Below are 106270 nucleotides of genomic sequence, written 5' to 3' on the forward strand. Positions count from 1 at the left end.
GAGTCCCCAGAGTCCTCAATGCTCCTCTGCCCAACAGCCTCTGTTGCTCAGGTCTCTGACCCAGACCGACTGGGAGCATCCTTGGCTCGCTGCGCTTCTTCAGCGACCCTGCCTTTTTGCTTTCCATCTTATTTACTCTCACCTCCATGAGAATATAAGTCAGTACAGGGCTTTCCTTCACTGTTGTAGACAGACATGTCAAAATAATCACTGAGAACATGAACTTGAAGTTCTTCCTTGCTGTTTCTAGCCAAGCCCCTATACTGAAACAAAGTCACACAAGTTCTGGGGTTGAAAACAAAAGGCAAAGACCACTGCACGTTAGTTTGTCAACATGTAATGCCCTGGGTTTATTTTGTGAGAATTCTATCACAATGTTTCCAGGTGGGATTAAAAACCTTAAGGATAACGTATGCCATTGGACTGGGCATTCAGACTTCGGTACTAACAAAGCAGTAGTAGTCTGGTAAGTACCATTCTCTTCACAGAAGAGAGGTCAAATGTTTCCAAAGGAAGGCACCCGATATTTGTGGTTCTGGCCTCGCAGCCTTCTGGAGAATCTTAAAAGGAAAAAAGCTGGCTGGCTGTTTTACAAACTGGAATGACGATACACGGACAGCAATTACCGCATTCTTCTCCCCTATATCCTTTCTGTAAGAACAAGTAAAGAATGAAGTCTTTAAACAATTCCACAATATAAAAGTACATCTTTTTGTGCTAAAAAAAAAAAAGGGCAAGACAACATAAACTCCAGTTGTAAGGACTCCGTTTGTGTACTTGATTTAACACTTTTTGGTGTGGAAGGAAATGGGACGACTGGGCTGTTTGTAGGGCAGCAACATAACATTAGTGCTTTAAGTACCAGGGCCGCCCAAGCTTGCAGACAGGCGGGGACGGGAGAATTCAAGAGACTTCATTTTTAGCTTGTTGCGCGTCCTAATGCTAGTAGACCAGGAAGATCCCCATTGAACAGTACATTCCCCGTTTTAAAAAACTGATGCCTTTTTTTTTTTGTAAAATTCTGTATGTATGTCACCATTTTTTTTTCACATGATACACAGAAAACTCAAGGACCCAGAGGGAACCAAGTTATGTTATACCATTTACAAAATACCAAGGAGTCCACAGCTACCTAACACATTTACTACAGCACAGGAACCAATGAGGGTACAGTGTACAAAACCTGTAAACACGGCACAATAAATAGAGACAGCAGGTTCCGCACCATGCACATGATGTGATGACACCAGCTACACAATCTCACAGCTCACACTCTTGTTGCAGTTACCCCCCACCCCCCGCCCCCAAGTGCAAAGCATCACAAATGAACAGTTCTGTATTCAAGTAACATATATACAAGGGTATTACAAATATGCAGTACTGTACAGATAATTGCTGTATTCTTAATTTACAGATGTTGATTTTTTCCTATTAACAATAAGAAAAGAAAGGTTGAAGCACGAGAGATTCGAGAGCTGCGCAGTGCTGCCGAGTCCCCACAGCTGCCACGGAACCGCACAAGTGCTCTCCATACTCCCTGCGTTCCAACGCTCTGATGCATAGCACCTGACCATGTCCCCAGGATGCAGTCCTGCTCCCAGGAAGCTACGTCACCTCCATTGCTACTGTGTTGTCTGCTATGTTGTTCAGTGCTGGCTTTTCCGATTCATGATTTTCCCTGTTGGGATAAAAGTTCTTTTAGTCAACAGTCATGTACAAACTAAGCAAATGAAGACCATCGTTCCTTTAAAAGCCTTAGTCATCTTTAACAATAGGAAGAAACATCACTATGGGGCGATGGGACAAAGGATTGTGAATTTTTGTAATTATGAAAATCATGCAAGCAGAAATCAGGTAAGTCAGGGGTCAACAGTCAACTCCATGCCAACTGCACTGACAAAACCCTGTCCAGGAACCCAACTGACCAAAGATCCACACCCCCAACACCAAAACCCTGTCCAGGAACCCAACTGACCAAAGATCCACACCCCTACACCAATACGTCTCACGCTCTGAAAGTTACAATTGCAGCTGCTTTCTCTTCTTACACTTATCTACTTAGTATGTATGTCCATGCACACATGTACTCATGTAAGTGTCTCAGCTCAATTCTTGGGGAGTGAGTTCTTTTCTTCCACCACGCAGGTTCTGGGATCAAACTTGGCTTGTTGGGCTTGGTGGCAAGTGCCTTTACTCACGGAGCCATCGTGGTAGGCCCCAACCTTTATCATCGTTTTGGGATGTGAGTGTGTGTGTGTGTGCACATGGAGGCCAGAGGTGGACGGCAAGTGCCTTTCTTCTATCCATCTTCACCTTTGTTTTTGAGAAAACCTGAAGTTCATGGAGTTGAGGATCTGCCTGTGCCACTGTTTCCTGTAACCCAACAGTGTAAGCACTGCAGGCACCCAACACTACATGGAGCGTCTTTAAAACCGTGGGCTATGAATTCAGGTGCTCACGCTGTACTGGCAAGCACTGAGTCATTTTCTCAGGCTTGAACTCTTTTTCAGCCTTTACACAATTACGTTGTATAGTCAGAGGGCTACTTGCAGGGTCTGGTTCTCTTCTTCCTCCACATGGATACAGTGGTCAATCTCAGGCTGCCAGGCTTGATGGCAAGCACCTTTACCCGGAGCCACCTTCTCCTTCCAACCCCAAAGCTTGACTACCTCAGTAATCTAACATGTCAGGACTTTAAATCTAGGTCCTAATGGACGTCACTAAGTGAGACACAGACACAGGACTAGTAGCCAGAACACTAGGTTCTAGAGGTATCCTTTGAAAAGTCCACTGGCTTTGTTTCCTACTTTTAAATAGAGTCAGGGATATGAGAAGTCCCATCTACTGTAAATGTCCTCATATTTGTCCAGTTCTACAGCAATTAAAGTCATCATTGGTGATGGGGAAGCGGAACTAATCCCCTGACCAGCCATGAACAGACCAACAATACGTTCCTGGTATTGACCTGATAAATGTAGACAGGGACCTGTAGATGTGCAAAGTAAAGGCTACCAATAAGCAACAACATAGCTGTTCTTCCCTGACACTCTCTGCTGAAAAGTTTAAATGTTGGTCTAGCACAGGCCTGGCCCTCCCCCCTCCCCCAACCCAGCTACTTGTTAACCACTAAACACTAGCTCTCCCAACTTTATTTCTGCTTTGCCTATTTCTGATCTACACTCACAGTTACCTTGCTGTGAAAATGTTTCTCTTTGTTTTAAAACAACAGTGATTGTCTGTACAGTGAACTGAGCAGCACACGTTGCTCTAAGACCCGCCTAGAAAGGCTTCTGTCTATTACCTGCACTGCTTTAATATGTATGTCTATGTTTTAAGCTTAGTTCTTGCTAATCTGAATAATGCAGGTCTTTGTTTCTTTTTCTCCTAGTACTATGTAGCAGCAGGACTTTAATTAGTTAATACAGAGTTAAAGTAATAGTTAGTTATAGTTAAAAAGGCGCCTTGACAAAAACCCTAAACTACTGAACTTCAATAAGGTGAGTGAGCAGAGAAAGCAATGATTAGATGTGGCCAGGTCTGCCAGCATTGCCACTACTGGGAGTAGCTAGCAGACTGTGGAAGAAAGGTTTACCAATTTCAGTCCCACAGTAGGCTACAGATGAAATCAACAGCACAACAACACATGCGAAAAAGAATTCCTCGCACCCAAAGCTGGAGAAGATTTCTAGAGATTTCTAGGTTACTGCTGCAGTAGGAGGTCCACGTCACAGAAGCAACATGACTTTCCCAGGGAGTGGACCGGCTTAGTCTCAAGACTGAATTCAACTAACACTGAATTATAACATCCACTTGCTTAGTTCTTGAATAAACAAAGATTTGTGTGTGTGTATTCATTCATTCAATACACAGAAGGAAACGAGAAAATTTAGGTGGATAGCCACTTCAGGAGGCAGAGTTAGGTGTTTACATTTCAGACATTTCAGCTTAGAAGAACTACTCACCTTGGAACTGAATCTACAGAGGATGAGGAGGGGACCTTGGAAACTTGACAATTTGCTGCAGCAGCCAGCTTTAAGGCAGATGGCGGAACAGCACTTAAAGTCCTAGGTATATGCCGTGCGTTTATTGGGGTGACAGAGTTGACAGTGGGGACAGATGAGGGGACAGTTAATCGGATGTTGTTCCCAAACAGAACCTGAGTTGTTGCAGAGCTGGCAGCAGTTACTTGGTGACTCAGTGAGCTGTGGGAACCCGAAGTCTGTGTAATATTTGAAGGCTGTAACAAAGTTGAACCTGCTGTCGAAGGACTCGTATGTACAAGTGCCGTTGGTGTAGTGCTACTGAGGTGTAAGCCCTTGTATACTCCTAGGGAGAAAAAGAAAGCGTGTAAGCGCTGTGCATTTTGTGGCTGAGTCACGATGTGTACAAATACGTATGCACGCAGATGCCACCCCTCACCTGAGGCAGGAAGGACGCCATTCACCCCGAGCCCGAGCACCACATCATCCTTCACCTTGAACCCCAGCAGCTGTTCCGACGTCATCAAAGCAGAAGCAGCAAACTGTGCACTAGCAGAGTCCAACGTCTTAGAAACAAAACCCTGATAGGAAAACACAAAGGTCAGCATGAGTCAGAGCAACACAGGCCACCACAGTCAGTCGGCCTCACTACACAGGTCACCACAGTCAGCTTCACAGATCTAAAAGCAGCAAACCAATGAGATCTATTCTATTTTCATAGCCGTAAGTCTGAAGGTTGAAAAGTTAGCTAACTTAAGGGTTTATACATTTTGATCTTCCTATGGGAATACAAAATATATACAAAGCAATTACCAAAATAAGCCTATTAGTACAGAATGCAACAACAGCAAAAAGTTCCACTTGAAAGGTTAAAACACATTTCTCAGGTAGTGCAGTGCTGGACGAACCCATTAAGGCAAATATGTAAACTTCTTCCATTTAATCTCTAAATGGCTCCTCTCTGTAAACACCCTCAGTGCTAATATCCACCCACTGTACACTCAAAGGCATCTTTCAATAGTAAGACAACCATCTCTTAATTAAAAAAAGATCTGACATCGTAATTAAAAAATGAGAAGACCTCTTTAATCTCCAAAAATGAAATTTCCTTTAAGATGCTTAGAAGACTCAATTCTCAGCCTTTCAAGCCCCAACTCTATCTATACAGCAAATACTTTTCCAAGAGCAGAACAGGTTGTTTGGGCTTAGTTCTGGAACCGGAACATCTGCTGCTGGGGCTTTACGTTGGGGACAGTACGTTACACACAGACCACGAGTCAGAAAGAAGCAACTTTACAACTAAGAGAACCATGGTCTCAGGCTACTCTGTGTAACAGGCAGCAGAGCAAACAGCTCCCAGACTCACCTGGAATGTTCTTTCTAAACCCTGTACATTCAGGCCAGAGCCACTTTTCTGCTGGTTAGATGCAAGGTTCTAGGACAACACTTGGTAATTAGAGATGAACTCTGGTGGGAAACAACGAGGATAATCCTAAGACACAAGGCCCTCACCTGTTGCGCGGCGGCAGAGGAACTACTATTTGCTTGCTGCTGCTGCTGAGTCTGCGCAAGCTGCTGCTGCTGCATGAGTGCCAGCTGCTGCTGGTGCTGCTGGTACTGTTCGGCTGTGAATGCTGAACATAAATAAGGAGACAGTTCACAAGATGCACAGACACCAGACGCCTTACAACATTAAAAATTCAGCAGAAGAAAAAGATGTTTTTGTGCAAAATGGAAGCATTTGGATAGAAATGATGCTGCCAGAGATGGCTCCCAGAGGCAAACGAGCATCTTCTGCCACATTTAACCAAAGTGGCTTCAAGTTAAAGAAAAAGCCACTACTTTTTTCAGCTGTGACACTGTGCTGGACAGTGCAGAAAGTGCTCTTGGGCTCCCAGTCCACACTCTTGGAGATGCACTTTGCAGTGAGTATGAGGTGAAACCTGGTAAACAGCATTCCGCTTCTATTTTGTCCAGATCGTCATACCGAGGCCCGGGCCTTCCCAACAGCTGTGTACAAACACTAAAGTCTACATAGCTTCTTATTCCAATCATTGCAAAACTTTCTTCTACATAAAAAGTAAATCTGATAGTTTAATACTTAGACAGGAGAACTTATCTTTCAAGTTTAACAGGAAGAAAAGAAGTACCAGGATTAAGGTTAATGAACTTGCCCCACCCAGTTAACCCACCTGGACAAAATCCAGTCAATAAGAACGGAGTTATGCTGATTACTGTACAGAGTGAAGCCTGAGGACAGACACTGTGTTATGCTACTATGTGTGTCTATGGAGAGCTCAGTTCTAAAAAAGACAAACAAAAAAAATGTTCATTTATTACCCCCCAAAGTGTGTGCAACTTTAAAAAGGAAACCTGTTTCTTTATTCTTTTCCTTTGCCAGGTTAAAAAGAAAGGGGGGGAGGGGAGAAGAAAAAAGAAAGCAAATAGTATCACAACCACCTGACAGTAAAGGCTTCTTAAAGAAACCATTCCGAGTAGAAGTTACTTAAACAAACCAAAACCAAAAAATTCCCCCCAAAACCCCAAACAATCAATCAAAAAAAAAAAAAAAAAAAAACCAAACACACAAACAAACCAAAACCAAAACCCAAAACAATAGAGTTACGCTACATCCTATGGTACCAGGGCATCTATTATCCACCGTTCCTGGGGCTCAAGCCTGCCATTTCAAACATGCCCACCTGACTTGCTATGAAGTGCTCCGCTAGTTGGAATATCATCATCCCATCAAGTTTTCTGAATTTCACCTGTAACTTGGGAGGGATCTTTACTAACCTCCAGGGTCCTGGGTCCAGGGTCTGCCTGGTGGCACTGGACAATAGGAACACATCTACCACACTTTCAATGTACCCAGAAGACCGTTAGGCTACCAGAACCTTCACACGTTCCTCAACTGAATTAAGCTCATGGCCCACACTTCTCCCTAGAAAAATACTCCTATTGATTCTCTTATTTTTTGAGTGTTACAGCTCCACTTAGTTGGTATCTGATTTGTAAGTCTTTTCTAACATTTGCAATCTACAGATTCTATGGGGAGACTTACTGATATTATGATATTCACTAAATACTGACAGAAGTATTTCCTGCTACCAAGACACTGACATGTGACAGAATTGAGCTGGGCCAAAATGATGAAAAAAAGCTACAAAAATGAATGCTACCCAGAATGATGGTTGAGAGTTAACATAATACTTTAACTTCCTAAAATCAAATGTGCTGCCTCAGCCTTTACTTTTTCAGTAGGCAATATTCAGTAATTTTTTTAAAAAAAAGGTTTTTTTTGTTTTTTCTGGAAGGGTCAGGCATTTCATACCTAGGAAAATGATCCAGTCATTGCTCACCACCTCTTGTGAGTGAAGGCAAACAGTAAACAGATGCAATGTTTTCTCCCTGCAAAAATGTTTTCTGTGTGTCTTTGATGGTATTTGTGCTTCAGTTAAACATTTAGTGGTAAATGAACTGGGAATCAACGTTGAATAAACTTTCAAATACTTTTTTGCCCTGGTTAAACGTCACCCCAGTTTCTGTGTGCAGGTGTGCCAACCTCACTTTTTTTTTTTAAAGATTTATTTATTATTTTATGTATATGAAAACACTGTCGCTGTTCAGACAGTCTAGAAGAGGGCATAGGATTCCATTACAGATGGTTGTGAGCCACCATGTGGTTGCTGGGAATCCAACTCAGAACCTCTGGAAGAGCAGTCAGTGCTCTTAACTGCTGAGCCATCTCTCCAGCCCAGCCAACCTACTTTTTAATATCTGTCTCCTGCCAGTGCAGACGCAGAGATAAAGACACAAGACACCCCCCCCCCCCCCCCCCACACACACACAAGATAGTCAGCTCAGTATCTGAGATCACTGTTTCTTAGATGATACTATTCTACCTAGAGTCTAGTTGTAAAATCTGGCCTGGATGTTTCTGTAATTAAAACAGCAACAAAGAGGCTGGCAGTGAGAAAGAAATACAAATGCAGCACAATAGAGCCCTGACCCAGAAGAGTGTGCCTGCCACCTGTAGTGGCTCAACATCTTCGTGCAAACGTGACAAGGATTAAACTTAGGTGGATACCAAAATTCTCTTAGCTCCCTCTCAGAAATAAAATTGCATTCTAAAAGAACGTGCATTTGTATGAAGGTAAGGTAGTAAATGTGGATAATTAAATGTGAACTGGATTTTATATTCTTATTTTATAACAGAGGCTGTAGAAGCATTCAAAGCCCCTAATCCATTCTTACTCTAAGGTCTAACCAACTGTTCCATGAAATAAATGAAAGCAACCTTATTTTCTCAAACTTCTACTAATGAACTGGGGCATCAAGGCAGAAAGTTTCCAGCTATACCTCTACTTCAGATAAAATGAAACAGTCAAATTTAATCCACAAATGGTGGGCAGAGCCAACTAAAGCAAATCTAGAATCACAACTGCTTTATAGAACCAAAAGAGCTGTAGTCAACGAGGTCCTCAGACCCGATGGCCGTCCTGTAACCTCTCACTGCGCATGAGGCCCTCAGACCCGATGCCGTCCTGTAACCTCTCACTGCACATGAGGCCCTCAGACCCGATGCCGTCCTGTAACCTCTCACTGCGCATGAGGCCCTCAGACCCGATGCTGTCCTGTAACCTCTCACTGCGCATGAGGCCCTCAGACCCGATGCCGTCCTGTAACCTCTCACTGCACATGAGGCTGAGGTCCTGGGGGAAAACACACAAGGAGAGCAAGCACCACCAATAGTGAGATTTCAAAGTTAAAACAGGAAAACAGTTCTAGATCAATATTTTTAAGATAGGAAAGCTAAGCGCATTGAACTGGGGAAGGAAATGGACTATTTTTGGTGAACAGTGTGACAGCAGACAGTGAACACACTTAACATGATCACATGAGAAAACACAACTCTGAACTGAAGAAAGCTGCTTTTGGTAGTGTATGGATAAGTTTTCTGAGCAAGCTCTTTTAATGTAGAATAATTTCATCTGTTCTATTTCCTCACATCAGAAACAGACACCATGAAACCACCAGGTTTTTAGGAGTCTCTAATTCTCTGGGGTAGTACTCTGAAACAAGCCAACTCCAAGAATAGGGAAATGTGTTCTAGTACCAGGTATTGTCTAAGGCCCTTCAGGCACACCCCTGACCCTGCAGCAAATTACCTAAGTGGGAAGGGAGACACGTATCATCAGCAAGAAATGAACTGTTTCAAATGGAAGACATTTACATTTCATTAAAAACCTTTGAATCTGAAGATCTTTCCTAATTCTAACAGGCTGACCCAAAAAGGCACTGAAAACAAAAGCTGGGGATGTAGCTCAGTGGCGCAGCATTTACCAGTGTGCAGGAGACTCTAGACCCGATCCTCAGCCCCACAAAACCAAACAAAAACCCAAGCAAAATAACTACGATATGAAATGGTCTAGTTACTAAAGTAGGATCTTTGTATTAGGGAACTGAAATCAAAAAGCTTCCCAAGCCCTTATCAGCCCACCTAAAAACCCGACTTGAAAACCAAGGTGTGTTGCAATTCAACTGTCAGCATGCTGGGTCAGAGCTGAGTGTGCCTGGCTATGACTTCAATGTGACATTTCTCTAGCCCAGTGCTACTCCGTCCGTGATGCCTCGGTAACATTTACATATTTACATACACCTGCTGAATTCACAGCACATCACATACAATGTCATGGAGAAAGGTCACCTTCCAGAAAAGATTCTGTATTAGAAAGCCCTTGAAATAAGCTTAGGGTTTCGTAGACTTACACAAAGTAACAATAACCACTGCACAGGACTGCAGTCCTTTCCATATCAAATGCAGTAATTCTTTCTATCTATAGAACTTCTGTTGCTTACAAAAATAAAGCAGACTGTTACAGATAGTTTGAGTTAGAAAAATAACTTACAATGATGTTGATTTCAATTTTACTGGAAGCTAAGATTTCAAGTACTAGCGACATCTCTGTTGTAGGAGTTTTAAGTGTTTCTGAATCATCTAGACACTCATACCCTCTCCCCTGTCTGTCTGTGTCTCTTTTGCTCTCTGAGAGAGACAGTGTGCATCAGGAGGACAAAGAACAACTTGTGGGAGTTGATTCTCTCCTTTTACCACGTGGGCTCTAGGGATAGAATTGGGATGGCATGCTTGGTGGTATGTAGCCTTTACCTATTAAGCCATGTTGCTTGCTAGCCCTTGTATGAGGGTCTCATCTAATTATTGTAGTTTGATAACCCTCCAATTTCAAATGCACAGAACAGATGGATTCTCAACCACTGAGCAAACACTGAAAAGATGCTATTATAGCTTAATAAAAGCCCAGAAAACTATTTGAAACCAGTCCAAATCATGTATTAACTAACGATCATTAAAAACAATTTATCCTACCCCTATGTAGATCTAGCCCTAGACATTCAAAGTCCCCATCACTAAGTCTCCCCAAGCTCCCCTTCTGACACACAGGACAAAGGGGACACAGCATTTACATTACCTTCTTGGAGGCTACCTCACACCCTACTCAGAACACCCTCCATGGGTGCAGAGTTGTGAAATGGCCAAGACTGAGTAGCAAGCTGAAGGGACCCCGAGCAGTGAGAAGCCTTACAACTGGGCACTCTTTGAGGAAGTGAGTACACTCCTGGTACCTTCAGTTGGAATTTCCTATTAAAAAATGTGTATACAATTCACTAATAACTACTTAGAAAAGGAGCCTGGTGGGGGTGTGCATCACTTGTAAGTTTCGATTCAATCAGAGTCAGTAACTGAATAATCAGAAGTGGTTACATTTGAAGCTGACTCCTGTCCATCTGACAGGATGGCAGAGTCAGCACAGCTAAGATCTAGCCTGCTGATGCTTTTGGAGAGGACCTGGCTGACACTCATGAGACCCTCGGCAGATCTAGGCTGTCTCTGGAGAACACTTCGACTCCCATGTAACAAGCAAATAGCTGGATTGTCTTTTCTGTCTTCAGGGGCAGCTAGCAGACCTCACTTATGTTAAATGCACATATGACATAATTTGTAGAGCCACAGAGAGGGCCTCAGATCTCATGAATATCTATCCCAATAAGAAAACAGAGTGTAACTCTATGGTAGCCTGTAGGCATTTATTCTCTAAGTATATTTGAAAATAAACATATTATTTAAAAAGGCCCTACTATCAAATGATGATTATGGAGAAAAGCTGCATAACTATGAAAGGCTTTTTTGGGTAACTTTTGCTAATGTCTACCTTTTAATGATGTTTGGGAGACAAATCAGCAAAGTTTGCAACTGGCACTGACATGCCTCTGTAAGTCATGCCAGCACACCTCGTTCCATAGACTGAAATGCAATCTGGAGGTCTGTCATGCTCTTCAGTGTCTCCACCACAGGAGCGACATGATGTGGGTTGATAGAACATAGCTACTTTCTCCATAAAAATCTCAAAAAAATTTCATACATCTTCAAAAATATTTTTGGGGAACCAATTAAGAGTTTCCACTTTTGAACTCCCCACACCTGTGTCAGTTAAGCCTTCACTACACCAGCTCTTCAGCCTGACTTTAAGGACTATCCAGGACAGAAAAAGAGTAGTAAAATTAGTGGAATTACAATCATTAAAGTCCCCCAAACTACAGAAGCCTGATATAGCTGTCTCCTGAGAGGCTCTACCAGTGCCTGACAAATACAGAGGTGGATGCTCACAGCCAACCATTGGATTGAGCACAGGGTACACAATGGAGGAGCTAGAGAAAGTACCCAGGTGGCTGAAGGGGTTTGTAGCCCCATAGGAGGAACAACAATATGAACTAACCAGTACCCCGAGAGCTCCTAGGGACTAAGCCACCAACCAAAGAGTTCACATGGTGGGATTCAGGGCTCCAGCTGCATATGTAGCAGAGGATGGCCTAGTCGGTCATCAATGGGAGGAGAGGCCCTTGGCCCTGTGTGGAGGTTCTATGCCTGAGTGTAGGGGAATGCCAGAGCCAGGAAGCAGGAATGGTTGGGTTGGTGAGCAGGGGGGAGGGGAGGGGAGGGGATAGGGGGTCTTCAGAGGGGAAAACCAGGAAAGGGGATAACATTTTAAGTGTAAATAAATATCTATCTATCTATCAATCAAAAACACTTTAATTGTAACCTAATTATGTAATTAGGGAAACAATCCTCTTTTAGAAAATCTGTATTAGCCGGGTGGTGGTGGCGCAAGCCTTTAATCCCAGCACTTGGGAGGCAGAGGCAGGCGGATTTCTGAGTTCGAGGCCAGCCTGGTCTACAAAGTGACTTCCAGGACAGCCATGGCTATACAGAGAAACCCTGTCTCAAAAAACAAAAAAGAGAAAAAAAAAAAAAAAAAAAAGAAAATCTGTATTAAAATCATCCTAAAAGAACTTTAATGAAATGATTTTAAAATATTGTAAACATAAGCCAGGCATGGTGGTGCTTGCTTTAATCTCAGGAGCAGAACCAGGCAGATCTCTGAGTGTAAGGCCAGCCTGGCCTACAAAGTGGTTTCAGGACAGCCAGAACTACAGTGAAACCCTTTTTCAGAATACCTACCAAAACAACTACCACCAGTAAAAATACCCCAAAAGATTTCATTTATTGTATGTATGTATGAGTGTGTGCATGCACATGCCACAGCACATGTCCAGAGGCCAGAAGACAAACTGAAGGAGTGGGACCCTTTCCTTCTACCGTGTGGGTCCTGGGCACTGAACTCAGGCTGTCAGGCTTGGCACTCGGGATCTTAATCTGCTGCGCCACGCTGACAGTAAGCTTTTATAATTTTAACAACTCAGATAATGTGGACTCAGTAGTTTAAAATAGAAAGTCACAGGGCATGGCACTGTTTCCAGTGTTTTGGTCACCCTGTAGGGATTATCTAAAAATGTCTCCAAAATATTAAGTCAGCTTCTCTGGTCTTTATTCTGAACGAGTGTCAGTGTAAGTTCACGTGTAACTACTGACTACTGGCCACAAAATTTAAGCAGACCGGATTAGATGTTCAAGTACATACCACTAACAACTTGGGGTCCCTTTTATTTTATTATTTGAAAATCAATCTTGTGGTTCATGGGCTGCCTTAAGGTAACAAATTAAACATTAAATATGTATTAACATACCACATACCACCTCTTTTTGGCTGTGGTTAAGGAAAGATACACACACACAAACTCACAGAGCAACAGCACTACTGAGGAGAATTCAAAGAAATCCTTAAGCATCTCAGTATGAGAATAAAACACCACATCCTCAACAAGATGGAAGGCCCCGCCCTGGTACAGCAATGGGTACCACAGATGAACGTACCACAGTGTGCTGAGCCACTGCTACTTCTGTTCTGGGTGGAGGTGCTGCACGTGTGGGCCCCAGGCTGTGCTGCTCCTGCTCGACTGATACTCCTGTGTAACTTTCTACTGGAGAGTTCACCACTGTCACTGTCAGGCAGGGATGGTGTCCGAGGCCTAAAGTGCCGCCATCTACATGATTTGATATCGACTAGTATCTGACTGAGGTCTTTAGAGGAAGATCTGTCCGAGGTATTGGGTTCTGAGGTATTGGCAAACTGATTGACTGGAGAAGGTTGTGGTGAGGAAAGCATGTCCAAATCCAGGTGGTGAAACATACTGTCATAGTCTGAATGCGCTCTGTCCAGCACGACCCTGTACAAGGAGCAGACACCAGAGATTACATCAAAGTTTCTTCCTTTCTGTTCCGAACGCTTTCCCCTAAAGCTGAACACCAGTACACTGAATAGTTAAAAGTTGCCAAGTTCACCACGGCAGCATTTGACTCTTTCACACTGTGCGTGCACGGCATAGGGCACATAGCACAGCACACATGCATGCAGCAGCCAGAGGACAATTCCCAAGAGTTGATTCTCTCCTTCCACCACGTGAGTCCTGGGGACAGAACTCAGGCTGTCACCTTGGTGGCAAATGCTCCTTCCCACTGAGTCATCTTGTTGGCTTTGGTTCTTTTAGCCTCAAATCTCAATGCTGGATAAAGTTCTTTTTCTGTGCTTTGCAGTTCCTTCTCTCCTCCTCTCCATGCATGAAGTATTCTATTTCAGAGACCCAGAACCACATTCTGACACACTGAGGCCATGAGCAGCAAAGCTAAGTGGTCACTGCAGTAGTTAATATAAGGTTTGCCCCAGAACTCAGCGACTTTGGTTGTAGTTTCCTGAACCAATCCTGAGTGTGTAAATACAAGTTACACTTGTCCTTTCTTGGGAGTCTACCCTGGGATAACTCAGGTGCTAAGAAGCTTGGGGAGTTAAGAACCCACATGGGTCACGTGAGAACTACAAAGTGGGTGAAGACGTTGGTAATGCAGTGGGAGACGTGTAAACAGCTCTGCTAAGCACAGCAAACTGGAGCTTCTAGAGTCTGTTCACAAGGAGGACCTCAGTGTAAACTCTGACTCCAATGTCTAAGGCATGCTGGTGTGAGGAAAGCAGAAGCGTGTTACCTTCCACCACGTCCGACCCGTCTTCGTGCAAATCCAAGACACCTCTGGGGTACGGTGAGAGTAGTTAAGCAATATCTATATCGCACATCCCCCAGGCCTCCATCTTTAGGGCTAGTCCAGGGCCAGTTGCCAGTTTGGTCTAAATGAGGCTAAAAAAAAAAATCCAAATTATTGTATCTTGTCAGTCTGTCTGCTGTTTGTTGTTTACAGAGAAAGTCTGACACTTACAGCATAGTACTGACAGCCTGCTTTCCTACGGAAAGCAAAAGGGCCATCAGGGTCATTCTCTTCCTCAGCTTCCGAAGAGCCAGACAAAACCTTGAAATAAAGCAACGAGAGGTCAAAATGCAGTTCCTACGTTCCTCTTCCGTGTGCAGATAGCTGGTCTTCTGTTTACCTGTGACAGAGGCTCTTCATCTGAGCTGGGGAAGTCGTACTGGTTTAAGTCTTTAGCACTGAAGCCTGGCAGTGCAGCAGGACTCTGCTGCTGAGGGGCGGCAGCAGATGGGGGTAAGACTTTGGGCTTCTTTTCATATTTGCGCTTCGGCCGGATAAGATCAGCCTTATCTTGCTGCAACATAGGCATGAATGAGACAGTCACCCAGTAGCACATTCCACAACTGCAACTTCTGTAACAACTTGAGTTAATTATTACTTGGGGAGCCAAGTGCTTAAACTATTAAAACAGGCTTGAGTGTTCCTCCTGGTAGCCCCTCCTACCCTCAGAGGTTCAGTCTCAGTTTCCCCTAATAATCTACATTTGCTCTGTTCAAAACAAACATTTGCTTACAAGACTTATGTGTATGCACAGGTGCCTTCAAAAGGCAGAGAATATCAGATCCCCTGGAACTAGACTTGTAGGCAGTTGTATGCCATCTGACGTAGGTGCTGGCAACTCAACCCAGCAAGAACATTGTTCTCTGCAAGAACAATATGTGTTGCTAACTGTTCACCTATCTCTCCAGCCAGACAACACAAAAATTTGAATGAAAATTTAAATAAGAAAATGTTCAAAATAACAGGACTATTCCATTAATGATTCTGTCTTAATTTAGAAGGATTTAAGGTAAACTAGATCCAAGTGCATGGCTCATGTTTCTAGAACACACAGATGAATACAATGTTGTATAATTAGAATTGGAGTTAAGTTCTGAAATATGAAAATCAAAGTAAGACTAAGTGATATATAAAGTCATACATTTCAGACAGGTAGACAAAGACTTCAATATAAAAACAAGGAAAAATTATACATATGTAGGACTAGAAATTATGAGCAAAGAAATATTTTGGAGAGTGATCTTTAACTTGTTTTTGACAGGGGTAGTGGGGTGGAGGCGTTTCACTAAGTAGCCTTGCCTGGCTGAAGAAACTCACTATGTAGACCAGGCTGTGTCTCAAACTCAGAGATCTGCCAGGCGTGGCCTCTGCTGTGATTAACAGCCACCATTTGTGATTATCAAAGAGATTACTTCCATTCATCTGTCCAACATCCCAATACCTCAAAATCAACGTATCTGAAATAGTCTCTGTCAGTGCTCTGACAGGAAAAAAGTCTAGGCTGCAGAAACCATCATTCCAAATGATATGGTACATTATACACCAAATTAAAAAAAAAAATCACAGAAACAAAATAAACAGAACAGGTTAGATAACAAAATGATCAGCAGATTTCCTCAATTGAAATGGAATGGTAAGTCCGAGTTAAATGTTAGGTCATCAAACACTTCTCTCCTGAGGCACATTTATCAAAAGGGCATACTGCCTGCCCTCTCTTATTCTCCCTCACCAATTTTATTCTTCACAAATTATGATGTATCAACTTGTCAAAGTATTTATACTTCTGCCCATGTCACCAGCTGTTAACAAGACCTGCCTGTCACTCACACATAGATGTGTCCCGGAATGTTACATCGGGTGGGAGGGCTTCATATTCTTTCCAGGCCTCTAATCACGCCATTCATCACACCAACATTTCCTATCCCCTTTCAGCAAATCCCTCTTTTTATCAGACACAGAACAAAGCCTTCCCTTGTAAGGAAGCAAGAGAAGTAGAAATTAAATTGTCATGAAAAGCTCCCCAACCCCCTTAACTCCAGAACACCTTGCAGTGCAATTTATTCTTTTCACTGTTTACTGGATGCTACTGTTACAGAGCTCTAATCACCTTGTTAACTTTGAACTCCTTCGAGTCCGTGGCATCCTGGTGTTTGAACTGGCTGCTGTTAGTAATCGGGATGATGGGGATGGCATAAGTAGGCTTCACTGGCTGTCTCTGTGCCATGACCTCAGACATGATCTCTCCACTATAGTCACCTAAATTATACCTGAAATTACACAAAGGAAACTTTAAGATAGACACAGAATACAATGAGATGCTTCCATAAACACTGTGAAATGAGGTACAGTCCAACTAATTCAACAGCCACATCCTCAGATACATGTGTGCCTGCTGTAGGTGGGATAAAATCACTTAGGAAGGCTTTCAATATACTAGGTATTCAACAGTAACCCTGAATGCATATGGGTATTTTGCCTACTTGTATGTCTGTATACCATGTGTGTGCCTTCTTGCCCATGAGGCCAGAGAGGATACTGGACTCCCCTGGACCTAAACTTAACAGAAAGTTGTCAGATGCCACATAGGTGCTGAGAATCCAACCCAGGTTCTTTGAAAGAATAACCTCTAAGCCATCCTTAAGGCTCTCCCCTTGAATTCTTGGTCCTTTTGTTTCTACTACCTACTACAGGCATAAGCCACGATACCTGGGCCATCTGGCTCAAACTCAGAGCTTTCACGCCCAACAGCCATGCTCTCTATTGATGGAGTATTTAGCCTTATCTCGGCACACAGTGACTGCGGGGAAAATCCCAAGGCTGAAATGCCTCAAGTAGAGCCAAAAGCTACCCTGCCAATTAGTGTTGTCTTTTTTCTCCTGAAAGAATCACAAGAAATTTAAGTGGATTTTTTTGGGAGTGGGGGGTGGGGGGGGGATAGGACCTGAGAAGCAGGGCCTTGAGAACTAGCTTTTATGTGCATGTCATGTTCACTGTCACTACGTGGTCATCTGAATGTCATGGTGCTGGGATAGCTCAGGGAAATGTCTGCCTGGGCTGTACGAGGCCCTGGGTTTTGTCTCTAGTACTAAAAATCCCCCATAAAACCACAAAACACCCCAAATAAACTACTACTATTCAACACACCCTCTCACCCTGCCTCATAACCACACACAACTCAAAAAGAATAAAATATCTCTCAATAGAAACAAACACCTGTTAGTGAACCCAATCATCTCCTGAGAAAATGAAGACAGAATTGTGTATAAAATTTCACAAAGTATAACCCATGGTCTCTACTAAAGAAACTATTTCTAAAATTTCAGCTAATTGGGAAACCCATGATGGCCCTGTCTCGGTCCTAGCGCTCTGCACGCGAGGGTCACCTCTTCTCCATGATTTCCAGGGTCAGGTGCAGCAGCTCCCGTTTACTCTTCTCCCGTCTCTTGATCATTTCCAGGATGGTGACAGCCCGGCTGAGATCGCGGCGCAGCTTGAGCATTTTCTCATATGAGGCTTCATCATTCTTACGGTTCTGGAAATATAAAGTTGCTTGTTTAACATCAAGAAGCACTATTAACTAGCTGTAGGAAGTGCAGCTATTGCCATGTTAACAATGTATGTTTTTATAGAGTTACAGTTTAAAGACACAGGAAAGGAACACAGACCACAAAGATAAGAATTCTGTACCTGATTTTTAAGTGAATCAAACTATATATTAAGACCCTCATAAGAACTCTAAAGGCCAACTTATTTTACTATTTTCTAGTGTAATTAAAAAAAATTAGTGCATGAGTGTTTGTGTTTGTGTGTGTACAAGTTCCCACAGGTCCAAAGTGGGGCCTTGGATTCTTAGGAGCAGGAGTCACAGGTGTTTATGGGCTACCTGATATGGGTACAGGAACTGCAACACTGTCCTCTGATAGAGAAATAAGAGCTCTGAACCACTGAGCAACCCCTCTAGTATAATTTTTAAGGAATATTATGTAAAGCACAGAATTAAGTCACAAAATTAAGTTATTAATAACTATAATTTTTCTTAAAAATTAAAAAAAATCACTTACTTTCCGAGTTTGCATTTTCTCAGTTCGTCTTCTAAAAGCCACGTAAGGATCATTTGTGCTAGAACCATCTCGCTTTTCCTGTTTTACCAACGGGATAAGTGATGACCCCCGGCAGGTTTTCCTCTTTTTAATCCAGTATTCATAAACTTCTCTAATTAACTCATCATCTTCTTTTAGAAGTAGTTTGGCTTCCTGCAGACTGACTGGCTAAATGTAAAATCATTTCGTCACTTTCATAAAACACATATGCAAGGACTCAAAAACATTCATCACGGCTTCCTTTAATGAACACAATCAAGATTGACAGTATACTTCCTTAAACAGGGCCTCATGCATCCCAGGTTAGTCCTGAACCTGCTGCATAGCTGAAGATGACCCTGTACTTCTAAGTACCAGGGCTTGGACTGGTGCAAACACTACACTTGATTTCACTGGGTGTTGGGGAGCACACCCAACACATGCTAGGCAGGCACTGTGCTTAACTGAGCTACATCTCTAGCCCGAGTGTGCAGTCTTTACAATAATCCCAAACCAATTTCACACAACTTGCTGTGTTTCATGACTTTAGGACTTGGTATCAGTCACTTTCTACTTTTTCACCAAATACACAAATGCCAGGTGAAGAGATTTCTTGATTCTTTTTGTTTAGAGATAGGGTCTTACTATGTAGCCCTTGGCTGGCTTGGAACTTACAATGTAGAGCAGGCTGGTCTTTAACTCAGAGATCCATCCATCTGCCTCTACCTTCCAAATGCTGGGATTAAAGGTGTGTGACACCATATCCCTCCAGTTTATTATTTTTATTTCTATATATAGCTGGGGTAAGTGAGGCACAAAAAATTTAAACATAATGCTCAAGATTATACAGGTTAATAATAGGCAGATGTGAATCTATGCTTCTAATTGCAGAGTGTGCTGGCTCAGCTCTCCTCCATACAGCACTGTTCCACATAATACAGGAGTTTATAGGTAACACATAGACATAAAGACATGAAGTTGTACCTGCTGACCGCTGCCTTTTTCTAGCCGGTCAATCATCTCCTCAAACTGCAATGGGCAGATGTCCATTTTCTTCTTCAGTTTATTCACAAATACTTCATCTTCAGAATCCAGATCGTAATCAGGCTGTTCAGCGTCCAAGCTAAAAGCTGGTGGAGGAAGCATAAGCAATCAATCACCGTGTGGGTCCACACAGATGGCTACATAAAGCAAGCCTGGGCTTCCTAAAGAATGAAGGGATCAGCAGGCCTCACACAGACTCAAAGCTTAGTGCTGTGTCTTCTACACCGAATTGAATGTAGAGAAAAACTATAAAAACAACAAACAGGACTCCCCACTCACTCTTTATGTAGGTTTTTTGTCTAGATTATTGAAGTTCTATTTTATAAATCATTTAGCTATTTTTCTAAAAGATTAAGGAAGCTGTTACCAATAACAGTGACAGTTCCAATGGTTCAAGTCAAGAGACACTTGTGTCACTGTGTCAGTCAGACATGTGTGGCTTGGTACTTACACACACAGGCAAGAACACCATTCTACAGCATCAAAACTCATTCAGTGGCTTACAAAAACAGAGGGAGCAGGATATTAAAGAAAATGAAATATTCTGATAGTAAAAATCTTCAATTTCTTCTTTCCTTTGGGTTATTAGTTTCTAACTCTGGAAATCTAACGCCTAGAATGGAGAGGTTTATTTATCTTTTAAATTTATCTTTCTGGTCCAGTCTCTCTAAGGCCAGTAGTCTATCTAGTCTCAGCCCACATGGCTGCATGGCTACAGTTATGACTTCAGGTCTTTCTTTGCAGTAAGCACTTTTTGTCTAAGCAGGTGAATTCCAACTTTTCAAACTCCAAATGATGTTGGTCCTTCAAAGTCCTCTGCCTATTACTCACTCAAGTGAGTGGTTTCTAAGCTCTTCAGTCTCAAAAATTAAATCCTCAACAGAAAAATGGGCTGAGAAGATATATAACATTCTGGATAAATTAGAGGCATTTCAAGCAATAATAAAACTGTAAGGCACATGGCTTAAAGACAAAAACTCCACCCCAATCATTCCCTCCTCTCTTCCTAACCACCATTTTTGTACTGTTTTACACTTTAGCTGTTAAGCATGGTTTGCCCTCTATTAAGATGAGACTGATCCTGAAGGAAGGCCTAGGTCTTGTCTTTGTATCTCTAAGTGCTCTGAGAAAGAGGAACCTGTCCCTTCTGTGCCACCCCAGTCTGAAGCAATCAACTGAGAAGTATTTTAGCATTATGTAAATCTATTTAAGCCCGAGGGAAATAACCACACAACCTGTCATTTGTGACATAAGGGGACACTCAGTGGAAGTCAAGTAGCTATTACTCTTGCTATAGAGGATGCTGATGCTGTAAGTACCCGCAGAATTAAAAGCATTATTCTGCTGTCTATCTTACTCATTGGCTTATCTAATTAAAAGTGTGCTGGAAATGCTCACTGGATGTCTAGACTTCAGTTTCTAGGTGCCAGCGTCTCTCAACACAGAGCTTGCAGCAATCAGCCTCTCCCTTGTGCCTCCATTTCCTGTCACTTTGAAAAAGTCTTGTATGGTGGAACAGAGGCAGAGAGCACTGGATTCTGTTTCCAACCAAGGTAATCCAGATTTATGTGGTCCCCTAGCTATTTTGATTAAATTTATACTAATCAAGCAAAATTAAAGTTCAGCCTCTGCTACCTTAGCTGCATTCCAAGTGCTAACAACTGACATGTGCCTGATGGTAAGGGCTGTTCCAGAAAAGTACAAATTAGAAAACACATCCATTGCTCTAGAAAGTTCTATTAAACATGGCTGACCCAGATCATCCAGAGAGCCTTACAGACAGGGACCAGTACTGATGTTCTGCCTTCTGAGGCTTTTAATGAATTTTTAGGATCTCATCTGTACAACACTCATCAGAAAGCTCTACTGTGAAATGTGGTTTTTCTTTAGAGCAAATCCCATGAGAAATTATCACAATGTTTTAATCATTCATAAGAATCAAGCCAGCTTGCCTGTTATCACCTTTCTATCAATGCTCTCCACATGCTACTGGTACATACTGGAATTGTCTTTAAGTCTCCAGGGAACTACGGAGGAACTAGACAGGAAGACTGCCTTCATGTCACCAGAGTGCATAGCCATTCCTGAGTGGCCCCCCCTCCCCCGTCTTTTGATAGTGCCAAAATAGTCCCACTGAACAGTTCAGATGGCCTAGAACCTGTGGCTCCTTCTTTTTACCTCCAGAGTTTTAGTTAGAATTACAGGTGTGTCATGCTTTCCTCTAATGAATTCCATCAGCTATACAAGCTTGGTGGCCCAAACCTGTGATCCCAGGATCTCAGTACTCAGGAGGCAGAGCCAGTTTGCTCTAAGTTTTTGAATCAGCTTGATCTATACAGTAAGCAGCAGCAGCAGCAACAACAACAACGTTTTGTCAATTAAAATGAAATCCAGCTAGTCAACTGCTCCTAAATAACTATGACACTTTGGATTTTAATTCCCTTAAAAAGATCAACTCAGACATATGCACAATTGAAAAACAAGGCAGCTCAGGCAAGTAAGATCCCAGGCAGCTCCTGCAGAGACCAGAAGTTGCTGTTCACCTACAAGGCAGTTTAAAGCCATTAACAACTAATTCTGGGAGATTGAGAATCTCCTTTTGGCCTCTGTGGACACCAGCAATGCATGCTATACACTAAACACACACACACACACACACACACACACACACACACACACACACACACGCAGATGAAATACTCATACACATAAAAACAAGCAAATAAATCTTTCAAAAAACAAAACACACTATCACCATGTTGTGGGTGTAGGTCAGTGGTCCAACCCTTGCCTCACATGTATAAAGACATGGGTTTGATCTTTAAATCCACAAAAACTAGCCGAGCGTGGTGACGCACGCCTTTGATCCCAGCACTCGGGAGGCAGAGGCAGGAGGATTTGAGTTCAAGGCCAGCCTGGTCTACAAAGTGAGTTCCAGGACAGCCAAGACTATACAGAGAAACCCTGTCTTGAAAAACCAAAACAAAAAACAAAAAGAAACCCCCCAAAATCACAAAAACTAAACACAGAAAAATCAAAGCATTGTATGTTACATACAGGAACACTGTTACAACATGAATCTAAGTGCATGGAGCACAATCTCACATAAAAGTTGATTTGGTTATGAGATGGTTGGTATATTCTTGGACCAGGGAGTGGCATCATTTGGAGGTGTGGCCTTGTTGGAATAGGTGTGTCACTGTGGGTGTGGGCTTAATACTCGCACCCTAAGTCAGTCTTCCACTAGCAGCCTTTGGACGGAGAACTCTCAGCTCTGCCTGCGCCATGCCTGCCTGGATACAGCCATGCTTTCACTTTGATCATAATGGACTGAACCTCTGAACCTGTAAGACAGCCCCAATTAAATGTTGCTTTTTTATAAGACTTGCCTTGGTCATGGTGTCTGTTCACAGAAGTAAAACCCTAACTAATACAGGTTACTTTAAAAGAGAAAAAGATTGGGCAGGAGAGATGGCTCAGTGGTTAAGAGCACTAACTGCTCTTCCAGAGGTCCTGAGTTCAATTCCCAGCAACCACATGGTGGCTCACAACCATCTGTAATAGAATCTGATGCCCTCTTCTGGTGTGTCTTATAAATAAAATCAATAAATAAGGGGAAAAAAAAAAGAAAGTAATTCAGCAATTTAAAGCTCGAAGACTTTAGAGCTCAGCTGATCTCAGGCAAGTGAGAACAGGATCAGGACAATTTCTGTACTTACTATCTAGTGCAGAGATGAAATACAAATAAATGCGGATGTTAACAAAGTGCTGTTTATGGCTCAAACTAACTGGACACAAGCAGGCTTGCCCACAACTCCCAACAGTGCTATGTGATGCACGGAACAGAACACAATTCCTGGAGAAAAGCACACACACTTTCCAGGGTCGAGGAGAAGTTTCTCACTCTGGTTCTGACATAAGAACTAACTTTCAATAAATTACCTCCTAAAACAACTCTGAGTATCAAGGAAAATGTGCACACAATAGTTATCTGTCGTGCATAACAGATAATTACACTTTTTAATCACACACGCACACACACACACACACACACACACACACACACACACGGCGCAGTACACACATGGGTGTCAGAGGACAACTTTCACAACTTGGTGCCTTTACTGGCTGAACTGCCTCTTGGGCTCCATCTGGTTCTTTACCCTCGTGGTGTAATCAGCAGTGCAGGGAAGAGCTTAAACTTCTCACTTATCCTGCTCCTCATCACTCTCTCACATCCAGTAGACACTCGTCGGCTCTATGCTGTCATCTTGATTGTGGTAACTGTCCACATGGTGTCACAAGCTCTGACACTCAGCTGGAGCATGAGGTGCTCGCCACGCTTCCTCATCAGCATGCTGAGTTTATAATCCACCCTTCTCAGCAATTTACTATTCATTACTACACTCAAGATGTCCCTCTCCTGCCCAGGCCTGGGGTAAGGCACTTTCCTAATGACACAGGACTTGGTGAACTCATTGCTATGGACTATCACTGCTTTTGGATCCCTTGGATTAGGAGGAACAACAGTGCTGAGTGAAACAGTTTAGAAACACTAGAGAATGGAGCTGAAGACAGTAATGGTTTTAATGTTTCTTTTTGCAGAACTCTGACAAGACTAAAGAGAAAATACCGATTTTGTTCCTAAGCCAAGTGAAGACAAAAAAATAGAGGCAGAATTTCCCATTTGATGAATTGAAATAACATTCAGTGATAGCTTTACAAAGAGACATTATCACCTGCAGTGCATAGTAGTAGGATGCACTACCATTTAGGGGCAGGGAAAGGCACTACATTCTCAAACACATTTCATCGCTGTCTTAAGGCATATTAACTTCACCCTAAAAAAAACACCAAAGAAATAGTCAAAGTACCAGCACCCCTGATGCCCTGGCACACAAACAGACCTTTAGATCAATGCCACAGAATGGAGCATAAACAACTAGATCCATGCTAGTGCAGACACAGGGCTTTAAAAGACTCCTAAGTTATGCACTGCTTGGAAGATGGCCTCTTCTGCAGGTCATGAGCAGTCACTTTGTAAAAACATATTCTAAATACATTAAAGGACCTTAATTAGGTCTGATACTCTGAAACTGTTAGAGGAAAACACTCCAAGGCATAGCACAAGGATTTTTTTTCCAACAGGACTCTAGCTGTAGTGGACATTCTTAGTTGTGAACTTGACTACATATGGAATTAGCTAAAACCCTGTGCACATCTATGAGGGATTTTTTTTTCTTAATTAAATCACATGAAATGGGAAGACCTACTACTACTTTTTTTTTTAAAAAAATCTAGTTTTATTTATTATATGTAAGTACACTGTAGCTGTCTTCAGACATACCAGAAGAGGGCATCATATCTCATTATAGATGGTTGTGAGCCACCATGTGGATGCTGGGATTTGAACTCAGGACCTCAGAAAGAGCAGTCAGTGCTCTTAACCACTGAGCCATCTTGCCATCCCAGACCTACTACTTCTAATCTGGATCTTTGAGGTGGGAAATCTTTAGTCACCTTTAATCTGGACCAGATCTTCTGCTGGCAGCCTACATAAAGGACACTGAAGGAAGCTCTCTCTTTGCCTCCCTCACGGGCATTAGAGCCTGCACTACACACCAGTGTTTACTCACAACAGCTAACCTAGGCATCTGGCAGCAGGGGGATAAACAAACAGTAGGTCCTTTTGGCTATACAGTACAACAAAGTTAAGGCCTCTGCGGTAAGTGGGTTCCACTGGAGATGACTGTATTAAGCAGACTCAGCCAGTTGAGACCAGCGAATGCTTGTTTTCTCGTTCGTGGGCACCAGCCTCTAGACATGTATTTATACTCATGTATTTACAGATGGCATGACAGCAAAAGCAAGATGGCTAGGGAGCACAGGGGAGCAAGAAGAAGCGTAAGAAAGGGGAGTTAGCAGGATGGGGGTATAAATGCTTAAAACACATTCTATTCACATGAAAATGGCCTCATATAACCCTGTATAATAAAACTAAAACAAAACCAGAAATTCCCAAGAAAAATTAGTGTAATTTAGGAGCATCCCCTTCTAAAATTCTTATTATTGTATGCGTGCATGATGAGTATGGGCATACACACGCCATGGACAGCGCATGTATCGGGTAGGGAGAGAGAACTATTTTTTGGAAGTTGGTTCTCTCTTCCACTGAGGGGTTCCAATGATCCAACTAGGCTATCAGGTTTACACGGCACACACTGCAAGTACTTTTACCCAGTGAGCACCTAGTCCCATTCCTAAGTATTGTATACACATTAAGTATAAACATAACTGAAATGTGTGAGTGTGTGTGTGTGTATGTATGTATGTATAAACCACTGAGAGGGTCCCTAAGAATTCAAGACAATGTACTCTTCACAAGCAAGTTATTAAGTCATCTACCAGAATTAAAAGTTCATCTTTCATCTGAAAAGAATGATACTGTATGTCATGGCTATTCTTAGTTGCCAACTTGACTACATGTGGAATTAACTAAAACCAAAGCAGCTGGGTACTCCTGTGAGGGATTTTTCTTGATAAGATCATTTGAAGGAGAAAGACCCACCTTTAATCTGGGCTGCACTTCTGCTGGAAGGCTATGTAAAAGGCTGGGAGGAAGAAAGCACATCCCCCCCCCCCCCCCCACTTGTCCCCAACTCTCACTGGCAAGCTCATTCCTTCACTAGCATCAGAGCCTATTCTTCAGGATTTCAGTGTATACTGTAGCCTCACCTAACAATGTGCTGAAAGGCACACTACACCACAGCTGAGTGAGGTATAAGGGTGGAAGGCTAGTGTCTAAAAGGCAATCAGAATTACCTACCACATCAGGAGGCTGTGATGGTTAGATGTTTTCTCTACCTATCTGGGAAGATGAACCTCAACTGAGAAAAATACTTTTATTATACTGGCCAGATGGCAGGTTTGTTGGATATATTTTTGATTAATGATTGATGTGGGAAGGTTCAGACAACTGTGGGTGGTACCACCCCTGAACAGGGAGGACTGCGTGCTGTAAGAAAGCAGGCTGCCACTGGCTTGATCCCCACAGTTTGCTCAGCTAGTTTTCTCACCACTCAAGACTTATTCCCACATGTTAAGGGTTATACTTAGCAATAATACGCAAGACAGTGGTGTTCTACCAAGATAAATACAAAGATCAAGGGAATTGAGAATCCAAGAATAGACTCATCAGGTCAAGGTAGTACCTGCCCTGTAATTCCAGCACATACAAGACCAAAGGAGGAGAACACCAAGATTGAGGCCACTCTGATACAAAGAGACTCTGCCACAAACAAAGCAGCACCACAAAATACGCTCAATTAGTTTTCGACCATGGAACAATAGGTAACCCAGTGGGAGAGAGCTCCTGTAATAAAGGCAGCAGAATGACCAGGGACAAGGGAAAAACCAATGACTTTATGATTCTCATAAAAATTAACTCAAAATGGATCACAGAATTACATACAAAACTGCCGAATTTACAGAACAGAATAAAGAATGGTCTTAAAGCCAAGTGTAGCAACTTATGTCACCCAAGGCTAGAGACCAGAGCTACAACCAATTCAAAGGGCACTCACGCTGTATGTGAATGAGCTGCTTTGGCATCCTGAACTCCCCAGGGTATATGGACTCATAGTAAGCGATGTTACTCTCTGCTTCAGGAACTGGAATAACCATGTTATCCCGCTTCTCGCCGTACACCTGCTGTGCAGAAATAGCCCGCTGAAGATGGTGTTCCTAAAAACAAAGAAAATACAAAGTGTAAGCTTTAAGATGTAGTCATCAGCATGTATAGCCAGCCTTACAAAAGTTTCTGTTCATTTGTTTTCAAATGGAGGAATTCTGGTCGACCCAACAGACCAGCTAGCCTAAGGTTTTCTTTGACAGAGGCTCATCATATAGACCAGACTCATGACTATCCAGCTGCCTCTGTGTGTGTGCTAGGATCAAAGGTGCACAGGCAAGAATACTTTTAGGGTACACATATTACTTCCTCAAAAGGTAATAGTTGCCAAAGATGATATGACTAACAGCACGAAACCTTAGTTTACAGGTGACAAGAGTTACTTTTTGAAATTTAACTCTTACTTGTTCACATTTAGGATAACATGGAGTACATATCAAGTAGGAAGAAAATCAGCATGTAAAATATTAATGGCATTTTGTTTACAGGGAGGAATCATCAAACGGAACAGCCTAGAATGAATAGGGAATTGTTCTAGGTCCACCTCAGAGTAGCCCAGTTAAACAATTTCAGCACTCAGGTGTCTAACTAAGCACTACCACTAATCTTCAAGTGAAAGGACAACCCTGTTTGGTGTAAGAATTGATCGGCGACTGGTTTTTCACAGTAATTTATAATTCTCTTTCACGTAGTAACTGGAACTCCTGATGCAGTTAACCAGCCATGCTTTACTAGTGAGCCATTCTGGCTGAGCTAGGGACATGCTAAGTCTAACACAGACCTGATGTTTGGGGTTTGAGAACAGCAGCAGTACTGTGGTTCAGCTTTTATTTCCAGGTGTTTTATTCTAGATGTTAAGGTGACAGTTGAAACATATGAAGTGAGTGACAATCACAACAATCTTTTACAACCTACATGTAGAGTATAATGTCTACATGAATGATTCTGTTGGTTGAGGCACTTTACACAGGTACATAAGTAACCAACATAGACAGTTATCCTATAGATGTAGCACACTGATGTATTAAAACATACCAGCTAGCCTGGCGGTGGTGGCGCACGCCTTTAATCCCAGCACTCGGGAGGCAGAGGCAGGCAGATTTCTGAGTTCGAGGCCAGCCTGGTCTACAGAGTGAGTTCCAGGACAGCCAGGGCTGCACAGAGAAACCCTGTTTCAAGAAAACAAAAAACAAAAAAACACAAAAACTTTGTGGAGCTAAGAGTACAATCAGCAATGTGTTTTATCCAGGAGAAAGGTGACTGGCTCTCACCCACAACTAAGCCCATGCCAGCTGTCCTAACTATGTGCCACCAGCACCAAGAAAAGTGATTCTAAGAAAGCCTTAAGTAAATGTTTTGAAAACTGTCACTCACATCTGTAAAACCAGAAGAAGGCTACACCTATCAGGAAAGCTATAGGAGTGCCAGTCCTGAAGAAGATAGAAAGGTCTCAAGCTAGCCATGCTCCCCCAACTCTGTAAAGCCATCATGTAGGTAACAGAAATTGTTGAAGGAACCTGCAGGGTTCACCCACATTGCATTATGAATAGAATCTAAGTTTCAAGTTACAAGCGATCCCTCAGGCTTTCCATAAACGTTGGGCACTGTCTGTTTAATGGTATGTGAAAGTAGGCAGGGCTGCAATGGTAATGAGAGTCCCTGATGTTGATTACATCTTTGATTTGATGGACCATCTCTGGCAGCAGCATTTTCTTTCAGGGTAGACGTTAATTTTCTAAAAGTAACAGCCTGCCTATATACCAAGTATGGCGCTATACCACAGCCCTGTGCACCTAGTATGCCGCTTTACCACAGCCCTGAACAAAGTTCTCACCAGGGGTTCGCAGCACTTGTTTCCCAGATCTCAGACCAACCAATAAGGTGGAGGAGCCTGGACTAGCTCCACAAATATTGTTCCCTACGGATTCAAGGCCTGAGTACAGTCCTTCTATCTCGATGCTTACACAAAATGACTCCACGACTCCATTGCTTATTGGGAAGGAGGTGAGGAGGTTCTGAGCTGTAGCCCTTCTGTCCTCTTCTGTAAGCCCAGAGACAGGCTGCTTTGGGGAGCCCCTCAGCTGCGAAGGCAGGCGCATGCACATACCTCTGCTCTCAGATACCCTCCATGGCAGGATGGAGGAAGCAGGGGCACTCTTATTCTCAGCTCAGAACTCTTCAGCCATCTTTCAGTGCTTACATGAACATGTGAGGTATAGTTTATCTCTTGGATCTTCCTGCGAATCCATCTGCACTCTGAGACACATGTGAAATGCAAGCACAGCTGTAATCCCAGTGTGCCTACAGTGAGACTGGAGTGGCTAGGAGACCCCAGAAGCTCAAGGGCCAGCGGCATGCATACACAGCAGGATATGATGAGATCTTGTCTCACACAGGTATAAGGTGAGGGAGGCTTGGCATTCACAGTTGTTCTGACTCCCATACTCTGCTGTGCCTGTGAGTAAGCTCTGTTACCTGACTCCAGTAAGACTCTAAACAGGGCACACCATTAATTTTTTAAAAGTCAGAAAATACCTCTAAAAAGAAAGTCCCAGAGTTTTGTTAGGTCACAGGAGATTGGGCTTTGTCAATGTCATGAGCTCACATCATGGGGTGCGGCTTCTGCTCCAGGTACTCTAGGTTCTCATCCACAGGGGCGGGAGGGGGGAAGCCCCACTAGTTCTGCACATTCCTCCTCAGGCACACAAACTATCGCCTGAAGCATGCGCCTACAGAACACTTAGGATAAACAGCAGGTGGTAATCACGTTTACATGCCACTCCCCAAGGTTAAGTTCTTTCAGGGTAGGTGTCTAGGTTATCTTTTAAACATTTTCTTCATAAGACGCATTCTTACATGGTATATGAAGATTACACATTTCGGCCTCGAGGACTAGACAAGAATATCTTTGCAAGTGCTGAGACTCTGGATTGCCAATCTGGCTTATTTTATAGTATTTCATAAGCTGTCACAGAGGAAAGCTGGGAAAGGCCAACCTCAGGGGAGCAAGAGGACACGTTTCTTCCTGCCTTATAACAGACGGGGATAAGTGCCACAGGCCAAAAAGACGGAATACGTTCACTTTTGTAGACTATTCTAACTGAATTAAAGGGAGTTTGTTCTAGGTAGCAATAATATATAAAATTTCCTTCTGGGCAAATAAGTAATGGCTGATTTTGTTAAAAGCTTCTTGAACGTTAATCTAGCTTATTACACCAGAGTCCATGCTGTTGGTCAAACTTCCAATAACACTTCCTTCCACTTCTTCACATTCTGTCCAGATGTCTCCTCCTAAACAGATCATTGCCCACGGGCTCCTCTAGTGCTAGTATTATCGCTAGGATGGCTAAAATTGAAAAGGCCAACATCAAAAAGTGGAAGGCTTTAGAATGACAGTGTTTATATCTTGTCACTGAGAAAAAAGTCAGTAGTTTTTAAAACCCAAATATTCATTCAGTCCATATTGTCTGGTATATCTACTTGTAAGTTTGATTCAAGAGAAACTGGATGTGAGCTCATCAACATCTTATTATTCTGAATAAGAATGCTGAAACCATTCTAACAATAAAGTCCTCAGGCTGACGCCCACATTGTCCATAAGCGGACATGCACATACACTATCAGCTCAGCACTAAAGAGTGTGTTGTGTGCAGCATATGAGAATCTGGGTTTGACCCCCACTATTGAAACAAACAGCCTCCTTGGGCCCCAAATAGGGCAAACTATAGTACAGTAAAAAAGTGGACTGTCAGTAACAAAAGGAACTAGTTACTTAAACGCACAATATCACAGCGACTTTCAAAATCAGTTTTACCCACAAGAGCACACACTGGAGTCCACCTCTGTGTAGTTCTTAAACATGCAAAGTTTGCTTCCCTTCTCAAGCCCTGCATGCCCAATGTGATGCTCAGAAATGAGGACAAAGGCTAAAATTACAGTTCCTTGTGGATAACAAGCTAATGAGAACAATCCTAAAGTCTCTTTCTTTGCTTTTTTGGTTAGAAAGTTTACAGTGATAATGTCTACATCTCAAATCAGTGTCTCTTTGTTAAGCCAGTGTAGGCAGTACCTTGACCAAAAGTAAATGTGTCCAATAGATACAAACAGCAGCATTAAGGCATCACGGCCCACTTCCTGTACTTCACTACTGAGTCCTCAACTACTTCCATGCTGGGGATTAGTCTATATGTTAACTTCCACTCTGATCTTCACAGAGCTCCAGATGTGCCTCTGGCCATGCACACTACCTCTCCCTGGACTGGTCCCTCCCTCCTCAATCATACAGGCCCAAAGCCTCCCTTTTCCTTTCCCTTCTCCAAATCAGACCCAATTCTTAAGAGATTTTTGTTGTTGTATATTTTATCTAGAAGCTATTCAGTATTTATTCCCCACCTCAGAGTTAAAGCTTGTCAGCCAGCAGAACACACTGTGCCCCCTTCTCTTCTGGAGCTAGTGCCAGTGGCCCTTCTGAAGAGACTCACACAACACTCTAATCTGTGGTCTCTGCTGCAAGCTGCTTGTGATGTGTATCTCACCAGTTCTTCCAATCGATACCCCAGCACTTCCCACCCACAGTCCACATCTTACACAACTTTCTAGCAATACTAGAATGTATGGTTCCTCATCTTTAACCCATATCTCTCCATTTTACATTACTGTACTGGGAAGTCTGCCTCTCCTTTGGAGGTCTCTCACCATTTTCATGTAACACTATCTATTAAAGTAACAGAGAAAACAGCAGAGGTGATTTTAAAGTGTCCATCTCCTGATAAACACTGGGTGGAAGGTGGCTTACAACAGGAAGTTTGACGCCAGCTGGGGTAACCGAAATCCTTATGAAGTAGGATCCTGAGTAAGAATAACCAGGAGAAAACTTCCTGATAATGAATTGATGCTCCCAAACTCCCAGCATTACACATGTCAGAAGGAGCAGGGCAAAATAAGCAAGAAAAAAAGCATGGCAAGCACCTGTGATGCCACCATTTGGAAAGAACAGGAAGACCAGGAGTTCAAGGCCATCCCTCGCCTCTGATACTCATGCACATGCTGCCGGAAAAAAAAAGCAAAGTAATAATAGTAATAAAAACTAAGAAAGGACTGAAATACTTAAGAGCAAAGTCCATGATATAATTGCGACATAGTTTGTGAAGATGAAGGGAGGAAAAGAGGGTAGCAGAGACAAGAAAGCAAGTGGAACAAATATAAACAATCACATCTAGGTCCAAGGGGCAGAGTTTTGTGCACTGTTCCTCTGTGTGATACATGCACGCAAGTATGCGTGCCCAGTGAGCTCTTGTGCCAGGTTTCCTTATCATTTCCTACTTTGTTCTTTTGAGACAAGGCTACTTACTGAACATAGATCTCATAAGCTTGGCTAGACTGGCTAGCCATCAAGCTCTGGGAAATCCTCCTGCCTCTGCACCCTCAGTGCTGTGTTACATGGGTGTTGGGGATTTGCTAGCAGCAAGTCCCAGGTCTCTGTTTCTACCTCCTGAGTGCTGGATTACAGACCTGTACTGTACCATCACTAGTGGCTGCTTCCTTCTCATGTGGGTTCTGGGAATTGGAGGCAGGGCCTCACAATCGCTTTACTGATTGAGCTGTCTCCTCAGTCGCTGTACTATCCCCTTTCTAAAGACTTTTCTGTAACTGAAATAATCTCCAAATAACAGACTTATAGTAGGGAAGGATATTACCTCTTACCTTCTCAGCAGGACAGTTTGTGAACCCTTTTCTTGTGTGTGCCACCATGCCTAACTTACATGGGTGCTGGAGAATATAAACTCCTCCTCATGCTTGCATAGCAAGCCCTTTACCCACAGAGCCATCTCATCAGCCTGTGACTTATTATTTATGGAATGCACTCAGGATTAGGAATTTCCTCATAGGAAGAAAGTCAGTTTTTAATTAAAAGGAAATTATGAAGAAATTCACTTGCCTTTAAATTTAAGTAAAAAAAAAAAAAAAAAATCAATCTTACTGTTTTTTTTTTCCTGTTATAAAAGAAACAAATTAACCACTCAGAGAAAAGACTTATGAGAGGAACAGATTTGGTTGAAACAACGTGTCAAATTGGCTTAAGTTTGACCTATAAAAAGTAACAGTTTTATCTATTTTGTCTTCCTGCTGGTGACTGGCGAATGTTACAACAGCACTGGGCTATTGTTCCTTTGCTTGATTGCACTCTGTGTGAGCATCTGAGACTCAAACTCTCAAGTGTAGGAACCCTGAGCTAAGGAAACTGCGGCAGTATAGCACAGCCAGGATGAGAAAGTGACAGTTCTGCTGTGGCGTTACTAGTTTTTTCAGACTAAAAATAAAAAATAATTGCATATAATTTTCTTCCTTCAGCCAAACCATAACCCCTCAGAGTGCCCCACTGTAGCTGTAAATAGTATCTTCCCATAGCAGTTTCAAAAACCTGACCATCTCAAAAATCCCGTTTTCTTTATTTGCTCAAACTTAGTCTTTCTTTATTCATTCTAATTAAATACAGAAGAAAACATCTGTCAATTTCAAATTACTAATTTGCTTAATATGTGATATGGCAAATTGTTTGTTTTTAATGTAATTTGAAAATAATTTCTGATTCTTGTAGAATTTTTTTCAACAGTCAAGACAAAAGACGTGTAAAAGGTGACATCAGAAATGTGGGCTGAAATTCCAGTTTACCATTTGCTAATTCTGAGCTGCGTTCTTTAAACCTTAGTTTCCATGTGTCCATGCATTACAGAGCATGTGAATATATGACACAGTAGGGTGGAGGGCACAGGGTCTCTCTCCCCTGTGGTCCTGCCTTATTTCTTGACACACAGTACCTCACTCAGTGAGAAGCTTGCCTGTCAGCTCGGCTGGCCTTCCAGCAAGTTCCCAGAACCTGTCTATCTCAACCCTACAACACTTGGGATACAGGGATGCTCAGTTACGTTTGGTTTTGATGTTGCACTCTGGACTCAAGTCCCCATGTGGACAGACTACACACTCCTTTCTACAGAGTGATCACCCTCACCCTTTAGTTACCTTTAAAAAATATTAAGTATTTCCACTATAAGACCAAAAGTGAAATAGAAGATAGAAACCTCTCAGTATAATACCTAGATTTCAAAAATCATTTTAATGCCTGTTTTCTTACTGGTGAAGGGCTGAAAACAATACCTAACTTACAGGCTTATATTGAGAATCGAGAAGTTGTGTCTATAAAGCCTTGCTCTGTGTATTATTCCAATGATCAAATTATAACATACAATGGACTGAAACATTAATGGAGATGCCTCTTCTAACTATAAATGAAGCACACAAGCCGTAGGGTCAATAACCAGTACCACAGTACTGAAAATACACAACCCTCTCAGACAAACAAGTAATCCCAGCAACTTCTACAGTTTGTTTTTGTAATATTTATTCTAGTTCCCTGTTTCCACTTAATTGTTATTGGCCGACTGCCACTGTCATCAGTTAACCTCTGAAAGCATCAAATCTCACTTGATAGATTAGGGCTTTCTTTAGAAACTCCAGGTACTGTAAGCACAGACCCCAGTTAGCCATGTCAGCTTTTCCAAAACAACAAGGTCCCTCCACAGTTTGGAACACAAAGGGAAAAAGTGTATCAGAGTCACATGGGATTATCTTCTCACAGCTTCCAATCAAAATCACAATTCATTCCAAATGCTACTTACTTATGTCACACACAATGTACGTGAAGACTCACAGGAATATTTTCCAACCTTGCATGCTATCTGAAATGAATCTAGTCAACTCCTTCCACGAAAACAGACAAAAATGCTCTAACCACCTTAATACGGGGAGGAAGGAGGAAAAGAGCTGCAAACTTAACATAACTGCAGTGGCTTCCAGGCCCAATATAACTCAGTACATCACCATCTCTACAGTCCTGTACACAGCAACAGGAACACACTTCCTCTTGTAAGTCTCTGCTTCATATAAAGAGTAAATACAGCTCAGCTTGCATTTACCTCTTACAAAGACACTAATAAACCATGCTAAATTTGGAACACAAGAATTCCATTAAATTTGTTGAGAATGATAGCCTAATTCTATTTTTAAAGTCAATAGAACAGCAGCCACGATCTCACTGCAAAGACAAACTGTAACAGACAGTGCCAGTCAGTCTTTTTATTTCCTCAAGTCTAAAATGGCGTTAACTCTGCAGTAACAGACACTGGCACAGGGCTGGTGCTGAAACATTTGTTTAATTAGGGAGTTTCTTCACTCTATAATTTCCAATCATAAAACATCTTCAAGTAAGTAAATGACATTCTCCATCTTAAAACCTGATCAAATCAGGGCCAGAATGAAAACTCTTTGACAGAAGGGGGCTGAATTAACTGTGAAGAGCTATAAAATACAGCCACCTTAAGGTCACCTCTAATCCGCTGAGCTGGGTGTGGTTGTGCACGATATTAATCTCTGTGACTTCAAGGTCAGCCTGGTTGACAGCCAAGAACGCACAGAGAGACCAGACCCGGTTTCAAAATAAAACAAACAAAAGGTTCTTTGAAAACAGGAGGCAGTTAGCAGACATCTCAAAGGCAAGGCCCTGGTGGACACATTTCATCTTCTCCAGACAGTAAAACAGGGACAACTCAAAGTGTCTTTCCTCAGATGCTTCTGGGAAGACTAAACTTTCTGGCAGTAAAGTCTAAGTCCAAGTGACCTCTGTCTGGACCGCAGCATAAGCACTCTTTCCACCAACATCATCTGAAATGATGATTACTGTAGCAACCCGCATACCCAGCTCACCTATGGCGATACAAAATGCGACAATAACCAGAAATAAACTTCTGATATTGTATCCTGGGACTTTGAGGCAGTTATCACAGACATACCATATAGCCTGACCTATGCCTATCCTAAAATATAAATGGAGGGTGAGGTAGTACAAATAAGATATGAAATACTGAAGAAAACTAAAATAGATGCCTAGCAAAAACAACGACAATCCATAGCACACATGGAAAGACTGACATGGCACTGTGACAAACCTGCAGCCCCAGCCAAGTTTTTAAAAACAGTACATCGGTTGTTCTGTTTGGCATTATATAAAAAATAGGACACACACACACAAACTCACACAAGTGGGGAGAAATAATGGGCAGATAGACACAAACAAAGTTTTAGAAGAGACACATCTGGACAGAAACACTGGCTGGTATAACTGAGCAGAAAGGAAACACAGTGGAAGGCAACCAAGAGTCAAAACAGCACAAAGCCTAAGTGCCAACAAAGAAATGAACAGACATCAACAGCAGTTAGAGGCATGCTGTCTCTGCCTTGCCAAGGTAGAAAGGCGGCTGTGGCTTGTTCCAGCTCTCAAAGTCAGATGTAGTCAGCACATATCAGATGAAGCTGAGAAAAGGAAAGAAAAAAGGAAACCTTTCATAGTCAACAGAAGCCAAAAAGATTTATGGAGCAGGGAGCCTCTTGCAGTGGCTGACCTGTGCCTGAAGAACAGGCATGGCCTGTGGGTTTCTGCAGCACGTCTCCCAACCTTCCTTCATCCATATGGAATGTTTATCATTGTCATCCTGTCTCTGTTACCAACTGACTCTCTGATGGGGAGGAGGAAGAGGGTGTTGTGTGGCAGTTTTTATTCATATCAGGGGCAAGAGGCAACACATCCAGATCTATACAATCAAAAAGGAGCTAAACCAAAGTGAAGATTATCTCCCAAATATTTACACTTCAAGGCTGTAATTACTGGTTCCTCTATGGCTAGGTTTGGTACGTTATTTTTACTGGTCAAATTCTGACCACAGCAATTAAGAGCTGATTGATCTTCTAAAGCTCTTTCTTCTACTAAAGTCACATTTGGGATTGAGGCCATTCTGCCAGTCTGCATCCTGGCATGAGGTTATGAAGAACAGAAGCACCAAGTCAACCAAAAAAGCAACGTAGTGATATAAAAACTCTTTGCTGTCAAGCTACTAGGATGGGGAAAGGTTCTATGCTTACAGTTCAACCTTTGCCTTCCCTATCCTGATAACAGAAACAAACAGTCATGTCAGTCATGCTTATAGATCTGTACTATAAGCGACAGGAGTGTAATGAATGAGTAATGAAGCCTAGTGGTTAAGAAACTTGTCTCATCATCGCAATCACATGGTAAAACCAGCATCTTGATAGAACTTGGAAGTGCAATAGAAACAAACATAGCCTTGGGATAGATTGGCTGGAAATGCAAGAATAAGTTAACCAACCTAAGTCACAAACCTAGTTACAGAGGCACTAAAATCCAATGCTAATGGTAGTTGGAGCTCAGAATACTATAGTAAAAGACTGTACCAACAAATTTATAAAACAGAACGTTTAGCAGCAATTGTTGTGGCAGCCTGTGCCTTATCAGTCTCATAATGGACAACTAAGGCAGGGGCCATAAGTAAACTCAGTAGGGGAATAGTAGGGAAACGCTTTAATAATGGAAATAAAGAAGAGCTGCTAAAAGAACCTGAAGGCTTCAGAAGTGAAAAGAAACAGGCCAGATGACAAAAGCCCAGAGCATCTGTCCTAGTTAGTGTTTCTTTTACTGTAATGAAAGGCCAGAAGCAAGTTGGGGAGCAAAGAGTTTGGCTTATGCTTTCACATCATATAGTCTATCACTGAAGGAAGTCAGGACAGGGCACCTGGAGGAAAAAGCTGATGCAGAGGCATACAGAGTGCTACTTACTGGCTCACTCCCCATGGCTTGCTCAGTTTGCTTCCTTTTTGAAAAAAATAAGAAAGCCAAACCCCAGGGTCATCAGCCCATGAATAGTCCCATCCAAGTGGTCTGGACTCCTCCTATTAAGAAAGTGCCTTATAGCTAGATCTTAAGGATGCACTTTTCTCAACTGAGGTCCCTCCTTTCAAATATTTCTAGCTGTGTCAAGGTGACATTTAGCCAGCACAGCTTCACATACCACTTCAAACCCAGCAGCAACAGTTTGTTCTGTCTTTCAAAGAACAGTTGACTTCTGAATAGAGGAGGCAGCAACTAGAATTTTGGAAGGCTTAGGTAGGAACTTGAAATCTGAGCGAGATACAGTCTCCTAAACTAGGGAAGTACCATAGCAATGGGAATGACAACAGCAGCAACCTTTAAAAAGTGTATTAGCATTGTTTGTATGATGTGTGTGTGTGCAAGGATGTGCATATGGATGCCACAGACAGCTTGGTGAAGTCAGGTGGCTCCTTCCATTTTCCTATGGGTTTTGGTGATTGAATTCAGGTCATCAGGAACTCATGGCAAGCACATGGACCTGCCAGAATATTAGACACACTTAGGAAGTTACTCACGGCACAGGGTATTTTCAATGTTTGTTAGCCTGACTGCACTGTCCAATTAAATTCTGAACTTCTTGCCAGACTAACCTTTCCACTGGGATTTAGCAAAGCTAAGCATGTAAACTCAATGAAAGGGCAGTTTAACAGCAGTCTGTTTAGCTGGACAAGAAAAAGAATTCATGTCAAGAGATCTCTAATAAGTCTAGTAATTCTTTTTATAAAACTGGGCATGGTGTGATGTACCTAGAAGTCCAGCACTTAGGAGGGTGAAGCTAGAAAGACTGAAGAGTTCATGGCAGGCCAGGGTTACAAAGTCAGACTGTGTACAAACAGAACCAAATAAAAGTCAGGACAAAGACATCAATGAAAATGTATTTACGAAGCCGATTCTTTAATATTTCATGATATAAGGAGGAAAAAAAAAACCCTCTGTTTTATTTTAGTGCAAATGAATTACAAGGAAAAATTCACAAAATAAAGAACATTGTATAAATTTCTCAGGTATGCACCACTGCCAGGTGGTAGATGGGAATTGAACTGCAGGTAATAAGAAAGTATTTGCCATTAATCTTTATTTTCAGATCAAAGAGATGGAAATTAATACAAAAAATTCTAATTCAAGTAGGAAATTCATTTTGAGAATTCATGATTTATTCTACTTCTCTATGTTTCAAAAGGTAAGCAAGGTGACTTTTCAGGAACTTCAACTTGACTTATTCTCATTATGCAGAGTAGCAACATAACTGTTGTAAACTACAACAATTACTTCTCATCTTTAAAACTGGGGATTTAAGAGCAGACCACTATCTAGTTTATCGCCTGAGTTTTAAGACCCATGAAGGAAAAGCAATGTGTGCAGACAGCACAGTATTAGCTTCACAATCTGAGAACACGGCTCTCAATGCGAAAGCTGGCACACTGAACACAGGGCCTCACAGGCTACACTTCAGGAGAGCTCGCGACACTCTCACATCTTCCATATCTTAAAACCCATTTCATTGGCTTTACTTCAAAACGTCAATGACGAGTGCCATTTAGAATATGATGTTACTGAATGCCTAACTTCCCCACAACTTTTTTGTTTTTTAAGACAGGGTAAAAACCCTATGTAGCTATGGTTGTCTTAGAACTCATTTTGTAGACCAGGCTGGCCTTGAACTCAGAGCTTCACTTGCCTTTGTCTCCTGAGTGCTGGGACTAGAGATATGAGCTACCACGCCTGGCTCCCAGAACTATTTGAACATTTGTTTAAGAAATATTTGTTGAGACAAAAGGATGGACCATCTAGAGACTGCCATATCCAGGGATCCATCCCATAATTAGCCTCCAAATGATAACACCATTGCATACACTAGCAAGCATTTGATGCAGGGACCGTGATATAGTTGTCTCTTGTGAGACTAGGCCGGGGCCTAGCAAACAAAAGTGGATGCTCACAGTCAGCTATTGGATGGAACACAGGGCCCCCAATGGAGGAGCTAGAGAAAGTATCAAAGGAGCTAAAGAGATCTGAAACCCTGTAGGTACAACATTATGAACTAACCAGTACCCCGGAGCTCTTGTCTCTAGCTGCATATGTATCAAAAGATGGCCTAGTCGGCCATCACTGGAAAGAGAGGCCCATTGGACAGACAAACTTTATATGCCCCAGTACAGGGGAACGCCAGGGCCAAAAAAATGGGAATGGGTGGGTAGGGGAGTGGGGAGGGAAGGGGGACTTTTGGGATAGCATTGGAAATGTAATTGAGGAAAATACGTAATAAAAAAAATTATCCTCAAAAAAAGGAGAAATATTTGTTACCGTAATATTAAGTTTTTAAAGATGATGCTTTCTGCCATCAAGGGCTTAGAATGGTAAGAAATTATAAGTTAATTTGTTCTCTAGTGTTCAGGAGCTATGGCACTTGGCAAATGTAAGACAGACTTTATCTAAACTGACAGTAGAAGGATTTTCTAAGATGACTAGAAAGGGGGATAGTGCTGCCCAATGGGAAGAGGGCTTGTGGCAGCTAGCCTTCAAGACACACCCAAGACACACCTCCTTCTTGGTACTCAGAATCCTGGCTGATGTGTGAGCAGTGACCCTATGGCAAGGTGACCCTGTGCCATTTATAATAACCAAAGAGTCGGCTTTGGGTGCATTCTTAGTATCTCTTAGGCCCTATGCTCTGGAGGAAGCCAGATGCTATGCCAAGTCATGTAGGTAGCCAATAGAGAGGCCTGGGTGGTGATTAAGAAGCCATGGGCTGAGAATGCGAGTCTGGAGGCAGTTTGCAAGCAAGCAGTGTTGGCAACCCTAAAGGACTCTTCTAAAGCTGGAGTCAGAACTACCAGTAATGTGGTTCGCGGACCCTCTGAAATGGTGAGATTTTAACTGGTTGATGTTTTGAGCTGCTAACATTGGGGTAATTGCATGGTAATGGATAACATACACGTTGATACTGATTCTTTGCTGCCCTAACAAAAAACTAAAATAGAATAGCTTTGGAACTAGTGCATTGACCAAAGAGAATCCATTAGTGAAGAGGTCACTGATGATGCCAGGCAGCGTGCCACCTGGCTGTGCAGGTAAGGGCACACAAGCAGAGGGTAAGATAGTGGACACTGGAAGGCATCAAGCAAGGGGTAGGAAGTTTATGCTTTTGCTTTTCGATAGATGAAAAGTAGAAAATTTACCTAGTGAAGTAGGTGCCGGAACTATGGACTGGGCGATGTTCTGAACCAAAGTTAGAAATGCTTTTTCCCCATTATAAATAGTAATAAATAAGCATAATTAAATCAAGGGCTCTTAGAACAAGAGCCAGGCTGATGGTCTTGAAAAAAGTGCAATGTCTCTTTACAAATGAAGCATATATTTGGAAACTGATGCTGAGCCAAAACCAAACCGTAGGCACTGCCAGAAATCATGGTCCAAATGGCTTGCTGAAAGTTAGTTACACCTTTCTTGTGACATGGTCTCACCATGGAGCCCAAACCAGCTTCCGCTGGGACCATCCTTCCTTAGGCCCCACACATTGGGATTATAGGTGAGTGCTGAGACTACAGGTCAGGCCTCAACTCATTCTGTAAGATCTCTCTGACCACAGAGAAGATGCTGAGAGTCCTGTTTCACACATTAGCTCACAGAGCTTCTCAGAAATTTAAGAGCGCTGTCTGTCTCTTAGGACCAATAAAGGGATGAGCTTGAGTTTATTCTTCCAAGCTAGGTGTTAGGCATAGGTAGCTCACGCTTGTGACACCAGCACGTGGCTGATGGAAGGTTTGCGAAGCCAAGGTCACCCTTGACTATACAATCAGTTCAAGGCCAGACTGGGCTGAAAGATACTTTCTATGTAATTTTAAATTTTTTTAGAAACAGAATTATTTATTTATGTTATGCATATGAGTACCCTGTAGCTGTCTTTAGACACACCAGAAGAGAACATCAAACCCCATTACAGATGGTTGTGAGTCACCATGTGGTTGCTGGGAATTGAACTCAGGACCTCTGGAAGAGCAGTCAGCGCTCTTAACTGCCCATCTATGTTTTTTATATGTAAGATATATATACATTAATTAAACAAGTTGTTTCAACTAATAGAACTCAATACAATTGGAAGAAGACTCAAACATTTTTAAAAGAATTATACATGTAGAAACATTGGCCTCTTGCATTGCAAGAGACAAGAGATAGTAGAAAACAGACCCTTAGATGCCCAAATGTTGGCAGAAAGCAAACAATGTACTTTGTTGAAAACGTGACTCAACATTCTATGTTGGAGGTTATTTCCAGCTGCCTAGGTCGGTCAAGGAGAATTATGTTCATGAAGCTGAACACCAAAACTACAGCCAGCAACTGTCAATTGTACTAAACTGACTTAGGTGAGATACCTGGTTCCGAGTTCAGACAGTCATTGATGAGCCTTGGGGGGCTTTGGGCTGGCATAGGTAAGGATAATCTGCATATGGAAGGTATGTGAAGACTATCAAAATGCCTCTCAGTTCTGGCTATGTGTAAAACCCTCTCACATTTTGCCTATTTATATCTATGTAACCAAAACATATTAACAGTATATAAATTCTGAAATCAAATTATAGAAGACTATGGCCCTTCTCCAACACTTTTATTCTGGAGGAAGTGAGGGCTATGTTGGAAGGACAGCTACTCTAAGGCTACAGGACAGCATAATGAAGATAAACCACATCTAGATCCTTAGCCCTCAGTATCAAAGAGTATTGGTTCAAGCTACCAAACTTGGAAATAATTTGTTGTGGAGCAAGAAACTGCTAGTACAGAGTTAAAGGCTTTTCCCCTCTTGGAGCCCCTCCCACTCTTAAGAATTCTTTTTCACCTTTCCTTAATAAATCTAGTTTTGCTCTAAAACAAAATGAAACAAAACAACAACAGAAAAGAAAGGCAGGAAAGCAAAGGAGCCAAACGAAAGACAACAAGTGGAGGCACTAGTCAGAGATCATGTTAGGCCCCCATTTACCATAAAAAGAGGGTTCTGCATCTTCTATGAGAAAAAGAGTGATTGTAAATCTTCCCAAGAATGTGCTCTAACCTTTGTTCAGAGATTCTTAGATTTAAATTTACCAAGTTGTAGAGCAGCTATAAGAGCTTAAGACATTAATAGTCTAGCTGGTTATGGTAGCACACACCTTCAACCCCAGCACCTGGGAGACAGAGCTGGGTAGATCTCTGTAAACTGGAAGCTAACCCAGCCTACATAGTGAATTCCACCCCAGTAGATGAAACACAGGAAGACCCCATCTTGAAACAAAACAAAAAAAGCATGAAAAGCGACAGATCTTGCTAAAAAGGCGAAGACTGCACCACCCCATCATGTCACCCTCCTTTAGACAGCTAACAACGTTGCTGGCTCACACAGCCATGGAAACAATGGTCTGAATTAACTTTATTGTCCAGTAAGCTTCTGAATACCTTATGTTATACTAAATCATAAATAAAACTAGACCCCACTGATAAAGCACTCTACAGCCAATAATATACTCTTTGTAACTTAAAGTTGTTAACATTTTAAACTTACTGAAAACTTCTGTCCTTCAAGGACTGATCATGCCTACAGAGTTTCTGAGCAAATAAAAGAACTATATATTATATAGCACTTTACATATTAGTTGCATTTCTGGAAAAGTCAATTATATCTCAAAACTAACACACACACACACAAAAGAGAGAGAGGCAGGGAGGGAGAGAAAAAAGGAAAGACAAACTTCACAGAGAAACATGAAATCAGGGCCTAGATGTAAATAATTCACATACAAATTTTATCTAATGGAATGTTCTGTGGGACTATTTTTATATTGTGAAATGTATGTAGGTCACCTGTTAATAACTGCAATGATATCCTACTAACTGTAATAATTGAAAAGAAGCCTCCAAAATTTCCAGAAAGTCTCATGGTAGGAAATTAGTTATGCTTCTGTTAAGGACCAATATAGAGATGAAGGAGAGGTCTCAGATATTCTCTAACAACCCAAAAATGTTCACTTCTTGACCATTAAAACATCTGTAATCACAACACTCAGGCGGCAGTGGCAAGAGGATTGTACACATCTGAGGACAGTCTACACTTCCCAGAGTCTTCCCTCCCCTCAAAAGAATATTTATGTAACTGTCCATGAGGAGTGATAAGCAGCCCTTCCGCAGGCTCCCACCATCTCTGACTACAGCATGGTCATCCCTTTATAGCTCAGCCTCTAGTGGTGGCTTATAAACCAATATTAAAGAGTGTGAAAAACAACTGTTTTCTTCCCTGCATTCTCATTGCAACAGCTACTGTGACCCAACTCATCCACTCTTCCCGATTTCTCCAGTCCTAGTTCCAGTTTCTAGACCTTGCTGTAACGCTTTAACTGGTTCTGCAGTGCCCCCCAGCAGTGCCTGAGTAGCTGTCCATTCCTTACCACTTACACACCGCCCTTCCTTGGTTTCCACAGCTAGCCCACACCATGCTTTTTCTTGGCCTTTCCTACTCTCCTGCTTTTCTGGAAGCCATCACGTGCTTTGGTCCGCTAGAGCTCAGCTTATTCCCAATATTGCACTGTAGCCATGCCTAAGAGTATGCACACCTGGAATCAACAGACATCAGGGCTCTCTCAGCCATTTCTACCACCCACCACCCCTAAGGTACTATCCTAAAGTGCTTCATTTCACCAATAGCTGTACCTCTAAAACCTAAACTCAAGCATCCTTCTCTTTCCTCTCCTGACTCAGTTCCTTTCCCTAACCATGCACTCCTATTCTTGAAACAATTAACTCCACAGAGCCTTTTATTCCAGTGAGTCACATACAACGTTCTCTAGTTGTTAGAGTCCCTGTACCTTCTTTCTCTGCTTATACAATTTAGACCCTATGGTTGAGATCATAACCTGCTTCACAAACACTTGTGACCTCACTACTCAACTCGTTTTCTGTACCTCCTAAGCAAACATCAACTTTTGATGAACCCCACTGTCTACATTTTATGCCAAATATCAAGCTGTATGCTTCCTTTTCACTGAGTTGTCCAAATGATCACTGTAGAATGATCACAATTCTGGCTTTTAGCAAATCCATCAATCCGATCACATTTTCCCTGAAAGTTTAGTCATCCCTGAGACTCACAGGAAAGTGATGATCTTACCTCATAGGTCACAGAGAAACACAAGTTTATGTCAGCTCGTTCTCATTACCAATTCAACTAACTAACCCCCCCCCCCGCCTCCACCCCACATAGCTTGCCTTCCCTTCCTTAAAAGAGGTGGGTATTCCTTCTCTATCTAGTAACCAACTCCCCAGTCAAATGGATCCTGGGGAGACAGGGAAGGGTTATCAAGAGCAGAGCCACCGAGTTCGAGAAGATGGGACCTTTTAAAAGTGAAACCATTGTAATATTAATTGGAGTAATTTACTGTTATTTATACCTCTAAATGCTTTATTTTTGTGACTACCAAATGGGCGACATTTTTCCTGCTCTTTGAATGCCTGGTAATTTCTTCTTTTCCTATGGCTTTGCCATGTGGCCATAGTGGCCTACACTATGTAGTTCAGGCTGATCTCAAACTCAAAGCAATCCTCCTGCCTCAGCTTCAGTGTGTTAAAATTATAGACGAGCATATATACATAGCCTCCTCCTGGTGATCTGAAGTGCCAAATGCTGAATTGTGTGCTGCAGGTCTAGTTTCCAACACAGGTTGTTTTAACTTCAGATTCGTCTGGGCCTTGCGTTCAATCTTTCAACCCTAGAACAAAACTGGTGAGAGCTTTCTTTCCAGAGTGTTTTTCTAGACTGATCCAAGCTCCGCGGTTCTAGACCCATCCCTTTCCGCACAGACATGGAGTTCCTCATCAGCTCTGCTCAGCTTCAGGAAAGCTCAATGGGACCCCTGGCACTCTTTCTGTGCAGCCTTTGTACATCTGTATCACTCAAAGTCTAAATTCTGCCTCTTCAACAGTGTGCTGCCAGGCTGTACTCGAGAGTTTTCCTTGTGCTTCCACCAGAATCCGCCAAACAACCCGGGGCTCAGCTTTCTTACCTCCCTTGTCTGCGTTAGGGCTGGGAATAAGTTTTAGAAATCATCTGCAGACCAGCCCCTTCCAGTTGCCACCCACATCGTTTCTGCCTTTCCTAGCAAAGGTTTCCAAAGTATGTCCTGCGCTTGCTGTGTCCCGATTCACCTTTTCTGGGTTCTCCTGACAATGAGCATTCCTCTGCATCACTTCACCGGGGCAAACTGACAGTGCAGCCAATCTCCCTGAATGTTTCCACTCTTGGATGGCACCTCTAACGTAAGTTCTTCCTGAGTTGCAGACCATAAGCTAAAGTCTATCAAATAAAACAGTAAACTACTTGGTACAATTTCCATTGTTTTTATAAAACATGAAACAAATGGAACTTAAGAGTAGAAATACTCAAGCCGGGCGCCTTTAATCCCAGCAGAGGCAGGCGGGTTTCTGAGTTCGAGGCCATCCTGGTCTACAGAGTTCCAGGATAGCCAGGACTACACAGAGAAACCTTGTCTCGAAAAACCAAAAAAAAAAAAAAAGAGTGGAAACGCCCATTCTGCCTCACAGTTTAGGAGGACATAGACTCCCGTGGGGTGGGGGTGGGGGTGGGGGGTGTCTAAAGGACCTTGCCATGGTTGCTTTTTATAAGATATTGACCAATAAGGACAGATCCACTGGAAGCAAGATAGGAAGGGCCATTTCAAGACTGGATTCCCAGTGACTCACTTCCTCCAGCTAGGTCCTACCTCCTAAAGCTTCCATATACCCCCAAAACAGCTTCATCCACTGGGGTTCCAGAGTCTAAATATATAAGCCCACAGGGACATTTCTACCCAGCCTGTAACAAGTACCAAGCCATGGCTTTCAAACTAGTCACACTTTCAGTTGCTCATTGTACTATATTCTCCTAGGCCTAATTACATGTGGAAAAAGAAGCTTTCTAAACCCTTCTGATTCTATGTTCTCCTTCCTAATTTCCCGGTCCAGCTGCTCAAGTAAAACTCGGGCTATTCACCTTTATCTTTTCTCTGCCGATTCAAACTCATCAAGTCCTGTTGGTTCCACCTCAAAATGTATCTCAAATCCACTGAGTTCTCTTCATTTCCAAACAAATAAACTCCCTCCCACTCTTACACAAAAGACCTATTCCCACATGGTATTTCAGAATGATATTGGGGGGGAAAAGCTAGAATATGTTCCTTCTTTACATAAACCTTAATTCAAAGCACTTGCAACTCCTCACCCCTGAGCATCCATCAGCATCCTGTGTTCTGGTCACATTAGTCTTCTTTTGGTTTCATCCTGGGGCGTTCTGCCAGGAAGGTTCTCTACCTCGAGATTCTTCCAAGGGCTGGCTCACCCTTAGCACTCAAGTCTCAGGTAAGTGTGCCTTAACCACTACTTAAAGAAAACTGTCTTCCTACTATCTGCAATTCTGTGTTTTTATCTTACCACCATGTAAGAATCATGATAGTTTACTTTTTTATACCCCCTCTCATCAAGTCGTTTAATTTTAAATATTGACACTACATACTAGATACCATTTCAGACTCTAGAAAGGCATCCACGTGCAATTGAAGCACACAGAATTCCCATCCTCACAAAGCCAACAGGCTGGAGTATAAGACCTACAGAACACCCTTGTGTGGTCACTGCTGTACCACCCATGGGACTTATTAGTTTCCCAGAAAATGCAACATTTGCTACTTAAGCAGACAAAATGGACTTAGCTGTGTTTATTGTCTGCATAATGCCTTTCACCTCAAGTATCTCTAAAACAATGACCAAATTTTTGTTTCACACTATACTAGGATATTTATATTGTTTTAACGTCAGACCTTTTACTAGTAAAACATACTTTGAAACTGATTACAGAATTCTGGCTCTAACCCCAAGTTCTTACAACAATCAAAGTACTCTGTGACTATTTCACCCACTTACTTCCTATATATCCTCAGAACTTGGCTTTAAGTTTGAGCCTGCCAAGACTAGACCAGAACCCATGGATCTTAACTACCTCTTTGTAAATGACAGGTAAATGATGCCATTCATTAATTCAAGATTTAAGGCACAATGCCATTATTTTAATACAGGAAACTAGTATAGGTCAGGACCTTGTCTTTCTCAGCTAAGAAAAGATAGCCTGGGTATAACCACTCAAGCAATATTACAGGTTAGACTAGACTTAGGTCTAACTAATACTCAGTTTTAATAATCACCTAAACTTAAAGACAGTTTTTACAACTGTATTATGGAACTCTTTAGGGAGAACATGTTTTATACCAGATAAAGATTTCAGATTATATAAATATTAAATTACTTTCGAGTACCAATAAAAACGTCATTCAAAAACCTGGCATTTGTGTGTTCTTAAAAGTGCCTTCTTTACTCCTCGAAGTTACCCTGTAAGGCAGGACCAGACTAAAGTCCATTCAATAAGGTTAAGTGACTTGTGAAAGGACTCAGTCCAGGTGCATTTTCTTAGCATATATAAGTTTTATTTGGGGTTCTAAATTATTAACCTAATTCTAAAAAGTATGGAACTGAAAAAAAAAATCACCCACATGACATTTTAAATTATGCATCTACTTGGTAATACTGATTGCAAAATTCAGCAAGCTATGTCACAATGCATATCCAAAGCTGAAGCAAGCTTTTTAAAGCTAACATCAAATTGTTCAAGAGTTGATTTCTGCACTCATCAAGGCTGTAACTCACACAGAGCACCCAAACTTCTCAAGGCCAGCAAGTTTGCTATTTTTTTTACAACACAGCAACAGGTTGCCACTGTTAGATGAAATTTACTTACTATAGTTACAGATGCAGAGCTGAGCATCCACTAAGTTTAAATTACTGCAACAGCCTAGTTTCTTATCACCACGAGCATTTAGAGGTCTAGTAAAGACTCCAGTGTATAAACAGACAACAGCATCAGGAACCAACCTACTGACAGTGACCCTATGAAAGTAGTTAAAGCAGTGGGTCCCTATCTCACCAAAAGTTACTGCCACTTCTTCAGTTTGCAACAGGGTCTGTCTTCACAAGGTAGCCTCTACTCCATCTCTACCCTCTGCAAGACTGCAGGCAGGAACCACCATGCCTAGCTTTAGAAGTAGCATTTTAAAGTTCCAAAACTTACTTCAGAGGTTAAATACAACTTCCTGTCTCTAAAAGCTCTACTGTACTTTCCTTTCACTCGTGTGCCCAGAAACAACTTGTTTTACTACTTAACTGTAATATAAAGCCTCATTTCCTTGTGTGTTATCTAACTGTACAAAGTGGAGTCATAGATGTGGTCAGAATCAGTGTTTTTCTATGTGTATGAAGAACACTTATTAACAAGTGCTTAAGAAAAACACCTAGTAACAAGTGCCTAAACTGCTGGGCTGGCATGGGGAGGACCCCATTTGATCCCAGGAGAAGCAGAGACAGGCCTATCCCTATGAGTTCCAGGCCAGCATGGTCTACAGAGAGAAACCGTGCCTCTAAAAATGAAAACAAACAAACAAACTTACTTTAAAAAATGGTCCACTGAACTGAAAAGAGGCAGCCAAGGCTGTTACAGAAATCAAAAAACAAAACAAAACAAAACAAAACATCCCCAAAAGACAAAAATCAAAAAGAACAAACAAAAAACCCCAAAGCATAAAAAGGAACAAACAAAACAGTAACAACAACAGCAACAGCCCATTCTGTTTTTAATGGAACACTGCTTGGTATAATATTTAATCTCTCCTGAGACTTACAAGCTTTTACAAAGTCTTCTATCCCTTGTTTGTTCTATATTTAAATAGTATTTTAATTAAGTTCTAGTAATAAAAGAAAATGTAATTTTGTAAAAAAAAATGTTAATCACAACCTACAGAAATTTCTTTAGATACATATAAGCCATCCATTTATACTGTACTTTCTTTAGAAAATAAGGCTGAGATATAAACCAACCCCAAATATCCAACTGCATAGTAGAATGGGAGTTAAACTCAGACAGACACACCAGCAGTCTCCTTGCCTCTGGGCTGATGTCAGTGGAAGCTTTCCATAGGTCCCTTCTTCAGTCTCTTTCTGGATTGCCTAGTCATGTTTTTAATTATTTTTTATCACACTTATTTTAAAAATAACTGCCACATTGAGACAAAGTCTCCATTTGAAATATTAAGGTTTGAGCCTTTCTCCTTTCAAAAAACAAAAAACTTCCCAAAATTTTATATGCTTTTGGAGGGAATTCCAACTTCTAGAAGGTGTGTCATCTCTGAATCCCAACTTCTATGATTCACGTGTGATACCACAGTCCTATGATATCAGCAGTCAGAAAGTAGATTCGACCCAACACTCGGGAGGCAGAGGCAGGCGGATTTCTGAGTTCAAGGCCAGCCTGGTCTACAAAGTGAGTTCTAGGACAGCCAGGGCTACACAGAGAAACCCTGTCTCAGGAAAAAAAAAAAAAAAAAAAAAAAAAAAGGTAGATTTGAGCGCCAGGAGTTCAAAGTATGCCCCAGCAACCTGACAGTAATAAAACTTTCACTGAAAATTAAACTTTATTTTCTCAAATACCTTTGCGTCCAGACCCTTTGCTATCTAATGCAGAATGCCCAGATCTTCTCAATTTCTTCCTAATCCAAACTATCTGAAGTTTCTTTAACTCTGCTTCTGCGACAATGCACTTCACTTCAGTTGCAAGACTGTTGACAGAATGGAAAAATGGGCCAAAATTTGCAGCTTTAGACATAAGAGATAAACTTGGCTTTAATAACATATTAAAGGGAGAGAAAAAAGCTTGCTTTCAGAAGAAAATCAGTTTCAAGTTTACACTGAAACTGTCAAATTATTAGTCCAAGCTAGATCTCCAAAATAGCCCAATATTTAGATGTAGAGCTTTTTATATAGGGAACATGTACATATTTCCAATTTTACCTCCCCTAAATTTTTTTTGGTTTTGTTTTTTGGAGACAGGTTTTATCTGTATATCCTTAGCTGTCCTGGAACTCACTCTGTAGACAAGGCTGGCCTCGAACGCAGAAATCTGCCTGCCTCTGCCTTCCAAGTGCTGGGATTAAAGGCATGCACCATCACTGGCTGGCTAAAATTTCTTTTTTAGAAGAAAACCATAACTGTTTATAAATCTTTCACTTGCATGTGGTAACCCCAGAATGACGGTGAGGCAAGGCAGGACTCCCAAGACTACTGTGTCTAATTAGAATTCTTTAACTATAGAGCTGAATTATGATAACTAGACTCTATTTAATCAGTCTCAAGAGACTGGATGGCTAATATCAATGTGGCTTATAATCCAGTAAACTTCAAAATTTCTACCCAGTCCAGACTCCTTGTCTGGATGGCCTGTTCCCTATGTCCCACCATAAAATGTTAAAGTAGCTCCAATTTGCCAAACACCACTCTAAAAACTAGTAAAAGACCCACAAATGTACTGTAAAGTCCCGATTTTAATCACTTAAAACTGTAACAAATCCATCCAATGGGGCTCATCTCTTTGGAAAGATACCCTGCCTCCAGTGGAAATTATTTAAGAGATGCTAAGTGATAATGGGGCATTCGCCCCTCACTGATTTTCTTTCTTATCCCCTACCCCACCCCCAAAGCACTCATTTTTTTCATGGAGTTACTAGTTTATTTTTTTGAGCTTTAAAATTTACATGTGACTCTAAATACAAAAATTTCCACCCTCACTTTTTGACTTAGCAAGTTTTTACTTATTACATTCTACTAATTGGAACATTGAATCCCTAACATTTATAGTTTAGTCAGTTCAAGCATTACAATCTAGCTTTCAGTTCTACAATAAAAGTTTTTAAACAGAGTAGCAATTTGCTTTTTACCTGAGGTGTGTGTGTGTGTTTATGTGTATCATCATTTATTTAAACTTGTTTAAAAAAATTAAGCATGCCTAATTAGGCCAAGATCGTCAACTTTTCTAAGGTGCCAGGAGTGGACAGGTGCTCCAACATCACAGTGAGCCTGTCCTTCGCTTGTGGATTCATTCTCAGAGTCTTGATACATTTTCTGGACTGTCTCAGCCTCTGATTACAGATTTGTACTACCAGGCTTAAGCTTTGTTCAGTTTTTACTACTAAGACTGGCAGAACAGGAGGACATTGACAAGCTATCCTGGCAGCACTAAAAGGTTTCTAAACTGGCTATGGTGGCTTACTCCTAATCCCAGGACCCAGAAGGCTAAGGGAGGCAGGGTTGAGAGTATATTTTAGATAAGCCTAGGCTACTCAACCAGATCAAAACCTAGATTTCTTTAACCACAAAAAAATATAATAAAGGCAACAATTATATTCTTAGGGAGCTTTACATGCCATACTTATTTTTTTTTTTAATCATGAAATGCTTTCTTATACAGCAGTGGATAAGAAACTATCCCCATCTTAATCTGTTTTGTCTAATTAGAATCCTATAAACCCATAAAGTTGGATTATGATAACTAGACCCCACTTCTAACCGTTTCAAGACAGAGTAAATTAATCTATATATTTTTTAACTAGACAACCAATTCAGGTCCTAGGTTATAGGACCTGGCAGGAGGCCCATGGGTGAACTTCGCTTTTACTCTTGTTTTTTAGTAAAAAGGTTAACTTCAAATTATATTATGTTTAGTACTTTTCAATATTGTACAACATACTACTTTCACTGCCCTGTCTCACAGAGCCTGTCACTAGTGTGGTCTGACACACAGGATTGTGGAACAATTTATTTCCCAAGATTTTAAGTTCTTCTATTAAGAGACCTGACTCACAATACAGTTTTGGCTTGTTGTGAAGTGAAGAATTCTAAACAGATGATTGAAAAAAAACTAATCCCCATACTTAATAAAAGTTGGAACTTCACCCACTAAAACCCAGTGACAACCACTGCACAATAACAAGATTGTTTTAGTGAACAAAAAATGATCTGTAAATGTTAATATGCACAGACAGACCCTTCAGTTAAACTCAGCTTTCATTTTAGGTTGTAACTCTCAGGACTGTCCAAAAGAGTCAGAAAGCAAGACTTAAGCAGTTTCTAAAGTGTACTGTTGTGGGTCTTGCTTAATGATTTCCACCTTAGATGCACAAAGTGCAACAAATTCCTCAAGCAGGGTAACACCAGCCACCCCTACTTGAAAGTAGTATCTGTATAACTTACATAGAGAAACAAAAATAAAACAAAAAGACAAGATTCTGCAATCACAAGTACTTTAATTTAAAAAAAAAAAAAACAAATCACTTATTTTAAAAATAAACAAATGTCACCAATCTACTCTAAGTTGATACAAGTCAAAATAAAGAGCACTGCTCTCACAGATAATAAGCTGCTGAAGTCAGTCCACTACCCCACACAGCTCAGCTACACTTAGCACTCAGCTGTGAAGTGAGATTCAAGACCCTCCGCCCCAAAGTAACATTCAACTGTCAAAACTATTTTACTTTAAAAGGTTAAATAACCCAAGCAGTTTGAAGAGTTTTATTTTGAAAAACATTACAGAGAATAGAAATTCTTACAGTGCCAACAGAAGTATTACAGTACAATTTTCCACAACAAAACTGGAGCACACAGTCCATGGGAATCCTCGACTTCCTTCAACTGTCAACACACTGCACCCTGTATAAGTGGCTGTACCTGGAAACCAACGTATGCAAGTCCTTAGAATTAGAAGTTATCAAGTTATAATGTTAACATCTGGGGGAAATGTGTGGAAGAGTCTACTATGTTACGTCTGTGACCGGACCCAACTTCCACAGCAAGGTAAAGGCCACAGCAATAGTAAATGACCTATTAGCTGTATGAACAATAATGTAACTACTGCAGCCCACTTAGTTTGGGTATCTTAATGTTAGGATGTCTGTGAAGAATTCATTCAACGTTAGCTACGTAAGCTATTAATACAAAAGGACCTTAGAGCTTTAACATTCATTGAGAAGTTTATTCTCTATCTCTTCTCCTGAAAACAGGCGAACCTAAATAATTTACAAAGAACTAAAAAGTTGCAGACTTTAGAACAGAGTTACTTACTGTAAACAAATCTGCAACATTGTCTCAAAGATCAAAAAAGTAGGAGACAGGTTTTTTTCTTCCCACCAGCACTGCGGGTGGAAGCAAGAATATACCCGGAGTTTCAAAATCTTCTATAAATGTAATGGCGTCTGGGCAGACCCCGAGCACCCTCGCCATTTCCTTTCAGGAAGGGGAGAGAAATCAGCCTGAGCCCCGTAGTCAGCATGACAGGCCCCTCGGAGGCTCCACGTGGGGACCGCACCGAGCCCACGGGCAAACACGCTCCCAGCCTGAGCCCGCAGCCGCTGCCAGGCCCCGACGGCCCCGGAGCGCCACCTAGCGGCCCTCAGAGGGACCTGCAGGCGCGGCCCACTCCCGGCTCGCGGCACCCCCACCGCCGCCCAGCCCGCTTCCCTCTCCGGATGTGCACAAGGCCCAACCCAAGAACTGAGACCACAAAATGGCTGCCGGCGGCTTCGTCACGTGACCCCTTTGTGCCTTTCGGGCCCCCGAACTCCGCGGGACCCAGGTACCAGTGGCCGAGGACGGCGGGAGGCCTTCGAGGGGGCTCCGCCGGGCCTTAGCGCCCGGGACCGAGCACCCGGGGAGGCGGGGGGGACCGGCCGGGCCGGCGACCGAGAGTCGGCGGCGGAGAGAAGATGGCGGCCATTTTGTGTGGGTCTGCTGCTCCGCCGCCGCCGCGGGCAGCGGAGGGCGCGGGCCTGGCGGCGGGTCGGACAGGGGAGTTAACACGTACCGACTCCTCTTCCTTCTCCATCCCGGTGGGCATCTGCGGCACGGCCCGGTTTATCGAGGCGTATTCGTGCAGGTCGGGCAGATCCTCACAGCGGAAGACCGGCAGCGGCTTCGAGGCGTCCAGCGCCCGCGCCCGAAACGACAGTTTACTCATCTCAGGCGCAGCAGATACCTCTCCGCTCTGGGGAAACGGCCCCGGCCAGCGGGATCATGGAGAACCGGAGTTTCGGTCTCCACTCGCCTGCCGCTGCCGGGGACTTGGGGGCGGAGCGCAAAGCCCGCCGTCCGGGCCCTGACACCAGCCGGGAGGGTGGGAGGCTGTGCCGCTCCGCGCCTCGCTCACTCGCTCTCTTCAATACGCCATGGCCAACATGGCGGACATTAAAACTCCACTGTGCGCTCTTCAGCCAACCCCAGCCATTCCCCACACTGCATCGCGCAGCGACGCGGGCACGCGCGGGGGGAGCGCGGGCTCGAGCGGGCGCCGGCGCGGCGCGGCATGGAGCGCGCGTCCCGCCAACCCCCGGCCCGCCGGCCGCCGGCCTCGCCCGCCCGCTCCGCCCGGCCGCCTCGCTTCCCGCCCTGCGCGGTGCTCAAGCGAGGGAGCGACGAGCTCGGCGCCCGCGCGGGCCCTGGGAAGGCCGGCGCGTAGAGCGGCTGGGATGCTCGGGCCTGCGTCCCGGGCGCGGGCACTTGTCACCACTGGGCGGCCGCGCAGGACGAGCGCAGCGCAGTGCGGGAGGTCCAGGGACTTAGAAATAAAAACGCACGTGAAATCATTGGCAAACTCTTAAGTCGAACGAAACTTTGGATGTAATTTTTAACAGGTTCAGCATCGAGTCAGGGGTCAGTCTCCAAATATATAGATAGTCACCACTATCTATATATTCAGCTCGAAAGTAGTTTTCCCTCTCCAATCCCAGATTTTAGCCATCCCTTTTAAGTATAATTGAAGCAAGCAGAATAATTACCACAAATTGTAACAATCTTAAGTGAAACAGTTCAGATACAGTTTCCAATTCCTAGAGCCAGTCCTGTAGTGGTAGCTAGCTCATGAATTTCTGTTGTATTTAGAAGAAACTATTTCAACGTAGTTTCACACTCTTGCCATCTGTTCTCTGGAAAACTTTATAAAATAGAATCAGGGACTCGTGATGGTTTCCGTGGCCACATCAGAAATGGAAGGATAAACGTTACTTTATTAAAAACATAGATGTTGATAAGACTGCTAATACCTAGCTTGTATTATACATGAAAATAAGTACCCAAATATATCATTTCTGTAAAATATTTTATAAAGTGGGAAGACTGTTAGGATGGATTTTAAAAGTTTGGCGGCAAATTTTCAAACGTTCAAGATTTTAAAAACGTGTTATAAGTCTGATTTCCTCAAGGGCTACATATTAAAAATGACCACTACTCTTTTTGTTTTGTTTTGTTTTTGCTTGTTTGTTTTTGTTTTTCGAAACAAGGATTTCTCTGTATAGCCCTGGCTGTCCTGGAACACACTGTGTAGACCAGGCTAGTCTTGAACTCAGAAATCCTCCTGCCTCTGCCTCCACAGAGTGCCACCACACCCGGCTTAATCACTACTCTTAAATACATACAGGGTTTGATAGTTTAGAGTGCACCAACTATCTGGTAGGTTTGTTTCTATGTAACTTAATTAGGACCTTAGTCGCACAGTAAGCGCACACTTTGCTCTACTAGACCAGGGGAGAGCAGGCAAGCAGGAGACAGAAGGCAGTTCTTCAGGATTATCCTAACACTCCAGTCTGGCAGCTAGCTTGTCTCAGCGAGGCAGTGGGACTTTCACCTGCCTTTCCTCCAGCTTCTGGGTTCAGTAAGTACCTCTCCCAAGGAGTTAGGATGAAAGCTAGTGCATATGGCTGGAGAACCGGCAGAAGTGAGCGGTGAGGCTCCGCTGAAGTGTTCACCAAAGTTTTGGGAGACGCTATCCAAGTGAGATTATGCAGATAAGCATGGGTTATGAAAGGGGAGAAAAGAAGGGGGAGAGAGGAAAAGATAAATCTCAGGCATGGAAGACTCGATCACATTCCAGGAATCAGAAAACCTGCCAGATCCACTGTCGAGCATGACTCATAGCTTGCCAGGTCCAACAGTTAGGGAGCACTGGCTGTTCAGTATAACAGTGGCAGTCCCTCAGCTTGTAATAGGAGGCTACTAAAAACCCTAGTAGGAGAAGTTATACTTAGGGAACTGAAGATTTTAGAGGACAAAATAGCTTCTACAGCTAATGAGTGAGCTGAGGAAATTACTTATTTTTATCTTCACTGAAAGGACAGCCTAAGGGCCTGGGCAAAGTCCTGGGCTCCAATCCCAGCAGTACAAAAAGAGACTGACAAGCAGCAGCCTATGGGTATATGTTTTTCCATCCTATAGCAGAAGTGACTGACTGCAGCCTATGGATATGGTATGTGTCTATACCCTACATCGGCAGGAACTAACTCTACAGCTACAGACACATTTCTACATTCTACAGTAGCAGTAAAGACATTGCAGAAATAAACTGTGTTTCCTAGAAATGTTTAAATCATCACGACATTGAGATCTGCATGCATCCAGCTGTAAGGCGTATTTTCAATTAGATCAAGGATGGGAAGGCCCACTGTGGGTGGTGCCATCCCTGGGCTGGTAGTCTTGGGTTCTGTAAGAAAGCAAGATAAGCAAGCCAGGGGAAGTAAGTAACTGAGCAAGCCAGTAAGTAACATCCCTCCATGGCCTCTGCATCAGCACCTGCCTCCTGGCCTGCTTGAGTTCCAGTCCTGACTTCCTCTGGTGATGAACAGTAATGTAGAAGTGTAAGCTGAATAAACCCTTTCCTCTCCCACTTGTTTCTTGGTCATGATGTTTGTGCAGGAATAGAAGCCCTGACTAAGACAGATGCCAAGGGGGAATTGAAATAGTATAATAGAGATAGGAACTTTTGGAGGAGCTGAGCTATATGAACAAGACAGAGTGAGGAGTAGCTGCCAGATATGCATGAAAATGGACTCTCACAACAATCCTGTTACAAAACTCTCCAGTGGAAGTGATGGGAATTTGAATGGACAGTGCACAAGTACAAGTAAAGAGATGTGAGTCTCTTTGGAGTGGGTTAGTGGTGCTTTTGCTCTTTGTTCTGAGATAGGGTCTTGATATATAGCCTAGGCTGGCTTGGAGCTCACAAATTGGCCCTGTCTCCTGAGATGCAAGTGTTGGGTCACTGTCCTGTTGTATCCTGTCGTTGTCCCCCCCAGCCCTAACCCACCCCAATGAGATGCAAGTTTCAATCAATGGAAATAATACTTAAAATATTGTCACTCTGATAAAATGAGCACAGTTCAGGGTGTGCCTTTAGTGGGGCTTTATAGTACATGCCATAGGTCAATTTTCCTGAAACCCATGTCTTCTTTACCCAAGCCATATGTCCATAACTGTTCTGTATTTTGCTCATAAGGAAAGCTAAAATTGGTTTTGGTATGGGAGTTAAGGCCTCCTGTTATGCTGTTAATATCTTCTCATTATTACCAAAGCCGGGTGCTTCAACTGAAAAAGGTCAGTCAGTCTTACCAACTCCTAAGCACAGCTTAGGATAAGCACAGCTCTCCTGCCTCCAGGCTCTGACTCCTGCTTTTCTACCTTCTTGTCCAGCTCCAGGCTATCTTCTGAAAGATCTTACAAAAATGACTTGAGGACTGAATGAAATGACCCATGAAAAGCACTAACAATGGGCTCTGGCTAACCCAGGACAGTCCATAGACGTGAGCTATTGCATTCTCTAGGCCCAGTTCTGCACTCAGTGTCATACATCACACTCTCATACAACACATCTGGGATATGTGTTCCCTGTGTACCTCAGGCAGCTGTGGACTTTCCATCCTTCTGTCTCTGCCTCCAAGTGCTAGGTACCTCCCACAAGATCAATCTAAGAAAAAGTCTACTATCCTTCAAAATCCAACTCAGTATCAACTCCATGAAACTTAATTCATCTAAATGCTACTTTTATGATCTGAAAAACAAATCAGCAATTAGATGAACTCAACACTCCTTAAGCTACATGAACTGTTGTTCTTTCACTGAAGTCAACTCCATTTTCAAACTGCAAGAATAATGCCTGCCATTTACTCCATGCTTTCTGTATCACTCCCCTGAGAGCCATGTTTGATGTGTCTGTCAGGTTAGAGAAGGTATATAAACTACCTCTGGTCATGAAGCTGGCAAGAATAGCTGGTTAGAACAGAATCTCTGTGTCTGATTTTAAAGTCTTAGAAATAAGATTAAATAGAGAAGAGAGGACATGAAATGGAGAAGGAGGGATGACAGTGAAGAGCAAGATGGGTCAAGGGTTTTGTTTTGGGGGAAGGTGAAAGAAACTTGGACATGTTTATACTAAAAGCAAAGATGGATTAACCCCACGACAATCTTACTCATAAGAAGGAAGACATGAAGCCAAGTTTGAAGAGTAATACAAAGAGTTAAATTCCTAGATAAAACAACAGGATTTAATATCATAATACCATAACAGCAGATGTCCAGCTTCCTCATTCCTGAAAGCATTTAATATTTACCAATAGTTTATTCCGAGCTAGGGTAAAGCAGTCAGTGCTAGAAAAATGAGAAAACACAATACATAAGACCTCTCAAGGGGAGATGCTGTTACTGTATATACTGGGGAAATAAAAAATTATCTTCCTTTTTTAAAAAAGATTTATTTATTATTATTCATAAGTACACTGTAGCTGTCTTCAGACACAGCAGAAGTGGGCATCAGATCTCATTACGGGTGATTGTGAGCCACCATGTGGTTGCTGGGGTTTGAACTCAGGACTTTCGAAGAGCAGTCAGTGCTCTTAACCACTGAGCCATCTCACCAGCCCCTTCCTTCCTTCCTTTTTTTTTTTTTTTTTTTTTTTTTTTTTTTTTTTTTTGAGACAGGGTTTCTGTGTAGCTTTGGCTGACTTGAAATTTGTTCTGAAGACCAGGCTGGCCTCAAAACTGGAAGATCTGTCTGCCTCTGCCTCCTGAGTGCTGGCATTAAAGGTGTGTGCTAACACTACCCAGCTGGAAAATAACATCTTTAAATATGAATGGGTGAATATAAATATAAATATGAATATAAATAAATGAGAATGCTGGTACTGAGCACTGTGCAAAAGCAACAGTAGTGAATGAACATGGCTTTGCTTTAGGCAATGAAAAATCTCAGCCAGGTGGTGGTGGCACATAAGAGGCAGAGGATCTCTGTGAGTTCAAGGCTGACCAGGTCTATGAAGTGAGTCCAGGACAGCCAGGACTACACAAAGAAACTCTGTCTCAAACAAAGAAACAAACAACTCATCTAGGATATCTTACTGTGTAGAGTATATTCTAAAGTTATACAAACTTTACTTACTACCACACAAATTTTTGTCAAAATTGAGAATTTCCATCCCACTAAGGGTGGCCAGGTAAGTTTGATAGTCTTTAAGATGTGTCCCTTCAGCTCCTACAAGCCATGGGGGTTTTGCTTACCCTGTAGGCAGGCAGTTAAGACCCTAGATGGCATTTCAATGTGGACTCTGTCCATCATGGCTGGAGAAATGGTAGAAAATCTGAGCTAGAAACCATTGAAACTTGAGCTTAGATTGCAGTGACTTAATATTTACAGAGAGACCAGAATTCTGATCTAAGTCATGAACAACTAGGTTTCTAGAAGAATAAAATTCCATATCAGAAAAATGTAAAACTATGTAAGAATTAAACCGTCTGTGTCCAAAATATTTGGCAAAGTGTATCTCAAATGAGGTGTGTTAACTACTGCTGACACATTCAGCCTGCTCAGGTGCTCATGTGCGGTATGGACTCCAGGAAGGACAAAGTCAGAGCAGGAGAAAGATCCTGAGCTCCAGAGGACAAACCTCCGCTGGACACCTTACGATCTTGAGTAGATGGGACCCACAACCTGTGTGCCATTTCCAAAGAAATACATGTGAGTCAGGAAGGTATATGTGGCACAGGAGAGGAAGGGAGTAAAATCTGAAGGAACAAAAGAGCTGCCAGTGAGCAAGGAACACAGCAGTGACCAATCAGGCGGACAGGTAGGAGCCCAGAGGGCATTCGAGAAGGAGGGGTTACAGTGACTTGCTACTGCTCCTACAACAGGATGGCAATGCTTTGTGGGTTCTTTCTATCCTTGGGTACAGAATTACCTTTCTTGTCACCAGGTGAGCTAACTTTAGTGAAATGGAGTGTTGCTTGTCACTGTTTTCACTGATGCTTTGAGGAACGTCACCTGCATATGCACTCTGCATCCAGCTCCTGGCCCTGTCCACAAGTGGGAAGATAAAGTAAAGATTCCAAACCCATGGAGGGAGATTGCAGGTGTCAGAAGTGAGTCATGGAGTCAGGACAGGAGAAGAGTGAAGAGGACGGAGGCCCAGGGAGCATCATCGAGAGTCCAGACAGCAGAGCGAGAAGAGCCAGGGGTGGGAGAAGGGCTAGAAGAGGGACAGCTGGGAGAAGCTGGGAGCTGAGCTGAGCTCGCTGGATCACCAGAACAAAGGAAGGAGCGGATCACCTGGGAGCACAGAATCCTTTTAAATGGTGCTTTGTGCAGACAGGCTGGTGGGTTGACACCTGAGCTGGTGGAATGACTGGCTGTGGTGCCTGAACCATGGTGGTCTTTCATCTGGAGGGCCAAAGCCAATCAAGGTTTCAAGCCATTTCCAAGTGCCCTCCTATGTGATTTTATTAAACATTGTTTATTTCTTTATTGTTGGTGGGGAGGCAATGCCATGGCCCATGTCTAAAGATCAGAGGAAAACTTGTTTCAGTACTCTTATCGACCATGTAGATCCTGGAGACCTGAGCACCAAACTCAGGCTGGGCAGTAAGCGTCTTCATCCACTGGGCTATCTCCCTGGCCCTGCCCTCCATCAAGACTTTGTAGTTTCTTGCTGTTATGGTTTGAATAGGAAATGTCCTTCACAGACTCATTTATTTGAACCCCTGGACTCAGGCAGTGTGGTGCTACTTTGGGAAACTGTAGAATCTTTAGACATGGGGTTGAGCTGGCAGACATAAGGCCTTAAGGATAGGCATTGAGGATTCTACACTAGCCTGGCTCCCACTGGGGCTCCCTGCTTCCTGACAGTACCAAAGCTCCCACTACCATAAACTCAGCTACTACCATCAAATTGCCACCAAGACTGACCTTTCGCCTTTACCTGTTCAGCTTTCCCTAAGTGCTTTTATCTGCTATTTTGTCATAGCAACAAGAAAAGTAATTCATCCACCGCCAAAGGAGCTAAATTTTAGCTTAGGTCAGGCCCTAGCCTGACGCTCCCAGTCTTCACCCTCATGACACTCCTTACATCACAAGGGAACATGCCATGCATGCCACCTTTTCAGTACATCCTTTTTCTGGTTCAAAGACGTACAAGCTAGCACACCAAATGCCTGTCGGCCTTTGGGAATTACTGAGGTAGAATTCACATCCAGATCTGACCTCCTGAGGACCGAGTTTCCCAAACACGAGACTCTTAAGCTCAGACCCAGGGCGAGTGGTGCTGAGCCAATCGGCTTAATTGATCTGTTCCCAGGGTTAACACTTTGCTGCTTTTATCTCTGCCGGTTGTTTTGGGCTGGTTTTACTTTTTTCTTTGCTTGTTTTACAGTAATACTATACTATTGATAACACTACCTCCATCTTTTCATGGCCTTTGTATCTCCATACAATTTGAGCTTGCTCTCTTATCACTAAATTTTCATTTTAAAATATTGGATTATTTTTCAGACGGGGTCTCAATGTGTAGCCTAAGCTGGTCTCAAACTTGTCACCTCCTGCCTCTGTAGCCTATGTTCAGCCTAATAGTATGTACCATAGTTTTTTAAAGCATTATCCTCTTAAGGGGCTCTTTATGTACACTGACTCTTGTTTACTATAAAAAACAGACATAAGACCAAGTGTGGTGATGCACACCATTAATCTCAGCATTTAGGAAACAGAGGCAGGAGGATCTTTGTGAGTCCGAGGCCAGCCTGGGCTACATACTGAGTTTCAGAACACCCACGAGTATATTGAGGGACTCTGCCTCAACAAACAAACAAAAAGACATATAATCTTAATAAAGCACTTATGATAGAAAATCATTTAAAGTATGGTTTAAGACAGAAGAGAATAAATGTCTATAGTTCTTTGACTAAAGATGATTCTGTGTTTATAAAAATTAAAGTGGACAAACTATTCTTTATTTGAGTAGTCTCGAAAAAACTTGATCTTAAATAGTATCATTTCTTTCTACATATTAATTTGACATTTTCCAAAAGTATGTTTTATAACACATGAGTCCAGATACTGAAATAAGAGTTATATACGTATATAAAATGCCAGTAGGGACTAGATGTGTGGCTCCATGGTTGAACACTTGCCTAGCATTCTAAAGACCTAGGGTTCTACCCTTGCTGCTGAAGAAATAAATGAATACACAAGTTAATAAGCCTGGAAAATACTACAAATTAACGTTGCCCTTAAAAAAAAAAAAAACCTGGGTTCATGATGTCTAGGCTCAGAGGCAACCTGCAAAAAGAAATGGGATGCTTAATACAATGTATCTCAAATGTGTCTGAATGTATCTATAGCACACTTTGGCAAATTCTAGTCATGACACCTCAGAGAAACAGAACATTTTCAACCACACTTTGCATCTTATTGTCTAAGGTGCCTGACACACAAACTGAAAAAACTTGTAAAATCTATATATAGCTATATAGTATTATATTTGTTACCATTGGTTGTAGGTATATGGACATGGGCATAGGTGCCTGAAGGTTGGAGAATCGGTAGATTCCCTAAAGTTGGAGTTAGAGGTGGTTATGAGCCACTCCACATGGGAAGTGGGGACTGAATTGGGGTCCTCTGAAGGAGTAGCAGGCGTCCATAACTGCTGAGCACCTCTCCAGCACCTGATAAAGATTTTTATCCTGATAATAAAAAATGCTAAGCAAGCCATTTAAACAAAGACTTGGTCAGAATTTCCTATAGAAACTAGAGCTCAGCAAACTGGTATACTCCACAATATTTTTGATCCTTAAAACCCTGTATCTAAAAAAAGTCCAGCTTTATTTAATCCTCAAACTTCTCAAGGTGAACCCTGGAAACTGCTTTGCCCTTGGAACTGTTCCTTCCCGTTTCAAAAGCTAGGAACCATAAACCTATCGGTGAGGCTCTCCAAGGATTTGATGAAATGTTTCATGGAAAAAGGATGCCCAAGCCAGCCAGTTCCCCACCCGCATCTCTCTCTCTCCTCCAAGACAAGGTCTTACCGTGTAGAACTCTCCAGCTCAGGCTGGCTTCAAACTTGTGGTCCTCCTTCCTCATCCTTTTGGGATTATGGGTGTGTGCCACAGTGCCCACCTTTACAGGACCCATTTTTAAAGGACATCTGTACTGTAAGTATTTTTACTTTCCATGATTTATTCCTTGTTACTGCCAGGGAACTGAGCCTGGGACTCACACATGCCAGGCAAACATCAGATCACCACAGCTCACACTCACACACTCACAGCTCTACAATTTACGTTTTGTATATGTGGTATGAAAGAGAATAGTGTCTGTAAGGGACTCAACTCCTTTAAGATTGGAAACAACAAAAATTCTCCAACCAAACACCTACATACTTACAGAACCAGCTATGGAAGCATAGTGGGGGTTGGGTGTTTTGATTTCTTTCCATTCAGCAGCTATGCATCATTCAGGCAAGTAAGGCTTGCAGAAGGAGCACCCCTGTTCTTTTCACCCCACTGTCAGGTGATTAACCATCAAAGCGTATTCAATGACCACGCAAGCTCCCTGCCCAAAGCTTCCAGAGTTACTCAGGGTAAAACTCCTGAGGCTACCAGCTTGCTGACACAGCTAGCTACTGTTTGCCTCAGGGGCAGTGCATTTTAAACACCAACAGGCACTGGAAAGAATGGGAGCTTCCTAGGTTGAAGATCTGGATCCCAATGGAATCTATCTATTATTTACCGTGACTGTCCCAGACTCAACACTAGATGTCCCTGAAAAGCTTCTGGGTAGAAACCTCGGTCTCCAAGACACCACTATTCAGAGGCGAATGTGGAATAAGGGTCTGACCTCACTGACTGATAATACATTGATGGCCTGTGAGCCAAGGGGATTTGCTGTAAAATCTCCTTCTCTTTCTCTCCTTCCCTCTGCTTCCTGGCAGCCATAGTGAGCAGCTACGCTCCATCACATGCACCCAACCACCATGCACTGTGGCCCAGACCTGGCACCAACTGAGGCTACTCACCAGGGGCTGCCTCCTTGACAATGTCTTTCCTGTTGATTTCTCGGGTCATCTGTTCTGGCCCTCACGTGACTAACACAACTACATTCCAGAAATGATTTATTTCTGAGCAGTACGATCTCACACGAATGGTCAAAGGAATGAAAACTCAGTCTCTCTGCTTTTAGGTGGTTAACCAGAGCAAATGAGATAGTATAGTGGGAACAATCTCTAAAGATTCCAAAGTGCCACACCAATATAAGGAAGAGTACTCAATTTCAACATGGCAGCTCGAAGGAAGGGTTTGCAGGCCTCAGAGTATGCCACAAGAGGCACACATGCACAAATGAGCCTGACTTAATACATTCTCTACAGTCCACTGATGAACTATGACAAGATAAATTAAAAGGAGAGTGGGGAGTCTTAAATCTAGTAAAACTGTTTAAAAGATTTCTTATGAAAGGAAAGTAGACAAAGATGTCTTCTCTAGCAACTAAGTCTTCTGTGATTAGCTGCAATCACACAAGGACAAGGCACTCCCGCTCACCTGTATTACTCTGAGGGAGGGCCGAGCACCCTTCCTTCCCAGCTGCTATGATGGCACAGGTTTAGTGACCATGGAGTCAGACTCCACTCTCAGCACCCACATGAGGGCTCAAGGGACCTGACACCCTCTTCTGGCTGCTGTAATTACTGCATTTCATGTATTGCACAGGCATGAGCAGGCAAAACAGCCACACAAATACAAATAAAGAAAAAAATTTAGAGAGCTTTTCATAGTGCTGCCACCTCCTGCTGTGTTTCAAGAACTTGTCTTAAAACGCATTTTCAGCCACGTGATGTTTTTAGAACTGACTCATGAATAAGCTAAAATTTAATCCATGATGATCCAGCTTTCTTGTTTCCAGTGGTTACTCATGAGCATCTTATTTTAAAGAAGTTGGGCTCCAGTGCTCTGCTGACAGCCAGCATGTATGATCTCCCTGTCCCTGAGCTACTGGGAAATCTGAAGCCTTGTTCATGCCACACTAATGCCCTGAGTTACAGCAGCCCCAGGCTGTATCTGACCTCAGTCTCCTGGGTCCCCAGGTCCTCAGCTCTGAAAAGGATGAAGTTTTTGATGCTTCTTCAATTTTAGGATTATCTCTATTCTCCCACAATTGACAGAAGAGTGATAGATGAAAAACTTTAAATATAGAGAAAGCTAAGCAAAGATGACTACTCTCTGAGAAGCCATGCCCACACACGTTCTCAGATGTGCCTGACTTTCTTTGAGAAAATTTTTCTTCTAACCCCGTGTTTATACCTATATTAATAAAATATTCAACTCTGGTTCATTTAAAAGACAAAAAAAAAAAGGTAATCAAAGATGTTTAGGGGCTAGGCAATGGTGGTGCATGCCTTCTTTAATCCCAGCATTTAGGAGGCAGAGGCAGGCAGATATCTGTGAGTTCGAGGCTTGTAAACATATTGTGAAACTAGAAAAGAGAAAGACAGACTTCGTAACAATGGCTTACACAGAAATGATTGAAATTGGGGAGGGCAAAAATCCAACTGGTGTAATATTCTTCCTAATTTCACTGTAATAGGTTTAGAAAATAATTAACACAGTAGTATAGTTTAGCAACCAAATAATAACAGGAACACTTCAACCAGTTTAGCTATCTGAAGTGTTATTTGTATAAAGAATCTATATGTATAAAGTCTGCACAGAAAGCCTGGTTATGCTTTATATAACTAGTTGTATATAACAAAGTTTTCATTAGCTTATTTTGTTACCAAGCCCAACCCCAATGCAGCTTTGATTATGAATCATGAGAACAAAGGAAAGCACATTTTTGACCTTGGCTAACTTATTTCCTGTTCAGAAAAGAGGCTACATTATTTTACACCCTATTTTGAAAGGTAAGTTTGTTATCTTCTGCTTCCAGATTACAAAATTATTTGTTGAAATAAAACATATAGGTAATAGTTCATAAATATACAAAGTAATTTATTTATAGCTAGCTTAGCCAAAAAAATGTATTTATTCTTTCTGGTTTTCTTTAATAAAGACAGAAGTCAATATTCAGCAATCATACACTAGGCACTAATCATTTTGGTCTTTTGAAGAGATAAATGTGAGGCATATGGATATACGTGGAAAGCAGTGTATGTAATACGGAGAATAATGAAAACAAGGTGCAGAATGTGAAGGCAAGCATGCAGTGATTACTGCTTGCAACGTGGGCAGGGCACTAGGAGTCAGGAGGAAGGAGGGGGGATAAACAGACAATAGCAGAGAAGGGTGGGTGGAGGCAGGCAGAGAGGGAACTGAAGAGTCAAGTGATTAAAGTAATGCAGTGTTGGGCTACAAAGTGAGACTCTGTATAAAACCGACAAAAATGATTTCAAAAACTTGACTAGCTACAAATTCAGGATTCAAAAATTCTATGTATTTGGTATGTAAAATAATATGTATATTCAAATTTAAAATAGAATGATTTATTTTGAGACAGATTCTCACATAACGAAAGCTGGCCTCAGGCCTCTGGTTATCACATCTCTGCTGGAATTAAGTTCCATGTACCACCACATCTGGCTCAGTTCATTATTTACTGCAGTTTTGTGTTCCAGAGCAACCATGCCCATTCCCTGCCTTTTAACAGCATAGATGAATATTGGAAAATGAAAGATCTGGGGCTGGAGAGGTCGCTCGGCAGGTAAGAGAGCACGCTGCCCTTCAAGAAGACCTGAGTACAGTCTCCGGCACTCACATTCGGCAGTTCACAAGCCCCTGTAGCTCCAGTCCCAGAGCTCTTCTTGCCTCTAAGAAGATTTGTACTCACAGTGCATACCATGCCCCAACCACACACGCATACACAAAAAGAAAAGAAAATCCATTTTAGAAGGCAAAATCTTAGAATTATATATGTGTCTGTGTCTTTGTGTGTGCACTTTCCAGTTGAAACTATTGTGTGAAGCTCTGGCTTCCTGTATAGATTTGCGAGGAAATAATGCACAGAGGGGTTTCTGTCCTCTAAGATAAACAGCAATGCTACCAGCCTATCACAGGTAAGCTATTCTTTTACTGCCTGTTAATTCTATTCATTCTAGGGAAAAGAATAATGGTATTAATATCAGTTGTTAGAAATGTCAACTCACAGTTGGCAGGAAATGTTATAGAAACAACCTACACATTCTACCAACTTTTCAGTGCCCCCTTGCTGCTCCTTGCTGCCCTGTGCCCATGTTTACTGAAACCTGTCTCCAACTTTCCAACCCCTTTATTCTCCCGTCAAGACTAATGAGAGATGGAAGCTGCTGAAACTTTCCTTTCCTTGGCCAGTGGTGAACAGATTAACAGACAGGCAGTTTCTTCCTCTATCTCTACCATTTTGTGAGTTAATTCTTGGACTGTTTGGGGGCACTGAGTTTTAGATGCCCAGCTTGAGAGATTCTAAGCACCTGCCCTACCAAGTTCCAGCTTTTCCTAGAGGCCTTGTCCTGCCTTACCTATGTCCACGTGGCTTCCTTTATCTGGCATGTCTGTCTTTTTGTCAACTTCTGCAGGAGCAAAGTCCACCCACAACACACAGCTCCAGGCAAAAGCTGCCTTCTCTGTAAAGTTGACCCATTCCCAAACCTGCCCTTTTTGCTTTCTCTGTAATCCTCAGCAGGTTTTTTGTTTGTTTGTTTGTTTTTTGTTTTTGCTTTTGTTTTGTTTTTAATGTGGTAGAAGTTCAATAAATATTTGCTTAAAAGGTGAAAAGAAGGTAATACAGAAGCTCTTGGAAAGTCTGTTTCATTCACTGATTGTGTGTGTTGTGCACGTAAGTCTGCACACATGAGCATCCAAGTGTGCTCACACAGAGGATAGAATAATATGTTGGATGTCTTTCTCTCTCACTCTCCATCCTGTTGACCGGAGCAGGGTCTCCGAGTGAACGAGAAATTTGTCATCTGAGTTAGGCTGGCTGGCTAGCATGCCTCTCAGGATCAGCCTGTGTCCAGCCTCCAACACTATGGTTATAGGTATGTTGGGGTTTTTTGTATGAGTAGTGGGGATTCGAACCCAGTCCTCAATGCTTGCAGAGCAAATGTTCTTACCCACTGGGCCATCTTCCCAGTCCCCTACTGACTTTTAATAAAGCACCTGGAGGAAACAGCACTCCACCCCAGGAGCTCTGCTAATACTGATAATCTGTGTTTGAATGAGGCGGTGTGGGTGAGGGTGGGGACGGGGCTTAAACCTAGGCCCTCAGACAAGGTCAGCAAGTTTTCTACCACTGAGCTAAGTTCTCAGACATGGGGTGATCTTCTAATGCCCACCGTATCTCCTAGAGTTTGGAGCTTAAGTTTTCTACAATTATTAAACATTTGGTCTCATGGTGGTGTGATGGGTAGATAATGGTAGAGCCTTTGGGAGGTTGGACCAAGTGGGAGGGTTTAGATCACTGGGGGCAGTCTCCTGAGGGGAAGTGGGGGGCTATTCTCTAATTCTCTTTGGCTTCCTGGCCATGAAGAGAGTGGATCTGCTCTATCCAAAGATCCTCACTGTTACTCCTGGCACCTCAACAGTGACAGGCCTCCATCACAGACCAAAACTTCTAAAACTGTGAGCCAATAGCTCTCTTATATCTTTGTAAGCTAACTATCTCCAAAAATGTGTTATGGTGATTATGGAGAGCATGGGGAGGCGTTTTTGACTCTGCCATCAGAAAGTGAGTTGAGAGCATGTTCGAGAGCTAGGGCACGTCAGGATCAACCACAGGCACTCTGAATGCATGGCCTCACTGCTATCACATTTTAATGTTAGGTAAGCAATTCCACCTGTCTGGGCAAACTCAGGCTCTAGGTGATGATCTTACTGGCCTAACCTAATCCAGGTGTGAAGGGGGCATTTCAGACCTCAGGAGAGAACACTCGAAGGAACACAATCCTCAACTGGAATGGACAAGTCATTTTTTTCTGTATTACCTTGTTGTACTGGCTGGTTTTGTGTGTCAACTTGACATAAGCTGGAGTTATCACAGAGAAAGGAGCCTCCCTTGAGGAAATGTCTCCATGAGATCCAGCTGTAAGGCATTTTCTCAATTAGTGAGCAAGGGGGAAGGGCCCATTAAGGGTGGTGCCATCCCTGGGCTGGTAGTCTTGGGATCTATAAGAGAGCAGGCTGAGCAAACCAGTAAGAAACATCCCTCCATGGCTGCCAGGTATACATCAGCTCCTGCTTCCTGACCTGCTTGAGTTCCAGTCCTGACTTCTTTGGTGACTAATAGCAACATGGAAGTGTAAGCTGAATAAACCCTTTCCTCCCCCACTTGCTTCTTGATCATGATGTTTGTGCAGGAATAGAAGCCCCGACTAAGACAGATGCCAAGGGGAAATTGAAATAGAATGATAGAGATAGGAACTTTTGGAGGAGCTGAGCTATATGAACAAGACAGAGTGAGGCGTGGCTGCCAGGTATGCATGAAAATGGACTCTCACAACACCTTCTAGGACTGTATGTAAGGCTGTGGCTGTTCCTGTAATAGCTAAGCACACCGCAAACCAGGAAGACAGAATGAATGCACAGTACAAGGTACAACAACACTTTACTTTTTGAAACAGGATCTGATGTGGCTAGCCTTGAACTCGCTACAAAGCTGAGGTAGTCCTTGAACACCTGGTCCCCGTTTCGACCTCCCACATGCCCCACAACTGGCTCCTAAGTACTTGATGGAAAGGAACTGAACTGGTTAACAGTGGACTGAGTAGAGGTCTGTCCTACACCTTTAAGCAGACTACCTACTAAGTTTATAAGTAGCACTGACATACTAAGGGGAACAAGAAACGAGCCATGTTTATGTTACATTTCTTAAATATGTAAGGCTTTCTTAAGGTTTCAAAAGTGTTCCCTGGGAAAGAAAGAGGATGATTGTCAGCATCTCTTTCCTAGCTGAGGTCTGGGTAGCAAGGGGCCATTAGCTTGCTGTTTCCCTTGATACAACTGTGCAGTTATAATCTATTTACTTTGCAACTCCCTCACCTCCTAGGATTCTAAGTTTTGGAAAATGGGAATAAGGCTAGCGATACTCATCCACCCACCCTCCACAGAGTTCTGGCTCCACGGCTGGCCTCACTGGCTCTTTGGGTTTTGTTTTGTTGTTGCTTTGCTTTTTCAGACAGGGTTTCTCTGTGTGGCCTTAGCTATCCACTCACTGAGTAGAGCAGGCTGGCCTTGAACTCACAAGAGACCCACCTGCCTCTGCCTCCCAAATGCTGGGATTAAAGGTGAGTGTCCCTTACCTTCCTTCAGTAGTTGTTAATTATTGATCTAACTCAGATCCTCAGCTCTAGCTTCGTATTAGGGATTGGGAATAGCTGTGGAAGATCCTATGCCCAGCTCCAGTGCAGATCAATTAACTCAGAATTTCCTGAGTTTGCAATTTTCTAGGTGAAGCCATATGTAAAGTGCCTGCTTAGCAAGCACGAGGAAGCTCTGGCTTCTGTCCTCAGCACCACAGTACATAGGTGGATAAGCACAGGCACATACACAGGCAGTGTTGAGAAGTTCTAGAGTAAGAGGATGAGCCTGCCATAGTAGTATGGAGGATCCAGGTATATTCTGGACCAAGGTTACCCTATAGACTCTTCTAGAACATCAGAAATGTTTCATAGTCTGTGCTGCTCAAATATAGCAGCTACTACTAAGTAGACTACTTGAAATGCTGATAGTCTGATTGAGAAATTAAAACCTCCAAGTTCAACTACTTCACGTTTGTGTATACAGATGCCATGGAGCAAGCGGGTTAGCTCATTGGAGAGTACAGCATGTAGGTTTTAATGCCATTTTAGATGAGCTGAGTCTGGGACTGAATGTGACTGCATGATTCTTTTTGTAAAAGAAAATCTTCATATATTTAGTGTGTGTGTGTGCGCGTGCGTGCGTGTGCGTCTGTGTATCAGCAGGCACCATGTCCTACATGTGGAGGTCAGAGGAGAATTTGGGGAGTTGGTTCTCTCCTCCTACCATGGAGGTCCCAGGCATTGTCCTCAGATCATGAGACTTAGGCTGCTGAGCCATCTCACTCTCCCCGGCTGCCCTACTCACACCTCTTTGAGGTTCTTCACAGCATTTCCTAACAAGTCCTCCCAGCTAAAAGGAAGGATACACGAAGATTGCACTGGCTTTGTGGAAAGCAAGGGCTGTGGATTAGCTTTCCACTCTTTCATTCAGGTAGAAAAAGGAAGCAAAGGTCTTCAGAACTAAATGTTCTTTAAGTTTTGTACATAATAATGGAGAAGTGACTGATTAAACTCTGGGGAAAGTCCTCCTCAGTCTTTGGCATAGTACAGGGTTTTCCAACTGTGTTTTGTGACCTCTGCCTTGGAAGATGAGAGTTTCCAGTGATCTGTGGTGACAGCCTGAGTTCCAGGGCTAAATATAGGTCACTGGCAATGACAGCTTTCCTTTCTCAGGCACTTGGAAATCAAGCCCTATCCATGAATGGGGTTATTCATGGTTGGTGGGATACAAGACTGAGAACAGCCAGGAACATGGCCCAGATAGGAGTCTTTCCCCTGCAACTTCCTACTGAATAAAAATGAACTGTGTTTACCTGATTTCCAAATAACTTGTAAATTGTGGGTAGCTTTTGGGAAATTCTAAAAATCTCATGATGTTTAATTTAACAAAGTTTGAAAGAACAAAAATGAATTTCTAAAGCCTAGCATCAACATAGACCAGGATACTTCCCCATGGCCACATTTTCTTTTTTTTTTTTTTTAATTTTTTTTATTACGTATTTTCCTCAATTACATTTCCAATGCTATCCCAAAAGTCCCCCATACCTTCCCTCCACTCCCCTACCCACCCATTCCCATTTTTTTGGCCCTGGCGATCCCCTGTACTGGGGCATATAAAGTCTGTGTGCTCAATGGGCCTCTCTTTCCAGTGATGGCCGACTAGGCCATCTTTTGATACATATGCAGCTAGAGTCCACATTTTCAAATACTAGCAACACAGCCATCAAATTCAATTGTGGAATTAACACCCCCCCCAAGTCCCTGTCAAGTGTTTCAGTGAGGCCACCCTGCCTGCTCACATAGCCATTCATTATATCTGCCAGATTTGAATGACAGTTTGTGACCCAGCTTTTGAGGTCCAATTAAGTATCATGGCATATAGCCTGACAAGAACTGGGCAATGTTCTCCAAGGGTGTACCCCTGAGGAAAGCATTTAGGTCATTTGGACCTGGCTTTCTCATAGGTACCCCCAGACTTCCTACAACTAGAACCCAAGGTGTGTAGCCCAGCACTCTGTGTTCTAATAAGCCATCAAGGTGATTCTGGTGCTAAAATTTGAGACCTACTGTAAATCCTCCAAAAATGTCCCCCAAATAAAAGCTTCATTATGACTTGAAGCTGAAAACGACTAAACCATTTGACTATATTTTTTTATTATACTGTTATGATGATGATGGTGTGTGTGCACATGCGCGCGCGCACACACACACACACAGGACAGGAAGTGTGTACAAGTGGAGGTCAGAGAATAGTTTTCAGGAGTTGGTTTTCTTCTTCCACCATGCAGGTTCTGGGGTTTAAATTCGGGTCACCAGGCTTGTGCACCAAGTACCTTTATGTGATGAGCCATTTTAGAACCTAACCAGGCCTTTATAAGGCTATAAAATAGAAGCCAGTATTCTATGTGCACTTAATTTTATAAGTGGTGAAATTCCCTACTTCAACAAGGCTTCTTTGCTTTTTGACTGTAATTCAATTTTATAAGTTTAAAATTTTTAAAATCAACTTCTGGTAGAATCTCATCACATACAATTGCTAGTGAAGGTATTTTAGGCAAACTCAACATGGAAAACTTCAGAAGCAGGGCTGCTAAGGTCATGTAAGGCATGTAAGAGGCCTGTGCCATGGGCTGAAGACGGAATCTGATTCCAAAACCCTGGCTGAAAGAGAGACACGATCCCAAAAGTTGTCTGATCTTTGCACACACATACCAGAAACCACGCATGCACACAATAAATAAATAAAGCTTTAAAGAAAAATTCAGATGTATATCATTGGTAAGTGAGAATCACTGCTCCTATGAAATGACTATTGGTTATAAAATAATGAATAAATCCAGTAGAAAATTATGCAGCTATACTATACTGCTCATTTAAAATATGTCAATTCACAAAGTGCAAATTTACAGATGATCTATTGTGGCAGTAGTGAAGAGGTGAGTCTACAATATAAGCTCTGATCTCAGACCTACAAGTTCAGCTCTATTCTTTGATTTACTAGGTAATGTGGGTCATATCTAAGGTGTGCCAGTTTTTCTGTTTCTTCCATAAAAATGAGTTTAACTTCCCTACTCTGTGTGAAGATGCTGAGACAGTACTGGTTGTAGAACAACACAAGCTCTAGTTGAGAGCTACATTGTTAATGTCTTCTAAAAATGACTGTGCATTTCTTTATTTTTCTGTGTCTGCATGTGTTTACATGTACCATAGACATGTAGGTGACCATTGGAAGCCAAAAGAGGGCATCAAATCTCCTGCAATGGGAGTTACAGGTGGCTGTGAGCTGCTGTGTAGGTGCTGAGAATCAAATGTGGCTACTCTAGAAAAGCAACAAGCACTCAACCACTGAGCCATCTCTGCAGCCCCGGTTGTCCCTTTGTAGCTTAGCTGGCCTGTGACCAGTCTGGTCACCATGAAGACAGATGATGTTAATGCTTCATCACTCCAGAATGTGCACATAGAAGTTTACAAAGTAATCCAAGCCCACAGCACTGAGTTTTGGACACACAGCAAGTGCTCACCCTTCTAAGCATCTATCTTCTTTAGCCACACCCTCTGTGATCATTCCAACCTTGCTGAAGTAAGGCATGTCCGATGTTTCTGGGAAAGGTCATCTCCCTTTGTAAAAGCAGAGTCTTCTCATTTTGAAAACTGTGTTCCTAGGCTCTGATGTCTAGGTCTTGGCAGCCATCTTGATAACAATGACAGTGTCAAAGGAAAAAAAAAAAAAAACCCAAGAAAGTTCATAGAAACCAATCAGCTACTGAGTCAAACCTAGACCTTCCCTCCTGATTACGTAAATAATAAATACTGCTAGCTTTAACATCATTCTCAGCAGAGTTCTATGTTAGCACCCAGCAGTATGAGTTACCTGGTCCTATAACAAAATAATTTAGTTATCTTAAGTCATCTACTGCAACCCTGTAAGTGTCCTTCAGTTCATCTGTGTAGAAGTAACATTCATGTGACTTCTTGCTCTATACTTGCTTAGCAGATTAAACATTAGCTAGATGTTTAAGTGTATTAACTTCATAAAATATTTGTTTTGATTTTAAATTTTTCTGTTTTTGAGTTCGAGGCCAGCCTGGTCTACAAAGTGAGTTCCAGGACAGCCAGGGCTATACAAAGAATCCCTGTCTCGAAAAAAAAAAAAAAAAAAGAAAGAAAGAAAGAAATGTCTACAGAAGATTTAAAAATAAGAATGTATATTAAAAGGAGCTTATGCACGAGCCCTCAGTTCAGATAACTGGTGCCGTGTATCTGTAAGTTCAGCAGGAGGGGTGGGGTGTTAGCGACAGGTGCGTCCTTGGACTTCTTACCAGCCAGCCTAACACAATGAGAGACCCTGACTCAACAATCTTAAATTGCTTCTAATAGTCTTTGGTTGCTCCTTTTATTTGTCTCGACTACTGTAAAGGTTGATACTGAACGTGGTAATGTTTAAATTAGGGATATGTGAGTAAAATGTACAAAGTCCATTTATGATAAAAACAAACAAACAACAACTATCATATATTGTCTTTTTGTGGCTGCTGTCTTTGTTTTCTTCTTGAGACAGACTCTCCTGTAGCACAGGCTGTCCTTGAAGTCCTGAGTCTTTGTATTGACACAGCTTAATGGTTTTGTTTTTTTAAGTAAACATGTAGGGGCTGGGGTCCTGGAGAGACGGCTCACCAGTTAAGAGCACTGGCTGCTCTTCTAGGGGATCAGGGTTCAATTCCCAGCACCCGCATGGCAGCTCACAGCTCTCTGTAACTCTGGGTCCAGGGGATCGTACACCCTCCCATGGACATGTGTGCAGGCAAAACACCAATACACATAAAAAATTATATAAAACAGTAAACTTTTTGGGCTCTGGGTTGAATTCTAACCATCGATACAAGCAAGTAGGCACTCTGTAATAAACAGAGCTCGGAGACACACCCCAAACTCATCATACAGGATGCCCTCTCAAGTGCTTTCTTACAGACAAACCAATGTTGCACTTCTTGCTTTGTAATGGGAACAGGCATCAGGTGGCTATCTAGTTATGTACCATCTGTTTGTATTATAGCTGAAGCAGGAAGGCCAGCCACCATTTCCCCAAGCTCGCTGTGAGTATTTGGTGTCCAAATTATGGTCCTTTAGTAAAAAGACTACTGTCAGATCCATATTAACAAGTTAAAATTTTAACCTTTTTCTTCCTCCAGAGATTATGCATGGTCAGTGGCTCTAAATGGTTACATCCCACAGCTAAGGCCTCAGATTTAAAACATTGTTAGAACATGAAGCCATGTTGGCCTTTCAGGTGTTGAAGAGAAAAACTTTTCCATTCTCTCTCAGTACCGTAAGCCAGCATCCTGTACTACTGATGGAGACAGGGAGATCTTGAACAATGAGAACCCCTGGTAAAATCAGCGCTGCACACAGCAAGTATACAGCATGTGTGTATCTGTGCAGGAATGAAATCTTTCACTCTGCCTTACTTTCTGCCTGGAGTCTTCATTTCAGGGTCATAGTGGAAAGATAAAAAATAAGTCAGAGCACAATACACCCATTTTGTGTATTATTTTTCTTTCCTGGGTAAAGTCATGCCAGGAACAGTAAGTTACATTTGTGGAATCAGCAGCGTGTCCAAGAAACAACAGAGAAGTGGCAAATATGCACGGGAAGGACAAAACTGCACCATTTAAAATGCCCAGCTTCAGATCTGTATTGAAGCGGCATTCAGAGAATATATTCTTCCCTTTAAGAACTTCGTCCCAAGTTAAGGGAGCCTGGCCCTGAGTGAGGTCAGCTTCTTCCCTTTGCTGCCTTACCTACCACTATCCATTACCTACTGGGTTTGGCTAATCTGAAATTTTCTCAGTACTTAGGAATTCCAATGACATCATAGTAATGAATTAAACTCTACTGGCTCAGTATATTAGTCTGAATGTAATTTTCAGTTTATTCCTATTATTGAGGATTCAATGTTCATTTTTCTGAGGTGTATTGTTTAGAATCTGACTTAAAGACTGTCCCTGTCTTCCGTGTCCTTCCTTCCTTCTACAACCTGTTTTCTGACTGTATTACTGTTCGTTAACCTCTCCCTCCACAAGAGGGATGGGCAGTGTGCGCGTGCACACATGCACATGCACACGCACGCACGCACAAACACACACACATACACACAAAAGGCATTTTAATGATGTCAATTTTGCTACTTGCCACTACTCCCTCTGATACAATGATATGCAAAAAGGTGTCAATTTGAAATGACACAGCAAATTTGTGGAAAATACAATTTTTGATTGTACATGATCTAGCAATTTCTGCCATAAAAAATGAATTAGTTCTTTATATATTACATTTTATAAAGGATTTTTAATGATTAAAAAATTGGTTTTATAATTCTAAGCATAATCACACCAAACTCATGAACTTAATGTCTATAAAATGTCAATGAAAAAGAATTAATTCCCAAAGAATCAAGAGCTAAGATGAAGTACCAGATACATTTGAAAATGGAGACTAATATAAAATAGGGAATTATTTTTACCTCACAGATTTAAACCTCTTTACTTATACAATGACAGCAAGGTCACATCTAGAAGAGTATGTGTGATAGAAATGTCTGAGTGATTTTCAAAAGTAACGACTGAACTCTAATGGTTACTTCATAATCAATGATGTAATAGTCAGGAGGAGAACAAAGAGGATTGCATAGCTACAGATGGACTTCTCGGCTCAGTTTGCTCTTAAAAGGGGTGACATTAGACAAACATAGACACTTTCAGAAATTAAATAAAATGAAAAATCACTACATTATGGAGAAGAGAATATTTTAGCAATAAATGTGCTGGAAGGAATATTTGATCCAGCTGTTCAGCTTCAGAGAGCTAAAGCGTCCAGATAACCAGGTTAGACAGTATTTATGCCTGCAGTATTTCATCCCATACATACTCTATACTGTCAGAAGCCACGCTTGAAGCTGCATTTAGACTTCACAAAGAGAAAGAATGAACTATGCCTGTGAATCCTTCAAACCTCCTGAGCATGCTACAGACAAAATATAGGCGTTGGGCTTGTTTCTGAAGTTCAAGGAAGGAGATAAACAGATTCTAGGGAATACTATTTCTACTCTAGTTCACATATTCTTTTACTGCAGACTGTTAAAGGACCAGTGGAAAGGGCATTTACAGATGTCAAAGTAATAAAGCCTCTTGACTCCTGACACGGTCGCTCGCTCTCTCAAGACATAACCTGTTAGTCACATAATCCAGAAGCTGTTTCAGTTTTTACTTTACTTGGTAAACAATGCATTTCAAAGTAAAATTACTGGTTCTTCCTACTTTATTTTTGAACTGAAGACTTCTTCACAAACAACAAACATGTTTACAGAGACCAGTAAAGCCAATGTCATATTGTGACATATTTTTGTTCCTGGCAGGCTTTGGGCCTAAATCCCTTAGTCTCTAATCAGATAACTCTCAAGAACAAAGATGTAATGCCTCCTTAGTAATTGTACACATTAGTATTTTTAAGTTAAAAATATGTATGCAATATTCTTTAAAAAATTATTTTGTTCCAACAATGAAAATACTTGCTCATTTTAAAACAAGGCTGTCTATAAATTCAATCCAAGGAGCAGCTTAAAATAAAACAGACAAGACAAGCTACTAGACCATTCTCGAGACAGATTCAGAATATGTATTTGAGAAATCCCTTGATTCAAAATGAAATTCAACTTTTACAATGTCCAAAGAACTAATACTCAAATGTTTTGTTACATTGAAAGGGTGCTAATGGGCATGGTTTTGTAAAATAAGAAAAGATACATATAGGATGCTAGAGAGGAGAAGGCAAAGGACAGCTTATTATTAAAGAATTCAATAAAGATAATAAATCAGATGAGATCAAACACAACTGCCAACTGCATGCTTGTCCATAATGTCCCCTGGATTGGCTGTGACGACATGTCTATTCTCACCATGGTGCACAGAGCACAGCAAATGCTTAAATAATACAGCTGGCCAAACTGAACTTTCTTTATGAAAATTAAAGGATAATAGATAAAATCTTGCCCCACCTTTTTTCTTCCTTTTTTCTTTTAGTAAAACTGACAAATTACTGAGGAGCACTACAGCGCCACCAACACAGATCAGTGCAGAACAAAAAAAAAAAAAAAAAAAAAAAAAAATCTCCCACCGTGTGCAAAAAGAAGAAAACTAGAAAAATGCCAAAAATTACAAAATGTCTCCCAAATGTACCTTTCTGGAGAAAAAAAAATAAGATAGATCTGCAGAGATGAATCGACAAAGAGCTTGAAAGAAATCACATCCTAGACCACAAGTTAGATCCTCTCAGCAATAAAAGAGCCACTATTTAGCAACAGCCATAACTTAAACCCGGTTATGTCAATCTCCGCCTTCATTATACCAGAGCTGCTTTCTGAAGTACTCCATCAGGGGAATCACAATAGATTTATGTTTAAAAAGCAAAACAAAACTACAACGGTAGTTTGCCCGTTGGTAATTTACTCTGGACAAACTAGGCAATAGATAATTTTTATAAAGAGGATGCGTACATATTTGGCACTACCAACATTGCTGGCACACAAAAAAAGTCCATCTTGAAACATTTGAGTTCCCCTTTAGTTCACAGCAATTAAAGTATAATTTTCATTATACATGTTTATCTTTAACAATGAAGAGAAAAACTATTTTTTTTTCCTTTCGGTAAAAATTAACCAGACAAAATTAGGTGGAACGTGCAGAGATCCAAGCTAAAGAAAAATACAAAGATTGGTTTTGTAAGAAGAAACACAATGAAAACCTCTCTTATCTGGTGCTCCTTTCGAAGACGTAATGCTAAGAATGTTTAAAATTATAAACTTACCATCGGTGAAGGCAAAGCAGCAGCCAGCTCTCAAAAAAAAATTGTAACAATATAGGTTGGGGTCTGGGTTGTTCAGAAAAAACAGCCTCCGGGCAGCGTACGGATCTTCAAACATCCTGAAAATATTTGGTAAATCAAAAGTGAGACTTTCGTCCATGGAGGGCGGCGGAGCGGGGCGGGCAGCCGCAGGATCCGAGGGCGTCCGGGGGAATGAAGCAGGCTGGAGGCTGCGGAGCGGGCGGCGGCGGCAGGCGCGGGGTTAACAACTCTGCGCTGGCGGGCGAGAGGGCGGGCGCGCACGCCCATTGGCTGGCGGCCTCTGGGCTCCGCCCTCGCTCCCGCCTCCCGCAGCTCGGAAAGAATGCACGACTGTGCCATTTTACACCGGGCTCTGGAGAGTGCAGACGCCCGGGCCCTTCTCCGGGCTGGGGAGTAGGTGACAGTGACTAGCACAACAATGGCAGCGACCGCGTCCTCGGAGCATCTGGGCACGCCCTTGCGCGCGGCGCGTGGGGAGCTTCACGGGAGACAGCGTCCGTATGGGACGCGGATGTGGACGCGAAAGATGCCCCTTCGAGGGTGCTTGGTGTGACGTTCCGAGGGCCTCCTATAGCCGCGAGCTCTACAGTCCCTGCATCACCATCGAATAAATCCCGACACAAGTTGAAACCATAGTCAGCTCCTCCACCCCCTCCCCTTTCAACGCTGCTCCCAAACCCCTTCCTGGCCGGCCCAGTTCTACAGCGCCGCCTTACAAACAAAATGGCTGAGGTGTCCAGTTTTTTTTTTTTTTTTTTTTTTTTTTGGATCCTTCCACTCTGCCTTCAGGAAGTGGTAGAAATTCAAAATAAATAAAGCCCTAAAGTCTACCCTTGAGTCTGAACGCCTTACCAACCTTTGGTGCTTGCTGGTGCTAGCGGGGTGTCTAGGAAATGCGCTCTTTTTTGTTCTTTTTTTCTTTTAATTGTTTTGAAAAGAACATCAATCATTAGGGATTTACTTGATTGTAATTTAAACTAACTGCTTTACATATTTATAAGGTCTTTCACCTAACTTGGCAGACTTTCAATTAAGTGGGCTGGGAAACTTGATTATCTCTAGTTGGGTGCTGAGCAGGGCTGTTGCAAACAGACTTTTTAAAATACAGTCTAAAAATTAAACATAAAAATGTGAGAGGAACCCAACACTTGTGATTGCAAATGTAAAGTCCCCCAAAGTCAGTTAATATCAAAGTGTTTCAATAACTTAAATGTGTAAACTGAATGCATCAACTGTGCAATTAATTTCTTGCCAGGAAGTTTCTAATAGGCCAATGACGAAAAAAAATAGATGGAGAATTGCTCACATTCTTCAAGACATCCCCCCCCCCCCAACTCACCCCACACAGAGGTCTGATATACGGGGCTAGTATTTAATAGGTAGCCACTTTTAAAACTATACCTAGGATTACTATCACACTCACTGTCTACAACAAGACTGAGGAAAAAAATGCTGTTAATTACAGGACGATTAGAATAAGCAAGACTTGTCTCCAGTAAACCAGAGAGTTTATGAACAGGTAGTGACCCACAGACTTGGGGCTAAGTTAAATAGACAGAGTCAGATTCCCCTCTGGCCTCTATATTTTGCCCCTGCACTGAAGAAGATAACTAGGGTAGACCTGGATTCACAAATATTTACAGAGCAGCTATGGTAAAAAAAAAAAAAAAAAAAAAAAAAAAAATCTGGACAGGAATAGACTCTTATGTAAGTCTACAGATAGTCTACAGACTAGACTATTCTGAGCATCTTGTAAGTTATTCATATTCTTAATTATATATTTTCTGATGAAATAGCTGGTTTTCCAGTTTTAAAGCCATATTCATGGTATACATGAACAGGTTTCTTGCTTTTTCTCTATGTTCAAAGGCAAAATGGAGGAGACAGTGTAGAAAAGTTCTCAGTTAAGTAAGTTGGAGGTTGTTTGTCACAGTTCTTAAGAACTTAGCATTTGCTGCTTATAGGTAATAATGAATAAGCAGCAGTTAGCTAACACATGATTCAACGTGTTGGAGAATGCTCTCTCTGAAAGGCACGCAGGACAGAGAGTGCATCAATAAGGAGGCCCAGAAACTGCTCCTTAGCAGATGACATTGACACTAGACTCAAAAGATGGGGAAACTACCACAGGACATACACTAAGGCCCTCAGGTGGATTCCAGAGGCACATTCTCGAAGCGCCATGGAGGCCAGCATGTCCAAAGTACACCCAGAGGAAGAAGATGGCAACAGTTGGCCAGAGGTGCAGGTAGGATTGAGCAGGCATGTGAGCAGGACTGAAGGTAAGTGGACCCAGGTCCACCACAGAGCTCCATGTTTAAGCTGTGAATTAGTGACAATAGTCTCAGAGGTTTTAATGGTGGTGAACTGCAGAGAAATGGAAGTGGAGAGCAAATCCCACAATGAGAATTTTGAGTTCACATGGCTACATCACGGCTACATCACAGCTACATCACGGAGTTCTGCTTTTTATCCACATGTCATAGCCAGGGATGATGGTTGAATTAATTATAAATATAAAAAAGCAAGACATAAAGCAGACCACACTGTGTAATACTAGTAAAATTCTTTTAGAAAGTAGCAACACAGACAACTCATCATCTTGATTTCCTTCGTCTCTTTACCTATGTTTTCCTAGATAAAGCTTCATTAGATAGCTCTGGCCTAGTTGGCTTTAGCACTTTGACTTTGTTTAATATTCTTACTTTTTTTTTTTAATTTAAAAAAGCTGGTGTGGTGGTGCAAGCCTTTATTTCCAGTACCAGGAGGCAGAGGCAGGTGGATCTCTGTGAGTTCGAGGTCAGCCTGGTCTATGGAGCAAGTTCCAGAACAGTAAGGGCTGGACAGAGAAATTTTGTCTGGAAAACAAAATAAAAATAAACAAAAAATTCTTACACATTGTTTAATCCATTGAAAAATCTGAGTATCTTCTATTGTTATAACAGATACAAAGCATTGTTGAATCTAGAAATTAGAAAAGTTAATTAGAATAAAAAGTAAGGTTTTTACAATTTGGTATCTGACTTTTGCAACTCAAAATTTCATGAGTACATGAACAGAAACAGCGTGTTCAACTACTTAAACCTAAGTCGTAGAACACTCATTGTTCTATCAAACCAGGGACACAGCCCCTCAAATGCGCCTAGGAACCACAGCAGTCAGACTTCAAATTGTGAGCCAGATGGCACATTAATAAAATCTTTACCTCATAGACTGAGAGGTAAAGGGAGATATGTTTTTGAGTGCAAACTTTTTATTTTTAAGAGGGGATATAATATAGCCTTCTGATCCCAATCAAGTTTATTACTGTTTTTTGCAGTTAAATACATATGGCCAATTGCTGTAAGTAGAGTAAATACAAGTAGCCTGAAGTAATTCAGCTTAGTTTTCCGCACTAAATACTGGGACTGCAGCTTGCAATTAAGTTTTTCAAGAAGTTCCCACCTTTGGAACTGTGGAGAGGGATTGTGCATCTGTAGATTTGAGTCTCTCTCAGGTAATTCAGAAAACAACAACAAAAACAAAACATTCTTAGCTGAAGTCAGCATTTGTAACCCTAACGAGCATGGAGAACTCCAATTTGGAAATACCCCCAAATAGACAATATGTCACCCAGGGAACAATAGTATTAAATTGTACATATTCTTGGGAAAATTCCATTATCATCCCCTCATGACTTCCATGATTCTGCCCCAAGAATGGTGAACTCACACTTCCTGCAAACTTATGTTCAAGACACACACTTGACTATTTTGTTTTTTAAATGTTCTGGTAACTTCAGCTGAGATTTAAGAGTGTTGACAATGTATTGCTTGTTGTGGGTTTTAGATGCATTTATTCATTGAAAGATTTGCTCGTTTTCACTGAAGGGCTATAGCTGAAATTGTTCGGTAGGACTCACAAGTCAGTTAAAAGAGGGCTGATTCAAGACTCAGGGCTTCAGGGCTATACATGACACCTACAGTGGCTTCCCTCTGCTGGGGTGACCAATACTCAAGAGGCCTTGAAAGTACTCAGGCTCCTGTCTCTACTCTCCTCAATGCTGTGATTGCTTCTGACATGCCAATGCACTTGAAAGGCATCCCTCAGCTAAAACAGCCATTTCAGGGCTGATGTCAGCAGTCTTCTATGCCAGTATACAGAATGCAAGGGTTAAGTGTGGTCAGCAGAGGCCCTGGATGCACAGCCACCAGCTCTATTGAACATTAGTTGCCAGCCCGATATAACTCAGTGACAAAATAAACCAAAAGAAAGTCAGAAGTGCACAAGTAGAGTTCAGTGGCCCTTCACACACACCCGGGAGACTTCTAGGGGCACAGAGCAAACTGGCTCACCACTTCATTTTTGTCTTTTAAGATTCTTATGCTTCATTCATTATCCACACCCCACCCTGTACACACTCAGCTGTGTTCAACCATCTTTCTTCTTTCTAGGGCAAGGGGCAAGGGTTTTTCAGTTTCTCATTTCCCTTTTGGCCTTTCTGGCTCTTCCTTCACACACACACACACACACACACACACACACACACACACACACACACTTTAGTAGTATTTTGACTTGACTGTATTGGCTTACAACATTTTGCATGTTTTTATGTGTTATTCTAAACTTTGTAAAACCTCTTTGCTCCTCCAGGCTCTCGCTCTCTTCTCTCCTCTACAGCATTCTTCTCTGCCCATACCTCCTTTCTCCTTTGTCTGTTTAACATTTGTCTTCTCTCTTTTTCTATGCTTTTTATCTTATTTCATTTACTGTTTACACAATTATTCTAAAAAAAAGCTTAACATCGTAGCACATTCCACACTGGTCTTATCGTTTTCAGTTTTTTTGATATTGGTGATGAATTCCTGGGTTGTAATTGCTTTTAAGTATATTTCTGTATCTTATAGGGTTTGCCATTGCTCCTTGGGGATTGAGGCTTCATGAGTAGGTTGCTCAATAAGACACTCCCCCCCTCCCCCACACACACAGTGGCAATGACTCTTTAAGAAATGGTGCTTGCAGCTTCCTTTACAAATTAAACTTTTACCTAATCTGTAACTAATAATGTTCTTTGAGATCATTTATAACTATTATCTCATTATGCTCACATACTGCATACTTAGTCTGTTGAGAGTTAACTGACCTTATACCTGAAATGGTGGGGCACACTTTTAATCCCAGCACCCAGAAGGCAAAAGCAAGAGGATCTATTTGAGTTGTAAGGCCAGCCTAGTTCACATAGCAAGTTTCATGATAGCTAAGTCTAAATAGAAAGACCCTCAAAAAACCAAAAATAAAAAAACTGACATTAAGAAAAACAATATAATTACTATAATAATATAACAATATAATTAATCTTACTATGAATTGGACTTCCCATGTTTCTTTTTTCTCTTTCATAAGCCATCACGACCCTGACTCAGATCAGTGAGTGTGTCATAAGATACTGTCCAGGACTAAGATCATCTGCTGACCGCACCAAGGCACTGGAAGTCACAGTCCCCACAGAGAATACTGACAACAACATGTGGGCATAAATGACATTTGATGGCTTTGTATGCTGATCTGAGTCAACAGGGCTAGAAAAACAATTTCCCTTTGTGAGATTCCTACAACATATTGATTTAAGACATAGGTTCCTTATTCTTTTTAGCTATCATATTTGATGTGCTGTTCAATAAATAGAACAGCCTTTTTTTTTAACAACAAAATCAAAACTCTTCAGAACAAATCAGGTTCCCTCTTGAGTGAACAACATAAGAAATCTATGCTGAATGAAAGGAGTTATCTTAGTCAGGGTTTCTATTCCTGCATAAACACCATGACCAAGAAGCAAGTTGGGGAGGAAAGGGTTTATTCAGCTTACACTTCCACACTGCTGTTCATCACCAAGGAAGTCAGGACTGGAACTCAAGCAGGTCAGGAAGCAGGAGCTGATACATAGGCCATGGAAGGATGTTTCTTACTGGCTTGCTCAGCTTGCTTTCTTACAGAACTTAAGACTACCAGCCCAGGATGGCACCACCCATGATGGGCCCTCCCCACTTGATCACTAATTGAAAAAATGCCCTACAGCTGGATTTCATGGAGAAATTTCCCCAACTGAAGCTCCTTTCTCTGTGATAACTCCAGCTTATGTCAAGTTGACACACACACACACACACACACACACACACACACACACACACACACACACACAAAACCCAGCCAGTACAGGAGTCTTTTCAGGGAAATCTATAGCTCTAAATATGTAAACTAAGAAATCAGAGAGGCCAGACACAGAGGCATAGGCTTTAATCCCAGCACTCATCAGAGGCAGGTGGATCTCCGAGAGTGGAGGTCATCCTGGTCTACATAGAGAGTTCCAGGACAGTCAGGGCTATATATCTTGAAAGAAGGAAGGAAGGAAGGAAGGAAGGAAGGAAGGAAGGAAGGAAGGAAGGAAGGAAGGAAGGAAGGAAGGAGAGAGAGAGAGAAAGAGAGAGAAAAAAAAACAAAGGAAGAAAGAAAAGATCAGAGAGATCTCAAATAAATAACCTAATGATACACTGCAAGACCCTGGAAAATGAAGAACCAAACAAACCCCAAATCAACATACAGGAAGAGAAATAAGATCAGGATAGGAATGCATGAAATAGAAAGAAACAGATAAACAACAAAAACAATTAGAAGAATCACTGAAACAAAGAGTTGATCTTTGAAAAGATAAACAAGATTGGTAAAGCATTAGTTAACTACACAGAAGAAGAGAGAGAAGACCTAAATAAATAAAATTAGCATTGAGAAGGAAACTATTACAACAGCTACCAATTCAGAAAAATCTTTTAAAGGTCTTACCTTAAAAACATACTAAGTTGGGCTGGAGAGATGGCTCAGCGATTAAGAGCACTAAATGCTCTTAACTGAATGTGGTTAAGACCTCTTCCAGAGGTCAGGGGTTCAAATCCCAGCAACCACATGGTGGCTCACAACAATCTGTAATGAGATCTGATTCCCTTTTCTGGTATGTCTGAAGACAGCTACAGTGTATGTATACATAATAAATAAATAAATCTTTCAAAAAAAGAAAGAGAAAGAAAAATACTAAGTTGAGAAATCTAAAAGAAATTGATGAGTGTCTAGATGCACACAAGCTTTCAAATTAAACCAACATGAGACACACACTAGTTAAACAGAGCTATAACAAGGAGTGAAGTTGAAGCAGTAATTTAAAAATCTCCCAATTAAGAAAAAAGTTCAGGCCCAGATAAATTCACCAGCGGATTTTACTACATCTTTAAAGAAAAATTAACGATTCTCAAATATTCCATAAACTAGAAAATTAGGAAGTGTTAGCAACTCTTTCTACAAAGTTAGCATTACCCTGATACCAAAAGCAGGGGGAAAAAGTCACAAAAAATATTACAAAGTAATTTTCCTGATGAACAGATTCAAAAATTTTCAGCAAATACTTGCAAACTGAATGTAATAATACATAAAAAACATCATTGATCATGACTTTACACCATCAAGGCAGAAATAGCTTAATACATATAATTTAAAACTTATAAATGACATAAATGGACACAAGGACTATTATTATTATTTTGATTATTTTGATAAAAGTAAAAAAAAAACTAGGAAACTAAATTTTAAGAATACAACTAAATCAAAAAGTGGACTATATTGACATGAACAGAGAGTGCTCAAAAGAAGAAATATAAATGACTAATAAATATTTTTTAAAGTATTAAACATCATTAGCCATCAGAGAAAGCCAAACTAAAACTGCTTTGAGGTCCCATCTCATTCTAATCAGAATGGGCATCATCAAGAATACAAATGACAATAAATGCTGGCTTGCCTGTGCGGAAAAGGAGAAGGCATATCTACTGGTGGTGGTACTAGAAACTGGTGTAGTCCCTGAGGAAGCCATGTCTACTGGTGGTGGCACTAGAAACTGGTGTAGTCCCTGAGGAAGCCATGTATACTGGTGGTGGCACTAGAAACTGGTATAGTTCCTGAGGAAGTCAGTCTAAATGTTTCTCAAAAAGCTAATACCACATGCCCAGCTTTAACATGCATGGACACATAACTAGACAGCTCCACGTTCTCCTTCAGAGACATGTCCGTCCATATTCATTGTTGGTCTGTTCTCAGCAGCTAGGAGATGGAGTCCACCCTGATGTCTGACAACTGATGAACAGTAAGGAAAGTGTTGGGCATGTACACGTGGAATTTTATTAGGCTGAAAGAAAAAACAAAGTCATAAAAATCTTAGGAAAATGGATTAAACTAGAAAATTAGGCAGATCTGTTATTATCAGTGTTAACAAAAAGAATTCCAGGGCCAGACAGATTCACTGCTGAGCACAGCCTAGTCATTAAAAAGAGCCCACGCTAACACTACACAAACATCCATGGACTGACAGGGAAAAACCACAACCAAACTCATTCTATGAAACCAGCACCACCCTGGTTCCAAAACCAAAGACTCACTCACAGAGAAAAACCAACTAACAAACAAACAATAACAAACTATAGTTTCCCTAAACAATGATACAAAATTTCACAATAAAATTCTTGTAAATCAAATTCAAGTATATGTTTATATCACACAGCATTACCAAGTTAGTTTCATTCCAGAGTTCAAGATAGTTCAATATCATATCTAAACATAGATAGACTTAAGGACAAAAACCACAGACCAGCTCAATTGATTCAGAAAAGGCCTCTGACAAAGATCAACATTCTTTCATGATAAAAGCCCTAAAGAAATTAGGAACAAAAAGAATGTACTTTAACATAGTAAAGGCTATATATGACAAAGTTACAGCAAACATAATATGTAAGAGAAAGAGATAACATTTTTCTCTATAGTCTGGAATTCAACAATGGAGCTCAGTCTCTTAATTTCTACTCCATGTAGTGCTTGAAAGTCTTAGGTCAATGTGGTAGTTTAAATAGGAATGGCCCCCATAGACTCATGTGTTTGACTGCTTGGCCCATGGGAGTGGCACTATTAGGAGGTGTGGCCTTATTGGAGGAGATGTGGTCTTGTTAGAGCAATTGTGTCACTGTGGAGCTGGGGCGTTGAAGTATAATATATGCTCAAGCTCCGCCAGAGCGAAGCACTATAATCTCCTCCTGACCACCTTCGGATCTGCTTTCTTATTTTGATTTTATATGGGATTGCAGTTAAGAGATTGCATAAAGCCGGGCGTGGTGGCACACGCCTTTAATCCCAGCACTCGGGAGGCAGAGGCAGGCGGATTTCTGAGTTCGAGGCCAGCCTGGTCTACAAAGTGAGCTCCAGGACAGAAAAGAGATTGCATAAATCTCAAAGAGACTTTTTTTTTTTTTTTTTTTTTTTTCCGAGTCAGGGTTTCTCTGTGTAGTCCTGGCTGTCCTCGAACTTACTTTGTAGACAGGTTGGCCTCGAACTCAGAGATCCACCTTCCTCTGCCTCCCGAGTGCTGGGATTAAAGGCATGCTCCACCACTGCCCGGCTCAAAGAGACTTTGTACATGACTTTTAAACATTGCTGAAATTGTGATAGACTATGGGGACTTTTGAAGTTGGTCTAAATACATTTTGCATTATGTTATAGCTGTAAGTCTATAGGGGCCTAGGAGTGGAATGTAGTAGTTTGAATAGGTATTACTTCCATAGAATCATGTGTTTGAATGTTTGGCCTATGGGAGTAGCACTATTAGGAGGTGTGGCCTTAGAGGAGTGGCTTTGTTAGAGGAAGTATGTCACTGTAGAGGCGGGGCTTTGAGGTAATATATATGCATACTCAAGCTCTGTCCATTGTGAAACACAGTAGCCCCCTTCTGGCTACCTTTGGATCAAGATCTAGAACTCTCAGATCCTATAGCACCAACTTTGCTTGCATGATGCTATGCTTTCTACCATGATGATAAGGTACTGAACTCTGAAACTGTAAGCCAGCTATATTTATATGTTTGCCTTTATAAGAACTGCCTTGGTCATGGTGTCTCTTCAAGAACAATGGAGACCCTGACAAAGAGAGTCCAAGAATAGATAATAGAGAGAAATTAAAATACAAATAGGAAAAGTATTCAAGTCATTGCCACTTATAGATTACATGATTCTATAATTAAAAAATCCTAAAAATTTCAGCAATGTGGTAGGATACAAAATAGCATATGCTCAGTAATTTTTCTGTATAATAATAATGAACTCACCAGGGAAAATGCTATTTACAATAGCTTCATAAAAACAAACAAACAAAAAAGTCCAGGTGGTGGTGTTACATACCTTTAATACCAGCAGTCTGGAAGCAGATGCAGGCATATCTCAGATCTACACAGTGAGTTCCAAGACAACCCTGTCTTGAAAAACCAAAAACAAAACAAAAACAAAAAATAAAAAGAAAGAATGAAAGAAACAAAGAAAAGGAAAGAAAAGACCTACAAATAAAACTAACCAAAGAAGTTAAAGGCTTCTACAGTGAATGCTTTAGGACACTGAAGAAAATGATTGCTGAAGATCTCAGATGGAAAAGGCTTCTGCGCCCACACATAGGCAGAGGCAATACTGTGAAAGAGTATTAGCAAGAGCTTCAGACTTACTGCAGTCCCTATCAAGAGTCCATGCCATTCAGCAGAGAACTGGAAGAACAATCCTGAAGAAACAGGAACAGGCAGCAAACCTTAGCTGAAAGAGCACATTGATGGGATTGCAACACCCAACTTAGGGATGCATAATATAGTTCTAGTGAAAACAGCATAGCAATGATGCAAACCCACATGTATAGCCCAGCAGAGTAGGGAAAGAGACCTGTAAGTACATTTATATAGGTACAGCTGCCTTTAGACAAAACTGCCATAAAATACATGGCATGAAAGACTGCCTTCTTAGCAAACAGTGCTAGGAAAAATGGGTACCCACATGTAGAAGAGTGAACAATTATCTTTCTTTGTTTGTTAACTATGCTCAATACTCAATTAAAAATGGATCAGAAACTTTAATGTAATGCCTGAAACTTTAAAATTACTAGAGGAAAATATAAAGGAAATAGTTCAGGGATAGGCATTGACGAGGATTTTTGGAACAGGACTCCAATAGCATAGGGAACGAACCCTAGCACTAACAAAGGCTGCTAACCAGTTTAGTTGGTGGTGAGACATGGGAGAACGGATCTGATAAATGAGGCAGACTAAACCCTCAGAGTACCAGACAGTTTATACTCTGAGGGTCAAGAGGAGTCACATAAGTAAAGTGTCAAACTACAAGGGCAGGCTGCACATGCTAGATAAGCAGCACATGGCAAAAACATACGTTTTTCCATAGACTTTCCAAAGAGACATGTCTGCAAATAACAACAGCCAGTTGTAATGAATAATCTGAAGTAAGCTCACTCTTATCTGCTACACCTGGGAGAGGCATGAAAACATAATCCAAAAGCAATTTTGTGGTTTTGAAGAAACTGAGGTCACAAAACCTCTTGTCTTGGTTTCTTAGGAGTTTCCTCACATGGCTCCACTCTTGGACCATGTTCTTACAAAAGGGTAGTATATGAAATTAAGGTGCATCTGCACAGCAAAGGAAGTAATCACCAGGGCAAAGAGACAGCGGGAGAACAGGAAAAGATGCTGCACTAACCATACTTCACACAGGAGATGAGTAGCCATGATATAAAAAGAACTACAAACCCACACATCTTCTAGTTATACATGAAGTGAACAGACAGTGTTCCATGAAAGCAATACACATGGTCAATAAATATGTGAAAAAAAAAGTTTGGCATTCTTAGGGATCAGGAAAAGGCAAATAAAAGTTTCTTTGAGATTCCATTGAATACCAGTCAGAATACTATCAAGGAGACAAATGACAAGAAGACAAATGACAAGAAGACAAATGAAAGAGGATGTGGGAAATGATGAACCTTGCTCACTACTGGTAGGAATGTCAACTGGTATGGCCACTGTGGAAATCAGTGTGGAGGTTCAAGAAAAACTGAGACATAACTACCATATGACCCACCAATGCTACTCAGAGGTATATGCCTGAAGCAGTCAAAAGGAAGTCAACACAGAAATACTAGGACATCCATGTTTATAGCTGAACTATGCATACTAGCCAGGGTAAAAAACAGCCTAGATGAGTTTATAAAGAAGATGCACATGAGACACACAATGAAATTTAATACAGCCATAAAGAAAAATAAGATCGTGTCTCTTAGTGTTTGTTTGAGTAGCTACTGAGACCACAGCCATCTCTCTCAGGAAGAAGGGTACTCCTGTATGGATACACTTCCCTGTTGTGTTACTGACATGTATTGCTGGCATGTGGCCACATAGGATTGTGTATTACATTACTGTTCATCTTCTCACTGTGTCCCCTAGTATTCTTATTTTAGAGCCATATAGATGCCTTTCTCAGTAGCAGCCATTTCAGTATATGAGCTCTGAATCTGGGGTGACCTTGGCTGTCACTCAAATTTCTCATGCGTGTGTCTTATAGAATAGTGGATATAGTTGGATTCCGGTGGGCCCAAAGTGATTAAAACACCAAATCTTTAAGTGTGTGTGTGTGTGTTGTAATGGGACACAGAAAGTAATAGTAAAAGTGTCTTAAGGGGAGGTGTTTCAGCTAGGATATACAGAAAAGGGATTCTTTTTGTTATTAAGAAATTAGCAAACTATAAACTCCTGCCTCCTGCCTCCTCGCTACACTCCTGCAAGGTCTGGGAAGGATAAAGAGGAAACCCACAGACTTCAATGCTCCAATTAAGCAGGAATCCCTTAAGTCAGAGAAGAATTAGAATGACTGTAGCAATGGAAACACAGTGGGCAAAGATGCTCCCTCAAGGTGTGACCTTTGAGCAAGGGCAGGAAGGAGCTGAAAAGTCCTGTAAGGTATGGCACTGTTTTTCCTTATGGAGTACACTTCATACTAGAGCAAAGGGGGTCAGTGAGTGCTTCAAGCCTCAGGTGAGAAGGAGGAGTTTACCATTTTCAAGTCAAACAAAGCTAGGGCTTCCTATCTTTGCTTAGTGACAGCAGACATGCATAGGCTGTCTGTTGTATTGTCAACATCTACACAGTTGTTTTTAATAATCCTATCTTTTTCCTGCCTTGAAAAAAAAACTTTTGGTGTTAGATTTTGATTAGTTATTGTAATGGTTGGTTTTGTTTGTCTCTTTGACACAAGCTAGAGTCATCAGAGAGGAAGGAGCCTCAGTCGAGGAAATGCATCCATGAGATTCAATTGTAAGGCATTTTTCTCAATTAGTGATTAATGGGGAGGGCCCAGCCCTTGATGGGTGGTGCAGTCCCTGAGCTGGAAGTCCTGGGTTCTATAAGAAAGCAGACTGAGTAAGCTATATGGAGCAAGTTACACATGTATCACACACACATACACAAACACACACACAGAGGTACATATACAAATACACACATCACATACACATACAAATACACACATATACATACAAACACATACACGCATGATATACATATACACATACCATACATACACACACCACACATATACATACAACACACACACACTCATGAACACTCAGACACACACATACACATATACACACAGCACACATATGAACACATACACACATATTCCATATATACATACAACTCTCTCTCTCTCTCTCTCTCTCTCTCTCTCTCTCTCTCTCTCTAGCTGGAGAGGTCACTACAGTTCAGGAAGAGGATCTGAGAAGCGTACTCTCTCACAACAAGCATTTTTACCCGACTCCGTGTCTGCCTGGGACAACTGACAGGGCTGCATCCTGGGGACCATGGAGCCTCCATAATACCTGCAAGAAGTTCAAATGAAGCTTCCACTCCTGAACAGCTGCATCACCTGAGTGATGACTCATGTCAGACTTAATCACTGTGTAAAAAGCATTATTGAATGTACATATAACATAGGAATTAATTAATAGCTAGCTATTATCTAACATCAAAACTAGCTTTCAGATTTTCTCATTGATAAAATAATTACAGTCCCAAGTATCCTTCTGAAAAATCAATCTCACTTATTATATTCATTTTCTTCCAGTGATAAACACAGCATGAAGCATTTAGGAGACAGAAGTGTGTAATAACAAGCATGCCAACTGTTTACAGTCCCATTTCCCAGCTCCTCCCCCACCGTTGAGGGGAACCTCAACTCCTTTTGTGTTGGCAAACTTTCAGAATAAAGGATGCCAAGTCAGTGATCACTATTACATAACTGAGTGAGTATATGTAATAGCAGCCACAAAAATAACCCAGAAGGGATGATTACATAATTAACACAATTGCACTTCACTTTGATAAAGAGCAGGGATTTTTCAGGAGGGCATTTGAAAATCATCCTCACAGTTCTGGATTACTTGTGAAGTCACACATGGGTGCCGATGTAACTAGTTAGATTGCTTGCTTGCTCAATGATCATTGGATTGACAAGAGCATGACAGGAAATGACTGTGGAACCTGGGCCTCTTGAAACATATGGAAAGGACACTCCGTGGTGGAAGAGATGGGCTGCTGGGGAGTGGAGGAAATGAGGGATTAGAGAAGAGGTGGGGTGCCAGAATAATGCAGGATGGTAACATGGCCAGAGTGGCCAGAGGTCGTATAGGAAAACCCAGGGCACTTTTAAGACTATCACTCTTAATTCTTGCATTGGTCCCAGGGGTAGCTCAGTGGTTCAGCACCCGACTAGCATGCATGGGACCCAGGCACTGATTCTAGGACCTTGCAAAAGGGAAAACAACTTTCACTTCACCTCAGTAACTATTCTGGCAGAACGGGCTGAGAAATCAGGGACGGAGTCATTTTTATATGTATAGATCTCTTTGAACACAGGGAAAATCAGGAAGTCTGGCCGCTTTAGAGAAACATTCTAAACTCAGGTCTGGAAAGGAGCCAGTTGGGTTCCCATGTTATGTGATAATACATGAAACATCTACTCTGTGTAGGCACATTCCCAGGTATGTGTATTTCATCTTCAGGCTGAGTAAGACTTCCAAGACTCTTAGTCTTTTATCCCACTCTTGTGTCACCTGATAGCAGCAGTGGATCCCGTGTCTCAGCAAACAAAATACACATTTTATACCTCTGGTTGAAGTGGAAACTTAAGGGTTCTTTGATAAGTCAGTTGTGTTGGATGTTTAATGGAGCAAACATGTGAAGGAGTGTTTTCCTGAAGTGGATACAATTGAAAGGATGTTTTGATAAAGCAAGCACATGAAAGGACATGTGATGAAGTATTCTTTGCTAAGGACATACATGTATTGGTTCACCGTACAATGCATAGCTGAGCTCCATTTGTTGGGACTTAATATAGGGAAATGCACCAAAAAACTTCTGGTGATGTGCTGGTGTCTTATTGTTGCTTCCATAGACTCAGCTGATGAATAGAATGATGTCAGCAGATACAGTCTCCTGTGAAGTTTTGCTAAGTCAGACTCACGTGGTGAGGCAAGACCTCTGGAGCACACATGATGTTTGGAGGGAGTATAAATAGGACTCAGCGAACAGTGACAGGGGCTTGGCTTGCTGACAACACTTCTTAGTTTCCCTGTGTTTGCTGATCTTTGCTTTGTTGAGAGAGTCAGGGCAGAGAACTTCTGGTGTCCCTGCTGGTCCTAATCCCTCCTGCTGACTTGTGGCTGGCTGTCACTGCTAGGTCGTGCCCCCGCTGCTGTTATCAACACTACTGAACTGGACTGTTGGTATATCTGTGAAGTATTTGTGAGTAGACCAAGCTGCTGCTACTGACTCCTGTGAACTAAACTGCCGATTTCCTGACAAAGCAGTTGGGATTTACTTTAAAGAACAATTTCTAAACAGGTCCCCCCCAACCCCCTATATCTTAATAACCTTTCTTTTTCTTTACCTCTGGTTGGTGGTGGGCTAGAAGGGAGGCTAAAGCACTTAAAAATCCATGTTAAAAGTAGGCTTTGAAAAATATAAGCCTACATCTGGCACTTGCTGCAGTGGGTCTGCCTCCTGCAGAGGTGGCTGCGTAAGACCAGTTCTTCTGACAGCTCATCTCTGTGCACTTAGAAGACAGCTTCAGTCCTGTGGCCTCTCATACAGTCATCCCCAGGTCCCTCCTGCAGCAGCCCTTAGCACTCCACAGCCTTCCCCTCTAAAAAAATGTATTTTTATTTTATGGTTCTTTATTTTTATTTTTTCCTTTTATAGTAAGTAGATATTTTTCCCTCTCATAATATGTCCTGATGTTGGCTTTCCCTTCCTCTCCTCCTCCCAATTCCTTCCCACCTCCCCTTCCTTCTAGATCCAGCCCCTTTCTGTCTCTCATTAGAAAACAAATAGGCTTTTATGAATAATAATAAAGTGAAATATAACAACAAAATATGACAAGATAAAACTAACACACAAGAATGGGACGAAGCAAATAAATAAAGAGCCTAGGAAATGACACAGGAAAGAAATGACACAGGAAACAAAGGCTCTTATTCACTCACATAGAAATCCCATAGAAACATTAAACTGGAAGCCAGAGCATGTATTCAAATGACTTGTAGGGTACAAAGAGAGAAGAAAAAAAGAAAAGAAAAAAAGATAAGGAAGGGCCCCGACACGATATTATGAGACAAGAAACCTCCAGAGATGCTGCCAAGTTCATTTCCTGTTGGCATCTACTTCTGGACATGTAGCCTACCCTAAGAGTGGTTTGTTTCCCTAGTGAGATCCTTTCAAAAGAAACTCAATTGCCATTTGCAAGTGGTTATCAATTGCAAATCGATATCAACTGCTTCTGGGTCAGGGATCGGGGCATGTGTCCAGTACTTCTCCTTTCATCTCTAAGACTTCATCTGGTGTAATCTGTGCATATTGTCTCAGTCCCTGTGCCCTGACACAGATGCACACTAATCATGTTCATTTAGAGGGCCTACTTCCTTTGTGTTCTCCATGTTCCCTGGCTTTTATACTCTTTCTGACTCCTCCTTTAAGGGGATCCATGAATCCTCATGGAAGGGATTTGGTCTCTCACTCTGCATGATGTCTGGCTGTAGGTCTCTGTGTTTATCCCCATCAACTGCAGGAGGAAGCTTCTCTGATGAAGGCTGAGCAAGGCACTGTTCTATGAGTATAGATGAGTCATTATACTGCTACTTTTTTTTTTTTTTAAGAATAGTAGCATTTGTTTTTACCTAAGTTCCTGGGCTATCTAGTCTCAGGTAGTTTATCATTCAAGCTGTGTAGGGTATGGAGTCCATGCCATGGAGTGACTGAGTCTTTAGTCAAATAAGATATTGATTGGTTAAACCTACAAACTTTGTGCCACCATTAGACTAACTTATCTTGTAGGAAGAACAGCATTGTAGTAGGTCAAAGGATTTGTTGTTGGGCCAGTGTTTATGTTTCTCCTTTGGAAGCATACAGAATATCTTCTTGTGCTAAAGACATCAGCTTGTAGGAGTGAAGACTTTATATAGGCACCAGCTTGACTTTGCCATGTTCAATGGGTTGTGTGGTGTTGTCTTCAGCAATAGGGCCTTGCCACAAGTTTGCGGGGGAATAACCTGTAGTCTTGGCAATAGCCTGAACATTTTCTGGTTCTTTCTATGGTCTCCATATACTTTACTATGAGCATTGGTAGTTCAGAGGGTTGGCATTGGAGTGACGTCACTGAAAAGTGATGGAAATTGAAAGCAAAGAGCAAAGAAGTTGTCCACTTACATATCACCATTTACCTGTCATTCTGTAGAACTGCCTGAGGAATTCAGGAATGCCGGTGAACAAGCAAGACAAAGTTATAATAGAACAGCAGCAAGAGAACACTTCTCATGTTTACATGCTAACAATGAGGTATCCAACAATGATGTCAAGAGCACCAAACTTCAAATGTCAGCAATCAAATGTACATTAGAGTAAGTTTGAACAGTCCTGTAGCCCAGAGAGGTAAGGCTATAGTAGAGTTGAACAGTTTTGGCCTGAATGTGATGTGGACTCCAAGTGGAGTCAGGAGAGTCAGGGGAGGGCAGGGGCAGTGGTGGCAGAAGCAGGAACATAATGAGGAGGACAAAGATCCTCCTTGGGAGTAGAAGGGGGAGCAAGGCAGGGTCCAAGGCTGACCCTCCTTTAGAGGAAGAAGGGCAGGGAGCAGCAAGGCCAGTAACAAAAAAGGTCTCACCCAAACAGAGGACTTCTCAACCAGGTATTGTGATGTAGTAATATTGCACTTTGTCTGGGTGGCCCCTGGCCTCACAAATTACAGCTTTTACTCTATAAATAGTGGGGAGATGAAAAGTTCCCTCCTCAGGCCATCCTACTTTATAGGTGAGCCATTTCTTCCTGCAAAAAATGGTTAGTTTTTGGGGATGAACAACTAGACCCTAGTCTTCTGCAACTTGGCAAAAGTTCTTAAACTGGTTCAGGACCAAGCCCAGTAGGATGCTCTGTGCCAGTCCCATCGTAGGAATCAAAGAAAACTTTGTATGAGAGGACAAAAAGCACAAACAGAAGGGCATTCCTGGGAAAATGAAAACAAAATGAAAAGGCTGTTTCAAGCCGGGCGTGGTGGTGCACATCTTTAATCCTAGCACTCGGGAGGCAGAGGCAGGCAGATTTCTGAGTTGGAGGCCAGCCTGGTCTACAAAGTGAGTTCCAGGACAGCCAGGGCTATACAGAGAAACCCTGTCTAGAAAAAAACAAAAAACCCAAACAAACAAAAAACCAAACCAAACCAAAACAAAACCCAAAACCAAAACCAAAAAAACTGCTGTCTCAGACCTTTCACAGGGGAGGCCCACATATCCACAGTCAGTCCAGAATCCAGGTGAGAATCAGCAAGTTCTCCTGCTTCTGGTAGGGAGCTGGGAGCATCCAGCAATGACTCTGGAACGACAATCAACTAAGATAAAGGACACCTACCTCTCCCTGGAATTGCCCTAACGGGCTTTAAATTGGGTCTGTGAGGTCACTTGGGCATCTCCATCTTGGTAAACGGTAGTCCGCAGCATCTGGGACTTCTGCAGAATAACTCTCTTGCTTTTGCATACTATTTGAGACCAGGTGAGTCTTCAGTGAGTCTTGAACCCTTACATTTGAGGGCTCTTGTCCCGGATTCACTGGAGACTCCTGACCTAAATAGTGGAGTGTTTTTCCAATTAGTAAGTCTGAGCACCAGTTGTCTTTGTCTTGTCCATCTCCATGTTTCTGTTTTGGGTTTAATCTGGAGGCTAAGAGGGACAAAGCAGAAGCATGTTTTGTCATCCTGAATAGCTTTAGAAATCCCAAGCAAAAAGAAAGCAGAAGATAATCACAAAACATGAGCTCAAATTATGTTAAAAGCCACCGTGGCAAAGATGAGACAGCACTGGCACCAAAAGGGGTGTGTATACTGGGGTCCCACAGACTCTCAAACAATGTGGATTATCACTGTTACCCAGCAGAGCTTGATGGTGTGACCCTGTTGCTGAAGATGCAACATACTTTGGACCCAGGATGTAGAAAAATCAAGGTGGAGCAGACCTGGATGCCTCTCCCTGTTGGCTAGCTTTCATAGTATTGGAGATGCTGGGGAGAAACATGTACAGTTTTACCCAGCTGTAAATCTTGTAGCTATAATAACAGCTGTAAGTCTTGCAAGATGTACTGATGGGTGCAATAGCAGTATGAAAGCTATGGCAGGCTTCACCCACTCTCTGGATTTAAGAACTGTTCTACATGGTAAATCTGGCTAAGCATCCATGGCTTGGAAACTCATATGCCCTAGGGGAGAACTTACTAGTATTTTGGTAAATGGACATAACATCAAATTGCCTTCTTAATACATAAGTCTATAACTTCTCAGTACTCATAAGGGAAATGTTTTGTGCAGTAAAATGAAGTTAACACAGAAATTTACAGCTGGTCAAAGCACAGAGAGTAAGTGTGGCATGCTCAGATGTAAGTGCGACATGTCTGTCACATCTCTCCACACTTAGCTCAAAGAACATCTCAGAAGACAGGATGTAGAAAGTGTAAGAGCTAGACATTTATTTTATTTATTTCTCTTAAAAATAAAATGGTGGAAAACCAAACAGTTTTGAAGCCATATAGTCAATTAAGACAAACAATAGTTGTATATGCAATGGAACAGAAGGGAGGACATAGACATATAGGTTCATCCAGTTACAACTACCTGGTTTTGACAAAGGTGTCAAATACAGATGGAACAGAGAACATCTTCATCAAAGTGGTGCAGGGAAAACTGCATTCTACACCTACAAGGATGGATCCATATTTCTCACCTAGAAGAGAACAAAAATCAACTCAAAATAAAGCAAAGGCTTTAAAATAAATTCTGAAGTGCTTAAACACTTGGGGGAAAACACTTCAGGGTGCAGGTCCAGGCAAGAACTTTATGAAAAGGAATCCAACAGCATGGGAAGTAACCCTGAGAACCGATAAGTGGGGTTGCAGGGAAGGAAAGTCTCAGCAGATGAGACAGCCTACAGTATGGGGACCATCCCTTCTAGTTCTCTTTGACTGGCAGTTAATGTCAACAACATGAAAATAACTTCAAATTTTAAGGTTTCCATACAAATTTAGGACTTTTTTTTCTATGTAAAGAATGGCACTGGAATTTTTATGAGGTCATACTGAATTGTAAGTGCCTTCAATTGAAGGTCTGTCTTTACAATATTTATTCTTCTGATTCAGGAGCATGGGCAGTTTCCCCATGTTCTGGTATCTTTCTTAGCTTCCTTTTTTTAAATCAGTTTCTTAAGGAGGAATTCCTTTTCTTGGTTAGGGTTGTTCTCAGATATATATTGTGTCTGGCTATTGGGACCATCTTCCTGACTTCCCTCTTATTAAGGTTACTGTGTTCATACCACCATTTTGCTGAAAGTGTACGGGTTTCTCGATATATAGATTATATCCTGCAATCAGGGATGCTTTTACATTTTCTCGTGCTTTTTTTATCCCTCCTTATTTCCTTTTCTTGTCTTATTGCTCTAGCTAAGACTTTAAACACTATACTGAAGGGGAGCAGAGAGACCAGTCGCCTGGTCTTGTCCTTAGTGAGAAGCTTTCAGTTGCTCTGGTTTAGTGCCTTCGTCCTTCCTTCCTTCCTTCCTTTCTTCCTTCCTTCCTTCCTTCCCTCCCTCCCTCCCTCCCTCCTTCCTTCCTCTCTCCCTCCTTCCTTCCTTCCTCCCTCCCTCTCTCCCTCCCTTCCTTCCTTTTTTCTTTCCTTTTTTTTAGAGATTTATTTTATTTATGTGAGTACATTTGTTGCTGTCTTCAGACACACAAGAAAAGGGCATTGGTCCCCATTATAGATGGTTGTGAGCCACCACGTGGTTGTTAGGAATTGAACTCGGGACCTTTAGAAGAACAGTCAGTGCTCTTTACCGCTGAGCTATCTCTCCAGCCCTGGCTATAGGTTTCTTATATATGTTCTTTACTATTTTGAGATATAGTTTATCTTTATTTTCTCCATGGCTTTCATAATAGAGGGATTTGGATTTTTTGAAGACCTTTTCTGAATCTAATGAGATCATCATATGATATCTATCTTTGAGTCCATTAAATGGGGAATTACATTTATTTATTTGTATATGTCAAGTTGTAATACAACCAACTCCATATGACCAATGATTTTTTATATCACCTTTAATTTGTTTTGCAAGTAATTTTTGGTATATAATTTATTGTTCCCAGCACTTGACAGTAAGAGGCATGTAGCTCTCCATGAGTTTGAGGCCAGCTTGGTCTATGTAGTGAACTAGGACAGCCAGAACTACATAGAAAGACTCTGTTTCAAAAACATCAGAAAATTATTGTATTTTAAATTATATATGTATGTGTATATGTGTGGAGGGTATGTAAACATAAATGCAGGTGCCTATGGAGGATAGAAGAGGGTGTTGCATCCCTGGAGCTGAGTTAGGCATTGTTTTCAGTCATCTGAGATGAATATTGATGAATTAGATAAACTCTAACCCTCTGGAATACCTATGCACATGCTTAACTGTGTAAAAGACAGAGTGCTCACAGATAAACACTGGAGAAACCAGGAGTGAGGATTGTGCAGGACTGTCTGTTTAATGGAGGAAATGAATATCTGTTTTCCACTCACAAGCTTGGGTGTGGATGCTGTTAATAACCTCACTCTCTGTAGACCCAGGCCTCACAGAAATCACCCACAAAATTTAATCCCAGATCTTCCCTTCCTAGACTTTTAGTTTGAGCTTTGTTTCTCAATCAATAGAACCATAATTAGGGGAGATGTCACATGTACTTTATAGCCTGCTGACCTCTACACTGTCTTGTTCAGAGACCACACCAGATCAGAGACCCAACTACAATCTTTATGGTGGAGGTCACATGTACTTTTTGAAAGAGTTTTAATATAATCATGCCTTTATTATGTGCATGATGTTTGAATAATTGTTGCCAGAAACCTTTTTTCCAAAGTTGTATTGAGTTTAAATATGTTTAAAGTAAACTGGCTTGGTGTCAGACTCCAGAAGTTTGAACTAGCACCGATTAAGTCAGGCTAAACTGAATTTTCCTTCTTGCTTCTTGCGGCTTATTTCTTTGCAGGCAATAAAGCTTGCAGGGACCACCACATAACTGTTTGACCCATCTTCCCCATCCCTTCACCCATCTCCCTACCCTTCACCCATCTCCTTCATCCCTTCATAAAAGATTTTCACATATGTGTTCATCAGGGTATAGGTCTATAGTTTTCCTCATCCTCCATCTTTCTCTTCTTCCTTCTTCTCCTCTTTATCTGACTTGGGATTAGGACAATACTGGCTTCATAAAAACGGCTTAAAGGCATAGCTGAGTTTACTATTTTGTCTAATAATTTGAGAAGCATTGGCTTAGTTTTTAAAAAGAATTTTGGCATGAGTTCATCTGGTCCTGGGTCTTTTTTTATGTTTAGAAAATTTTAAGACAGTACAAGATACTTTGTATACTGATATTTTAATCTTTGCATGTATATGAGGAAAAGTGGAAAAGGAAAATGGAAAATGCAATGGAATTAGTAACTAGTATTAAATTTAAGTTAAATAACCAGTTGTGAAGAGAAACTAACCTATTAAAATATTAGAGACAAATGCCAAACACCTCACGTCCACTCAAAGTAACCAAATTGTATATACAGCCAGACCAGTAGGCAACCACACCCATCCTTACTTATACCAACTTCCTCCTAAGAAAAAACACACAAAGACTGTAATTTGAGTTAGAAGATATTAGTCCCAATTTTTAGATTTTTAAATTTTACTTTATGCATGTGTGTTTTTACCTGTATATATGTGCATCAGTGGGACCTGTGCCTGTAGATGTTAGAAGAGGACATTGAATACCCTAGAACTGGAGTTACAGATGGTAGTAAGCCGCTGTATAGGTTCTGGGAATCAAATCCATGTCCTCTGCATGAGCAAATGCTCTTAACTGATGATCCATCTTTCTAGACCCTTTGCTCAAAATGTTGCCTCAAGGGAATGCCATGTTTTCTTCCAGTTCAAGGGTGGGTTTCTGAAGCAGTTTGCTCAGGTGGAGAATAAAACTGCCAGTCTCAGTAGGTAAGTCAAATTGAACCCCTGTGCTTTTGTGTCCTGGCCAAACACTGGGTTCCATACCTCTGTGCTTTCTAGTAGGTTGACCTGTTCTGTCCTCAGACTCCCAGACTCCAGGGTGATTGCCCTGTTCACTTACCTATGGATTAGTTCCTGTCTTGCTGCCATGTAGAATGGCTTCTAGTTCTTGTGTCCTCTCTGGCCTGAAGAATTTATTTTTGTCTCTGTAGACTTAGATGTGCCTTTAAGGACCCATGGTGGTTTTGCTCAAGGGCTCTTTTGGGGGTAAAGCATTGAATTTCACAGGGTGGTAGTTTGTTTCTGGGATGTCTCATGTTGCTGTTTGGCTGTAATGGGAGGTGGCAGAGCATAGACTAGGTGACATGGCAGGAGATGAGGCTTCTTAAAGTGGAAGAAAGGACTGTATCCTTCTCTCTGTCTTTCCTTCAATCCTGAGGTGAATGACTCCCTCCATCACAGGCTCTCTCAGTGATTTTCCATCTTTCCTACAGGGCAGCACTGGTCATGGGATGAACCTACTGAGCTCCAGCCACAATACACCTTTCGTCTTTTAACAGCCATCCATCCCGGCGTTCCTGAGAATGGAAACTGACTGGCACCACTAATACACATTTTAGGCCATGTTAATCAGGCTGGGCACACCTCAGTTCATCACCGAGCTGAACAGGCTGTGGCCAGGTTGGGATGGATAGTGAGACCTGAGGCCAGGATATAATAAATGTTTCTGGCACATAGGGTGGGGAGCTGACCTTCCATCACATGATCTCCAGTTTTATAATGAGACCCCTTCATGCCCCAGCTGATTCCTGGAGAAAATGGTGACTTGTTGGTTGTATTCAGGGGATAGAAGACCACAAGTTAGCACTGGAGACCAGATCTGATTGTTTGAACCATGGCCTGTAATTTCAAGACTAACAGTGCCTGTCCATTGACCCAGTGATTCCTGTTTAAGATGAAAATGGTGTTTGAATCCTTAGCCATCAGAGAAATAGAAATTAAAACTGCTTTGAAACCTCACTGCACCCCAGTTAGAATGACTTGAGTGGAATGGGTCAGTGGGTCAAAGCACTTGCAACCAAACCTGATTACTGGAGTTCAATCCCTGGGACCCACACAGTGGAAAAAGAGAACCAATTTCCACTAGTTGTCCTCTCACCAATGCAAGGCCATGGGGAGCAGCAACCCTGGCACATTGCTGGTGAAAATATAAATTGGTATATCTACTATGGAAATCAACATGGCAACTCTCCTCAAAACCAAGGGCAGAACTACTGCCCAAAGAGCAGAAGTCCACAGCACAGAGGTACTTGACAGCATGTTTATTGATTCACTAGTCACAATAGCTATGGAGTAGAACCAGCCTTGATGCTCAGCAACTGTTAAATACATAAAGAAAGTGAGGTATGTCTATATATTGGAATTTTATTTAGCTATTAAGTAAAACTGTGGCATGTGCAGGAAGATGGATGCAGACTCAGGAAGACCAAATCTTCTCCCATATTCTGGTTACATATTTCAGTGTGTGTTGGGCATACATGAATTGAAAGCAGAAAGAGGGCCAAAGGACAGAAGACGAGCACTTAAGGGTGGAGGAAGATGAAAAGAGAGAAATGGAGTACATCTTACATGAAAGCAGCAGAGGGGTGTGAAGGACCAGTAACAGGAGAGAGGGGGATCAGTATGGCAGATAGTGTGGCAGGAGATTAATAAGAAGCATTTTCATATATGCATGAAAATGCTGGCATAAGACCTATTATTCTGTAAGACAATTTAAAAATTAAAATAAAAAAACCAACCCACGATCTGTGGGCTGGCTCAGTAGGTAAGCTACGTGTTATGCAAGAGTGAGGATCTGAGTTTGAATAAATGGATTCCAAGTAAAAATCCAGACACAGTATATCTGTATCCATCCAGACACAGTGTATCTGTATCCATCCAGGCACCTTGTGTCTGTATCCATCCAGGCACAGTGTACCTGTATCCATCCAGGCACAGTGTACCTGTATCCATCCAGGCACAGTGTACCTGTATCCATCCAGGCACAGTGTGTCTGTATCCAGCACTAGGGTACAGATAGGGGGATACTGGGGACACACTGGTAAAACAATTCAAAAGTAGAAAAAAAATAATCTGGTTTTGCTAATGATTTGGGGCATCTAACTCCTCATAGACAAATACAAATAAGTAAATGTGTATATATATATACACAAAGCTTGGTGTGATTTAAAGTGGAAACATTTACAATTTGACAGCAAGTCTTTCTTTGAAATTGTTTAAATCATTTAACTCAGTAATTACACAGCTAGAAAACTTTTTTCTTCTTCTGTTGTGAGACAGAATCTCTATGTAGAGATTCTGGCTGGTCTAGAAATTAGGCTTTGATCTCAGAGAAATGCATCTGTCTCTTTCTCTTGAGTGCTAGACTTAAAGGAGAATGCCACCACGCCCAGAATAGAAACCTATTTTAAATAATCAATCAGAAACT

General features: G+C 41.8%; 1 protein-coding gene and 1 non-coding gene across 4 annotated transcripts; both read right to left on the minus strand.

The window, feature by feature from the left end:
* Positions 1-321: 321 nt before the first annotated feature.
* On the minus strand, positions 322-80479 carry Epc1 (enhancer of polycomb homolog 1). Of its 3 annotated transcripts, none has more exons than NM_007935.2 (14): positions 80236-80479; positions 27203-27362; positions 19560-19705; positions 18558-18764; positions 17880-18028; positions 16604-16763; positions 14837-15010; positions 14668-14757; positions 14440-14588; positions 13276-13628; positions 5493-5614; positions 4420-4561; positions 3963-4326; positions 322-1678 (listed from the first exon to the last, which is right to left on the minus strand). In NM_007935.2, the coding sequence occupies exons 1-14, from the start codon at positions 80236-80238 to the stop codon at positions 1606-1608; spliced, it is 2292 nt and encodes a 763-aa protein (NP_031961.1). In that variant the 5' UTR covers positions 80239-80479; the 3' UTR covers positions 322-1605. The 3 variants fall into 3 exon arrangements, with proteins under 3 accessions (NP_031961.1, NP_081773.1, NP_001263279.1); NM_027497.3 differs by lacking the exon at positions 80236-80479 and adding an exon at positions 54834-55228; NM_001276350.1 differs by lacking the exons at positions 322-1678; positions 3963-4326; positions 4420-4561; ... (9 more) ...; positions 27203-27362; positions 80236-80479 and adding exons at positions 53263-53701; positions 54834-55228.
* On the minus strand, positions 54935-55017 carry Mir1893 (microRNA 1893). The gene has a single exon (NR_035446.1). It is a non-coding gene; the product is annotated as a microRNA 1893 (primary transcript).
* Positions 80480-106270: the final 25791 nt, after the last annotated feature.

This window comes from Mus musculus, chromosome 18 (assembly GCF_000001635.26).
Source record: "Mus musculus strain C57BL/6J chromosome 18, GRCm38.p6 C57BL/6J".
In the NCBI taxonomy this organism is placed as follows: Eukaryota; Metazoa; Chordata; class Mammalia; order Rodentia; family Muridae; genus Mus; species Mus musculus.

Coding starts and splice junctions, on each gene's coding strand:
- Epc1 (NM_027497.3), bottom strand. CDS start 54,986: ATGAGTAAACTGTCGTTTCGGGCGCGGGCGCTGGACGCCTCGAAGCCG. Junction 15,011..16,603: donor AGGAGTTCAAAGTTAACAAG/GTGATTAGAGCT, acceptor CCTATGTTGCAG/CAAGATAAGGCTGATCTTAT. Junction 13,629..14,439: donor CGGGTCGGACGTGGTGGAAG/GTAACACGCTTC, acceptor CTCCTTGTACAG/GGTCGTGCTGGACAGAGCGC.